The 138,415-nt window shown below is 59.3% G+C and overlaps 2 protein-coding genes and 1 long non-coding RNA gene across 5 annotated transcripts; 2 read left to right on the top strand and 1 right to left on the bottom strand.

Annotated features, from left to right (window-relative positions):
• The first annotated feature begins 8,394 nt into the window (after window positions 1-8,394).
• On the top strand, window positions 8,395-10,157 carry LOC306639464. The gene is made up of 3 exons (XR_013757660.1): window positions 8,395-8,524; window positions 8,754-9,050; window positions 9,613-10,157. It is a non-coding gene; the product is annotated as an uncharacterized lncRNA (long non-coding RNA).
• A 9,341-nt stretch (window positions 10,158-19,498) lies between these two features.
• On the top strand, window positions 19,499-136,449 carry TSPAN18 (tetraspanin 18). 2 transcript variants are annotated; one of them, XM_079103050.1, is made up of 10 exons: window positions 19,858-19,875; window positions 90,453-90,566; window positions 116,711-116,794; window positions 119,892-119,964; window positions 121,830-122,024; window positions 127,866-127,940; window positions 128,724-128,822; window positions 129,244-129,426; window positions 132,179-132,262; window positions 134,043-136,449. In XM_079103050.1, the coding sequence occupies exons 4-10, from the start codon at window positions 119,902-119,904 to the stop codon at window positions 134,088-134,090; spliced, it is 747 nt and encodes a 248-aa protein (XP_078959176.1). In that variant the 5' UTR covers window positions 19,858-19,875; window positions 90,453-90,566; window positions 116,711-116,794; window positions 119,892-119,901; the 3' UTR covers window positions 134,091-136,449. The 2 variants fall into 2 exon arrangements, with proteins under 2 accessions (XP_078959177.1, XP_078959176.1); XM_079103051.1 differs by lacking the exon at window positions 90,453-90,566 and having other exon boundaries at window positions 19,499-19,875.
• LOC306639519 (uncharacterized protein) lies at window positions 123,216-125,770 on the bottom strand. 2 transcript variants are annotated; one of them, XR_013757679.1, is made up of 2 exons: window positions 125,210-125,770; window positions 123,216-124,856 (listed from the first exon to the last, which is right to left on the bottom strand). XR_013757679.1 is itself a non-coding variant. In XM_079103167.1 (2 exons), the coding sequence occupies exons 1-2, from the start codon at window positions 125,478-125,480 to the stop codon at window positions 124,474-124,476; spliced, it is 339 nt and encodes a 112-aa protein (XP_078959293.1). In that variant the 5' UTR covers window positions 125,481-125,770; the 3' UTR covers window positions 123,216-124,473. The 2 variants fall into 2 exon arrangements, 1 of the variants encoding a protein (XP_078959293.1); XM_079103167.1 differs by having other exon boundaries at window positions 123,216-124,541.
• Window positions 136,450-138,415: the final 1,966 nt, after the last annotated feature.

Genomic DNA, 138,415 nt, shown 5'->3' with positions numbered 1-138,415 from the left:
GGTCGACAGCTGCCCACTCTCACGGCTGATTGACACTCTTCAGACTTTTCCTGCCCCCCGCCAGTCCCCGCAGGGTCCTTACAAACATCATGTGGGCCTCTTCGTCCCTCAGGGTCTGTGGGCTGGGGTGAAGTGGGTCTGGACAAACCGCTGGCCCCTCGGGAGGCCCTGGGAGGGGAGAGCAGCGGGTCCGAGGATCCGATTTCATCTTGCCGTTGGGACAGAGCCTTGTTGTTGTTTTCTCCTTTCCAGAGGCTTCTTGCTGGGAAAGCAGGCAGCAGAGCCAAGGTCCACAAGGCCTCTCCGGAGCCTGAGGCTTGGCCTGCATGTCCTGCCGAGGGCAGGGCCCAGCTGGGGGTCCCTGGCTGCTGCTGAGGGGCCAGAGCTGGGGACAAGTGCGGTGCTCTCCCCAGGGCCTTGACTCCTTCACTCTCGGTGTCTAGAGACCTGTGGGGGTGCTGGGGACCCCCGCAGGGCCAGGGGGCCTGGGCACATGGTGTGAGCCCAGAGTTGGAGTGGGGGACTGGGCTGCAGCCCAGCCTTAACCTGCAAAGCATGTTCCCCGCCATTCCTGAAATGCCGGGCTGGAGAGCATCCGGGAGTCCAGAGACTTCAGCCTTGGACCCGATCCTGCCAGGCTCTGACGAAGTCTCAGTGCCCTTGGGTTCCCCAGGTCAGGTCCATGTTGGGGTGGTGGGGGCTGATGGTTCTTGGGGTCTCCTTCCAGCTCCAGGGCCCCTGGGAATGTGACCCCAAAGCCTGGCGCTCTGAAAGCCCAGGCGTGGTTGCTGGTGGCAGAGGGGTGTTGTCGAAATAAATGAGGAGCAGACAGAGGACCCTCCATCCCCGAGTTTCAATGGAGGGAATGATATGCGTGACATTCCCTCCCTTTCATTTGATAATTTTTCCTCCTCAAAGTAGTTTGAAGAAAGAAAGTGTCTACTGATTCTCTGCACAATGGGCTCAAATGAAAATATTCTTTTTAAATGTGGTTGCTATGTAATTGAATTTAAATAACGGGCAATTTTTGTTTCTAGGTAGCCCGACCACTCACAAAGGTCTATTCAAACCTGCTTGAGAGGCGCGTGTGCGTGCGCGGGTGCGTGTGTTTGTATATAAAGAGAAAGGGCCTCACGGATGGAGTCTGTGGGGAAAAATAATAATAATGTTAATGATATCGTTAAATAAAGTTGCGTGCGTGAGTTCAGGCGCACCTCTGGGTCCCGGTCAGTACCCGCTAGGCGAGAGCCGTCTGGAGGCAGCCGTGGGGCTGGGCGTGCGGCTGGGTGTGAGAGCATTTGCCTGGCACATGCGTGGCCCTGGATTCCTGCCCCAGTACTGAAAAAAAAATCATATATATATATATATATATATATCTATGTATGTATCCATTTATACACATGAGAAGAATCAGGCGTGGCGTTTGGATGGGGCTGGGAACCAGTGGAGCGGATTTTAGCTTCAGCGTCCCCTGGACCTGGGTTCCAATCCTGCTCAGCCCCTCACGAGCTGCATGCCTGACCCCTGGCAATCATTTATCCCATGTAAGCCTCAGTTCCTACCTGAAGAAGAGAGTCAGGTGAGGGAGCCCCGCCTGTCCCCGTCCACTCAGGGGTGGCCATGAGAACACGGTTCCACACACGTCCTAGGTCACTGCAGCCCGGCAGTTCACACTGGGGTGGATTCTCGCTCCCATTTTACAGAACGAGCCCGAGGCCTGGAGGTCATGTGGAGTGGGGCTCACCCAGCGGGCCGAGGGGCCTGGGGCACTGGCAAGTTTCCTCTGAACCCCCACAGGGCCCGGCCCTGTCCGCGGAGAGGGGCCTTTGGCCCAGGTCTGTTGAAGGCCGACAGGTTGTGTCCCGCCGCGGGCTCCGCCTCTCCTCTTTCCATTGCGCACGCGGCTTACGGGAGACCTGAGCGGTGGCTCCGTCCTGGGCAGCCGACTGGTGCCCGTTGGCTCTTTGGCTCTGTCCCGCTCAGCCGTGTCCCGGTGGGAACCGACTTCCGGGGCGGCTCCCCCACCCCACCTCCCTGGCTTCTCCTGGTCTCCGGCCCTCCCTCCGGGGGACTCAGTGCTGTGGGCTCCAGGTGTCACCTGGAGGATCCCAGCCCCTCCGTGGTGACGGAGCACACAGCCGTCCCTCCGCCCTGCGCTCCCCCTCCCCACCTAGCCACTCCACGGTGCAGAGGCTCTTTCTACAGACCTGGCTGCTGTGCCTAGCGGGCCCCACCTCCCTGGGACACTCCCTGGGACAGCGTCCGTCCTCTTCCTCCTGCAGAGGGACAGTGCTCCCTGCCCTCGCTCTCCGGGGCTGCCTGCTTCCCTGAGCCTGAGTCACTCCAGGAGACCCAGAGTCGCCTCAGGGAGCAGCCTCCTGCGTCACTGGCAGCCTCTGCCTCTTGCACAGCCCTGTCTGGCCTCCCCTGTTGGTAGCAGACCCAGGCAGGATTCCGAGCTGCTGCCGTCTAGACACTGACCTGGGCCTCGGGAGTCACTGAGGGTCCTGCTGGGGGTGAGCGGGACCTTGAGGGCAGAGGATGACCACATCTTTGGGCTGAGAGTGGCAACATGAGACCAAGCCCTCCTGGTGGGTTTGGTAGGCACTGGAACAAGCCCTGTGGTGCAGTGGTCAGCGCTGGGCACGAGGGTCAGGCCACTGTGGCTGAATCCAGCCCTGCCGCGCTCTGGTTGGTGTGACCATTGCCTGCGAAGTCCTGGCGCCTCCCTCTTCCCGGTGAAGCAGGGCAAGCAGCTGTGTGCAGGTGCCCGGGGAGAGGCCAGCAGGGCCTCCCTGTGAACAGAGGTGTCCTCGGAAGCTGGAGGCCTCCTGGCCGGCGAAGCCTGAGCTAGGGACTCCCCACGTGTTGAGTGGCCCTGTGGACACTTTCCCATCACACCTGTTCTGCCACCTTCCGTGGCAGCAGGAGAGCACCGGACCTGCAGCCACCTGGGGAGTCCAGGCAGGCCAGACCTTCCTGTGCCCCACAGCCTCCGCACCGTGTGGGGCTCTGGGTCGGGGAGGAATCTGCTCTGGAGGGAGGACCCAGCTGGGGGCACATTTTGCTCAAAATGGCTTTGAAAAGGCAGAGCTGCAGATGTGAGGGACTTCCAGTTCTTGAAACTTAAAAAATGAAATGGTTCCAGCACGGAGTGAGGGGAGGAGCTCAGGACGGAGCCATCGGGCTGGCCGAGGGGCACAGAGATGGCTTGGTTCCCATTTGCCGCAGAGCGTGCCATGGGTTCTCGGACGTTAATAAAGCAGGAAGTGGGGACGGCAGGGCCTCTGGCCCCGGAACACTTCCACGCGGCCTCCCTGGCTGCGTGTGTGTCCTCACTTCGGGAAAAGGCGATCTTGAGATACGTCAGAGCCCCAGCCCAGCGGCGTAGGGGACACTCTCCCAGAGCCCGGGGCTGGACTCCGAGGCCGGCTGCTGCTCTGGGCGCAGGGCTGCTCTCGGCCGGGGCCGCCTCCACTGTTTATGCTTAGCCAGGAAGAGGGGAAACAGATGTGCAGATGAACGCGGCCACCGTCACATCCCTGACTTTCCCGGTGGTTCCTAATTGGTCTTGAGAAACTCCACGGAGCCGGGAAAGAGGCCTGGGTTAGAAATGGGGGTGTCCGTCCTACTGCCAGCATCGCCACAGCGAGCTGGGTGGCTTTGGGCAAGGCACTAGTCCTCTCTGGGCCTGCCTCTCATCTGCCAAAAGCAGGGCAGAGCACAAAACAAAACAAAAAACCACAGAAACAAAAATGCACCCAGGCAGAGACAACTGATCTCCACAGCTCGCGTCTCTGGTGGCCCAGGGAGTAGACTGCAGTAAGCGAGGCAGCAGCCGGGCTGGGGGGCCGCCAGGCTGGGGTTTGGTTCTTTTCTCTGTTCCTCTCATAACCATCCTGGGGGTGAGAAGACCGAGCCACAGAAGAGAACAAGAGTTCCCAGGTCCAGTGCTGACTCGCGGGAGCAGCATGAGGACCCGGATGGCATAGACTTTTCATCTCAGATCCCAGTTGATGGATTGGTAGAGTCTGTCCTGAGCGCAGTGATGGGAAGATGGGGCCATTTTCCCCAGCTCAGCGGGAAGGAGTGCCAACATCCATTATTGATGTCTGCTGTGGTCGGAGGCGGGTGGAGTGCCAGCAAATTGAACAGGTGGGAGGCGCCGGGAACCTGGATGCTCTGTCACTGAGTTTGGGGATGAATGACCTCAGGTGATGGCACTCAGTTAGGCCGGATTTCGTAATAATTGTGCAAGGATGTCTTCCTTCCTCAGAAGGTCTGGTGGGCACCCCAGGTTGGACCTGGGCGCTGCTGGGCATGCGTATGGTGAAGAGGCTGCTGAAGGACTTTTCACATACCTCATCCTCATAGGGAGACACCACTTGCGGCGATCGGCAGCTCGCCTAGGCCTGACTGGCTCACAGGTATGCGGTAGGGTATTAGAACTTGCCCCACTGGGCTAGGTGAACTTGTGGAGTCCAGGTACTCAGTGGGGCGATGATCTGGCCAGTGGCAAGATGAATGAAGCACTGTCCTGGTTAAGATAGGAGGTGTCCCCAAGAACTCACGTGTGAGACAACGCAAGTGTCCAGAGTGAGATGATCGGGTCAGGAAGCTGTGACCTGGTGGTGTGGTTATGGCTGGCAGTCTGTCACTGGGGGGCTCACCTGCGGGGAATGTTGTCCCTGGTGAGTGGAGTGCTTCTCTGAGCTCTCGCTTCCTGGTGCCATGTCCTGAGCTGCTCTCCTCCGCCAGGCCCCTCCGCCATGTTGTTCTTCCTCGCCCTGGGCCCAGAGCTCTGGAGTCGGCCATCCATGAACTGAACCTCTGAAACCATGAGCCAAAATGAGCGTTTCCTCCTCTGAGTTGTTCTTGCCAGGTCTTTTGGTCACAGTGAGGTGAAGTCGACTGAAATAAGCACATAGGCCAGCAATGTGTCGGCCAGATCAGAGCTGAGGAGTCACTCTGTTTAATGTGCACAATGTTTAAAGCATGAACTTGACCCCATAGTAACAGGGTGAGGAATGCAACTAAAGCTGAGCACATACACAGACCCTATGACCCGCACCTCTGCTCTCAGGAATCTACGCAATGGAAAAGCATATAAATGCTCTTCAAAAATCATGTGTAAGGATGTTCACAAAATTCATTGCTCAGAACAGGCAATAACTGGAACAATCCAGTTGTCAACAGATAGTAGAGTGGATTAGGGAACTGTAGAGCCCCACAGTGGAATACTATACAGCAAAGAAAATGGATGACAACAACTTGGGGAAATCTCAGCATCCCAACATGAACAGAAGGCCCCAGATGTAAAAGAGCACACAGCATGATTCTCTTTATGTGAAGTTCAAAGTTCAAAAAAGCCGCAATGGTAACTACCTCTGGGCAGGAGTTGGGGGTGCCCAGAAGGAGCCACATGGGGCTTCTGGGTGCTGCTGCTCCTTTATTCTCATTGGTGGTTGTATAGATCTGTTTCTTCTGTGCACAGTCACTGAGCGGCACACTTTCAGATCCATGAACCTTCCTCTCTATCTGTGACATTCCAGTTTTTAAAAATCTAATAACAAAGCAGAAAACGTCAAAGCTCGTTCTAACCAGGTGGAAAAGCAGGCGATGTGGCCCACACTCGGGATTTCTGCTTTCCTTGGCAAATGGAACATTCTGGAAGCCTGTAACCCCATGTGGCACAAGTGGGTTGCGGGGAGGGGTAGCCATCCCCTCTCTGGGTGAAGCCTGTTGCCGCTCCCCTGTTTTGCTTCTGGGTCCTCATTTGGATTTGAAATGGGGACACGTGACAGTGCTCCCCTCTGGGACTTCTGACCTCTGTCAGAGAGAAAGGCTTGCAGACGAGTGAGCTAGAAAGACGCAAGGAGGCCCGGACACCCAGAGCCAGCTTGCATCCAGGAGCAGCGCCTTCATGCTCAGGTGCCCGGGTGAGGTGGCCACAGCTCCGCAGCTGTTCCTCTGGTCTGGCGGGGATGCCAGGCCCTCCTCTGCGGGCAAACGTCTGCTGGGCCTCACAGGACAGCTGGCTCCCGGGGACCGGCCAGCTCCCCGTGCCTGCCTTCCCCCAGCCCACAGGAGCAGCCCTGCTGAGTGGAGGGCTCTCGGGGACACTGTGCTTCAGCAAGAAGCTCACTGGTCCTGCCTCTGCTGTCCATTTGGCTTTCCTGGCCCAGAAATCACTGAGGAGGGAGACGCGGGCACGTGACTTCCCTTCGTCAGCCTCGGTGGTCCTACCTGGAGAATGGGCCTAAATGCGATCATGGAGGAGGTGCCGGCGCTGGGCCTGGCTGGCCCTCTGTGCTCCGCCTCCTGACGGTGACCGTGAAGCTGTGCTGCTCGTGTGGCAGGTGGTGTGAGCGGGCCCTGGGCCGACTCTGGTGGAGAGGATGTGGTGTGACTCGGCCTCTTGGTCCCAGAACAGTCCGTGTTGATTTATTCAACCGTGGGAATCTGAAGATGGCCCAAGCGTTGCTCCTCCCTCCCTCCCTCTCCTGCCCCCACCTCCCAGCACATGGATTTCTTCCCCCGCGCGGCTCCCTCTCAGCACCCTTGCACACTCGTCTCACTCATTTGCTCTCCCAGCTGTTCACACTCATCTCCTTACACGCACTGAGATGCGGGCGCCACCTCAGGTGCCCCCCAGCTTTCCCTCCCGCCTCAGCAGTCTTTCAGCGGTACACACTCACGTGTTAGCACACTCGTTCTCACGCTTGGACGTCCCTCCTGACCTCCAGCAGAGCCGGGAGGACAGAAGACCTGCTGCTCATTCTCTCTTACCAACCGGCTCTATGGCTGTGTGACATGGACCAAGTCTCTCAACTTCTCTGGGCCTCGGTTTCCTTGCTCTCTACACGCGTGGAGAGACCATGGCTTTCCCGCAGGGTGTCTCAGATGAGCCGAGGCAAGGTCCCTCCTGCCCCTGAGATTCCCAGGCTCCGCCAGGGTGTGGATTTGACCTCATCAGGCAGCTGCGTGCCAGCCTGGAGCTATGCTTCAGCCTCTCCCTGGCACTGAAGACGGCATTTCATTTCGAGCTAGAAATGAACACAAGGTCAGGAGACAGCAGGAAGTTCAAGGTGGTGATTCACCGCTGACCCGAGGCCATGGCGCCACAGAGCTGCCCTGCTTCTGTCCCCGCCCTCTCTCCATGGGCTGCTCGGCTGGCTTCTCAAGGGGGTAAACCGAGGCCCGCTGAGTTGCCAGGGGAAACGGACACCGCCGTCAAGCTGCCCCTCGGCTGGTGGTGGGGGAGGGAGTGGGGTAGATGAGATCCTGGGTTTCCTGCCGGGTCCAGAGGAGCCGGTTCATTTGGGGGTGTCCTCCTCCCGCCACATTCCAGGGGCAAGAGCTGGAACTCGCTAAGAGCTGACCACGTGGCTTGGCAGGTACTGCCCTGTGGACCCTGGGCACAGCCCAGCAGGTGACAGGCGGATCATCCCACGTAGGAACGGCAGGCTGGAGCAACAGCCCAGCACCCCAGCGGACCGGAGCCGGGGCTCACCCTACACCTGGTGGTCCCCGTGTCCAGCTGAGCTTTTGACCACCGAACCACGCAGTCCCGAGGGGCCCACAGGGACGCGGGGTGGAAAGACCGGCTTTAAAGACAGAGTCTGAGTCAGTCCAGCGCTGCTGCGGCTCCATCGTCCCCTTCTCTTCTCTGGGCTTCCTTACAGCCTTGGCAGAGGGAGGAGGCCTCAGGGCTGGTCGCCCGGGTCCCTCTGGGGCCGGGGGTGGAGTCTGCTTGACGGCGTGTGGCGGGAGCTGGCACCCAGCCACACGCATCGTGGGGAGGAAACCCCAGCTGGCGGCGTGGTCTGCCTCCAGCACCCACGGAGGCCAGGCCAGCGAGGGCTTCTGCACGGCTCTGTCGGCCTGCACCGTGCTTTCTCGATCCGTCTCTGCCGACCCTTGTCCTAGGGACGTGGGCTTGCTCCTGGCACAGAGGCCACCGATCCAGAGTCAGGGAGTCGCATCCCTGAGGGATGCCTCCGCCCGGGAGCCCCGGCCACCAGAGCTCCGTGGGTCTCCTAACCAATCCATCTTTGCCATTCCAAACACCAAGCGAGAAGGACCCGGGAGGGTGTTGTCTAGCCACGGAGCTCAAAGAAAGTTCCAGATGGAATTTTCAAATATGAAACCACCCAAGATGAATCCCCGCGGTCGGAGCCAATATCCGGGATGGTGGGGATTGGTCCCTCTCCCAACTCCTCCTCCGCTTTGGTGCCTGGAGGAACCCTGGGGAACCCCATTTGACAATCACAGGCCATTAGGTGATGTAATAAGGCTGAGACCCAGAAAGGGCAGTCGCTCACCTAGGAATCCGAAGCAGGCCCGCGTGCTAGAAGGTTTCCATTAGCAGGAACTTTTTTTTTTTTTTTAATAGGAGGACTCGCCTGTGTTTCTTTTGGCCATTGATCTTAATTGGTCACCTAGAGATGCGTCCTTCAGTATCGACGCTCACTGAGCGGCTGACATTGCTGAATGCTCTTTTCTGTCTTCCCCGCAGTCCTAGGTAAAGGCTAGATGGGTCTTTACTGGCAAAGCAAGGAGAAACGGGGTGGAGGCTTGTGAAACACGGTATTTACCCAAAGAATCCTGCCTGAGTTTGCAGGTGTTTATAGAGACCTGGGAAAATATATCATACCTAATAAATGAATCAGTATTGTGACCATAGCAAATTCTTACCCAAGGTGGTGTGGGGGCCGGGGGGCTGTTTTAATGAAGCATCTCCTCTTTTGCAGCCCCGCTGTGGTCTGGTTTTCCGGACCACATGACAGTCTTCCCTTAAAACCTAATTTCACATGGATTTAGCCAGCAGTGACCCACCACAGGAGGAGACTGCATGAGAATCCATAGGCGATGGGCCCCGGCGGGGGGCCGGCGGGGCTCCCTGTCCGCTGCATATAAAACACCCCAAAAAAACAAGAGGCAGTGAAGAAAGACGGGTATGCAGGCATCGGGGTCCAGGTCCCTGCATTTTAAAGACCAGGTGATGCAGCTCAGCGAGGCCCGGCGACTTCACCAAGGCCACACAGTGAGTGAGAGGCACAGCCGTGTCCCCTGGGGTTCCAGGCTGAGGCCCTTCCCAACACGCTGAACCAAAGAGAGAATAATAATAAAGCCATAATAAAGCCAAGGGCGGGTCCTAAACCGCTTCCTCAGCGCAGGCAGAGAGAGAGCAGCTGTGAATGACAGCCCGTGACTTCATCGGAGTACGGGGAGAGGTGCCCAGGACCTCAGCCGGTCACTGGCTGCCCATGTGCCCGCTGTCCCCGTGTGGGGATGGGGGGCTGGAGACTGGAGGAGCCCGTGGTGGCTGGCGACAGGGGGACATGTGGGTCAGTTCCAGGCGGGCGGCTGGGCTTGGCTTTGTGCGGCCCATTCTGGGGTGGGCCTGGCACAGCGTCCTGCCCAGCATGGCCTGGCAGCTGGGGAGGTGTGCTTATTCCTGTCCTCCTCAGAGGCAGGTGGGGGTCTGGCAGGGTGGGTGGGTGAGCAGACAGGCTCTGGGTGGGGCTGCCGGGTCCCCACGTGGGTTCTTAGGCCGTGGACCTGATCCCAGGCCACCGCTTGGGCTCCCCTCTCCGTCCCTGCAGACAGAGAGGACCTGACCTTCCGCAGGGCACAGCCGGCAGCCCGCCCCTCCATAGGAGCTTAGAGGAGCCCCGGATGGCGCGAGCGAGCCGTTTGCCTTGGCTATGGATTCGGGGTCATAGGACGCAGCTTGACTGCCATTGAAAAAATAATGTTCAGTCCTTTTCTTTTCCTGGTTATGAAAGTCACACATGTACCCATGCCAACAAGCTAAAGGTGACTTTACCTCTATTTCCAGTCTCCCCACGCTCTCCGTGTGTATATATGTTAGATAAGATTTACGGGAGGGGATTGTTTTGGACTGGGCTCCTGCCAGGCCTCAGCAGGCCAATCAGAATGGAGTCGCTCATGCTAAGGTTCCACATCACCAATCCCAAACCTGAGCTACTTATGGGTGAGATCCGGCCTTGAAAGAAATCAGGCGTGAGGGGACAGCAAAATCCCCAGACAGGCCACGGTTAGGCAGTAGGATAAGGAAGTGTCCTCTGCCTTAACCCATCAAGGAAAGGGACTGGAAATAGCTGAGGTGCTGGTTGCTCCTCCTTCTGCATCTCCGCCTGTTCTGCCTCCAAAGCCCCCTCCCACCCCTGCCAGCTCAGCTCAGTGGGCGCCTTTCTATTTTGTAGAGGGATGCTGCCCGGTTCATGAATCGCTGATGAAGCCAATTAAAAATTCCCTTTGCTGAAATTGTATTCTTTGACAGTTGTGTGTGTGTGTGTGTGTGTGTGTAGATATCATTGAGAGAGTTGGACGTGTATTGTTAGTAGATTGAGAAAAAATTAAAGCCAGGACTCGCCTATAAACTAGAATGAATGTAGGTCGCAGACTCACGTTCGTTATTCATGAAGGGGTCAGTTGGATTTCCAGACCCGTCCTGAGAAGACTCAGAGGAATGGGCTTCTTGGGAGGAGGAGGGATGCTGGAAGATGTCTGGGATGGAGATGACGTGGGTTCCGCTAGTCCCCTGAATATGGCAGTGAAACCAAAGCCTGGAGGGTTAGCTTTTTTTTTTTTTTTTTTTTTTTTAACCAGCCAAAAAACGTGAACAAGCACATGCCATTTCACAGTGCATGGTGTTCTAGAAGAATCCCCTGACGCTTAGTGATGCTCGGGTGGGCTTGCTCAGAGGGCTCGGGAAGGTGGTGAGAAGGCCCCTCCTTGCCCGATCCCCACGCCTCCATCTTTTCCCTTAACAGTCGGCAGTTTTCTGATGGGTCTGGAGCGCGGTGCCACCTCGCGCCTCCCCTCAATACCACAGCGCGCGTTTCACCAGCAGGGTTTGAGGGAGGCCAGGGAACTCCCCCAGAGGACGCGAGCTGCTCACACACTCCTGGGCTGGGGAGTCCTCTCTGCGGGTCCCGACCTCCTGCCGGGGTCCCCAGGCATCCCTAGGACTTGTCCTGGTCACTTACCATGTTTTATTGTAATTATCAATTTCCCGGCTGGACGGAGTTTCTGGGAGTCAGGGGCGTGTAGAACTGAAGGGCCTTCCTGAGCCTTGTGTCCCAGGCGCCGAGTGCTTGGGCACGTGATTCGCTTCCCAGAGGCTGTGGAGCCAGCCAGCCTGGATGGGAAGGGGCCTGGCCTTTGTCACTTACCATCAGATGAGTCGGGCTGCTAGGGACAGGCAGGGGCTCCTCTCTCCAGAACCTCTTGTTCTTTGAGTCAAAGAAGCTCCAACCCCCGTGAGTTTTTTTTTGTTTGTTTGTTTGTTTGTTTTGTTTTGTTTTTAATCAACCCCTTCCCCAGGGGCTGTGTTTCCAGGACTGGACACACCTGATCTAGAAACCCAGCTTGGTCTCTTCTCTCTGGGTCTCTCTTGACCGAGCTCTCTGGGTTCCTAACCTTCTTTCGTAATTAAAGGGGTAAAAAGTTCTTGGCGGGCTCCAGCTGGGGAGGGCGGAGTGGGGCTTGAAGGATCAATCTCCACGCTATGAATTTTAAAGCTCCCTGGTCGCCCGCGTGGAGAAAGCCTATCAAAATGCTAATGGCCCTGCAGGCGACCTCCCCAGCAGCCCTCTCTGCATTAGAATATATTTACATGGACTGGTGCAGGGAAGGATTACGCAGAGTCGGGGAGCAGTTCTGAATCAACAGCCCAGCTGAGGCGGCCGCGGGCTGGGCCCTTCCCTCAGCTCCAGGGTGAAGTTCTTGGCTTTCACTGCCTTGCTAGCGGCAGGGTGGCCAGTTTAGAAACATCTCTATTACTGTCGTGTGGCTTTTTAATACCACTTCTCTCAGAGGCGGCGTATCCTTGGACATGTGTTCCCAGATGCCGGAGACCGCACACTGCGTCCACGTGGAGTTCAAGGTCTGGAACGCGGCGGGACGCGTCCAGCGCCAAGGCCAGCTCCGGCCCCGGCCAGCCTCTCTGTTCTTTAACCCGGTGCCAGGCTGTTCTTGAGGCCCTTCAGACCTGGGGGTCCTGGCCCCTGCAGCCTGGTGGCCTGGCCCCTCTCAGGTGTCCCCACTGGGAGCAGGGCATTGGTGCTGACCACATCTCCCATATCAGCTGGACGGCATGCTGGAGTCCTGGGAAGCTTTGGATGCAAAAAGATCCTGGGCTGTGACCCTCCCTGCGCTCTGGGACTGCACAGAGGGCCTCTGGCCCCAGCGCCTCAGTTCCTGCCCTTCTCAGCGAGAGGGTGACTGGGTGACCGGGTGACCGGGCTGTTAGGGTATGTTTTTCGGCAGCCTGTCCTCCAAGAGCGGCTCGCCAGCTCTCGTCACACAAACACGCTGTGACTCCCCCTCCTCACCTGCAAAATGGGCACATGGCTAAGACTGCCCTGCGGTGTTGGGGGAAGAGCCAAGTTCAGTGCCCAGCCAGGCTTGGGCTGCCCCTCGTCCCCCCTCCTTCAGGCTGTGGCAGGGGCTCTTGGAGGCGACCAAGGGAGCAGGTGCAGGGCGCCCTAGGGCTCCGTGTGCTCCTTCCTGCTCAGCGGGCGGCCTGGACTCATGGGTCTTGGGCCAGGTACTGGGCAGGGGGCACTGAGAGGCCCTGGCATGAGCATCATCTGCAGGAGAGCCCCAGGGAGGCCAGGGGAGAGGATTGCTGCCAGCCCTTGAGAATGACAAGTCCAGGGCCCCTTCATGGGGCTGGGTCGTTCCCAAGAGTGAACGGCTCAGGTCCTCTGGGCCCCTCAGGGGTCTTGCTGGCAGCATCCGGAGTCTGTGGAGAGACCCTGTGCGCCCCAGCAAAACTAGACCCTGCTCTTTCCCAGAGTGTCATGGCCCCACCTCAGCCCAGGGAGGCCCTGGGGCACAGTGAGGAGGCTGACTGGGAGTCTCATTACCGGAGCAGAGGGTGAGGGGCTGAGAGGCAGGGTGGCCGGGAAGCCCCCTCCCTCCCCAGCGAGACAGATGCAGGTGGAGGGTTCCTGTGCCCCGCCAGGAGGCTGAAGCGCCGAGCAGCTTCATTAAGGGCGGCCCCGGGGGCTTGTGAGCTGCAGGACGCAGCAGGAACCGGCCCTCCGCCCGCCGCCCTCCTCCTCCCAACCCTCCTGCGAGGCTCATTTAAAACAAAGCAAAACAAAGGCCTGGCTCTGCTTTGGAGCCATAAACTGCGGAGCTTTTATCTGTCAACAAACAATGCATCCGGCTGGCGGCGGCCCAGTCTGGATTCTGTGGCCTGGAGCTGTGTGAAGTGGCTCTGGGCCAGGCCACTCCAGACCTCTGCCACCTCCCCCAGGACCCTGCCTCCTCTTGTGGCCTAAGACCAAGAGTTCTCTCCGTCTCCGGACTCCCAAGGGTGGCCCTCGCGCCCAGGAGCCAGGAGGAGAGGCGGGGCAGCCGAGTGGAAGATGGAACCGGGTGGAGAGAGGTGGAGAGGGGAGAGGGAGAGAGATGGCCCGTGAGGAGGGAGACCAGTGGACAGAGAGGTGGCGGGGCTGGGAGGGAGGACGGCGTGGCCTCCTCCAGGCAGCCTCCCCAGCTTGCTTCCTCCTCTGAAATCTGACTCTCTTGGGATTCCAGGACCCGGAGAGACGAAACCCATCTTCAGTGTTATCTGAAAACTTAATGCGTGAAATAGTGAAAAGTCCAACAGTTGCCAATTAAATGTCGGTATGTGGACGGGGCGTGGACCCCCTGCTCCTCGTGTAGGACTCTCCTGGAGCGAGGAGGGGGCGCCAAGGAGGGGAGCTGGAAGCCCCCATCATGGCCACTAGGCTCTTTCCCTGGAGGGTTTTTTGGTTTTTGTTTTGTTTTTTAATTGTGGTTTAAAAAAAATCACATAAAAGTTACCATCTTGACCATGTTCAAGAGCACGGTTTGGCGGTATGAAATGATCCTAATGTCCGACCCTCCCCACAGCCTCCGTGACTCTTCTGGTCTTGTGACATGGGAAGTATGTCCAGCCGACACCACCTCCTCAGCCCTCTGCCCGGCCCTGGTGCGCACGCTTTCTGCTCACGGTTTTTCACCCGTTTGTTTGTTGATGGACATTTGGGTCGCTTCTACGTTGTAGCTTGGTGCAAATAAGGGTGCGACAGACATGGTGCAGACACTGCTCCGAGGCCCTGCTTCCAATCATTTTGGTCCTGTACCCAAAGGCCGATCAAGTTTCTTTTCTTCCTTCCTTTTTTTGGTATTGAGGATTGAACTCAGGGTACTCGACCACTGAGCCCCAGCCCCAGCCCTATTTTGTATTTTATTTAGAGACAGGGTCTCACTGAGTGGCTTAGCACCTCACCATTACTGAAGCTGGCTTTGAACTTGAGATTCTCCTGCCTCAGCCTCCCAAGCCACTGGAATTGCAGGCATGCACCACGGTGCCCGGCTGATGCTCAAGTTTTTGAGGATCTTCCATACTGTTTTCCATTCCATTTACATTCCCACCAACAGTGCACAAGGGTTCCACATTCTTGCCAACACTTGCTATTTTCTGTTTGTCTTCATCCTCTCTCCTTCTCTCCCTCCCTCCCTCCCTCCCTCCCTCCCTCCCTCCCTTCCTTCCTTTCTTTCTTTCTTTCTTTTTCGTTCTTTCCTTCCCCCTTTTCTTCCTTCCTTCCTTCCTTTTTTCTTTTCTTTTCCTCCCTCTCTCTCTTTCTTTCTTCCTTCCTTCTCAGTGACCATCCAAATGGGAGTGAAGTGTAGGTCACTGTATTTTTGATGTGCATTTCCTAATATCAGGGATGTCGAACATCTTTATTTGTACTTATTAGCCATTTGTATATCATTTTTTGAGAACTGTCTATTAATATCTTTTACCCACCTTTTAATTATGAGGCTCATTTTGTTGTGGTTGAGTTTCAGGAGTTCTGAATGTGAATACCTGGTTAGACATAAGTTGTGACTGAGACCCAAGATGACTTTGGTCTCCTTATCACACTTCTGATATCTGGCCCACCTGGATCAACCAGGGACAAGGCACAGGGTATCTCTGACCACTCCTTTCTGAGAGATCATCTTGGGGATCGACAGGTGGAGTGGGAGGAGCACGTGGGGTGATGGGGTGAGCTGGGATCTGACAGTTCTGTCTACGTGACCTCTGCTCAGATCCACACACTCTGGATGACTGAAGCAAGAACCCACATAACTGTGAGCATTTCCATCTCTCGGGCTCTAGTGAATTGTACAAGTAGTAGAGAACCACCCATTCCTTCCTGGTCTCCATCAACTTAGCCCTGCTTCTCCTATTCACTTATTTCTATGACGGGTCCATTCATTTGTACCTATCCATTCATTCATCCAACCATCCATCCATCCAAACCATCCATCCATCTGTCCACTCATCCATCCATCCATCCATCCATCCACCAATTCATCCATCCATCCATCCATCCATCCATCCATTCACCCACTCATCCATCCTTCCATCCATCCATCCATCCATCCACCCACTCATCCATCCATCCATCCACCCACTCATCCATCTATCCATCCTTCCATCCACCAATTCATCCATCCATCCATCCGCCCACTCATCCATCTATCTATCCATCCATCCATCCACCAATTCATCCATCCATCCATCCATTCATCCACCAATTCATCCATCCATCCATCCATCCACTCATCCATCCATCCATCCATCCACCCACTCATCCATCTATCTATCCATCCATCCATCCACCAATTCATCCATCCATCCATCCATTCATCCATCCATCCACCCACTCATCCATCCATCCATCCATCCATTCATCCACCAATTCATCCATCCATCCATCCATTCATCCATCCATCCACCCACTCATCCATCCATCCATCCATCCATTCATCCACCAATTCATCCATCCATCCATCCATCCATCCATCCATCCATTCATCCACCAATTCATCCATCCATCCATCCATCCATCCATCCATCCACCCACCCATCCATCCATCCATCCATCCATCCACCCATCTATCCATCCACCCATCCATCATCCATCCATCCATCTGTCCATCCATCTGTCCATCCACCCATCCATCATCCACCCTTCCATCATCCACCCTTCCATCATCCACCCACCCATCCATCATCCATCCATCCCTTCTTCCTTCTATTCCTGCAATCAATGATAACCTAGTTCCTCCTTTCCCCTGGTCAAGTTCTGCCATATATCTCTCCTCTACCCATCCATCTGTCTATCCCAGCCCCTATCCATCCAGCTCTCGTTTCAGAGTCAGGGTTTGAGGCCCACAGACGGAGTATGGCACCATCTCTGTTGGGGAACTTACGGCCTAGTAGGTAGGCAAAATCACATGAACCAAAAATGTGCTATTACTTGTACACACAAATTGTTAGGGGAACCCAGCAAATAAGAACATGTTCAGACTGTTGGGGGACTTCGCAGGTTTCTCAGAAGAAATAATGGAAAGGTTTAGAGGATGTATAGGAGTTTGTTAAGTGTGGGGAGGGGTGAAGTTCAGAGTTAGGAAAGGAAAGAGAATTCCAGACCCAGTGAAAATCAGCAAGGCTGGGCTGAGCCTGCCGGTAGAGAATATGAGTCCAGGTGGATTTAGTTTGTGGAGGCTGTGTGCGTTGTGAGGATCTGAAGATTGGCCTGGGAGGCAGCTGGTGATCAGATTATAAAAGGTCTTGTGTGTTGACAAAGGGAGGCCAGGGAACCCACTGGAGCAGAAGACAGACACAGCGCTCTACATTTATGGGCTCACTTTGACAGTGGAAAGGACAGGCGGGAGGGCACAGCGGCTGCAGACTGGCAGACCAGCTAGGAGCCTGTTTGTAGCCAATGATGAGGCTGAGTCAGGCAGGAATAGGCAGGAGTTCTGGCCATGGAGATGCACAGATGATTGGGAGAATGAGAAATAATAGCTGGGAAAATAAAGACAGGTTACTGGTGTGGGTATCTATGTCCCAGGGGTGCTCTGTGGTGAAAATTCAGCAGGTTGTGTGTGCACTATTGTGTGTGTGCGTGTGTGTGCTGGTTGCAAACAGCAGGTCTGATATTAAAGGTTCTCATCTGGGTCTCATCCAGGACACCAGTGGCTCTCAGAGCTTTCCTTATAAATTGCGAGCTCAGCCCTTAGTTATTAATTTAGAAGAGAAAAGGGGAAGGAGATGAGCCAGGCTTTTTTGTTGTTGTTGCTGCTGCTGAGGGTCAAGCCCAGGGCTCGCACACTCTGCCATGGAGCTGTGCCCCAGCCGAGAGTTATCTTCACAGCAAACCCGCCACACGGGCAGACGTGACCATTTTGTATTCACCCCCACTGCTGAAGCACTCGCTGAACTTTGTGGATTTAAGGCATCGTTTTTGTTTGTTTGTTTGTTTGTTACATTTTAATATCGATGAAGCAAGGCAGCATCATACAAAAAGTGACGTCATATATAATTAAATCAATTGCCAATGTTAGACGTGCTTAACAGTGTGGTGTGATCGCCCTCGACAGGGACTTACATCCAGGAGCCACCCTGCTGTGTGCCCTGTTCTGCCACTTCCCATATAGGACCCTCTGATCACGCTGGGTCGCCAGACTGGGATCTAATTTCCCAGGTGAAAACTTGGCCAGGCCCTCGGTCTCTCCACGCCGCCTCCTGTCACCCAAGGCCAGTCTCCCCTCTGGGTCCTAAACCCGGGGATTCTTTCCTTTCTCCTCAGGGCGGCATCGCGGCCACACCCTCCTCCGCTCTGGCAGCCCGAGAGGCTGGAGTGAGGTCTCAGGCAAGGGGGACGCAATGCCAAGGCCAGCTGACTTCACCCACACAATGCAGATGTGCTTAAATGGGAATCGGGATTAGCGCTGGCTTTGGCGCTCCTGGCAGACTGGTAATAAACTAATCCCCTCTTGGGCTGCGGGAGGGCAGAATTCCACCCGAACCCAGCGAGAGCAGAAGGCTCGTGAGCGCCAGACCTGAAAAGTAATTTTGTTAGTGACGGGCCTTGCCCGCACCTTCTGATTCGCAGCCCCAGCTCCTTCCCAGCGTGGCTGCAGCCTTTAATTTCGTTAATGTGTGACATTCACCCAGGCTGCGTGGCTGACGGGCATGCTTGACATTAATACGCCTTGCGAGCGGTCCCCGGAGCTCATAAAAGCTGATTATCAGTTCTGCGCCAGTAAATGCAGTTCCCAGCTCAGGTAGGCCTGAGTGCCCCTGAGATGCCCTGGGCAGCAGAGCAGTGGACATCTGCACAAGCCAAGTGACAAACTCCCTTGGTCAGCCCCCCACGCTGCAGGGAGGAGACTAGGAAAGCCCTTCTGTAGGCGAAGCCCTGGGTTCCATTTTGCCGCCCAGCTCAGCAGCCCCTTGCCCTGTGATTTGCTGTGAACCCATCCAGCATTTGAGGAAGCCGTGTGTTGACATCTACCCAAAAGCAGGTGTGCAGGCCCGGGCACCTGGGATCAGGACAGCCAGGCCCCAGTGACCGGAATGGACATATCCCACATAGAAGCGTCGCAAATGAACGGTCAATAGATGTGGTCCACGCACACACCGTGGGATCACTGCAGCTAGGGAAGGGACTCAGGGACACGGGTACGTTTCCATGCCCGGGTGCATAAGGCACCTCCGCCATGTGGCGAGTAGAACGTGCGGGTTCAGATCCAGAGTTTATAAAGCCACACGTCTACCCGCGTGCCCACATAGGCGCATGCGCACACGAATGTGATTCGGCCGCAGGTCTGCAAAGTCCCATTCCAAGGATGTTCTGTTCAAGACGCTGGGTGGGTCATGAACATTATGGGTGTGTGCATGTGCGTGTGTGCCCATCATCTCTAAAGCCTTTGACTGTAGGCCACCACCTAGGAGAGCCCTCGGGGCTGTCGCAGCCTGGATGGGCCACTGAGGCACATGTTTACCTGCCCTCTGGCCAAACCCTGCTTCCCTGCAGCCGAGGACCCTCCTCTGTTGGGGGCGTTGATGTCAGGGTCTGTGGGGTGGACCGTGAACTCAACGCCGGTCCTGCGAGGACCTCTCCCGCTGTGGAGGTGGCCTGCGGCAGGCTGGCTTGCGGCGGCGGCCCCGTTTGCGTTGCATGGCTGGGGCCGTGTTATCCGACTCCTCTGAGCTCCCAGTTCTCATCCCTGAGGCGGAGAGTCTTCCTCTCGGGGTTCTCGTCATTGTCAAGAAGGCATCGTGAACTTGATCAGGGTCTCGGTCCTTCCACTGCCCAGTGGTCATCCGGGCGGAAGGATCTGGGCGGGGCGGGCCGGCCGAGAGCGGCTCCTTGCTGTCTTGGCTTGCTGTGAACAAGCGGGTCCGGGGCTGGCCTGCCCCTCATCTTGCCAGGGTGAACTTGATCCTTCCCCTGCACCTGGGAACGCCCCCTCGAAGTGGCGAAGTGGCGGAGGACGCCGTCTGGGGCTCGGTTTTTCTTCACCTCGCCTCTGCGGCTCATCTCCTCCCACACGGATCTTGACAGGGAGCCTGCGTTCATTAGGAAGGATGGAGTCGCTCTGGTCTTCACAGTACTCGGAAAGCCCGGTTTCAGCCTGAGCCAACAGTCCCACCCCGAGTGATGATGTTCTACCTGGAGGCGAAGGAACCCAGGGCGACATTGATGAGCGGGCTCGGTGTCATCCTGGATGCGTCCAGGCTGTGCGCTCCCTTGGGAGGATTGAACATGTGGCCAGTCCACAGGCCCGGGACACCTCTGTGGGGCCGGCTGCTGAGGCCTCTTCCCAGCCGAGTGGCTGTCTGCCTTCTCACCTGCAGAGGGTGGGTGCCGTGTCTGGGCAGATGTGGCGCCGGAAGCCACACGCCTCACACATCCTTGCCTTTCTCTCTCTTCTAAAGTCTATCCTGAAGACACCGGCAGAAGGAGACCTGGAGGGGATCGTGGCACGTGGGGGCTGAAAGGGAAGGAGGCGCTGAGAGAGGTAGGGTTTAAGACAGTGGGTGGCACCTCAGTCTGTGTAAACACGGCGGTCTCATCTCAGTCCCGCTCAGTGGCGCAGGCCTGTGTTCCCAGCTGCCGGGAGGCTGAGGCAGGAGGATCACAAGTTGGAGGCCAGCAGGGCAACTTAGCAAGACCCTGTCTCAAAATAAAAAAATAAAAAAAGAGTTGGAGATGCAGCTCAGGGTAGAGCATCCTGGGGTTCAGTCCTCAGTACTATGGAGATTAATTCATTGATGAAAAGTCCAAACTTCTCTCTCTGCTCTGCAAACCCTTCATTTCAGAGCCCGGGTGGCCTAGACGGTAGTTCAGGGAAGGGGACAAAAGGGCCACGAGCTGATCCAGGCAGCGGGATGAGCCCTTCGAGGGGAACCAGGAGGGCTTCCAAGGGCCCAGGCACCTGTGTCGAGGGGGCCCTCCCTGCCTGGCCTGCGCCTCTCCCTCACCCACCCGGTCTCCGGACATGGGAAGGGAACACCTTCCCAGGGTGGTACTGCTGTCCCCACCCCCCGACCCCGGCCCAGCATCCTTTGCTGTTAAATCCACAGGCCTGGGATGCAGTTGGGAATGGGAAAGCTCGCTCCGCTTCCGAGACTCCGGGGGCTGCTTCTGGGGTGTCTGCACCCCCGGACTGGAGATGAGCTGCTCGGCCTCATGGAGGTTCCTGATGAGGGACCAGGACATCCAGCCTTGGGCTGGCCTCGGCCACCAGTGTGCCCTACGAGCCATTTGTCTTCTCTGTGAAATGAGGCACCTGGGATGTGACTGTTTCAGCTTGAGGTTCCAGACCAGAGCTGACCAGGAGGAGGGGACAGGTGTGTGGGAGGAAGGAGGCTGTGGGGGGAGGCTGCAGAGAGGAGAGGCCATTCGGCTGTCCAGGGAGAGCTGACTGCCTCCCTTGGAAGGAGCCTCTGGCGCCCGGGGCTGCTTCTTCATCCTCTTCCTCTGGAGTGTGCTGCCGGCTGCCTGGCATTATTTTTGGCTGCCATCCAAGGCAGGGTGGCTGGCAAAGCCAGGCCAGCCTGAGGCTCCAATGGACTGCAGCCTGTGTGGCTGTCTGTCACCCCAGCCTCCATGTCCTGCGGCAATGTGGAGCCAAGACCTTAATTGCAGACCTCCTGGCAGAGGCTGCCAGGAGGCAGAGGCTGTCAGGAAGCGGAGGCCTTTTCTCGGCGCCTGGGTCCTGCTGGTTGTCTTCATCAGAAGGTCGCTGGAGTGGTGGGCTGGGCCGCCTCCCGGGGTGCCTCTGCCGCGTGGTTTCTCCACAGGGAAGACTCTCTAAACACAGAGAAAGCAGCAGGGGCCTTGCTCTCAGCCCACCTCGAGAGGGGCCAGGAGCCTGCCGACTTAGCCCCACCCCTCTTGCTAGCCTGGAAACATACAGGTGACCGGAGAGCGGCAGCTGGGACTGTGGAGCCCGAAGGCGGAGTCAGGCCTCTGCTCAGTCCTTGAGTAGCCGTTAGACTCAGGGCGAGTGATCTTCCCCAGCCTCAGTTTTCTCGTCTATGAAATGGGCATGTGACATGCATCTCACCAGGCGGCTGTGTGGGCAAGGTCACCACAGTGGGAAGCCCCTTGGAGCAGGGCGGCTTCCCAGGGTGGCCTCCCTGAAGAGGCTCTGGGGACATAAGAGTGGGTATTTATCACAACAGTGAGGTTTCCCTGGAGATGCATACCTCTCTCCACTCAGGGTCTAAAAAGGGCCGCCGAGGAGCCTGGCCTGTGTCAGCGCTGTTCTGACGTCCTGGGCTCAGGGCCATCTTGGGCGTGAAGCCTTCCCTGGCCTCTGCCCACGGCGGACCCTTCGCTCCCTTTCAGTAGGTGGCCGCTGGTTCCACCCACCCACACCCCAGGCCCGTGTTAATGTGTTCTTCCCAAGTGGTCCCTCTGCTGTCCCCAGAAGTGATAAAGGACTCTGGGCAGGGGGTGACCTCAACACCGAGGCGCCTCCTGAGCACGCGGCCGCCCCATGCCGCCACCCTTCCCGAATCCTCCGCCAAGCACACCAAGTTCCAGCGCGGCAGAAAGGGGGGTCCCGGGCTTTTATCTGCCTGCAGCCGCTGAGTGAGAGAATGCAGTGGCTATGAAGCACCGAGAGGTGACAACAGGAGGCAGGTGGCAGGGCCAGCTGGTGACAGGGCTGCTGTGGTGGCAGAGCCCGCCCGGCTCCAGCCTGCGGGTTCTTCTTTTGTGACTCGTGCTTTTGGTCCTGTCCAGGGGTCCACTGCCAGATCCTAGGTCAAGGAGATTTGGAGGTTTGCCCTGGGCCTCCTGAGGGTTTTACAGCTTCAGCTCTTCTCTTTGGGTCTTTGGTTCCCCGCGAGTTGCTATTACCGTCACCATTATTTGCAGGGCTGGGGACCAGACCCCGAGCCCCAGGCCTGCTGTATAAATGCTCTGCCACTGAGCGCCACCCCACCCCCGAGTTAACGTCTGAGCGTGGTGTGAGGTCGGGTCAGCTTCGCTGGGTTGCACGTAGATATCCCGCAGGCCCAGCTGCCTGTGTTAAAGAATCCCTCTTCACTGAACCATCTCGGCACCCTTACTGAAAATTGATTGGCTGTAGAGGTACAAGTTTGCTTCTGGCCTCTCCGTTGTGTTCCACCCGTCCACATATCTATCCTTACACCAGGATCGCCACACTCTTGATTGACTGATTTTTGTGGGTACTGAGATTGAACCCAGGGGCACGAAATCACTGAGCCATATCCCCAGCCCTTTTGATTTTATTTTTTATTTTGAGACAGGTTCTCACTGAGTTGCTGGGCGCCTCCCTAAGTTTCTGAGGCTGGCTTTGACTTGAGATCCTACTGCCTCAGCCTCCTGAGCCGCTGGGACTACAGGTGTGCACCACGGTGCCTGGCTGCCCTCTTGATTTCTGAGGCTGTGTGTCTAACTTTCTGAGGAGCGTCAGTGTATTTATTTTAAAGGTCTGCTGGTGATTCCAAAGTGCAACCGAGATCGAGCACTGCTGGATTTTAGAGGATGATGGAGCATAGGTCGGGGCAGCATTTGGGAGGCTGCCGGAATGATCCAGGCCAGTGCAGGGCAGAGAGGATGCAGCCGAAGCAAAGCTGCAGTCACATGGTTGTTGAGGCTGGGGCGGAGAGAGAGGCTGTAAGGGAGATACCTGATCCTTCCTAATTCCAGAAGGCCTTGGAGAGGCCAGCAGAGAGAAAAGAAGGCATTCTAGAGAACACGAGTGTCTTCTTACCCACCCCCAAAATGATTTAGAGGAAGACCTAGACCAATTCACAGCTCTGCCCCACTGGGTGACCTTGACCAAGTGACTCAGCCTCTCTGAGCACTCTCATTGCCTCTATAAGGTGTATCAAAATTCTCTACCTGCTCATGCAGAGGGTTGAGTGAGGTCCTGTGGGTCAGCTCAGCCAATGCTGGGAGTGACTTCAGGCAGTGACGGGCACAGCGCAGTCTGCCCAGAGTGCTTCACCCCCTGCAGAGTGCCTTACTTCCCTGGGTGGACCGACGGGTGGAAGGTGTCCGCTCGTGCTGGCTGCAGGCTGTCCTCTCGTATCCTCCGTCTGCCTGGTTGGGCTGCAGAGAACAAGGGGTCCCCAGGTTCCTCCTGGAGCCCCCCAGTGCCTGTCTGCGATGGGCTGTGGCCACCTCTGCCTCCCTCCGAGGCTGCTGGGTCAAGGACTACCTGGACTTCTCGTTCACCATGCTCCGGGTGGACTCGGGCCTGTGTTCAAACCTCCATGGGGCGGGGGCAGAGGCCCGGCCGTGTGGATGCCCAGCCATGGTGGACCTGCTGCGCTCCTCCTGGCCTCTGTGTCAGGTCCAGCCATTCCCACGACCCGTGGGCCACCGGCTTCCCCTGCCCATTGGCCGGGGGCGGAGGAGTCCCTGCGGCTCTGCACGGCACGTCGTCCACCTTAGGTCTGCGTCAGACAGCGGACTGTCCCCGCGGGTGCTCACAGCCTTGGCAGTGGCCCCAGACCTCGTCCCCCTCCTGGCTTAGGGGACTCGTGTGCCAGACAGGATGACAGGTTCTCACGGTCCAGCTTCCGGCTTGCCCAGGATGGTCCTGGCGTGTCCACGTGTCACGCAGGACAGCCCCTGGCCTTCCTCGCCCGTCTGGGATATTCTCTACCCCAAACCCTGTCCTCCTTTTCTTTCCCCGGGTGCAGCTGGGATTCCTGCAGGCGGGTTCAGGCACTGGCCAATCCCACGGCGGCTGGGTGGGTGGTTTCCCCAGAGATTCAGGAGGCCCCGGCCTGTCAGCGCCAGGCCAGGCGGCTGTTCTCTCGCGGGGGACCGCCCCTGACATGGTGGAGAGGTGACAATCCGCCCTCCCGTCCTCCTCTACAGACGGAGCACATCCCCGTCCTCCTGTCGGGCAGCAGGAAGCAGCAGGACTGCCCTGCACACGCTCCCCTGCTGCTTGTGGAGAACCCCGTAAAGCCAGACCCGAGTCCCCAGAGACGGATCCCCAAATGGCCACCGTGGGGAGGAGGAAGGACCAGGACCGCGCTACCAAGTGCCATGTCCGCATCAGGGGCGGGCGCGGCCGCCCCAGGTCATAGGCCGCTGGACTCTGAGCAGGCCTCCCGGCCAGTCCTGGTCTGCTGCACCGGCTGTCCCTTTGGGTCGTTGGTGAATATGAAATGGAATATTCCAAGGAGCCACTTACAAGTAAAGCGAGAAGCCCCGTGGGCTGGGGCTCTGCTGGGTGGGCCGCCACCGTCGACCGCCCTCCCGGAGCTGCTGGAGGGAGGGGAAGAGCCCGCTGTCCCTGTGCTGGCGAAGCCAAGGGTGTCTCCCGGCAGGAAAGAGGGACTCGGGATCCGGGAAGGAGGGGGACTCCGAAGCCGCTGGTTTTTATTTATTTTGAAAATCCGCTTACTTTCTAGAGCCCTTCGAGGCTCACGGCCTCCGCACTGTGGACGCCCTGCACCACAGGCGCCCCTGTACCATCACTGATGCACCCAGCGGACACAGCGTGACCACAGCAGCATCGCTGGCCCCAGGCCCCTCTGGTGCCGGGCTTCTATGTGTAATGATGTGTCCACCGTCACTGTGCAGGTCGTGCAGGACAGTCCCCCATCCCAGACGTCCTCTGTGCTTCCTCTGGTCACCCTCCCTGCCCCTAAATCCCGGCACCCACTGACCCTTTCCTGTCCCTGCGGTTCCAGCCTTCTCCGCTCGTCACGTAGTTGGGCCAGTGCTGTCCGTGGCCTCTCCGGATGGCCTTGTGCCTACGGCCACCTAGTCCTCGTCTCTGCAGGCTTGGGAGACCCTTTCTCTCTCCTGCTTCTACCTTTTCCTATCTCAGTGGTAAAACGCACCAAGATAAAATCTCCCTCTGCAGCCGTTTGTACGTACGTCGTTCAGTGTGTGAAGTACGTTCATACTGAGGTGGGGCCACCCCACCATTCCTTTCCAGAACTCTCTCCGTCTCGCAAAACTGAAATTCTTCATCCATGAAAAAATAGCTCTCCTTTCCCCTCTGCCCCAGGTCCCTGAACCGCAATTCTATTTTCTGTCTCTGTGATTTTCATTTCCCTAAATACCTGGGATTAGAAGAACCACATATTCTTTATCTTTTTTTCACTCCTTCAGATTGGCTTATGTTACTTAGCATACTGTCCTCCAGGTCACCTGTGTTGTAGCATTTTCTGGAATTTGCTTCCTTTTTTAAGGTTGACTAATATTCCATTGTATGCACATACCACATTCTTCCCGTCCATCCAGCCAGCCAGCCAGCAGCGGACGCTGGGCTGCTCTCATATTTTAGCTGCTATGAATAATGCCATGAGCTCCCTGCTCCTTAGCCCTGAGAGCACTCTGTTGTCTGAATTTCCCCGTTGATCTCCCCGGTCACCTACCGAACGGCATCTTTTTGCTTGCAGATTTTAGCAGTTGTGAAGACAGCTGGTGTGAACACCTGTGTTCAGGTTTTTGTGTGGATCCCAATGTTCAACTCACAGTTGCAAGATTGTAGGGTCAGAGCAGCCTCGGGTTTGTAAGAAACGGTCACTCTGTCCTTGAGAGCCGCTAGGCCTGGCGGGACCCCAGGGGCAGTGTGGGACAGCGCCCGGCGCTCCCCATCCTTGCCCGCACTTGGAGTTCTCAGGGTGTGGATTTTGGCCATCCTGATAAACACGCGGCGACCTGACTTCCTTCGAGCCTCCTGGGTGTCGCCGTCTAGGCATCGTCTTGGTTAAGTGTGCCTTTGCCCCTCTTTAATTGGGTGGCGTGTTTTCCTCTTGCTGAGTTCTGCGAGTCCTTCGCGCGGTGCGGACGAGCCTTCGTCAGCAAGCCCAGTCCGAGGCTGGCTTGCCTTCGCGCGCTCAGTGACGTCTCCCGGCTCACGGCTGGGACTTTCAGGACGCCGCCTCCCTCCCGAGGCCACCTGGACTTTCTCCTGCGCCGTCTCCGAGGTCACCTTTCACAGGCGGGTCAGGGATCCACGGGGGTCGGTTTCTGTGCAGGTGGAGGACTGCGTCTAGGTGGCGGCGTGTGGGCTTCCATGGATCCAGCGCGAGTTGCTGGAGACGCTCCTGTCCTGAGGCCCTGACCCTGCTCTGAGGCCAGGCGCCCGTCGACTGCGTCTAAGGGCAGTTTCTGGGCTGTCCTCCTCGCCCGTCCTCTGCGGTGGCGGGGCTCTGACGACTGTGGCTTCGTGGAGCGTCTTGGTGGCAGCGCTGCGTCCCTGCTGCCTGCGCTGTCCTGCCCGCGGTCCTGGTCTCTCCCTGCTTGGTTCTGCCCGTCCGAGTGAACTCGAGCCTCAGTGGATCGCCACCCAGCGACATGGGCGTTTGGGTTGGATCACGGAACCTAGAGAGGAGCCAAGCCCCGCGTCCTGAGGGCACTGACCCGGGCAGCCCGGCCGCGCCCTTCCTGCTGCGTCTCCTGGGTGGCTTTCTTCCCGGCTCCCACGCGCCCTTTCTTTGGGTCAGTGGAAACGGTTTCCATGTTTGATTTCAAACCGCCCGCTCCCTGCTGGGGATGAAGCAGTGGGTAGAACAGAGCCAGACTAGTGTCCTTCAGAATTTTCCAGAGAAACAGAACCAAGAACCAATGGTATGTGGTGTGTGGTGTGTGTGTGTGTGTGTGTGTGTGTGTGTGTGGTGTGTGGGTGTGTGGGTGTGTGCGGTATGTATGTATGTGTGGTGTGTGTATGGTGTGCATGTGTGGTGTGTGGTGTGTGCATGTGTGTGTGTGTGTGTGTGGTGTGTGGTGTGTGTATGGTGTGCATATGTGTGTGTGGTGTGTGGTGTGTGGTGTGTGTATGGTGTGCATGTGTGTGTGTGGTGTGTGGTGTGTGTATGGTGTGCGTGTGTGTGGTGTGTGGTGTATGTGTGCATGTGTGTGTGTGTATGTGTGGTGTGTGGTGTGTGTATGGTGTGCGTGTGTGTGGTGTGTGGTGTATGTGTGCATGTGTGTGTGTATGTGTGGTGTGTGGTGTATGTATGGTGTGCATGTGTGTGTGTGGTGTGTGTATGTGTGCGTGTGTGTGTGAGTGTGTGTGTGTGAGATGGAACCCTGGCTCACAGGACTGTGGCCGATGACAAGTCCCCGCTCTGCCAGGGGCAGGCTGAGACCCGGGACAGTGGTTGGCGGCCAGTCCAGTCCCCAGGCAGAAGAAGGCCAGTGTCCAGCTCAAGAAGCCCCGGAGGCCGACTTCCCTCTTGCAGTCGCAGTCCATGCGTGCGCTTTGCGCTCCCGACACGCCTCCCGAGGCTGTCCTTGGGAAGAGCAGGCCTGAGCTCTCCCTCCCTCTGGAGTCCGAAGTCCAAGATGTGGGTGTGGATTTAGGCGCTGGGTCCCAGGTGGTGGGAGGGGAGGGGCGCCAGGACGGAGCGGCCTCTTCAGTGAGGCCCGTGGTCCCCGGCCTCCTCTCCAGGCTCCGCCCCTCGGCACCCCGCTCTGGCCGCTGGGTGTCGGCACCTGCGGAGGGGCTCGTTCAGGCCGGCTGGAGGCTCTGTTCTGCTCCTGTCTTTGTTGGACGCAGCCACCCACACTGGGGACGCCACCTGCTTTACCCAGGTCACCCATTCAGACTTAGACTCAGCCAGAACCACAGGCGCGGACTCAGGCTGACGTCTGACCAGAAGCTGGGCACCCGTGGCCCAGTCGCGTGGGCGCATTAGGCTGTCACTCTGGGCAGTCACACCCAGGGCAGGAGACTTGTCACACCTGTGTTCCTGCACACGCAGATGACGATGCTCGCTCTCCATCCTGGGATCAAACCCAGCATGCTCCTCCACTGGCTGCATCCCCAGCCTTTTTATTTTTTATTTTGCAACAGATTCTGGCTAGGTTGCCTGGTTGGCCTTGGACTTGTCATTGTCACCTCAGCCTCCTGAGTCACTGGGGTTACAGGCATGTGTCACTGTACCTGCTGGACAACAACATTTTTAATAATGATGAAATAGAATCCATGATCAGGCTGGTCAGTAAAGAAACCCGTGAGGCTTGCGGTGGACCGTTGCAGTGACTATGCCAATAAACAGAGGCCACCTCGTCAGCGAAGGAGGAACAAGCAAGAGGCTCACACCGCCCAGTCACTTAATGGATATCTTGAAACAGAGGAAACAAATACGTGTTTTTGAATATTTATGTTTATTTACATCATTTCTGAAAGTCACACCGTGAAGTTGGGAGGACGTTTTGCCCAGGGGATGGCCGCGCTGGCAGCAGTCCTGTCCCCGTGTCCTTGTCCTTACCGCCCTGTGCTACCCTTCATTTTAAGTTTATCACTAAGTTCGTCATCTGAGCACAGGGACAGGAGGCCACAGCTGCACGGAGGAGCTGTAAGGGTTTGGATGCTCTTGAAGTACAAGTGCGTCCCCGTGCGCGGGTCGGGCCTCGTGGAATATGCCGAGTTCTCTGGATGAGCATTGTGCCCAGGAATACACGCGCATCCATCCGAAGTCTGCATATCCTTCGTCAAACTCCCAGCGATAGCTGCGTGGCTCAGAACTCAGATGGCCAGAGCCCTTTCTTGGAGCCATTGCTCAGAATTGTCAGCTTGTAGTTGCTCTGAGCTCCGTTTCTGAATCCCCCAGGGGCCATTGACCCCCTACCCTCCCCGGATGGACGGTGGGGGCCCTGCCTTTGGCCAGCTGCTGGGGGGAGATTTCCCAGGGAGGTGCTGCAGGAGGAGAGGAGGGAGGCAGGACAGAGCCCAGGCCCTCCACTTGGTGCCTCGGTGGCTGTAGTTCCTAGGAGCTGGCAGGGTCCTCCCTGTCCTGGAGTTAAGGAGAGTCGGGCCCTGCAGGCCCAGTCCTCGGGCTGGCAGTTTGCCTGGTGCCCGTGCGGTACCCCCAGCTGGCCCCGGCCCTCGGCTGGCTCCCTGCCCTTGGTCTCCCCGCCCCCCGCACCCCCCCCCCCGCCCTCTTTCACAGCGCAGTCTGTGAAGCAGCTGTTCTAATTAAAAATCTCATAAATACCGGGAGATAAGAATCCAGGGGTTTTGTTTTTTATCTCTAGCTCGACTCCCCAGAGAGTCTTTTTGGTAGGAAAGGTCCCTTTGGAGCTGAGATTTCTCTCCCAGACTTCAAAGACGAGTCTTCATAGGATCCCAACATCTGTTTAAACTGCACTTGCGCTAGGAAGCCGGCGGGTCCCCAGGAGGAGGAGTGAGGCCCGAGGAGTGAGGCCCGGGAGCAGCGTTTGCTCTGTCCCTGGGAGAATCCTTCCTGTGCCCCACAGTGTCCAGGGCTAGGCAGTAAACAGAAGGGACATATCTGCACGTCTGCCGTGCGAGCCCAGGAGACGGCAAGGAGACCTGGGCGGCAGAGCTGGCTGCTCCCCTGGGGCTCACAGTAGCCCTTAGAAATAGCTTTCCAGCTGGGGGTCTGCCAGGCCCGGGTGGGTCCCCAGAGCTCCTTCAGCCTCCCGCCTCCCCGCTCCCCCCACATTCCTTGTCACAGATATTAAACTCCAAACTGCCCTCAGAGTGCTCACGGTGACAGAACAGCCAGGTCCCTCTCGCAAGAGAAGAGCTGAACACGCAGGTCGCGTGTGTGCGGCTGTTATTGTTAAGGCAATAAAACAACAGTTCGCAGAGCTTGGAAAATGAAGGCCAGGGCTGTTAGCTCCCTCTGAGAGGCCCCTGGCTTCCTGCCTTTGTTCCCGTCCCTGTGAGCTCGGAGGAGATGCCTCAGGACGTCCGCTCCCTTCGCTTCCTGCTTTTCTTTGCCCGCCATCTCTCACCACATTACAGTGTGTGAGGTTCCTTCCTGGCCATCACAGGGTCAGAGGGACCCTGCTGGTGGACACACAGCTGGGAGCTCCTGGGGGTAGTTTCCAGATCTACCCAATAAAATCTCAGGACGCGCAGTTAAACTTGACCTCTGTGCAGATGATGAATAGATTTTCAGTGCCAGTCCATCCCATACAATATTTGTTCCCTGTACTGTTTGGGACCTACATGGAAAGGGGATTTTTACCTGAAATTGAAACTTAACTGGATGTTCTGTGTTTGGTCTGGCAGCCTGTGCTAGATTCGTGGCATCTCTTACCATGCATATGTGGGCAGCTTTCTGTTACTGTAACACGTAGCGGAAACAATCAACTTATAAAGAACAAAGGTTTGTTTGTGTTCATGATTTCAGGAAGTTGGCCCTGTTATTGGGGCCTGGGGTGGCACATCCTGGAGGGAGCAGTTGCAGACAAAAACTGCTCGCCTCACAGTTGGGGAGCAAAAGAGCAGGATAGGAGGGGTGGAAGGTTTCACCCCCAAGGACCTGAAGACCTTCCACCAGGCTCCACCTCTTAAAGGCTCCATCACCTTCCCACAGCACTGAGCTGGGACCAGTCTTCAATACGTCACGCTCTGGGAACCAGGTAGAGCAAGGAGTGGAGTTAATGCTCTTTATTTAACGATGGAGAAAACTCCCTGGCTGATGGATTTTCTTTCTCATTTTGTGGGGAACACTCTCCCTAACTTGAATCTCCCCTGTCTCTCAACTGTATGTCCCCTGACACCTCTGATCTGTGCTTTGCAGCGTGGAGGTCATGAAGGCCCATTCCACCCCCAGCCTCCCTCTGGGAGCCTCCAATGACTGCAGAGGCTGGTTTGCTGGCCCGGTGGGAGTGTGACTCAGCAATCTCTCTTGGGGACATGGAGCTGCTTCCTCCAGCCCCCACCTGCGTCTTTGGCACAGCTGGAAACAAGACCAGGGTCGTGTTCTTGCTGTGTTGTCAGGAGGCACGGTTTGAGGACGTCGGCCCAGGGCTGCAAGCCCCATAGGTTAGCAAGTCCCTTCTCTTCATCAATGAATGTATTTTTAATTCTAAGGCAACTCTAGGGTGATAAAAATATAAGCTAAGTGGCAGACGGTTTAAAAAAAAAACAAAGCCCACAGTGGCGGCAGCCTGGGAGGCAGGCTGTTGCCTGTGGTTAAGTGGGTTTTCTGTTTAACTGGGGTTCAACAGGAAACTCCTTTCAATGCAGTCTCTGCTGTTGCCAATCTTTCTCAAATGTGTCGGCCTGCTCCCTGGTTTTCCCAAGTGCACGGTAATGACCATAATTGAATCTCTCTGCTGGCAGAGGATGCTGCTGGGAGCGGAGGCTTCGGCTGCGGGCTGCGGCCGGGGCTCTGGGGCCCCGGGCGGGGCGCGCGCTCTGTGTGGACCTGAGCCTTCCCTCCAGGGCCCGGGCTCAGGAAGGCAGTAGACGGCCATTGCGTGGATGTGGGAACTGAGGCCCAGCTGGGGAGCCGCTTGCACATCACCTCTGGCTGGTGAGAAGCAGTCCCGCGGCCAGCAGAGGGGCCATGGTGTTGGCCAGATTGGCATCCTGGTTCTCGCTGGCTGGACGGAGACCCTCCGGCTCCACAAGCCTCGATTTCCTCATCCGTTACTTGGGCACTGTGGCCCTTTTTTGCCGCGAGCCACGGGGGCTGCACCCCAGGGCCCTCATCTGTTGAAAGGAGCCCAGCCCCGCTCCCTGAAGCCCGCACGCCCAGCCCTGGGACCCCGCCTCCCGCTTCTTGCCGCCTCTCCATCCTCCTGCTGGTTTTGTGCACAGATCCTGCAGCCAGCAAGTGTGGCTTTGGATCCTGACTCTGTGCCCGGCTCCCTGTGTGGGTCTGGGCCTCAGTGTCTCATCTGTAAAATGGGGATCAGAATAGTGACCAGGCTCTGAGGCCATCATGAGGGCTCCAAGGTCGGGAACCTGTCCCAAGGCAAGTGGTGGGACGGGGTTTGGCACTGTCATTCCAGGACTTGGGTGACGGGGGTCTGGCTCAGCCGTGCTGCTCTGAAGTGGCCTCATGTCCTGGCCCTTGGACAGGGTGGGCTCTGGTCTCCTTCTTCGGAGTTTGCAGGGGAGGAGGAGCCAGTTCCTGCCATTGACCTGCTGATGTTTGCCCCTCCCCCAGCTCCGCCTGTCCTGGTCCAGGGAAGGGCGCTGAGAGGGGCTCCGAGCCTCAGGGAAGACGTCTTCCCAGCCCAGCCTGGTAAGGCCTCTGGCTGGGACTCCGTGCCCCTCCCCCATAGGCCAGGCGCCTTGAGCTTTCCAAGGGCAGCTGCTTTAGTTCTTATCAAGGGATCCAGAGGACACCGAGGTCTGTCTGGGTATGGCCCTTGAACCCTCCTGGGGGGCAGCATGGGGGCGGGGAGGACACGTTGCCAAGCCATGCCAAGCCAAACCCTGACAAATGAGGCCGCCGGGTGTGGCCCCTGGGGGCACTGGGTTGATCACACTCTGGGTCTGGTGAGCAGATCTGCATCAGCTCCCAGGGGCCAGCACCTCCGCCTATCCAGCCCCTGCCTCACCCTGCAGGTCACCCCTTGTGGACACACCCCTGGGACTAGCCCGGAGATGCCTCAGGGCAGGGGCATTGCGGCCAGCTGGCCAGTCGCTCTGGTTGTCAGAGAGGGAGGGCCGCCTGCGCATAGAGCCCTGGGCTTTATCCGAGCCTTTATCTTTAACCGGGAGGCTGAGGACAGCCATGGTTTGTGAATATTTACAGGCACATTACCGCAGAGAGGAAACCAGTGCATTCTCTCTCCTCGCCCAGCGTCCATAGATCACGCTGCGGTTCCTGTCACCGGCTCCCACCTCCTTCCCTTTTCTTTTTGCAGCTCCAGGAGGGGCGGCTGGGTGGGCATGCCTGTTTAAGGCACCACGCATTTATTGAGCAGCTACTGTATGCGGAGCCCTGGCCGGGTTGGGGCTATCAAGGTGAACACCTCGTACCTGGCGGGTTTTCTCTGCAGGACTTGGGGAAGGCTTAGTCAGCAGAAGTGGGTGCCACACAGTGGCCTTGAAGGACTCTTTTTCTAGCAGGAAGGACAAGCCAGGCAGGGGGACAGCAGAAATGACCCGTTGGAGTTATAAAGGGATGGGAGTTTCTGGGGGGCAGTGTATCTTCCAATGTGGGAAGAAGTGGGAGAAGGGAGAGCTAGAAACCGGGGTTCCTCCTGGGTAAGGAACTGCTTGGGCAAATCGACCCTGCGGGGGGAGGGGTCTCTGGCACAGCTTCCTCCCTTCAGCCCAGGAAGAGCAAATAAGAGAGAACCAACCTGTCCCGCCTGCCCTTTTTCCCAGCAGACATCACTAGTCAGTTGCAGCACCATCGTGGGCCCCTGCGACCCTCAGGCATGTGAGCCCAGCAGGCATTGCTCATCGATACCAGGAACTCTCGAGAAGAGAGTCTCAGGGCCTTGCCGTGGATGGCTGGCTCTTGGGCAGCCTTGGCCGTGATGCCTGATGAGGAAATTGCTTCTTTTCTCTGCTTCAGTTTCCTCACCTGCAAACTGCGCAGAGGGATGGCTTGCTTGATTTCTGGGGACCATTCCGGGGCTCGCCAGAGTTTGTTAATCCACTCATTTCCTTCTTTATTCTTTCCACAAAGTCACAGTGTGCACACCTGCTGCTTGGTGCTTGGCGGGGTCCCGGGAAGACCCTGGTGGTCCAGGAAGCTGAACTCTGGCCCCTGGAAGCAGATAGTCCTGGGGGTCTGAGTTCTCAGAACTCCAGGCTTGGAGTCCACTGAGCCCATAAGCGGGGCAAACCTCGTCTTTTCCAGACAGACGGTGAGCAGGGCGGCCACCTGTCCAGGGGCTACAGCACTTGGGATCACTCCGAGCTCCCTAGGGACGCCGGTCTTGGTCTTCCACCCCTGTGCCAGCCTGGGGCAGGTTACTTGTCACTGACCCATCCATGCAGTGTGACAGCCCACACTCCAGGTCCTGCAAAGCCGGAGGGGAATTGAGGTGGCCCCCGTGGTCCCTGAGAGGGCCGCTGGCCAGGCACTCTGGGAGCTGCGCAGCACTGACCTCACGGTCCTTGGCAGGGGAGAGGCCTCCCTGTGCTTGGCTTTCCCGGTTCAGTGGCCCTGCTCCCCTCCCTCCCCAGCTCATGGGCTCTGAGCTGTACCCATGGGTATTGGAGTGGCTCCTTCTCAGCTCTTCTCAGTTCACCCCGTCACTTGACACGGGAGCCACCTTTACCCTGGGGATTCTGGGGCCAGGGAAAGACCAGCTATTTTCAAACTGTCCAGGGCCTCTGAGAGCCCAGCGCTCACAGAGGCTGAGGGAAACTCCGTGCCCATCTTGTGTCCGACCCTCCTGAAAACAGGGGTGTGGTCTGCCCGCTCCCTGGGGCCCGGATGAAGAGCCGGCGCCCATAAGCTCGTGTGTAGCATCCCCACCTTGCAGCAGGCTCGGTCCATTTCTTCTTTCTGTTCCTTTAAGAGAAAGCACTGGAGAAGGGGCTTGCTGAGCAGCAGTCACAGGGAGAGGTGTCCTCAAAGGACAAGGAGCAGCTTGTCCTCTTGTGGCTGTGGCCTGGGACAGGGAGGCCCGTTGGTGACGGCTTGGAAGACTTCTCTGGCACCTACCTAGTCCTCCTCACCTAGTTCCTGGGTGGGGCAGATCCAGGTGCTGGGGCTGCCAAGGGCTGGGCGGGACCAAGAGGTGGCTGGACAGCTTTTTTTTTTTTTTTTATCTTTTTTATATTTTAATTTTTTGATGCTTCACTGGCCACTGGGAAATCTGACGGCCCACTTCTGGAGCAGGGAGACAGCCCACACGGGCACCGACAAGCACTCAGGATGTCTGTTAGCTTCTTGACGGAGGGCGAGACACCGTCGTACCCATCTGTTGCTCCAGAGGCTGTAAGAGCACAGTAGGCCAACAGATCTCTGTGGGATGGCGAATAAACGGGTTCTTGTGGCAGCAGGTGCGTCTGCCTCCTGTCCCCACGACGTGGTTGGTAGATTCGAGGACCACAGAGTTCTTTAAGCTCACCTAGTACTTCCACGTACATTCATCCAACAACTGTTTTTCTTTTCCCCAAATAACTTTATGGAGATTTCATTTATAAAAGATCTAAACTGTGCACTTCAATCCGTCTTGACCTGGTCTACAGTCAGTCATAATATGAGCCCTCCGTCAGACCAGAAACTTCTCTCATGCTGCTGCCCTATCACTACCTGTTCTTTTCCCAGGGGGCGGCAGTGCTTTCTATCCCCATGGGTTAGCTTTGCCTGTTCTAGAACCTTCCATGAATGGAATGTTCCTTCCTCCACTCTGCATCATGTTCCTAAGATTAATCCTGTTACTTTTTATTGCTGAGTAACATCCCTTCTTGTGTCTATGTGAGTTTATCCACTCACCCTTCCAGCGCCTTTATGCTCCGAAGTATAGGCTACCGTGTAGCCAAGCTGCTAGGAATGTTCCAGTGAAGTTTTGTGTGGATACTTACCTTCTTTTCTCTTGGGTACCTTTCCTGGAATGCAATAATTGCATCGTAGAGTAGGTACGTGTTTAACTAAGTAAAACCAAATACTGTCCCGCTTTACCTTCCAGCTACGTAGGAGAGTTCCAGTCCTCCCGCAACCTGGTCAGTGATCCGTCTTTTCATTTTAGATATTCTACCAGAGGCAGGATCCTATGGGGTGGTGTTAATTGGCACCTCCCTCTTTAGCTCACGAGGTTGCGTGTCTTTCAATGCCTCTTGCCATCTGAACATTTTCTTTGGCGAAATATCTGTTCAAGACATCTGCCCATTTTGTACGGGATTGTTTGTCTGTTTAATATTGAGTGTACCAGAGGAAACACGGGACACTCTCCACGACCTTGCGGGAGGCAGGCATGGAGTCCTTAGGATGTTAAAGTAGTAACTGTAAAAGGAAATTTGATACATTGGACTTAGTTAAAATTAAAAACTTCTGCTCATCCAGAGACAGTGGTAAAGCAGGACAGCACTGTAGCTCCAGCGGTGGGGGAGGCTGAGGCAGGAGGATCGCATGAGAACAGAGTTCCAATCCAGCCTGAGCAACTTGGAAAAACCCTGTCTCAAAAAATTAATTAATTATTTAAAAGTTAAAAAGTTAGAAAAAGACACTTAAAGAAATGAATAGAAAAGCTGCAGGCTGGAAGAAAATACCCCCCCCAACCCCGTGTGTCTGGAAGCACCACGGCCGTCTTCGAGGCCTGCCTCCTGGGGCGCCTCCCTGGTCCTGCGTGTCCTGTACGCCCTGCTGCCTGTGGCGGCCAAGAGCACCGGGTGGAGCACCCACATGATCACGGCGGCCCCTCCAGCCCCAGAGTCCTGGCTCTGGCCACAGGCCTCCGCCAGCCTCCCTGTCTCTCCTCGCCGTCTGGACCAGCACATGGGCCGCGGCCTCTCCGTTCCTCAGGCCTCGAAACCCTTTCCCCTGGATGCTGCCCTGGCTTTGGGTCGCTCTCCGCAACACGCCATTCCCTGCCGTCCCTGAGCTACCTCAGTCCACCTGGGGACTCAGCCGCTTTGCATCTCCATCAGGGACACTTCCCTAGACCCCAGAAGCTGACCCGGGAGGAGCCAGAGCACAGTGCTGTGGGAGAGGGCAGAGGTGAGGTGCCGCTTTGAGGCCCATCTTGTGACAGTCACGAGGCAGCGACGATTTAGGGACAAGTGAGGTGTGGGTGATGGCCAGCTGAGTGCGCAGTGGCCGTGATGCTCAGTCTTCAGGGCCCCTTGCTGGGGGACATGACCCCCCTTTGCCTACCTGGGGAGGTCCTGGGGCCTGTGGGACGATGCTGGGGGCTCCCAGCCGGGGCCTGGACAGTGCGGGCAGCCGAGCTTCCAGCCCGCTCCTGGGCTCTGTTCAGATTCACCTTCTCACCCTGTCTCTCTCCGAAGCCAATTTATTCTTGCTTTGCCAAAGCCGTGTCAACCCGTTACCTTCCCAAAAAGTCACGGACCTGGAGGTGGTGGTCAGACCTGTCCCACGCTGGGCTGGACTCCTGGGAGGCTGGCACCTCACTTCCCACGTTCAACGAGAGACCTCCGTGAGTCTCTGCCCGCCCCATCTCCCTCCCTGGACAGCAGCCTCCAGGCAGCCACCACCTCTACCTTGTCCTCTGTTGTCCCCGCTCTCAGGAATCTGCCACTGCAGAGCAAAGTCCCAAGAATGCCTGGCAGCTGTCTGGCAAGCTAGATGCACGAGGGCCTTCTCTCCGTGTTCCCGATGGGGAAACCGAGGCCGTGGACACTGCAGCGGCCTCTGGAGTCTCACTGCTGGGTGGAGACGGGTCACGAGGGAACAGCAGGTTTGAGGTTGGATATTTCTATGCGACACTGGCCACGCTCCTCATCCTAACTTATTCTCCAATAACGCCAGTGGCAAATGCTATAAAATGCGGAGTGCTATATAAATAAAATGTATCATTAAAAAATAACTGGTGATGTTTATCATCCCGGTCCACAGTAGCGAGGCGGAGCGTTACTTCAAACCCGGGTGGGGCTGGCCACCAATCCAGATGTTGCAGGGACCTGATCCATTTTGCGTGGCGGATGCTTTCGGTCCACATCAATGAGATACAAAAGGCAGCTTGGAAAATAAGTATGGGGTAAATCATAACATACATTGAACCCGAGTACCCCGCCCACCACCAGAAGCGCTGGCCAGCCCACCTGCCCGTCCCCACCTCGGAGGCTGCCTTTTTGGAAATGGCTTCGTGCTGTGCAGGTGCCTTCATGCTTCCTGTCCGTGAGTGTCCATCCAGCTGTCCTCCAGGTAGAGTGGCAGGGTGTCCAGCCCCAGCCCTACAGTTGGTGAAAGGAAGCTGATTTTGTCCCCTCTGACGGAGCGTGTCTCTGGTGGCACGTGCCCTCCCTCCCTCCGCAGCTGTGTCCCTGGTTGGCGCTCCAGCGCCTTGCTGATATCTCGACCCCACTGTGGCCCCTGGTGGTGTTGACCACAGTGTCCGTGGCTTTGTGATGCTCAGAAGTCCCTTCATCCACCTTCTTCCCCTTTCCTTTGCATGTTGGGGGCCCTGGACCAACGCCTGGTGTCCTGGACTTGGGCCCTTTGTCCCAAGGGCACCCACTCTGTTCTCCTGCTCACGGGCAGTGCAGGGAGCTGTGGGGCTGGGGCGCTGTGGTCAGAGGGCAGGGGCCACAGGTTCCTGTGGCAGCTGAGGACTTGCTGGCAGAGGGCTGTGGACACTTGCTGCTTTGTGTCCACATGACCCTGGGCGAGTCACCTCCCTGCTCACGTCCCCACCCATAGGTGGAACTGGCCGTGCCCCCAGCAGACACTACGCAGGTGTCTGCAGGTGTCTCATCTCTACCGGGGTCAAAGTCAGGCATCGGGCGGCCCTGTCCTCCAGCTGGCTCAGACACTGAGGTGACAGGAATGACCAGTCCTCTGCCACTCAGAAGGCCCTGGTCACAGCTCCCTGCTGGCCCTCGCCCGTGTGCCTGCCCAAAGCCCCTGGGGGAGCCCAGGACAGAGCCAGGCTGGCTTCATTTCTGAGGACCCCACGGAGGCTGGCCTGGCCCCCGTGCTCCATGACCGTCTCCGCAGGGCGGATGTGATTTTTTCTGCTCTGCAGTTGGGAGGTTGAGGATGCAAAGCCTGGAAACGGGAGCTGCCTGGGTGAACTTTCTCCCTGTGTCGCCGGGGCCGAGACCAGCGTGGACCGTTGGCAGTTGGAGTTTGAGAGGCCCAGGGCCCCGGGAGAGCCCTGGTGAGGACCGGCACACCCAGCGGCCTGTCCTGTGACCTCCGCAGCTCTTGCAGCAGACGGATCCACGGAGTTTTCAGTGACAGAGTCAGTAGGGCCACCGCAGCAGACAGCGTGTTGGAGGGGCTTCCTGGGAAGGGACATGCTTCCCAGCACAGGGGCACCTGGCTGGCGGTCGTTTCTCTCACACGTGGAGAAGCTGGGCAGGATTAAGGAGGTCACGCATCAGAGCCGATGTGACAGCAGTGCCCTCCCAGGAAGAAGGGAGGGCGGAGCAGGAGGACCCCGCATGGCTGCCCTGCCTTCCACAGACTCCTCTGGGGATCTGGCGATCCCGCGTGCTGGGGGGTCATCTTTTACCGTGCTTTCTGCTTCAGCCCGGGGGCCTCCCGAGGGCATGGGAACAGCAAAGGGAAAGGACCCAGAGCCCCGCACACTGCAGCGTCTGTCGCGGGATTCCACGCGCACGGACTTGACCTCGGACTCTCCTCGCTGCTCCCAAGCATTTGCACGAGGAGAGCGCTGGGCATAGGAGCAGCTGAGGTTCCCACATCCCTAGGGAGATAAGCCACAGCGGGGAGAATACACCAACCGCCCAGTGTCAAATCCTTAAGTTCCTTCTCATCCTCAGCCAACGCCAAGATTAAATCGTTCCATTTGGAGTTTCCGGAAAGAAATATCTCCACTGGCTTTGTGTCTGCTAAGGACACAATGTGTCTGTTTCTTCATGGACTCGCTCTGCCTCTCAGGACAAATTACTTAACCTCTCTGAGCCTCGGTCACCTCACCTGCCAAAGACAGGTGTGGATTCCGCCCCCGGGGCTTGCTGGAATTCCATGAGACACACAGCAGGGCAGCTCTGACTGCCCCCAGCGGGCTGTGTCCTTGGGTGGAGGAGGCACGTGCTCCAGAAATGTTCAGATCAGTGATGCTGATCCGGGAGCAAGCCAGGGGCGGGTTGCACACCAGACACCTCAAATTATCATATTTGGGGAACCAGAATTAAAAAGCACCCAGATCAGTAGGAGAGGAGTCTTTATTCTCGTCTGTCAGCAGGACACAGCAAGTATTAGAAACAGGAAAAAGCGTCAGTGATCCGCGCACAAGACGTGCCTCCGGGGCTCAGGGGAACCGCAACCTGCCCTCCCGCTCCATTTCTTACCTGCGTGGGGGCGCAAAGGTGCAGAAGAGCTGGAAGACCCCTTTGGGAGGGTCCTCTGAGGGGGCTGGAGGGGCCCACCTGGAACCCCAGCGTGCGGGGCTGCAGACCGGCGGGGGAGTCTGCCACGATCGCTGCCCCGCGGCCCCCGCCCACTGCCTTCTCGGGGCACCTCTTCTGGTGCCAGTGCCCCTTTTGTGTGCGCACACGCATGTGCGCCGGTGCACAGGACTTGTTCTGAGCGGTAGGTCAGGAAAGGAGATGGTGTGACAGATGTGTTGGCGAGTTTGGAACCTCGTCAAGCAGAGCACGCCACCCCAGGGCGCACCGTGAGGGTCAGAGTCCCGCACCCCTACCTGAGCCCCAGCCCCCTCCCCGTCTGTTCAGTGGGACGGCGATGGCTCGGTCACAGGGTTAGCAGGTCAGCGCATGCCTGGGAACACCAGAAGAGTAGCCATGGGGACAGGACGATGTGGCACTGTTGTCATGCCCAAGTCAGTGTCCTCCTGTGGATCCTTTCAGGAAATGGCTTTTGGGGCTTTGAGGTTGGAGTCTCCTCCTCCCTCCATCCCCTGGGAGCATCTGTTGAGGGTCTCTCCCCAGACCTTTTCTTCAGGCCTGCAGAAAACGAAGGTTGCCCAGTCCCCGGGTCCCCAGAGAGTGTCCTGCCCTAGGCTGTCCAAAGCCCGGCTTGAGTGGCAGCCTCCTGGGCTTCTGGGGACTGGCCTGGGGACTCCCTCCCCCCTCCCACGCCACTGAACTGCCCAGGTTGGAGTCCAGGCCAGGCCCGGGAGGAGCCCACACGTGGCATGCTCCACTGTGGCCAGCTGGGCCTGGGGTGTGAGCCCCGAAGCTGATCTGTCCCCCATAACATCTGCGGCCCAGGAGGACATCCGCCTGAAACGCGTCCGTGATCTCCACGTGAAGCCCGAATGAATTGGCTTGGACATGTCATCAGTCATGGGCAGGATGAGTCCTCTAAGGGGGCTGGAGGGGCCCGCCTGGACCCCCAGGACTGCAGACCGGTCGGGGACTCTGTCATGATTGCTCCCGTGCGGCCCCGGCCCATGGCCTTCTCCGGGCACCCCTTCCGTGGATGCTCCTCCGCTCCTGGTCTCCACCGCTGCATCCCCGCCACCAGGGAGCCAGTCACCCAGGCCTGGGCGCCCACTCTGGAAAGAGGAGACAGGCCCTGGAGCAACACTGCGTGCAGAGCATGCCAGGAGGCGTGGTCAAGGCCAGCAGCAGAGCCAGCACCGCTCAGGACACTGCATCCTTGGCTGCGTGGCTTTGGGCGGCCGTTTAGCCCACTGGGTGTGGTTTGTAACAGCACCTACAGCACAGGGCTTCCCGCAGCAGTAAAGCTTTGGCTAGCACCTGATTCGTTCATTCATAAGTATTTATTGAGCATCTACCACGTGCTGCAGTCCGCCCGCTGGAGGCGGGGGTCGCAGCGGTGGGTAGGATCCCCGCCCTTGTGGCACTGCCACTGTTGTGAGAGGGACAGAGGGTTCGGGGTGTATTCAATGTGAATGGGTTTATACATAAGAGTATTGTTTAGATGTGATGCAAACATGAATTTATCTACTTATGTGTATGATTACATTCTTGTTGGCTGGGGCGTTCATTTTATAGAATGGTCTGTATTCAGCTGTCTCTGTCTCTGTCAGTGAGAAACGTGACAAGCGGCGATGGAGGAAGGCGTTCCGAAGGGGCCAGGGCGCCCTCTCTGAGGGGAACATCGAGCAGAGACCTGAGGAAGGGAGGGACCGGCCCAGAGCAGCATCTGTGGGAAGATGGCTTTGGACAGAGGGGACTGCAGGCTGGTGGGGCCGGGGCCCAGCAGGGCGGGGAGTGGAGTGAACAGGCATGGAAGGGAAGCAGGTGAAGGGGAGGTGGCCGCGTGGCCACGTGGGCTCCTGCAGGTGCTGTGGAGACTGTGGTGTCTCTTACTGACTGCTTGGCACATAGTAGGTGCCACATAAGTGCGTTTTCATTTACTCTTTAAGTTCATCAGCTTTTTCTCAGAGGCAGACCCTGGGCGGGCGGGACGGGGGGACTTCGGAGGTGAAGACGGCCGCCCCCGGGCTCACGGGTGGCGAGTCCTCCCCTCCATGGGACTCCAGGCAAGGGGGACGTTGCGGAGCCCAGTGGGAGGTTCAGGGAGGGCCCGGGAAGGCCTCCCAGCTAAGGAGACGCCTCCACCAGCCTGGAAGGCGCAGCGGACCTCAGTGTGGGGAAGAAGCCTGGGCACATGTCCCCAGCAGAGTGGACAAGTAGCACGTGCCACAGCCCAGAGGCCAGAGAGCATGTGGCTTGTGGGCAAGGCCATGTCTCAGTGTGGCTCAAGTCCAGGTGTGCCCGGATGGGGCAGTGGTCAGGCAGGGCGCAGCCTCAGCAGGGCCTCCTGAGTGACGAGGGCAGGCTGGGCCCGGCACAGAGCCTGAGAGGAGGGTGATGTGTGAGGATGTGTCCTGGGGGTGGGGGAGAAGTCCAGGGAGAGGGGTCGGGACGATGTCCTGCAGGGCCCTGGGTGTAAGTCATGCCTCCTTCCTACCTCACCCGCCTGACCTTGGCCAGGGTTGCTCAGCCAGCAGGGCGGTGGCGGGTTCGAGCCCTTCCCACTTCCTGCCTGCAACTCCAGCCCCAAGCTGGCCTGCTGAAGAGGAGGGGCAGATGCATGGGAGGGTCTCCTGGGATGCGGGATCTTGAGAGCTGGTCAGGACTGTGGTCCCAGGAGGGCTACACAGCATCCGCCGCCAGGACCTGATTTCCTAGAGCCTCAGCTTGCTTCTCTGTAAAATGGGCATCATTTTCCCGCCAACTTCTTGGGGATGCTGGTGAGTCACCGCGAGGCACGTTGCCTGGGCCGGAGCCTCCTGAGGGACCGTCACCCTCTAGGCACCTGCCCCCTCTGCTGGGCACCTGGGGACTTGGAGCCCCCACGGGATGCCAGCCGCCTCGTCGGAACCCAGCGCTCCTCCTGCTCTTCACCTCCTGCCACCCTTCCCCAGCCGTTTGATGACTGGCCCTCGGGCTGAGGCCAGGAAGGAGGAGGCTGTGTCTTTAAGTGTTCCGAACAGCCCTGAGATGTTATGACAGCGCATCTCGCAGGGGATGCTGTTTCCACGGCAACCCCACACTAAGATAAGCAAGCGCCTGTGTTTTTTTCTGAAAGGTGGAGGGACAGGGGTGGGGGAATTAGGTGGGCTGTCAGCGGGTGGGACTTGAAAGCCAGAGCCACGTCCATTAATCCTGGAGCTCTGCTTCATCCGGGAACGATCACGCGCCTGCCGTGAGTGCTGGAGGAGCAGGGCCCCTTGGCTGCAGCAGGGCCACGACCCGCGCACGAGGAAAGAGCCGTGGGCAAGTTTTGTGGGAGAAAAGCAGCTGGCAGACTTGCCAGCTCCACCTCACCAAGGGCCTCCTGTTGCCCGGGAGCACCTGGCTGGGCCGGAGGCTGGGTGTGTGCGTGTGCTGTACGTGTGCTGTGCGTGTGCGTGTGCGTGTCTACTCCGGGTGGGAGTTGGCAGGAGGAACTCAGGCTCAGTATTCAGACGTGCAGGTTCAAGTCCTGGCTCTCCAGGGGCTGGTGTTGGACGAGCGATTGACTGATCGAATCCTTCATTTCCTCCTCTGTAAAGTGGGGATGATGGCCCAGCGCCTGTCTCTGGAGGTGGGCAAGAGGCACCCATGAGAACATGTGTGATGGTGCTCAGCCCTGGGCCTGACATACAGTCGGGGCTTAATAAACGCTAGTTTGTGACATTCATTATTATCAACTAACTGATTCCACGGGGAAAACGGTATCGCTTTGCTCGATGTCCTGACTGGCCTTGGTGGGAAGTGACTCGGCAGGCCCTCCCCGAGAGGTGCTGCTGACTCTGCCCCGGAGGCCCCGGGTCCTCCCCTTGCATTAGAGTCAGATCTCACCTCACCCTACCCCCTACCCCCAACCCCGGTCAGTCCGCCAAGGCCACTGACTTCCCTGGGCTCCTTCAACACGCTCAGCCAGTTCCCGTCCTTCTGCCAGGACCCCTCTTTTCTCACTGGCCTGGTGCAGTGACGTAGGATCTGGCACCACCTGAGAGTTGCTGCTACCTAATTCTGTGTCCTCATGGAGGCCTCGGGTGACATTTAAGATGCTCACCCTGGAGCCTGCCTGCTTGTGTTCAGACACAATGTCCCACTGCCTGTCCCGTAATCAGGGCCAGATGATGCATCTAAACTCAGCTCCCCATCTGTGAACTGGGCCTGACAATAGTCCTGTGTCCACTCACCCAAACGGGGCCAACAGGGATGGCAGGAGAACAGGCAGGAGGCTACTGCAGTAGTCCAAGCGGGCCACAGTGGAGGCCAGTCTGTTGGAGGCAGGTGCGAAGATCAGGCATGGGCTGAACGTCCAGTAATGAGGCTGCTCCTGTGCCCGCCCCCCCTCACTCCTGCCCTTTGGGGTTGCTCAGATGCCCGGGGCCTGAGATCCAGTCTTGGTCCAGCAGCAGGAAGACAGGTGGAACCCCATCTCCTAGCAGGGTCCACATTTACTTCTTGGACTCTGATTGGTTCCCAGGTGGTTTGGTACCTGCGAGTGTGCAGGTGGCCTGCTCTGTGCCCTGAGCCCTGTGGGTTTGCTCCAGGGACTTCCGAGGCTTCTGAGTGACCTGGGACTGGTCTGAGGTCCCCACTCAGAAACAGCCTGACAGGCCCTCCCGGCCCGGCTCGGGCTGCTGTGCACACCTGGTCCCTCCCTTATGCACCACGCAGACCTCGGGTGACCCCGGCCTCTGCATCCCAGCCGTCTCTCTCTCTTGTTCGCCGCCCCTGCCCCCACGTGCAGGAGACCTCTGCCTTCAATCCATTCTTACCGAAGAGCAGCCCGAGAACCGCCGGGGGCGGCAGGGGGAGGGGAGAGAGGCTCGGGGCTCTTTTGGTCTCTTATGACCTTTTTGCTGACTTGGGGGACAGGGGTGTCAATGTCCTCTGCACCCTCCCCCGTGGGCTCCTCCACCGTCACGGAAGAAAGATGATTTCCACATTGCGAAGACGTAAAACCCAGCCTGGTGCGCAGGGTCACGTGGGCTGGCTGAGTCAGGTCCCTGGCCCCAGCTGCGTTTGGTCCTCTTTGGATTTTATTGTTAGCTCCCCATGGGGCGTGGCCTGCTCACTCTATCCAGAAGGGACCCCAAGGATCAGGAGTGGCAAGACTGTGGTTGTCTATTGTTTTATATGCCAAAGAAAATAATGACCAGAGACAGACAGGATGTCTGCAACCACCCAGCAACGAGCCAATGCCAGCCCTGCCAGCCGCTGGCCTCCTGAGCCCACTGGCACCTCCTCTGTCCCTGCTCCGGACTCCCACCCTGGCCCGCAGACCGAGGCGTGCCCAGAGGGCTTTGCTAAGGTGCACATGACGGTCACCTCTGTCTCCCTCCCTACTGCGGCAGCTGGGAAGGTAGATCTGGGGGCTCCTGCTGAGGGGTGTGAGGGATGATGGACGGGGGTCAGGGACTGGACAGTGACTAGCAAACTCTGTGTCCAACATCTGGGGAAGAGTCGGCCATTAATGAAATGGGGACAGGTAGACATACCTGCCAGAAGCAATGAATGTTACCTGGTGCGATGGAGATTCTGTTTTTGACACGGTCTTGCCCAGTTGCCCTGGTGATCTTCCCAGGTGGCTGGGGTTACAGACTTGTGCTACCGTGCCCAGCAAGACCGAGAGAGGAAGACAGAGCACCAGCCCACCGCGTGGCAGAGCTCAGGAACTGACGCAGGCTCTGCCCCCTTTTTGGAGACCCACGTTGCATCCTGGAGGGATCAAGGCTCTGGGAAGTCCCGCACCCGGAGCCTGTTGTGCTGGCCAGCCAGTCATTGGCAGCCAGGAGGGTCGCCCGGCGGCGTGCCGGTGTTCCCTGGTGCACAGGCTTCCGAAGCCCTTAGAGCGGCTGCCTCCCTCTGCCTGGGGGCCGGCTGCCACTGGAGAGGACCCGAGAGGCCCGTGGCCTGGGACCTGGCGCTTGCGGTGGAGGAGGGTCCTGGGGATGTCCCACCCCTGGCTGGCGGTCATGGCGGTCACTCGTTAGTCTTCATACACAGGTCGTGTGTGGCTTCCTGTGTCCCACTGAAAGCTCACGCAGCAGGGACGCGCTCCTGCCACCCCCGTCTTCCCACAGAGGAGGAAAGCCAGGTGAAGGCCCAGGGCCCCAGCCCAGCTCACAGGCCACCCGGTGGCCAAGCCAGCAGGCAGCACTGAGGCCCCTGGGCGTCCCATAATCCCTGCCCCATCCTGACAGCGCTGGCCCCACCCGCCCAGCCTAGGTGACCCTGGAGGCGTGACTCAGGTTCCCGCATTCACGGGGCGCCAGGACAGAGGACAGGCCGCCTGCGCTTTCCTTGTCTTGTCTTCCCTTTTGTCGAGCTGAGGGGCTGGGGCGCCGGGGACCCCCTTACCAGTGGGCCTCGTTGCTGCCCCTCCCGCCCCCTCTGTCCCTGGGCCGCCCGCCCACGTTCCCCCGCAGCTCCGTCCCGCCGCCTCGCTCACCCTTGCCCTCTCGCCCTTGCCCTCTCGGGTTCTCTTCTGGGAGAGTGGCCTGTGGGGCTGCCGTCGCCCACGGGACACAATGGGCCCCTTATGAAGCTGCGGCCCCTCCCAGGAGCCCCCTCGCACATTCCTCAGCCCTGCCTGGGACCTTCTTGAACCCTTGTCCCCTCGAGAACCAGACTAAACCGGTCTGATGGGGACGATGTTCCCTGCCCATCCCCCACTTGGGAGGGTCTCAGTGCCCTGTGTGTCCTGGGCCCCGTCCAGCATCACGACCATGAATCGAGTGACCTCAGACCCGGGGGTTTGTCACACTGGCCCGTCCATTCTTCCCGTCGGCCCCACACGGAGCTGCGGGCAAGGAAGCAGGGGGAGCTGGGGGTCCTGGTGGGGAAGGGCGGCCCCTCCCAGGGCGCTGTGTGCAGTTGTGTTTAGTGAGTGTTTATTATGTGCCAGCTGGAACCTCGGTGAGTGCCCTCCTGCAGCTCAGGGTGAGAGGCAGGGCCAGGATCCCAACCCAGCCGCCCCAGCTGCCCAGAGGCGCCCACAGCGGTTTCTGGAATGTTGACTGGGTCTTCACCAAGACAGGCTATCTCCTCCCTGCTTGAACCGCCTCGCCCCAGGGGCGTTGGGTTCAGACCCAGCCGGCATCCAGCCGGCGTGACCGTAGTCATTTGGAGGGAGAACTGAGGTTCAAAGGAGCCAACAGTGTTGCCGAGGCCGGAGCTGGTGGCTCTGCGTCTGGGATGGGAAGCCTCTTCTGGTTTCCTTGAATCTCAACTGAACCCCCACTCGGATCCAGCGGCCAGTCCGTGCGCTGTGAGTGACAGTGATGGAACGCAGGCAGCCGGCCCGTCCCCGGCGCGCCCCTTGGTGGTGTGAGAGGTGCCCGGTGGGGCCTCCCCAGCGGTGAAAGTCCCTTCGCCTGGTCAGTGATGGACAGCGTTGCTCAGAGTGCATGTCGCTGTGCTCTTCCGGGGTTGCCCAGCAGGGTTCTGGGTGAACCTGTCTGCAGAAGTTTCTGGACCAGATTCCCCCAGACTCCAGAGAAGCTACCGGGCTTGGAGCAGGCAGGGCAGGGACTTCCCGGGCATTCTGTGGGGACATACGTCAAGGCCAGATTGCAGTTTTCTTCCACAGAGGCTCAGCATCCACCAAAGTCAGTCTCCTGGGGACAGGAGAAGAGGGGCCCAATGACCTCCCCATGCAGGGACCCGTGGGCTGACATGCTGCCCAAGGCTGTGTGACAAAGACAGTGGGCTGACCCCTAGGCCTCCAACCCCAGTCTGAAGCTTTGCACACTGATTCATTGATTTGTTTTTAAATAGCTTCAGCCGGGCTGGGACGGGCTTGGCGGCAGAGGATTTGCCTAGCACGATCAAGACCCTGGGTTCCATCCTGCACCAAGAAGAGTCAGCTTTCATCTAAAATACGGAAACAGCGCCTCAGCAAGCTCAGTCGAAGCTGCGCAGTCGGGACGAGGTGCTGTGGGTGCTCCTGTGTGCACAGGCGTGCGTCTGCAGGGACGACTGCGCTCCCAAGGCCTGCCTCCGGGCTCCGCCTCCCGCCTCTGTCCCTGGGGTCTGTGAGGGTCTGTGGCTGTCTCACTGCAGCCAGAGCTCCCTGGGTTTGCTGCGCGGAGGGGCGGCCGTGCCTGTGGGCGCAGAGCTGGCCACACAGGGGACACAGTACATACTTGTGGAGTGAAATAAAAACATCCAGCATCTGGAGAAACCTCAGGAGCTCCGTCTGCAGGGTTGCCGAGGTGCTGAGTCAAAAAGCCTCTGGGATCGGCCGCCTGGCGGGGGGTGGGGGGGGGGGGGGGGGGGGTGGGGGGGTGGGGGGTGAAGAGCGGCCGGAATGCCTGGGTTTGAATCCCCGCTGCCTCCCAGCCGCTGTGGAGTGGCACAGCCCTGGTTCCAGCAGCAGGGTTAGAGGATGTCACTTCTGTCCTTCCCCTGGGTCTTGGAGCTGCCCCACTGGGAACCCAGGAGAGTCCCTCCCAGGGAGGAAGCGGCCATGCAGGGTTTGGGGAGCACACAATGGGGAGGGGACACCCTGGGGATCTTTGATGGGCAGAACCCTGTAGGAGAGGGGACAGCAGCCCGCAGGGATCAGAGAAGCAGGACTTCCTGTGGCTAGGTGGGTGGGGTGGGCTGCGGGAGGTGGGTGCCGCAGGGCCAGGAAGAGTTTGGTTTTTATTCTAAATGCAGCCAGAAGCCTTCAGAGGTTCTAAGCAGAGGTGCTCCAGGGTCTCATTTGCATTTTAAATAAGTCCCTCAGCTGCTGTTGCTGCTGCTGCTGCTGCTGCTGCTGCTGCTGCTGCTGCTGCTGCTGCGAAGGAATTATGGGAGCAAAGAGGGAGGAGACCAGAGGAATGGGGGGCAGAAGTCAGGCTGCCCCTGGATGGACCAGCTGGGTGGGCGGGGGTGCTGCTTCAGCCAGGTGGGCCGCAAGACCTGGGGCGGAGGGCTGGGGCTGCAGGTGACGGAAGCTCTGGGTGGCACCCTCCGTTTGTCCAGACAGGCTCCCAAAATGCTGGGAGGTAAGAGGAAAATGGTCCGGAGTCTTTCCCAGGGAGCCCCGGGCACACAGGCCTGTCGTCTCACCAGCGCAGCTGTGCAGACTTCCGGTCAGGTTTTGACACAGGTGGAGCACGTGTCTGCAAGGGCCAGGCCAGGGTCGATGCCCAGCACCAAAACAAAAAAGGACTCTAACCCCGCGCCCACTGGGGACATGGGGACACCAGCCCCTTGACCCCAGAGACGGCGGTGGGCCAGGGCAAACAGGACGTTTCCTGTCTCGGGCAGTAATCGAGCATCTGCTGTGTTCAGAAGCTCCCCATTCATTAAGCACCTGATGTTTTCTAGATGTTAAAAAGAAAGTGTCAGACGCCCTCCTTGGTTCTCCTAGGAGTTCACCTGGGGAAAAATAACGGAATATAGACAACCGGAAACAGAAGCAGCATGTGACACACCAGCAGCACAGTCCCCAAGAATGCTCAGGGCTCTTTAGAGGACGAAAGTCTTTATTGAGGTGTCCACGGAGGGCTGGAGCTGGGAGGTTGGTGGTCCAGTGGGTGGCACAGCATTTTCCGGTGCTTGGACGTGGGACAGCACAGGGTGTGTATTTTCAACAAAGAAGGTTTCTGGGGACACGTAGAGAAGTAGGAAAGTACTAGATTGGAAAGGCAGTTTAGGGTCGGATTATAAAAGTCCTTGCAGGCTGAATTTGAGTGTTATCATTCTGCCGTGGAGTCTTCAGTGGTTTGGGGTCAGGCCAGGGGTCTGCAGATCTGGCTTTGATAGTGGGTAAAAGATGGCTGGAAGAAATGAGAGACTGGAGCCAGTTGTCTACTGCAGAGGTCCAAGCAATAGGAGATGCAGGCTTGAAATGGAGCAGGAGCAGAGGCAGGAGGCAACAAGAGGACTTTGGGACATGTTGGCTAGGCCAAGGACAGAAATGCTTGAGTCTCTGAGCCTTTGATCGCAGGTGTCTGGGAGTTTTAGGGTTGCTAAGAAAAGCGATGGAAATTCTAAGAGGGGAAAAGCTAGCTGAAGGGGCCCGAGTAATGAAATCAGCTTTGGGCAACAGAAGGAAGAATTCCTGCCTCTCCCCTGCCTCCATCAGAAGCCCGTGGGGCTGAACTCTCAGTGCTGGATGGATGTTAGACCAGTATTTATTAAGCCTTGAAAATAAGAACTGAAGGATACCAGCCCGAGAGCCGGCCTGCACCCCCTTCATCGGATCGCGTTGCTGTTCACCTCTGCTTTGCTTCAGTGTCTTGCTGGTGGGTTCCTGCAGGGCCATGTGGCAGGGCCAGTTCTTTTTGACCTCGACGGAGCCAGAGGACAGTATGATGAACAGCCGGCCATTGAAGAGTCCCACAGGTGTTTGTGGGGTGCCTTGTTCCTCCAGTCCAGCACAGAGCTGGCCCCACGGCTACTATTTGGGGACCAGCCAGCAGCGGGTAGCGGTCCATGGCGGGCTGGGGTCTTGGAGCTTCCTCCCGCAGCTACTGTGCCTGCCGCGGTATATTTACCCTGAAGGTCTGCAGCTGACTTTTTCTTTCAAGTCCAAGGCTTCTGCAAACCCCAGCCTGAAACAACAACTGGCTTGCATTTCTGCCTGAGGAGAAAGGGCGGGGAGAAGGCAGAGGGGAAACCAGGAACCTCTCCACCCCTGCCCCGCCTGCTGGTGACCTGGGAGGCAGGTTAGGGCCACGGAACAGATGGGGTGTTGAAGTGGGGCGCGCTGTGAGCCCGGCCCGGAGGGAGGGGCCGCCTGGCACTGTGCCCCGTGCTGCCTGGGCGTGGGAGCGGGTCCTTCTCCCTGCAGCCTGGAGCAGCCGGCTGGGGACACTGGCTGGGACAACAGAGCTGCTTAGGGCTTCCTAAAGCTTGGGGCTCATCAAGCTACCATGTGGAATGAAAAGGCAACTCGGGGAGGGAGCCCGGATGTCCCGTCCTGCCCAGAGAGCCACTGAGAACACAGGCAGGGACTTGGCCAAGGACAGGTGACATTTCTGGCCACTTCACAGCCCTTGTGATGTCGAAGTTAAATAAAAAGAAAAAGCCAGCCCTCACGGAGGCGGGCCTCATCGGGCCTCATCCCGGGGACCTTCCCAGGCCTTCAGAGGACTGGCTGCTGGATTCCGGGAGCTCCGGAATGACGAGACCAGGCTGTCCCAGGCCAGGGAGGGCGTTCCAGTCCCAGGCCTGAGCTTAGCTGGGTATGGGCCTCCGCTCAGCCACGCGGTCCCTCCGGGCCTCCGTACTCGCCTAATGCATTAGATTCCCAGGGCTGCTGTGACAAGTGACCTCACACCAGGCGGTTTAAAATAAAACGAGGGCGGCCTCCACAGTTGTGGGCTAGGAGTGTGAAGCCCAGGTGCGGGCAGGGCTGGCTCCCTCTCTGGCCCTGGCAGGGTCAGGGCCTCCTTCCCAGCCTCTCCCAGCTTTGGACGGTGGCCCACCATCCTGATTGGTCCTTGACATGGAGTTCCATCGCTGTGACCGCATGGCCATCTCCCACTGTGCATCCATCTCTCTGTGTCCTCCTCTCTTGTAAGGACACAGTCATTGGATTTACGGCCCGTCCTCCTTCAATATGACCTCATCCTCAGCAACATCTGCAAAGACTTTTTCCAAATAAGGTCACAGCCAGAGGTTTTGCATGGCTAAGGACTGGGGGTGGGGCATTCAATCTGGTTCACCTTCCTCCTGTCAAGCATTGCTATATATTATGAAGTTGAACATGTGCAATTTATCAACATTTATTAAGTGCCTGTTGGGTACAGAGGGCTGGAGGAGGGGCCCGCCGAGATGACGGAGGCCCCGTTTGGAGTCGCCAGTCTCCTTCCTAACCAACCTCTGTCCGCCGCCTGGGACTCCGTCTATTAGGAGGCTGAGATGGGAAGGCCAGGGTTCTTTCCAAGTGGTCACTGCCTAAGGACAGCACCTGGGCTGTCGGCACGACACCTTTGAACTGGCTCGGATGTCTCAAGAAAATATCAGACGCTCCACCATAAAAATGTAGCTTGTCTGGGGGCTGAAAGAAGGCTTCTCCTTCCAGAGACTGTCTCCAGCAATTGCTGGAACCTGCTTGAATAATCTAAGGCGTCCTTGGCAGATGGAAATCAAACCTAGCTCGGGGAGGCTGCTTCCTCCACACGCCAGAGCCGGAGGCAGCCTGTCGGTGAGGAGCGCCATGAGGCCTGTCATGCAGTTCTGCGGGGGACTCGCAAGAACTGGAGCACCTCGTTTTGATGGTGATGGAGTCATCTGAGCGAGTGTTTGAGGAAGTATATTCAGGACGTCAAACCCCTGGTTTCCAGGAGAGCGTCACTGAAGATAGGAGTTTACGGGAAACGAGTGGTTTCAAGTCATTTGAAAGAAAACCCTTCCCTGAAGAAGGGCGCAGGTGGGTCTCGATGGCGCGACTGAAGACGGCAGCCGGAGGCGTCGCTCACCTCGGGTGACCCTGTCACCTCCCTCTGGGCACTGAGAGCTTCCCCTTCACGCCTGGGTCCCAGTCTCTGCTCCGCTGCTCACTGGCCCGGCAGCCTCAGCCACGTCTCCTGGTGTCAAACACCAGTTCCCCTCTGGAAGGGAGTGGGCAGAGCCCCCGAGGCCAGAGGGCTGGTCCCTGTGCAGTGGGGGGCAGAGCGGTGGGGGGCAGAACGGTGGTGGCCAGAACGGTGGTGGCCGGATGTGGCTCTTGGCTCAGAATTGCCTGCAGCAGGATGGGGGACAGATGCTGCTGGAGGGAGGGCCCTGCGGGGCCGGCTCGGTCCCAGGCTCTGAGCTGGGGGGTCCCCTAGAAAGCTGGCCCCTGGTCTGTGGTCCTAGGAGGCAGCTGCCCGCAGGTTCAAGATGGGGCCGGGAGGAGGTACTGTTGACATAATTCTGAAAGCTGACTTTGCTTTTCTCTACTTAAAAATCCTACTATGTGTTGGGTGCTTCATAGGGATGTCTATTGTCCCTGCAGTGTCCCCTGAGGAAAGTGACATCGTTGCCATCTTACAGAGCCAGGCACTGAGGCTCGGAGAGGTGAAGTGACTTACTCAGGTGGCGGAGGGCGCAGAGGCCGAGGGAGGCTGGTATCCTCCCTCGTCTTCCTCCAGCGCCCGGCCTGGCGGGGGTTTCCAAGCCTGGATTCACAGGACAGCCGTGCCGAGGGACAGACCTAGCACAGGGGAAAAGACAGGAAGTACCCAGAACATCCTAGGCCCGTGGAAAGAGCAGCCAAGTGAGAAAAGGGCCCCAGGCACGGACACCGGCACCCAGCTTGCTCTTATTTCCCCTCGCAGGGGGAGACCCGGATCTCCGCCAGGGGCCCTGGGGGAGGGCGGGGAGGGGCGAGCTCCTGGGATTACAAAGCAATTGGAACAAGAAATGCCACCCTCCCCCCCCCCCCCCCCCCCGGGGGTCTGGCAGCCACAGGGGGAAGAGGATCTAATTTGACATTTCCTGGAAATTGATATTCTCGCTTCCCTCAGGTCTGGATTTGTGGATGGTCTCCCGGGTCCCTCTCCCTCACCAGGGCTGGTGACAAGTGCTAACAGCCCTTACTTGTGCAGAACCACAGGCTTTTAAAAGCAGGCCTGCAATGTTCTGGTACCTGGGTCTACAGGGCTCACCAACCGTCTGGTTTTGGGGGGTGCTGGGGATGGAACCCAGGGCCTTGGCATGCAAGGCAAGCGCTCTACCCCTGAGCTCCGCCCCCAGACCCGCCAGGTGTCCTTGAACTTCATGTCTTGACTCCTTCCCTGGCTACACTTCCTCAGAGACCACGGTCAGAGCCAGCCCTGATTGTGTGGCAGTGGCCTTGGTCAGGTCTTACTCCAAGGTCTCCTCATGCCCTGAGTTATTCAACCCTGGGCACACCCTTCGAGGCAGAGACCATTCACCTCGTATTCTAAGAGAGGCACAGAGAGGTTAGGGGACTTCCCAAGGCCACACAGCTGACTGTGGTAGAAGCAGGAATTGAACCTAAGTCTGCCTTCTTAACTCCATGTCATCCCAATTTCCCAGGATTCCCATCAAGCACCTTGCAGATGTCTGTCACTGACTTGGTCACACTGGGGAGTCCTCCTTTATCCCCCGCTTTGTGTCTATTGTGAGATCCCTGAAGCTGGGGTACAAGCTCACTCAGCTCCCGTCCCTAGGTGCTGGCGTGGCCCTTGGCCCTTGGAGACAGCCAGTGATGCTCTGTGACCGACGGCTTTGAGGCTGCAGTTCACTTTCAGGGGTGTGCCTGTCTGGGGTGCCGAGGAGTCGGAAGGGGCAGTTCAGAAGCGGAGGGCCACAGCCCAGAGACGTGGCAGGGGACAGAGAGACCAGCGTCTCACTTGGTGCCGAACGTTTGTTAGCTTGGCGTGGAGGCGGGCCCTGTGGTCTTGAGGGGCTTGGCGTGTTTACGTGGCACTGCGCGCCCGCATTCCAGGGTGGAGAGCAAGCTGTGGACCAGGCCACGTGGCCTTGGGCTTAGGCAGCCGCGCAGGGACTCTGGCCCTGCCACCCCCAGGTTCCAGCTGACGTCTTCAACATCACTGTCCCAGCGAGTGCCCTGCGTCATCACCTGACTGGGAGACCCTACTTGACAGAGGGGGGAACTGAGGCAGAGAGCGTATAAAAATGACCTCCCTGGGCCACAGCGTGAGAGAGGGATAGGGTGAGAGTGAGCCATGTTCCCTATACACCCCGGCACCCGGACCCCGCATTGGTCGTCACCCTCATGTCTCTGGAAGAATACAGACTTTCCTCGAGTTCTCGGTTTTCAAAGATTACCCATTGAGCCAGTGCGGTGTGCTCACTGGGAGTCCCAGTGACTTGGAGGCCGAGGCAGGAGGATCACAAGTTTGAGGCCAGCCTCAGCAGCTTTGCAAGGTCCTAAGTAATTAAGCAAGACCCAGTCTCAAAATAAAAAAAATTAAAAGGGCTGGGGATGTGGCTCAGTGGTAAAGCACCCCTGGATTCAATCCCCAGTACTAAATATTATTACTATTATTCTTCATTGATGTGAATGAATAAGTTCAGGCCACATAAAACTAAGCACTTTCATGTGCACAACTGAGCCGCATTTAGTTCAGTCCGCCTGTTGTGTGACCAGCACCTCTAGTTCCGAACCGTCTCCATCGCTCCAGAGTGAAGGCCCATGCCCACCACGTCATCTCTCCTGGCTTTTCCTCCCTGGCTCCTAGAGACCGCCAATCTGCCTTCTTCCTCTTCCAGTTTACCTGTTCTGGACATAAATGGAGTCCCACAGCACTGGCCTCTTGCGCCTGGCTTCTGTCACCAAGCATACTGTGTTTGGGGACTATCACGCTGCAGCAGGTGGCAGGACTCCATGCCCTTTCAGGGCTGGGCGGTCTTTCCCTGTGCGGACAGTGTCCTTGTTGACTGTGAACAGTGCCCTGCGTTTCGGTACCTGCTCCTGTCGTCCGGGTGCACACTGCTTGATTTGGAAAGGATCGGCAGATGCGTGACTCGCTACCCAGCAGGCTTTCATAATTAAAGAATCGGGTTAATATCTGTCTCATCCCAAATGATGAGTTTTCCTGTTAAGTGAATGCCGCTGCCGTTCTTCCCCTCCTCGGCCTGTGATTGTTCTGACGGCGCGTGTGCACACATGCACACACGCACACACACCCAGCAGCCAGGGCCTTTCCGCTAGCTGCTCTGCAGCTGGGAGATGAGTCTCTGCTGGTGTTGATTGACGTACTCTGACATTTTGGTTTTACTATCTCCATCAGGCACAGGGTACCCCTCAGGATGGGAGCAGAAGACGGGGGTTGGCGGGGGAGACGCGCTCCACGGAGAGCCTTGGAAATGGAAGCTGAAACACTCACACAATTAGTCTTGAGGGATGAACCTCAACGACGTGTGCTACGTGGACACTCTTATATTCTGGATTGAACCCAGGCCTCGTGCATGCTGGGCAGGTGCTCCACCACCGAGCTACAGCCCTGCGTTCATGCTGTCTGAAGACATCCCCTTTAGCTCTGTGGGCTCAGGGGCTCTGCGGGCAGTGGGGGCTCTGCCCGTCCTTGCTCAGGAGTCAGAGCAGGTGAAGGACTGGAAGCTCCTAGGGAGGAGGGCAGCTGCTGGGTAAAAGGAGGAGCCCCCAGAGGAGAACAGAAAGACCAGCTTGCTCCCAGGACCACAGCTGTCCAGGTCAAGCCTCCAAGCAGGTAGGGCCAGCAATACCCTGCGCCCCCACCATCGCTCCTTCATGCTGTGCCTGACAGGCATGGGCTACGCCTTCCCTCTTCACTTTGCTCTCAGTGATTCATCCGAACGAGCCCCCCAGCTCTCACCAGGTGAGACCCCAGACGGGGGCCACACATTCTTCTCCGTGCCAGGCACACCCAACCAGGGCAGAGAACATGCCTTCACAGATCTGCAGGCCTGTTTCAAATGCCAACCTGGCCACTTCTTGGCTGTGTGGCCTTGGACAAATGCCTTAACTTCTCTGGACCTGGGTTTTCTGTTGCAGTCACACTAACGATGACATGAACTTGAGTTTGTGATGTGCTTAGTGAGGTGCTGGCTCAGTTCTAGTCATTGTCCCTGTGCCCTCTCCTTCCCTCCTGCATGGAACGGACATTCTCTGTGTGGTTGATCAAACTGAAGGGCTCCTCCACTGTCCGTGGGGATGACAGGTGAACAGAGTCACATCGGGGCTCCGTGAGCAACAGGGGCGGGAGTGGTAATGTCCCGTGTGTGTGTGAGTGTGTGTGTGTTCACAGAGCACCGCTCATAACTGGTTTGAGGATGATTAAAAGTTGGCCTGGTAGAGAAGATGGGCTGGGCATTGCCAGGGCCCGGCGTGGGCAGAGGCCGGGCAGCAGGACCTGAGGCTAGGCAGGCCCCCAGGTGTCCGGAAGGCAGAGTGTGTGTGTGTGCCTGTGTGTGCACACGTGTTCATGTTCACAGGCACGCACATGCGCTCAAGGTAAAATCTAATGCATTAGGTGACCCAGGCCCAGGGCGAGAGCCAAGCCCGGGGGAAAGTGAGTGTCTGTTCTCGGTGGAGGAGCCGAGTGCCTTTGGCTCTTGTACCTGCAGAACTCGCCACTCCCACATCAAAGGGGTGGTGGGCGAGGAAGCCGCAGGGAGCTGGGGGCTCAGCAGGTACAAGGGGCTGCCCCACCTGCTTCGGAAGGGCGTCTCTACCACACGGGCAGCTTCCTGGAGCGGCCCACAGGCCAGGGCTGCTGGGTTCTCAGCCTCGGTATCTCGAGGGGTGGGGAGCCCAGCCTGTGCCACTACTGCCCCACACCATGGGGCGCTTAGGTTCCTGGGAAGGCCCAGGTGTGTGTACATGTGCGCACTCACAGACACACACACTCACACATGCTCACACACAGACACACACTCACTCACACACACACACTCACACACTCACATACATACGCACGCACGCTCACACACACTCACACATGCTCACACACAGGCTCATACTCACACACACTCACACGCACACTCATACACACACACTCACACATGCTCACACACAGACGCACTCACACTCACACACATACACACACACGCTCACACACACGCTCACACACATACGCACACACGCTCACACACACTCACACACTCACACATGCTCACACACAGGCTCATACTCACACTCACACGCACACTCATACACACACACTCACACAACTCTCATGTTCACATACTCACACTCAAACTCTTTCACACACTCACACACTCGTACACATATACACTCACACACATTCCACACTTACACACTCATACACATACACTCACACACACTCACACATACACACTCACACACTTATTCATACACTCACACTCTCACACTCACATGCACTCACACACATACACACACACATCGCTCACATACACTCACACTCTCACTCTCACACTTTCTCTCACACACACTCACATACACACATGCTCACACACACAGGCTCATACTCACACACACTCACACGCACACTCATACACACACTCACACAACTCTCTCACATTCACATACTCTCAAACTCTTTCACACACTCGTACACATATACACTCACATACACACATTCCACACTTACACACTCATACACATACACTCACATACATCACACACACTCACACATACACATACACACTCACACACTTATTCATACACTCACTCTCACACTCACATGCACTCACACACACATACACACATGCGCTCACATACACTCACACTCTCTCACTCTCACACTTTCTCACACACACACTCACATACACACACACTCACATACCCCCCCACACACTCACACATACTGTCTGTCTCTTATTGGAAACCAACCCCAGCGTGTGGGTCCACGTGCTGCCCTGGGAGCCCGGCTCTTCTCCTGCGCCCTCAGCACCTGCTGCTCCTCTGGGCTCCGCACGCCCCTCGCCTCACCGCGGCCTGCGGCATGTGCCCCAACAGCTGGCATGACTTTCTGCAGCCTGATTGTTCACTATGGTCTCAGTGGCCTGTCACCCCTTCCCCTGCAAGCAGGTGCCCAGCCACGCTGACCCAGAGTGGAGAAAGGCCAGCTGGACAACCTGTGGGCAGAGGCCCACAGGCCGTGACATGGGGACAGACGCAAAGGATGTGATTGCCCATCTAGGCCCATTGCTTGCTGTGTGGTCTCGGGTAGGCACAGAACCTCTCTGAACCTTGGGGAAAGCGGGGGTCATAAACACGTTTGCCTTTGTGAGGCTGAGACGAAACGTGCAAGAGCCTGTCGCAGCACCTGCTCAGCATACGGAGCTTCTAGCAAGGCTGAGGGAACCGGTCTGCACGTTTTCTCAAGTGGGGGCACGGCTGCCAAAGGGCCTTTGAAATTTCCGCTCTGCAGGCGCCGCCGAGGGAAGGACCTCTGAGAGCGGGCTTTGTGCCTCTCCTTGTGGAATGAGGCTGAAATGGGGACCACGTGAACACGGCCAGGACCAGGATCCAGCTACACACAACGCGAAAATGCTCTGCAAGGGACCGGCGTGTCGGAGAGGACACTCTTCAGGGGCGGTTTTTTTGCAAGATGCACAAAGCCCAGCAAAGTGGCCAGGAAGGAGTGCATGAGTCAGAGGTCCGTGGCCACTGTCACTCCGGCACGGAGGGCTGAGCTGAGCTGGGCAGAGGCCTCCTGGACCCTCTGCAAGCTTGGGATCCAAACATGCCCAGGGTTGGAGAGGAGTCGGAGAGCAGGAGAGCCTGGGAACGGGACCCCGGAGGCAGCCTTCAGAGATCACTGAATTCTACAAAGCAGCAAAACCACCGTCCCAGAGGAAACCCAAACTAGGAAAACAGACCAAAGCCAAAAAGGTGTCCCCAGCCGTTGAATTCTTCATTGTTCAGTGGAAAACACTGCATTGTCTGGTGTTTCTCAGAGTGCGGGGCAGAGGTTCCCAGACTGCGTTTCCTTTACCAACGGGCTGATTTAAAAAGTCAGGACTGACATCTGAGTCTGCTGCCAACTCCTTCCTGTCGCAGAAGGAGTGTATTTTTTTTAAAAGACAACAATCAACGCCCATCACCATGATTTTACAGAAAAAAGATCTGTCCCCCTCCTACCTCCTGAAGAGAAGGAGGAAGCTCTCCAGAGGGGACACTCGGCTCATGTGACACTCTCTCCCGTCTGGAGCTTGCTCCTTTGCTTCTCTGGGAGCAGCAGCAGCGGGGCAGAGGTGGGGACCCTCCGGTGGTGTCCTGGACGCACGCTTTGGAGGGCACTGACTGGTCCCAGTGTCCCACCTTACAGACGTGGAGACTGAGGCTCTGAGGAGGAGGCAGCTCGCCACTCAGCCCTGGATCCTGGCTCATGCCGTGCGCCGTGGCTGGGTCAGTCCTGGGCCACCTGGGATGGCTGGTCCCACAGGGAGTGGCAGCAGAATCCCTCGCCCATTCATTCATTCCTCCCTCCATCCATCCTCGGATAAGTTCTGGTGCCGCCATGGTAGATCTGCCAACTCGGAATACGAACTGGGAAGAGGCCCTGGGCAGCACTGGCTGGTGGGGTCCAAGCCTGGCAGGGCAGGTGGATCGCGCCCTGAGGGTCACTGGGCGGTGAGCCAATGAGCAGCCACAGTTGCCCGGATGCTTCTCCTGTCCCCTCCTGCTCTCCCCTGGCCTCCCTGACAACAGTGGAGTCTGCTGCCACATCCAAGTGAGTGCAGACTTACTGGGGGTGTAGCCTTAGCTTCAAACGTCACTGGATTGGGGTGTTGGAGAGGCCACCGGCCCTGACTTTGCTGTCCGCCAGCCTCGTGGGCCTGGGCAGGCCCCTCTTCCTCTCTCTCATGAAGCACAGTTTATATTAGTTATCACCAACATCAGCCACGGGACTGTGGCTTCCAGCAGCGTTTATTCTCACGTGCGTGAGTTCAGCTGCAGCTTGGCTGTCCCCGCCTGGACCCCTGGCCTTGGACGCCAGGCTCCGCCTGTAGCGTGGGTTTGAGTCTGATCCCTGTGTCTCTCCTTCCCCTCCGGCCAGCGGCTGCCTGGGCCCCTGGTCTGTTCTACAAATGTTTATTATGGGACACAGGAGCCGAGGGGACATAGCAAGTGACCAAAGGACAAGAGGGCCCTCCCCGCCGGCACCCACGCCCTTGCCTCCGCTCTGATGTCCCATCGGCCAGAGTGAGTTGTGCGGTCAGGTCCGGTGGTGGGCGGCCACTCTGCCCAGGTGAGGCCACAGCAGGGGTGTGTGCTCACTGTGTGCCACATGCAATGCCGACTGTCCCCTCTGGTCTCCTGCCCCGCTGGGATCGAGGTCCCTGGAACTGAAGCCTCAAGCAGGCCACCTGGCTCTAGGTCTAAACCCTTTCCCAGCGTGGTTTCCTTTAACCCCAGCTGGACAGTGGTCTGCAGAGGCCACCCTGGTTGTTTCTGCTTGTCCCTGGAAGTCTAAGGCTGGAGAGGGGAGGCCCAGAGCTGAGAGCCCTGTCCAGGGACAGGGGAGTCTGTCCCCAGCTTTGGTTCTTTCCGGGTAGAACACTAATGTCTGCGCCTTTACCCTGAGCAGGTTGAGGTGAGCGGGCGGGTGCACGGCCTGTGAGTCGGGGTTTCCACACTTTGCAGGTTTAGTGTGTGAGGAGGGCCAAGTGGTTGTTGAACTTGGCTGGGCGGAGCCGACAGTGAATGGCAGGAAGGCCCGCTTCCCTCCGGCAGCCTCCCTGGGCAGGGGACACTATTTCTATACATCCTCCAGGACACAGCCTCCCAAGGCTTTGACCCTCACCTTCCTCTGAAGCCAGGGAGAGCCTGGGGCCCTGGGGCCGGAGGATTTCCTGGCTTAGCCCCAATGGCTGGCCAGAGAGCATGGGCCAGGCCTCATCTCTGGTGCCTGCTTGTGTTCTCTGAGGACAGGCAGGCCTGGTGGCCTGGTGTCCCACATTTATCTGAGACCTGGCTCTCTGCTTTTCTCCTCTGGGAAGCAAGAGGTGAGGCCGGTGTCTGCTTCACCCCAGGAAAAACTGGAGCCCCCTAGCATTCTCCCCCAGCCCCTGCCAGGTCCCAGGGCTGGGAAACAGGCAACCACCACCTGCCTCTCATCCTCAGAGGAGGAGGGAGGGGGAAGAAGTGATCTGTTATTTATTGACCTTCTTTTATGTGCCAGACACTGTATAGCAACGGTCATTACAGTGAAATAATAATATATGATATAATGTATCCTATATTAGCCTATTAGCCTATAATTTTTTCAGTACAGGGGCAACCCAGAGCCTCACATGTGCTAGGCGAGCACTCCACCACCAAGCCCCAGCCCCAGACCGTATCTTTAGAGAAGCCCCAGGCCCTAGTCCTGCTATTAAAATCGCATGGCCTGGGCCAGGCACACCTATGATCCCAGTGGTTCCGGAGGCCGAGGCCGGAGAATTGCAAGTTCAAAGCCAGCCTCAGCAACTTAGTGTGGCCCTTAGCAACTCAGCAAGACCCTGTCTCTAAATAAAAACTAAAAAGGGCTGGGGATGTGGCTCAGTGGGTAAGCGCCCCTGGGTTCAATCCCTGGTACCAAATAAATAAATAAAAGCCATGGCCTGATTCCCCCATCTGCCGTTTCCCCAGTTGCCAGGTGGCCAAGGTGATGTCTCACATCCCTCCTGACCTGGTACCCGAGTTGGGTAACAGCCCCCCTGAGCAAGTGTCAGGGGCCTGTCCCGCCATCCTCTCAGACCCGCTCAGGAGCTGTCTGGCTCCTCTGAGGCGTGGTGGCACCTGGCGTCCAGGTAGGGTCCAGACCCGAGGATGGAGTCCTCTTGTCCCGAGGCGAGTTCGGTGACACTCAGCCAGGCTGTGCTCCTGAGTGGTTTGGGCCAGTCTTGCCCGAGGCAGACGCTTGGACAAGATCACCCTTTGTGCATCCCGTCAGGCTCCTGTCTGTGCATCTGTGCAGGAATTTGCACCCAGAGAAGCTTCTGATTCACGAGCGAGGAGAACTGGCAATTATAGGACTTGGGAACAGGGCATCCCATCTTCCGGGAATGGGAATTGGGGACAGCAGAAATGACTGCATTTCATGCTAATCACAGGGGTCTGGGGAACCTGGCTCCGCGTGTGTGTGTGTGTGTGTGTGTGTGTGTGTGTGTGTGTGCACGCGTGTGGGTGTTGGGTTCTTTAAAACTGCTAATTGCCAGGGTGAAAATATTTTTGCACAGTCGCTCTCCGGGAGAATGTCATTACCGAGCACACTGGCAGGCTCGTGAAGTCAAACGGCCACCGTCAACACGGAACTCCTAATTAATCGACGATCGCGCTGCTCTCGGGCTCGGCAGCGGAAGTAATTATCGTGATTTAATTGACTCTTCTCCCCTCTGCTCTGCACTCGGCTGTTTCCATTTTCTCGAGCTGGGAGGATTTTTCTTCCCCCTTCTTTTTTAATCCTCTTTCTCTTTTTTCTTTTGTACAGACTGTCTCTCACACCAGTGCTCAAATCTTATTACAATAAATATTGTGACAGTGAAAATCTCTATATGACAGGAAGTCCAGTGCCCGGGCTGGTGGCTGCTCATACCAACACTGGCTTTAATAAATGTCCAGTCGGATGTCAGGCAAGGGAAGGGAGTTGGTCCGCTCACAGGCCACCTGCGCCGCCAAGGGAGCTGGCTGTCACAGTATAGTAAGGACTCTGGAAATCCCAGGGGTAAAAGTGGAGCACCCTCCAGCTCCTGGTGCCAAGAACACTTCTGCCTCTCTGGCCAGGCTCCCTAGGGTGGTTTGTTGGCCTCTCAGATTTGACCAGTGAGGTCTGCTGACTCATCCTGATCTTGACCTTGACCCACCTGGACCCCACGAGTTCAGATCAGCTTCTCACAGCCAACTGGCAGATGTCCCTGGAGCCTCGTTGGCAAGGCTGGTTGCGTCCGCAGCGAGGCCTCCCGCACCAGGCCATTCCCGATGCTGAGGGCCTTCTGGTCCCACCAGCCTTGGTGCATGGGTGAGTCAGAAGCTAGGGACAGACCCTTTTGCAGATCGCTGGATCTGTGGGAGGCACCAGGCTAGCACAGGAGCTAGGCTGCTCCAGTTTGAACCCTGGTTTGGCTCCCTGTTTGCTGGTCATCCTTGGGCAAGTTACTGAGGCTTTCTGACCTGGTGTTCCTGTGCACTCTCATAGCACCTACTTTCTAGTTTTGTTATAAAAGACAAATGTCCAACCTTGAATGCAGCAGTTAAGCACTGAACAAAAAATATCACCTTTTCAGGGTACAGGAGGACAGGTGAGTCCGCCCCTGGCGTCTAATAAAGCAAGAGAGAATATTCTAGAATCACAGACACTGACGTCTGCAGTGAGCCCATGGGATCATCTGGCTCAGTCCTCTCGCTGCACACTTGGGAACGGAAGCACAAAGATAGCACGTGACCTTTTTGAAGGTCAAATAATTTTGGTTAATATGATATTGGACTATTTTGCATGGAGCTAAAATTAGGACCGAGACATTTTCTTGGATCTCATCGGGGATTATTGAGAGTGCTTGACTTTTAATTAGAACATTATAGATAATAAAATTGGGTGGAAGGGAAGCCGATCCTGGGATTGCTCTGTTCTCTTCTTTGTCCCTGTCTGGGAGATGAGTTAGGCACATATTAAAGTTTTTGTCTCTCTCAAAGTGCATTATTTTTACTGATCATCATTTTCAGATGATTCATGTTGGGTCAGTAGGAGACATGACACTAATTGGCCATGTTATGTTAGACACGTAACTTCTCTGAGCCTCAGTTTCCTCATCTGAAATGGAGATATAATTTATCTGCTTGGACTAAAAATCTCTCAAGGGCAGGAATAGCTTCATTTTTTTTTTTTTACCTCTTTTTCCTTTTCCTTAACTACACCATTGTCTAGTGCACAGTAGGTTCCTGCAAATATTCCTGGAAAGCTGCTTGATGATCCCTCAAAGGATCAGTAGGGAGAGTCACAGGACACTGGCTTACTGGCGGCTGTGCTTCTGAAAATGAGTCCACTTGGTATGTGTATGACTTGACGTCCCCTCCAAAATCATGTTGACACGAATTGCATCCTGATTAAAAAGTGAGAGCTTTAAAAGGCAATTACATCACAAGGGCTCTGTCCTCACGAAAGGGTCATTGAAGGAGTGGGACAGTTATCACGGGAATATGGAGTCCCTCCGAAAGGGTAATTTGAGCCCCCATTCTCTCTCAGTCTCCTGGGCTCATTTTACCCGTGTGTCTTCTACCATGGGATCATGAAGCCCTCATCAGATGCCAGCACCTTGGTATTCGACTTCCTAGTTCCCAGAACTGTGAAAAACGAATTTCTTTTCTTTATAAAATGCTCAGTCTGCAATATTCTATCATAGCAGCAGGAAATGGACTAAGACGCTACAGCAGTCACCTTAAGCACACTTTCATCCTCTGGGGTTTCAGTCATCGATGAGCTCAGTTACCTGTGGTCAACCAAGATTCAAAAATATTAAGTGGAAAACCCCAGAAAGGACTAATTTGTAAGTTTTAAGTTGTACATCATTCTGAGTAGTGTGATGAAATCTTGACTCATCCTGCTCTTCCTATCTGGGACATAAATCAGCCCTTTGCCCTGCGTATCCAAGATGTATATGCTACCCACCCATCAATTCCTGAGTAGCCATTTTGGTTATCAGGTCAACATTACAGTATCACAGTGCTGATACTCAAGTCATCCTTATTTTTCTTGATAATGGCCCCAAAGCTCAAAAGTAAAGATGCTGGCAATTTGTATATATCAAAGAGAAGCCATAAAGTGCTTCCTTTAAATATCCACTCACATCATCACAAGAAGAGTGAACACAGTAAAATAGGGTATTTTGAAAAAGACCACATTTACCTAACTTTTATTGTAGTATATTAAAACAATCATTCTATTTTTATTATTAGTTATCATTGTTAATCTCTTCCTATGCCAAATTTAAAAGTTGAATTTTACTGTAGTTATTGGGCACATAGGAAAAATAGGTTTCAGTCCCCTCTGTAGCTTTAGGCATCCAGTGGTCTTGGGATGTGCCCCTGTTGACAAGGGGTGCAGCTGTTCAGGGACTGTGGATCTGGGACCTCCAGATACTCCCAACCGTGACCATAGTGGGGGAGCGTGATCATTGGCCTTTGCTGGGTCTGCTTCCGAGGATAGAGGGCCAAGGTGGAGGGGTGGGGAGAGGATGTAGGAAGGCCGACAGGCAGTGTAGACGACTCCCTTGAGAAATTAGGTGTGGCAGGGGAGAGAGGAGGTTCACAGGTGCGTGGGGGGACAGAGGGGACGGAGATGCCAGGAAATGCGTCTGCATGGAGTCAGGGCCGGGGAGCAGGTGCGTAGGAAGCAGTCCTGACTCAGACGAACCCCTGTGTGAATTCTCAGGGGTGCCGGGCTGTCCCCAGCCTCCTCCAGGTTGGTAATAATCGGGAACCCAAGACCAGTGTACTGGTGAAGATGGTGTTTGGTGCCGTAAGAGGGAAATCTGAGTCTTAGTTCTGTGAAAGTGGGTGGCTGTCCTCGTGGTATTTAGCCTCCAGTTCCTTCTGTCTTCATGTGGCTTCCAAGGTCACCATGGAGGGAAGAAGAAAGGGAAGACTGTGCTGCTAATGGCTTTGACCTGGACCACACACTTCACTCCCATTGGTGAGGGTGGGTCACATGGCCACACAGGGGCACAGGAAGCTGGGAAATGTAGTTCCCTGCTGGACGGTCCCTTCTCTCTGGAAGGGGAGCTCTGGCGTTTGGGAACATCCCTCCTCCTGGAATGACAACCCCTTTCCACTGTACTTCCCAACAGCTCGAGGAGAACCAGTCTAGCTCTGGGAAGAGGGCAGACCCCAAATGAAGACTGGTTGTATAATTTTAAGTCCTAATGGCCCAATCTGAGGGGATTAAAGGAACCAGGGTGTCACAAACAGGGAGCTGAGTTGGAGTACCTGTGCTCTCACCTGCTAGCTGTGTGACATGGGGCAGGTGTCCTAAACTTCCTGAGCCTTTATGAAATCCTCCCTGAGTTGCTAGAAAGATCAGCAAGACACTCTGGGCGTCTCATCAGCCCTCGGCCAATGCCAGCTGCTGCTTCTGGTATCCATGTGGCCTCCGCCCCCTCGGCATGTCACCAGTTGAGGGTCTTGACTGAACTTTAAGGCCAAAGTGGATAGAATTGATACTGGCATGAGATACTGTCTTCAGCTTTTTGCATCACGGGGAGAAGCCTATTGGAGGGAAGTAGCTGGGGCGGGGGAGAAGGAGTCAGCTACTCCAGTCGAGTCCCACTTGAACTAGAAGATGACGGTCCCTGGGGCCTATTTCCTGCACTGGACTTCTGCTCTGCAGCCAGCTGCTCTTCCACAGGGCTCAGTCCTGGCCACCCGACCCTGCTTCTGCTTCCCTGGGTCCCTCCAGCTTGGAGTTGGGCCTCTGAGTGACCATGTTTTGTCAGTTGGGCTCTCAGAAGATCTGGGTTTCGGCTGCTGTGACCTTCTCTGGTGCCCTGTGCCAGGGAAGGATGGCCGAGCGCCTCCTAGCTGTCGTCCTAATCCATTGGTCCTGGTGTTGTAGGTGGCATGGCAATTTGTCGCCCGCTCCACGTTGGCTAACCAGTTGGCCCTGTGGGGGTCTCTGACCCCCCAGCCACCGGGGGTGGACGGGGCAGGGGCAGAACATGTGGGGCCAAGGAGACCGTGCAGCGACGGGGAGGGTCTCCAGCCACAGATCAGAAGGGAATGTTCCCCTGGGAGAGGGACCGGTCTCTCTGCTCCTCCTTCTACCTCTGGGCAGTGGGGGCTGCTCTCTCCTCTGGGCTGGGGCTGTGGGAAGTCTGCGGGGACAATGGGAGGAAGGAGAGGCGGGGAGATAAAGCCCAGGCCTGGGACAGACGAACGCAGAGGCCTCCTCACACCCCAGCGGCAAGAGGCCTGCGGTGGGCCGTGGGCGGGCTTCCTGCGGGCCAGCGTGGACTGGGGCTGCTGCCGTCCAGATAATGATTCGCGTCGGGAGGGTCTGAGCCAGGCCGGCCCCGCGTGGCAGAGATGCCGCTTGGTGGCTGCTTTCTCTTGCTTTCTTCGTCCCTGGCTTTCTTTTCTGTCCTGGGACGTTGCTCGGCCCCAGCCGCGTGCTGTGGGCTCCGCGTGGAGCTGGAACCTGGAGGTTCATGTCACCCCTCGTGGTCTCGGCGCTCTGGTCCTGGAGCAGACACCAGACAGACCGCAGTTCAGCGTTCAGGTCAGATGCTGTAGAGGGTGTGCCGAGGACGGAGCGCTGACCACCTTCCTGGGCGAGGACACTGGCCAGGGCCCCAGGCTGGGAGGGGTGCCCTTGCTGACCCCTGAGTTTTCAGGTGGGTGGGGAGCTCCGGCTGGTCTCCACCGTGACCCCAAACCATAGAACTCCGAGCAGGCAGAGCAAGGCACCTACCCAGCAGCTCCCTGGCGTCCCGTCCAAGAACTGCATCCCCACTTCACAGATGAGGAGACTGAGGCCCTGTTCACCCAGTGGGCGCTGGACAGACGCCTGGGAGCCGGGTCTGCAGGACCTGTACCCTAGGCCTTCCGCCTGGCCGTCACCACATTGTGCGGTTGGGTTCCAAGGCACCAGCAGAGGCTGGGCCCCTCCTACAAAGCTGGCTGGCCTTGCCTGATGTGAGGTGCCTCTGGCTCAAACCTTGGCTTGACAGAAGAGCTTCCGGCAGGTTACCCCGGTCCCTCCCGCCTGGGGCCTGTTCTTACCGAGGTCGCTCTGTGCCCCGTTGGGTTAGGGTTGGTGCTCATGCTACCCAAGCCAGGCGGGGCCCTGAACACAGGGCGTGCGCCAGCCTCTCCCAGCCTTTCCATCATTGGAACACGTCAGCGTTAGAACCACGGCACAGGTGGTGGCAACTTACACGGCTCACTTGAGATTTCTCGACTCACCATGATGCAGAAGCAACGTCCGTCGGGTAGGAACTGGACCCTGAAGTTCCATTTCTGATCTCTGCCCAGGAAAGGGACACAAGGCACAACACCCTCTCCTTGCTGGGTGGTGGCAGGAAGCCGCATCCCCCAGGCAGGAGGGGAGACGATGGAGACTAAGCTACGCTCTGCTGTGCAGCCCCAGCATGTGGAAGGGTAGTTGTGTTCAACTAAGACGGGTGGGTCACAAGGAGCAGCTCTCTCCACCTTAGAGGCTGGAGGAAATATGCCACAAGACAGGGACCTATCATCCCCCAAGTCAGGGGCTCCTGGCAGAAAGGGCTTTCCTGGAACAGAGAAGGCTAAAAGGAAAGGTTTGCGCCCACCATAGATGAACAGTGGGCTTCCCGGGAGCCTCTGTGTGTCTGTCCCCTTTACCACCAACAGTGACATCTAAGCTTGCTTTGTGCCAGGAGATGTGTGCAGGGATTTACATGCTTGTCTCCTCATGCCTGGTTTAGGGGTGAGGAATTGGATGCAGAGTGGTTGAGTCACTTGCCTAAAGTCACACAGCAAAAGGTGATAGAGACAGGGTTTGGAAGCAGACATTGGACTATAAAGCCTGAGCTCTTCTTGGGTTTTGTTTCTTAATGTCCACAGATAGACCCAGGCAGGTGCTTGAGCTTGGAACATGGTGAGTCAGCCGTAGTGTGTGTGGGGTTCACTGGGGCGGTCCGGGGCGCGCCATGACTTGACCCCCTTTCTGTATGATGTCATTTCTCCTGTTTATCTTTTCCTCTCCCTGTCCCTGCGGCTCCTGTGCCCAGCCTGCCAGCGCCTCACCTGGCTGGGGCCTGGAGTACAGGTCTCTTTCACAAGTTAGGGCCTGTGGTCTTGCCTTGTAGTTCAGAAGGGTGGCTGAACTGGCTGACTGGGTGGCCAGGCCCTCAGGCGAGGCTGGGGCTATAGGTGGAACAGCCAGCTCTTCCCCTGGACCCCTCCAGCAGACAGACCAAGACCAGCAAGGCTGAAGGAAGCCCCTGGCTGGGTTCCTGATGAGCCCTGTTGGGTGGGGGAGGTCGTGCGGGGAGAGGAGAGGAGACCAGGCTCTGAGATGAAAGCTCCGCCCTCTGGAAGCCACGCCCCCAGCCTCAGCCTGCCCGGCTGTGAAATGGGGTGATAAGGTGAGCAGCAGAATCAGATGATGAGTGCCTCCTGCGCCTTCATCCCTGGACAGCAGGCACTGGGGCTCCCGGAGGAGAAATGGCGAGGGAAGGAAGAGAGGCCAGGGCGGGCCGCACACGCTGGGAAGGTGGGGTGGCACCGTCAGTGGCAGACAGGCAAGGAGGGAGCGTTTGTGATGCTTCACTCTGTCCTGCTGTCTGTCCGGCCCTGCCGCGGTCCCCTGGCCAACTTGCCAACACCCAGAAAGAACGGGGTCCTGGTCCCTTGGCTCTGGTTCTCAGCCCTTAGACCCTAGACCCAGCCTGTCACCCTCTCCCTTTCCAGCCAGGCCCAATTGCTGCTTCTCCTCCTCCAGTTGGCTTCACGTTCTCCCTTGGTCCCTCCTGAGTCCTGGGCCCTGAGTGCCTGTGCAGGCCGGGGTGCCCCAGCCAGGACAACCCTGGAGGGCGTGAGCCAATGCCGCAAGGAGATTCGGGAAGTGGGGACGCCAGGGCGGCGCTCCGCGGGAGGGGCGGGCTGTGGCGCCAGTGGCTGCTTTCCTGTGCTGAGCGGTGTGCCAGGACCTCTGCCCGGAAGGAGAGGGCTGTTTCTGTCATCTCCACCTGAGCCCAGGATAGACTGTAGGCCACGGCGTGAACCATGGCGTGCCAAGCCACTCGGGGTGTCAGTGCCTCTGGAGAGAGGTCCCACATTTTGCAACAGGCAGTGGACATCTTTTGGTCCAGGATGTGCACACGTGCTTGGGAGGAGCAGCCGGGTGCAGGGCCAGATGCCCAGGAGAAGGCCAGTGAGGGACGGTGCCCACCAAGGGAACAAGGGACAGCCTGGAGAGCACTCTGCCCTCGCCAGGCCGAAGGATGGTTGGCAATGTCCCCGACTGCTCTGAGACTCAGTTTCTTCATCTGTAGGGGCTTGTGCAGAGCGGTGTCACTGTGCTAATTACAAAGCTGTCAGCGCTGAGGCAGGGGCCCTAGGCCAGCTCCGTGGCTTCCACCGCTGCTGATGTGATGAAGTTCCTGAATTTCAAGCTAGATCTCTTGCCTACGCTCCAGACCCGCAGCCCCAGTATCTGGCTGTCCTACAGGCACCTGATGGACTTAGTGGCTTCCCTCACCCGCACTCCGTTCGCGTCTCTAGCCTGGCTACAGTGTGCGGGGACCCTCAGTTTACCCACTGCCCAAGGCCACTGGCAGGGAATCCGTGACTCTCCCCTTCCTGCACTGCCTGGGACAACCAGCCCATCCCGGATCCTGTCCATGTTTCCTACAGAGAAGGACTGAACCCCCTTCTCCTCCCCAGTCCCAAACTCACCAAAGCCACCACTAGGCTACCTGGACAACTAGTAATGGTTCCTCCCCCGCACTCTAGTCCCACCCACTTCCACTCTGGCCCCTCCCCATCTCCACTCTGGCCCCTCCCCACCTCCACTCTGGCCCTCCCCACCTTCACTCTGGCCCCTCCCCACCTTCACTCTGGCCCCTCCCCATCTCCACTCTGGCCCCTCCCCATCTCCACTCTGACCCCTCCCCATTTCCACACTGGTCCTGCCCCATCCAGTCTCTGCACTGTAAACCACTTTTTTTTTTTTTTTTTGGTGGTGCGGGGAATCGAACCCAGGGCCTTGTTGTAAACCACTTTTAAAAATTACAATATGTTTGTTTTTAAAGTCTAGTGACTAATTTGTAGAGTAGTTTTAGGTTTAAAAAAACCAGTGTTCTCAAACGCCGCCATGGCGACCTCCCCAGTCCCTCCTCCTTCGCTTCCTTGCTATTGTGGCACCCTGGGTACAGCAGAACTAAGGTAAATACACCGTTGTTAACGTCTTACATTATCGTGGTACATTTGTCACAACTGAACTTTTTTTCTTTCTCTGCACTGGGGAGGGGAAGCCAGGGCCACTGCTATGGAGCCACATCCCGGCCCTTTTCGTTTTTTATTTTGAGACGGGGTCTTGAGGAGGTGCTGGGCTGGCCTTGGACCTGCAATCCTCCTGCCTCGGGCCCCTGAGTAGCTGGGATTGCAGGCGCGTGCTGCTCAGGCACCTGGTGTGAGCTACGACTGAGGCGTTGTTGTGAACTGAAGCCCAGTCTACGTTAGGCTTCCTTCCTCCTGTCGTCTATTCCAAACGTGCAACGACACGCGTTCCCTGTCACCGGGTGGCGCAGAACACTCCTCGGCTCTGAACACCCTCCGGCTCACTTCCTGGCTCCTCCCTCTCTTCCCCAGGCCCTCGGCTGCCCGGGTCTTTTCCCGCCTCCCATAGTTCTGCTTTCTCCAAGATGTGCTGCGATTGGGATTGCACACAGGTCTCCCTCCCTATGCAATACGCCTTGAAGGGTCCTCCGTGTCTTTTCCTGTGGCTAGCTCATCTCTTTTCATCGCTGAATAATATTTCATTGTACAAATGTTTGTACAACCATTAGTGCATTGAAGGCCATCTCGATGGCTTTGAGTTTTTGGCAATTGTGTATAAAATACTGTAAACACTAGCCCGGGGGTTTCTATGGAGATACAAGCTCTGGCTCACTTGAGCAACTATCAGGGAGGACGGTTGTATGTGGCCAACTCCAACAAGGGCTCCATGTAAAGTGAGGAGTTATTTTTCAGCCTCAGTATTTTCGGATCTTGTGATATGCTCGAAAAGAAGTTAGAAACTCAAAAGTTTAAGGAGTTGTTTCCTAGTTGCTAAACACTGCAGACCTAATTCACAGTTTTTAGAAACACCACCTGGCCGTTGCTGGGTTAGGCCAGGGGAGCTGCCGTAGGCTGGGCCCGGGCCTCCAACTCAGGCTTAGGATGGGAAGCAGGGAAGCAGGAGCGGTCCTCAGGGAATCCCTACGTCCCACCCCGGCAGACCTGTCGGAAGGCTGTCTCGTGCCTCGGGAACCAATAGAAACGTAACATGTGCGCAGAGCTCCAGACTCAGACAAAAGACGTGCCCCCCACCACCCCAGTGTCGGGACTTCGCAGTACACTGGAGCTGACAAGTGTCCTTGCAGCTGCTCTCTAGTGTTTTCTAGCCCCCACCACCCGCCCAAGCCCCAGGGGAACCCAGGACCTGACTTTGAATAAGCTCGTCCAAGGAGCCAGACATCAGGGCACTGGTTACAGCCCTGGCTCCGTCCCGGTCCTGCTGGAGAAGCCCGGGTAGGCCGGGTGTCGGGGCCACTCCCCCACCCCCTCACTCCTTCATCTGTCCCCAGATGCTGTGTCCAATTTGCACTGAGCAGTTCTCCATGTGCTGGGGAAACGGGACAGGATCTCTGCCCTCCTGGAACTGGCCTTCCAGTGTCTGTAGCCAGCAAACAGACCAACGCCTGCTTGAGGCTGCTAACCAGCATCAGGGCGCCTCGGCAGAGCGAGAGCCAGCCTTGGACTTGGCGGGCACGGCTCAGCTTTCGAGGGCCCCCAACCGCAGAGGATGGGGTGGGGAGAGAGGAGGAGCCCACCACGCTCCCCGCTGAGTGTCTGGCAGGTGCTGGCCGAGCACTCAAACCACGTCACTGTCATCTTCGGTGACACCTGGTGACAGGCACCCTCATACTTCTGCATCAGGTGAGGGAGGAGGGGAGAGCCCGAGGACTCCACCAGGCTGGCGTCCGGTCCTGCGGGCAGCGCCTCTTCCCGTCCTCTCCACCCCACACCCTGACCTCCTCACCCATGTCCACGGATCCAGCCTCCTGCACGACACCCGCACCGCCCAGGTGGACGCCTGGTCCCTGTCGGTTTTCCTCCTGAGGGAAGGCCGGCTGGTCTTTGTCCTCAGTGCCCCTATTTTTGACCCTCCCCTGCCCAGCTTTACCTAGGACCCTCAGAGCCCACCCCCAGCCCCCAGGGGCCTTCCCAACCCCGAGCTCCTCTCCCCATGTCGATAAGCCTGGGACAGGCCGGTCCTTTCCCCAAACCGCCCTGTCCCCAGGGGGAAGAATCTCTCTCTGGCTTCTTCACTCCCTCTCGGGGACGCTGCCTGGGTGGCTGTCACTGCCAGTCTTCACTGAGGTCTCCAGAGGACGGGTCTGCATGTCCTGAAATCCTGGGCACTGCGCTCCCCACCGACGCCCCTCGGACGCCCCTCAGGCGAGGCTGTTCCCTGCGCCACACGCGCTCCCTCCCTCAGCCTTGGCGTCCTGCTGCCCTCTACCCAAAACGCCCTCTCTCCCTTTCTGCCTGCCTCCACATTTGGAAGACACCTCCTCCGGGACGCCTGCCCTCCTGCCGCAGCCTGCCGCTTGTGTCCCCCTGGGCCAGCTGTCCTGGAGTCAGGGAACAGAGCAGGGCCTGGGTGGACTCATGCGCCTGGCTTCAAAAATGCTGACTTTCGGGGCTGCTCAGTTGGTAGAGCGCCTGCCTCGCAAGCACAAGGCCCTGGGTTCAATCCCCAGCACCACAAAAACAACAACAAAAAATGCTGACTTTCCAGCATCTGTAAAGCACGAGGACAGGCCACCTTCTTGGGTTGGGGTGATGATCAGAAACCGAGCCCCAGGCCCTGAGCAGCATGTGGCAAGGGGCGGCTCTCCTCTCTGCTGGGACCCTGGCTGCCTTGGGGCCAAGGCTTTCCCAGCCGCCCCTCAGCCCTCGGCCAGCCACTCTTTACTTTCTGTGCTAGGTGAGGATGGAAGACAGACAATCCCACCTCCAAGAGCTCCCCTGTTGGGAGTCACCATAAACCAGAAGGTGGCCTGGCCAGGAAGCCCGGGAGCCAGGGGCCAAGCCAGAGGGGAAGCTGCCAGCACCTCCTGCCTACACACCTCACCTGGGCCTCGTCCTTCCCTCCTGAAAGTTCCCTGGGGGCCTGGGGCCTGGGGACGTGCAGGGAACAGACCCCTCCGCCCCTGCAATTAACCCTGCTGCCTGGCCACCAAAGGGAGCCTGCTGGGTAGGCGAAGGACACTGGGCCAAGTTTATGGAGGCCGTTGTGGGGGTCATTTCATTGTTGCTGGCCCCTCTGCTCAGCCACCAGGAGGCCCTGGGATCAGCTTTTGTTTCCAAGGCTTAAACTCGAGCAGGAATCCTGAGATGGTCTCTCCCTTACCAGTGGCCTGGGTGTGCTGGGCGGGGCGGACGGTGTGGGGCCACCAGCTTCCCCCCTCCTGGCACCCAGACGGCCTGGCTAAGGTCCCATTGCTCCTTCCAGCCCCAGAGCCGCTGCTCTCAGCTTAGGAAGCAAGTCCCCGCCTGTGCCGGGGGCTCTGTGCCGGTTCCCAGGGAGAGAGCCTGGTGGGTCTTCCAGGGAGAAGCAGCAGCCCCCCGGGGAAGATGGCCAGGGCTCCAGATCTCACTGCCTGTCCCGGCTCCTGGTTGGCAGGTGACGTGCCTTTTCTTGCTGTGCTTGGAGGAAACCTGAGGCCCAGCAGGAGTTCCTGCTGCCCTCCCGCGCCCTTGCCCGAGGCCTCCTGCCTGCGGCTGGTGGGTGCTCAGAGGAGGAGGTGAGGCACGGAGCTCGGGGTGGGCCCATGGGGTCACACCCCACCCGACTGCTTGCTCTCCCGACAACTCGGATGGATTGCTGAATATTTCCGACTCAGTTTCCTCATCTGAGAAATGGGAATGATCACAGCTCTCGCTTCAAAGGATTGCCATTCAGTGGAATAATAATCCAGAGGCACCCAAAGCAAGCCTTTGTGGACAAAGCCCTCACCAAGGATGCGCTCCCTGAGGGCGGGCAAGGCAGGGCGGGGCAGGGCAGGAAGCAAGCCAGGCGGCCATGCCAAGAACAGTCCTGCAGACAGCCGCTCGGGGGTTTTCGCGGCATCTCTGTGTTTGCCTCAACTTGAGTGCTGAGCTTCCACCCTCCACACCACAGACGTTGGCTAAGGGCCACCCCGAGGGCAGGGGAGGGGAGCTGAGGGGCTCAGCAGGACCCCATGGTGTGGCTGCAGCCTGCGAAGCTCCCAGCCCCTTGCGAGAGTGCACAGGCATGGCACCGGGACCAGGGTCACCAGGCAGTTCATCAGGAGAAGGGAGGCGGGGGGCAGGATGCAACCTGTAGGAGCCCAGCACGCCGGCCGGGCTGCCAGCGTGGTCCTCTGGAGCTGAGCTGGACTCTTACTTCCCGAGCTGCTCTCGCTCCTGGGGGTCTGGAGGCTTGGCTGCGTAGGCCGGCCTGGCCAGCGCTGAGTCCACAGGGACAGCACTCCGCAGTCCCGCCCTGACCACGCGCCCCCGGCTCAGCCCTTCCCGTGGCCACTCTGTGATTTCCCGATGGGCAGTGGCCCCCGAGTGTGTCCACTGTACGACTGATGAGCACCTGGTGGTGGGTCTGCAGAACGATGGCCCCAGAGATGCCACACGCTAGTCCCACCTGAGAGTGCAGACCGTCCGGCAGCTTGCCCAGCGGGGTCTTCTGACCGTCCGGCGGCGTACAAGTGCTGAACTCTCGGCACAGACCCCACTTTGAACGTCGAGCTTCTCCTGGGCTGCGACGTCGCCCTGTGCTCTGGATGCTGGGCAGAGCCAGCCAGCATGCTTGGTGGGCCCTGCCTGCACCGCGCCGAGCGGGTTAAACGCGTTTCAGCCTGCGGGGGAGAGGGCGTGGGGTGTGCAGGGCTGGAGCCCCATCGTGAGTCGGGCCGTCTACAGGTTCTGAGGCGGCTAACGGGACTGTTGGTGGAGTCGGCCAGGGACCTGGGGCGGGGATTGTCCCGGAACGCACAGGTGCCATCCTAGTCACCTGGGCCCCTCGGAGAGGCCATGGGAAGCTAGACTGCAGGAGCTTCCGGGATGCTTCGGAAGACTGGACTGGCCCTTGCTGGCCTTGAGCAGGACAGGGCCATGCCAAGAACACGGTCGGCCACTAGCATCTAGAAAAGGCGGGAAGACATGCCCCAGCTCCTGGGTCTTAGCGCCGCGAGGCCCCTTTCCGGGGCGCCTGACTTACACAGCTGTGAGGTGGTGGACGGGTTGCTCCTCCACAGCAGCCTCGGGGAGCCGCGCCAGGGGGCGTGACGTTATATCTGGTCACGCTGGCGAGGCCAGAGGACCCAGCTCTTTAATCAAATGCTGACACAGGAGCTGCTGGAAAGGGCTTGGAGACGTGTCCAGCATCTGCAATTGGGTGACATCAGGGGTGGGGCCGCATCCACACTCGACGGCCCTGATGGCAAAGGCAGGTGTCCTGAAGGGAAGGGGTCCCGGCTCCGGACAGGTGCTCCTGCTCCAGCCAAGCCACCCACCCGCCCCTGCCCGTGGGGTCCGCACCGTCCGTCTGTGAACCGGCCCATGGAAGGTACTAGGCCATTTCTGCTCTCGTTTTACCAGACGAGATGCAAGGGTGAGTGGCTTGGACGCCACCTGCCAGCCGCCCCTGGCCTGTCTGCCAAGGCCGCCTCCCTTGCCCCCCCCAGGCACGCTCTGGGATGAGGCAAGCCAATGAGCCGTCTGCCTCCCTCCATGACGTCGCCTCAGCCTCCCCCTGGGTCTCTGCATCCAGCTCTGTCCCTCCCAGAGGCCCCTGGGCGCTGCGTCCTTCTGTCTCCCTCCAGACGCCTCCCTCCTCCACCCAAAGCCTCTGCCACAGGGGTCTCTCCACCAGCCACCCGTGCCCACGCGGGGCCCACCCTCCGCCTTCTCTGTCCCATAATCTGGGCTACTTGCTTCCCAGAGCCAGGACTGGGCTGCCATGGGGCTGAGGGGGCAGGTGGTGAGGGACTGAGGGGCTCAGGCGGGGTGTGAGCAGCCAGAGGGCAGGGCTGGATGTGGCTGTGGTCCGGGCCGGGCCATCCTCCCAAGCACGCTGCCTTCTGTGCACGGGCTCCTGGCGGCCACACCCAGGTAGCTGCCCTGCCCCTGGCAGAGCCGAGACTGGAGCCTGTGGCCGAGGACCTCCCCGGAGCCCTGTCCCCACGTCACCTGGGCTCTGCTCTACAGGAGCACCTGCAGACAGCGCATCCTGCACGGGGAGGCCCCGAAGGCTCCCAGGGGCGTCCCCGTGGGGCCGGCAGCCCTGGGCTCCCCACCCACCTCGCCTGGCACTCCCTCTTCGGGGAGTGGGTAGAATTAGGACTAGATTTCATGAGACATCAAAGGACGACATTTGCATAGTACTTTGGAAAGAATGAAGTCCTCTTTGTAGATGATCCCCTAACACACCTCACAGCCCCGGGTGAGGGATTATTCTTCTCATTTTGCAAATTAGAAAACCCAAGTTCAAAGGAGGGCAGTGGCCTGGGTGCCTGGGCCTCCCCAGGCTGGTCCTCCCACCCTCGCTGCCGCCTCCCGGGCCACGGCAGACCCCAGGCTGTTTCCGTTTCAACCAGCCCAGCCCCGGCTGCTTGGCGCACCCGTTCATCATCCTGCCCGGTCGTGACTCAACCTGCAGTTCAGACGCCAGCTCGTCGGCCGGCTTTGCGGGTAGGAAAGCAGAGCTGGAGAGGTCGGATGGCACCTGCGATCCTCAGCCAGCTGGTGGCACGAGCCACCACCTCTAGCCCAGGGCTCCTGGTCACCGCAGGTGATCACGCACCCTCCTCTCCACCTCGGCCTCGGTTTCCCCGTGAGACTGTCCCGGGGTGGCAGTGAGTGAATCACGGAAGGACGCAGAAGCTGCGCCTGCCTCGGTACCCCTGGTGGACCGTGGTTCTTCCTTTGGGGAACTGTTCTTCTTTGTGCTGGGGATTGAACCCAGGGCTGCTCTGCCACTGAGCTGCGTCCCCAGCCCTTTTTATTTCTCACTTTGGGACAGGGTCTTGCTAAGTCGCCCAGGCTGGCCTTGAACTTGCGATCCTCCTGCCTCAGCCTCCCAGGTCACTGGGATTACAGGCGAGCGCCACCCTGCCGACCCCTGTGGGAAACTTACCTCAGCCCCTGGGGCAGCGGGGCCTGAGGGTGCCTGGGTGGACCACAAAAGGCCCAACTGTCGCCAAGGGCCTATGCGTGCGTGTCAGCGGTGTCATGGTGATGCGACAGCAGAGCCTGCATGGAGCTTATGCTCCAATAGGACAGGAAGCAAAGTCGCTCTGCGTTCATCAAGTGAGTACTTGTCGCCATTAGTGGTGTGAAGTGGGGGAGGGGAACGAGCGGGTCGCAGTGGCACATCAGTGATCCCAGGATGCTCCACAGGAGGCTGAGGCAGGAGGCCCAGTTCAAGGCCAGCCCGGGCACCTTAGTGAGAACCTGTCTCAAAAATGAAAAAAAGAGCTGGAGCTCTAACCCCATGGTGGCAATCCCCTGGTCTCGATCCCCAGTACTGAAGAAACAAAAACCAAAAGGCAAAACAGAACAGCTGAACAACAGCAAGCAGGAGAGGGCTTGCCAGGGAACCCCTCCCGGTCAGTGTCCTCAGCTGGTGAAGCCAGCCATACAGAACTGATGAGAGAGTTGCGATTGAAAGGATGGCGTGTGCAAAGGTCCTGGGGCAGGAATGAGTTTGCGGTGTTTCAGAACGGAGAGAAGAACACTGTGGCTGGGGTGTAGCGGGAGATGGGGCGCTGGTTCCAGCAGAAGTCAGCAAGGACCGAATGATAGTTTTGAACTTTATCCTAGTTTGTTATGAAGTTGTAGATAAGGCTTTAAACTGGAAGGGATGTGCTGGCATTTAAATAAAACTTTGTGAGCCAATCAATGGCTAGAAGTAGAATCTCCTACATGGGATCTGCTCTGCCTTTTAGTTGTGCAGTGAGGAAACTGAGGCATGGGGGGGGAACCTGGGCAGAAGCAGGCCTTGGATGGAGCTCCGGACTCCAGATCCAGTGCCTGCCTTTGAGAAGCTGCCCAGCAGGCACTGCCTTGGTGTCCTTCAGGGACGAGCGACCAGGCCAGCAATCTCTGGGCCTTCCTGGGTCAGGCCAGGGCTGCCCTTTCCCAGGATGACTGCCCTACAATTGCTCTCGGGTTCCTCCTGTGAAATGCACCACGTGGGCCGACTTTGAATCGTAGACGACGCCCCTGTCCCAGCCTCGTGTACTTGTCCTGCAAAGGTGTGGCCGCTCGGGCTCTCGGGATGCACTTCCCATTTCGGCTCTGGCTCAGGGAGCCTTCTCCTAACCACGTCTCCTCGGGCTGCACAGCCCCGTTTACAGAGGGGCGGGGGTCCCTGATGGCCGGCTGTCTTGCATCAGGCGGGGAGAGAGAGCCAGGGAAGGGCCTCTCGGGATCCGCCAGGCGGCAGGAGCCCAGAATCCCCTGAACTCCAGCAGGAGAACTGGGTGTCATGCCTGAGCCCTGAGAATCACGAAGCAATAGAGCTGGCAGCCCTAGGGAGGTGCCCTCCGCTCTGCCCTGCGGCCTAGTGGTTTTTAACTCTGGATTAGGTGCAGCATCTATTCAGTCGAGTGCATGAGTCACCCGAGGCACTCAATGGTGTTTATACTGCTGGTGACCACCACTCAGATCAAAATATGGAACACCCCCACCCCACAAGCCCAGAAAGCTCTCCTGGGCCCCGTCTCGGTCAATACCCGCTTCTCCCCTTTCCCCCAGGAGACTTCTGTCCTGGCTGCCATCGCCACCAAGCAATCGTGCCAGTTCTTGAATTTCCTGTAGGTGGAATCATATGGCTTGTCCTCCTCTGATTTTCTTTGTTTGCTCAACATAACATTTTTGTGATCCATTCATATTGTTGCACATGGCTGGTCCTTTTTATTACTGTGTAGTATTCCATCGCATCAATATATGATGATCGATTTCCATTCTCCATGGATGAACATCATATTGTTTCCTATTTGGGGTGCTTGTGATTAAAGCTGCAGCGGACATTCTGGTCCACGTCCTTTTGTGGGTGCGTACGGGCTTTTATCTTGGGTACGTACCTGGAGTAGAAATGGGTCGAGCTTCCACAGGCACTGTCATATAGCTGAGCAGGTTCGAGGGCCCTGCCAGTGGCATTCAGAGTGGTAGCTGCTCCCCAGCCGTTGGGTTTCAGCGACTGTCGGGTCTGTAGTGGTGTCTCATTGTGGTTTGAGCTTCTCTGATGCTAGTATTTGGGGACCAGTCCCAGGTCTCAGAGGTCAAGGACCTGGGTAGTGTTTCCCTGGTCCCAAAGCTTCCTGTCTCTGCTTCGGGTGTCACTCAGAGAGGACAGGCTCCCGCCCTTAGCTTGTCCCATCACCAGCAGTCAAGCTGGGAAGAGATTAGGGACATTGGTGATTCTCTCTGTTCCCTGGAGTGAAGAGAAGTTCTTATCATCTTCGCATAAACGCACTGACAGGTCGACGCTGCCTGGTGTCTGCGTTATCCGTAACACCTGTGCGTTAAGTGTACAGGATTCCCTTATAAAGCGCCCCACGATGGGATGTGTATGTTCTATTGCATATCCGTTAGTTTAAGCCCGTGAAGTATGCACGGCGACACTTATTACAGAGGTTGTGACCCGCAGACTTCTACCGAGGACTGACCAGGACAGGGGGACATGGAAAGGAGTCCTGTCTGGGCCTTCAAAGTCAGGTGAGTTGTACGTGTGGCCAACATGGGAGATGTCATAGAGACTCATTCTTGATTCACTGAGTTTTGACTGCCTGGTATGTACATACCACTGTGGTCACTGTGGAGGACCCTGCAGAGCCCCCGGGCCCAGTCCTGCCCTCACAGAGCTGGCCGAGATGAAGAACACGTAGCGGGAGATCGCACAACAGGGCCGCCTGACTCCGGGGAGACTCGCATGGAGGTAACGTGACTTGAAGGATGGATGGGAGTCTGTCAGGTGGGTGGGGACGGGGTGTGGACAGGAGCCTGGAGCTGGCCAGGAAACGGAGGCGCTCCTTGCTCACCGCGGCCTTCCGTTCCCAGATCTCTGTTCTTGGAGCCGCTGTGAATCTGGCGAGATGCTGCCCGTGGACAGCTGGCGGAGAGGTGGGCAGGTGGGACAGCCATTTCCGCCCAGCCGGCCGAGCCACCGCCAGCGCCAGAGCCAGGGCCCGTCTCCCAGGCAGCAGAGGCTGTTCCTGGTGTCGAGCGTCAGTTTGGGGACGCCGTGACCCGCGTAGGTGCTGCTGCGCCTTCCTGGGCCTCCGTCACCGCGTCGCGGCACCGTCAATGGAGAGAATGACGTCTGTGCTGTTGGTGGGTCTGACTGTGGGGCAGGCACTTCACGGGGCGCCCCTCTACCCCACCATGGACAGGGGGACCCTGAGGCCCAGGGAGGTGAAAGACCTGCCTGTGGCTCCCGCATCCAGCTGGAGCCCCACCAGGGTCCTGCTCGGCACCCGCGTGGGGCTTCTCCAGAGGCGCGTGACAGGCACAGGCCGCCCCCAGGAGGGACAGACTCGCTGTCACCATCCCACTGAGCAGAGGAGATGGCTGCCTGCCCATTGGGAAGGGCCTGTCCCGGCAGCTGGCCCTCGGGCCTCTGTCCCACCCCCTGAGGAGCCCCTCCTCTGTAGGAGTGAACCAGCCCTTGACAACCACTATTGAGCGCTTACTGTGTGCCAAGCACAGAGCTGAGACTCCAGGGCACTGAAGTCATTTAACTCAGGCCGGCGGGGGCTCCATGAGGGGCTATCTCCAGCGGGAGCCCTGGGCATTGCCGTGGGGGACAGCACGCAGGACCCAGGGGCTCCACGCCAGGACAATGCCCAGGAGATCCAGAGGCAGCTTTCCCCCAAGGCCCCGGAAGGTCAGGCGGGATTTTGGCAGCAGAGAGGAGGAGAGAGGGCTTCCCTGGCAAAGGCCGGGAGGTGGAGCAGCAGGCCAAGAGGAGGGGCCGAGGGCCCAGGCCCCGCATCAGAAAGACCCGGGAGCATCGGGCTCCCCGCGCCCAGCTCCTGACCTTCAGAGAGCTACCGCGCCTTTTTCTTCACGATTGAAGTAAAATTTATAGAACATGAAATCAGTCGTCTTAAAGTAAGAAGCGCAGTAGCATCTAGGACGCGGCATGTCACGCAGCCACCGTGTCCACCGGTACAAGGCACCGAGGTTGGCGCCCTTCCCCAGGCCCCCCACGAACTCTCCTCCCGTCCCTCTGGCCTTCCTCCTGCTGTGGCTCCCATCTGCTCTCCTTCCTTCTGACGGCTGGTTGATGCTCCCCTGCATCAGTGGGCCGCACGCGCCTGTTTCTCCACGTGATGTTGGTGGCATCGCAGGTGTTTCCCCGCTGCGAGCCAGGCCGACAGGAACGTAGCATGCCTCAGCTGTCTCCAGCTCCTCGGGGCAGGACCCCTGAGTGAAACGGGGGCCACGGCCATTCTGCGTCAGGCTTCTTGAAGGTTCGCTGCCTCCTTGAACCTTGGTCCTTTTTCTCTGTAAAATGGGGATAATGCCAGGTGCATACCTGTTATCCAACGGCTCGGGAGGCTGAGGCAGGAGGATCACAGTACACAGCCAGCCTCAGCAACATAGCGAGGCCCTGAGCAATTTAGTGAGACCCTGTCTCTAAATTAAAAAATTGAAAAGTGCTGGGGATGTGGCTCGGTGGTAGAGCACCCCTGGGTTCAATCCCCAGACCAAAAAAAGGGGGGATAATAATAATAACAACAACAGTGATCTCACGAGGGATAAAAGGGAGGTGAGGAGAAGGCCGGGCAGCGAGGCTGCAGGCACCTCGGGAGAGGCCCCCGGGGTGGACGGCAGGGGCAGAGGGGGTTCTGTGCCCATCTGGCTCCTCTCTGCCCAAGTCGGGGGCCCTCAGGACTTCTGCCTTCTCCCTGACAAGGATGGGCAGATCCAGCAGGTCTCCCTCTGCCTCCAAGGCCAGGGAGGCTGGCGCCCCAGTGAGGCCACCCTCCCCGCCCTGCTGCTGCAGAGCCCTGGGGCTTGGCCAGCAGCAGAGGCTCAAAAACACAGCGAGCAGGTAGCATCCGCTCCTGCGTCACTGCCTGGCCGTGCCCATAGTCTGCAGTGACAGGAACTGGGGAGGGGAGGGTGGCGGGAGCAGCCACAATGAGGCCATTGAGACGAGGGAGCCCCAGACTCTCCAGGGGGAAGAGGCCACCCTGGTGCCCAGGAAGAGGCCCCGGGAGTCCCCGCCCACCTGCCCTCCAGTGCTGCCTCCCAGCCCTGTGGCCTCCCGGTGCCACGTGGCCGGTGGGGACACCCTGTCCCTGCAGCTGCATCAAGTCCCCTTTGTTAGTAGGAGGCAGGTGCTGGGGCCCAGCAGTCAGGTGGAACGGAGTTCAAGGTCAAGTGCAGCCTCTCAGGAGTTGCATAAGGCCCTGGGCAGATGTTCAGCCTGAGCCCGGCTCTCCGCCTGGACCTTGGCTGGGCTTCGGGAGGTGGTGGGAGGAGGTGGGAGGAGCGCCCCACGGGGCACCTGCAGGGGGCGCTCTTAGGAGAGGTGTGGGGACAGCTGGGGGCGGCCCTGTGACCGCAGCGCAGTGTCCAAGGCCTGGCCGCCGGGGAGAGAGGCAGCAGGTGGACTGCAGTCAGGCGTGGAAGGAGGCGGAGCACGTGAGCCGGCTGAGGTCCGACCGCCCCCTGGTGTCCTGGTCCCCACAGGGCACAGGGCGGCCTGCGCACCCTGCATCCCATCGGCCCCAGGCAGCGGCTCCTGCGCTTCGCCGGGTGGGCGCGGGCCGTCGCATCCCAGGCACCTGCGTCCAGGCAGCTCTGCGGTGGACGCTGCCAGGGGTGCCCCACTCAGGATGGGGTCCAGGGCGCAGCGTGGCGGCACCCGCGCCTGGCAGCTCCTCCTCTGGAATTCTGGAGAAGGTCCCAGCTGCGGTTCTGACGGGCCTTGGCGGGAAGCCCTCTGCCCCTCACGGGCTCACCGACCTCCTGGCTCCTCCCACAGAGGGCCCACCGATGTCCTGTGGCCAGCGGCTCCTGGGGCCAAGTGCACAGAGGGCCAAGGCATCTGTTGGACGGATGGCATCAGACCGTGAGCGCTGTCCCTAAGTGCGGAGACAGCTGCGTGACCCCTGATGACCCCGTCCCGGGGCCAACAGAGGAGAAGGCCATTGTTCTCCCTCCTTCCTCTGCTGTCCCCGGTCAGCCGAGGCTGGGTTTCCCCAGAGGTGTTTGTCCCTCATGGTCAAAGCGTCCCCATTGTCATTTATCAAGTGATGTGGATACATTCTGCGTGCAGAGGTGGCTCATTTCAGGTGGGCTGGAGTCCCAGGTGGCAGTCCCCTTGTCCCGGGGTCCCCAGAGTGGCCACGTTTACCCAGAGGAGTGCTGTCAACTCTGTCTGGTGTGACTGGGCTGCGGTCAGGAACGGTCCCCCCCACGGATGGACTGCCAGGGGTCTGGGAGGACCAGGACGAGGACGAGCCACTTCCCAGGTCTCTGGTGGCCTGAGGATGGCTGGGGTCTCCCCAGGGAAGCCCCCATTCCACGCAGAGGCACTGTGGTCATGACACCGGCACTTACTCCCCTTACCGAAGATGGTCCTGCCCCAGACACTGCTGGGCAATCTCCGTCTTGAGGAGAGGTACTACCCTCCCCATTTTACAGATGAGAAAACTGAGGCTCAGGTTCACAAAAGGTGTTCAAGGTCACATAGTGAGTGGTGGGACCAGCGTTCAAATTCAGCCTCTCACCAATGTGGTATAAGGCAGAAACCCTGATTCTTGTCCCAGCGAGAACCACCTGGCTTTATGCTGGGAACACGTCATTCCAGTCCCAGGACTTCGGCTCCAGATTCCTCCTCAATTAACCTTTACCCATCCACGGGGAGGATCACTGGATACTGCTTTCATTTTAAGGAGGAAAAAGTGGAAGCCCAGAGAGGGTACTTAACCTTCCCCAGGACACACAGCCAAGCTTCCCCAGAGCTATGGCTAGAGCCAAGTTTTCCTACCGCTGGGTTAGCATCCTTAACCTTTTAACCTTTAGGCTTCAATGCAAACCCAGCCTTGGCTGTGTGTGCATGTGCGTGTGCGTGTGTGTGTGTGCATGCACGCGTGTGGGGACATGATCATGTGCAGGGGGAGGAGGGAAGCTTCTCTCCTCGGTGGGGTGGGCTCGTCGCAGACAGCTGGAGTGAGCTGCAGGCCAGCAGGAGTGACTGGGCCGTGGCCGTGGAAGCCTTGTCCTGGGGCTTGCTCCCCGCCCCGCCGCCAGCCTCCCTAGAGCCGGCTTCCCGTTCGCCAGCAGGGCCAGCCCCCGCTTCTGCTGCCCACCCAGGGTTTGGCGGAGCCTGGGTTTCCTCCTGTCTGCAGGATGAGCCTTGGTCTTTGCAACACCAAAGTGAGAAAGAAGTCCTGCCTGGTCTCCTTGAGCCCAGACACCTGCCCTCCCCGCCTGGCTCCGCCCACCTCCTGGTCTCTCCCCAGAACACAGTGTGATTGGCTCCGGCGGCTGTCACGCAAGGGGGCCCTGCACCCTGGCCTTGGCCTGTCTCTGCTGGGAATGCCTCTCCTTCTGCCATGCCCACCCATCTGGTGCCTCCTCCCCACCTCCACCCCCACTGGTGTCCATTCGTCGGGCGCACAGGCACAGCAGGCCCTGGGGTGCTTGTCAAGTGCTCTGGGACATCCCAGTGTGGAGAGGGGACTTGGCGTTAGTGACCTTTCAGGGCCTAACGACCAGAGAGGGAGGATTGAGGCATGGACAGTGGTGAGCTATGGAAGGTTGTTGGGCAGGAGAGTAGCAGGGCCCCAGCTCCACTGTCTCTGCCCGGAGACCATGTGTGGACGCGGGGAGGGAGGGTCAATGGAGGTGGCAGGTAGAGGGAGGGATGATGTCGGGAGATGTTTCCAGGGGGATGGGACTGAGCTGCTGGGGGAGGGGAAGGAAGCGGGATCCGGCAGTTGGGGAAAGTGTCCGATGGGAGGAATTTCTGCAGGGTCCGTCTCCGGGAAAGTACGAGCAATAATCCTGGATGGGGACCCCGGAGGCCTCCATCTGGGCCGGCCCCGCGTGCATTCTACAGCGTTCAATTCTAGAACCCCGACTTCGTTGCGATCACCCGTCTGTGAAGCGGAGGCCCCATTGGCTGGACGGATCACCAGCTGGCCATTGGCAAGGCCGGCATGGACTCCAGGTGGGCGGAGCTCGCCCCCATTCCCCGGCCCGCTCTGTTTCTGGGAGGACGTGCATCTCCAAGTGGGGCGCCCAGAGGAGAGGGCAAGGGCGACTTGGGGTTCGTTTTTAAACTGACCTGGTGCAGAAGCGGCTCCTCGGGGAGCAGACTGCAGCCTGCCGGGGTTCCCCACCCTGTGTGGTGGGGACATCAGCCTTGAAGGTCAAGAAGAGGGCGGGGCAGGGGGGAGGAGAGGAGGAAAACCGGCTGTCACACCTGTCCTCTGGTGAGGCTGGGCAATTAGCAAACCCTTGGCAATAAAATATTTCTGTTCGGTGTAATTGCAAAGTAATGTTGTGGTCGGGGCTGTGTATTAATCGCCTTGATTAATTACACTCAGGTAGTAATTAAACATCTGCTTCATAATCATGTGCGGCCTGAAGCCGAACACCAACACCCGGTGTGCGCATGCGCCCTGGGAAGCCCTTGGTCTGCATGGGGGGGACTAGCTGAGTTAAAGGGCCCCGCCCTATCCAGCCTCACCTGGGAGGAACTGTCCTGGCCTGGAGCAGGTGCACCCCTGTCAGAGGAGAACAGGAGGCCCGGGGTGTCCCCTTTCTGCCGGAGCTGCTGGCCAGGCTGGGCTGGCCCAGGGGCTCACCGCTTCCTAATGCAGTGTCCCCTCCTGTCTTGAAACCTTGCGTCTTCCCCTCCTGCGGCCTGGGCTGTGCTCTGCTTCCAAGGGCCTTTCCTGCGGAGGCTACTTTTCCCCAGCAGCTGGGAGCAGGAGCCACCTGGGCACCTCCAGGCACCTCGCTGGGGCTGGATTCAATGACTGGACCCAGAGGCTACAGTGACCAGGTCAGGACACCGTCCTCCTGGGTGCAGGAGTCCTGGTCCTGACCTGGATCCTCCCGGGGCTGTGTGACCTTAAGCAAGTCACTCTGCCTGAGTCGGTTCCGGATCTGGAAAACCAAGAAGATTGAGCTCCAGACTCCCGGGGCCTTAACAGCTTTGCTAGCCTTGATTCTAATTTTGTCGGTACTAATTAGGAATGGGTGGCGATTTAAATTCAATGCACATGATCCTCTGTGAGTAAACAACTGAGATAATTCCTTCCTTTATGACTTCCTGAAGACCCACTCGTGAGCAATGAGAACCCTGCTAAAATCAATGGATTTTATTTTTCAGGCAGAGAAATTGTGGGTTCCCTGAGCTGCTGGCATTGCGATTCATTCTTGTATTTTAAAATTTTATGTTCATGTTTATGGACTGCCATTAGGTAATATGGATCTATCCTGAAGGTTGATTTTTTTTCATTAACTTAACTCATCTTACTTATTAGTTCGCATTTATAGCTTGGGTTTAATAAGCGCACCGTGCAAAAGTCATAAAACAGTCTTTTCCTTTAACAATATTTTAAAATCGAGACTCTTCTGAGTCATCCCGGGTTTATTTGCTCATAACTTGCTTCTCCTGTGATTTGAGGCCTGCGTGGCCAATCCTAGCCACTTATTTGACCTTGAGCTTCAGTCCTCGAGAGGGAAGGACAGCCTTAGTTAGTAGAAGTCATGGTCAAGCACAAGAAAGCAAGGTCCCTGGTTTCGTGGTGCTTCCAGGGGATGATCTGGACACATCCTAATCCCTGTGAGGCGGCTTGATTTTTTCCACTTCATCCGGAGGACATTGAAGCTCAGGGAAGTGAAAGGATTGACCGAGCCTCGCAGTTAGTGGCAGTGGCAGATCTGGGAGGCAAAACCCTGTCACCACCTCCCTCCCAGTCTGTCTGCTCTGCCCACTGGAGTCAGCGCCCTCCCTGTCTTCCATCAGCCCACTTCAGGCCCTGCCACCCCTCCCTCCTCCACCTGCCTTGGCTCCCTGCTGCTCTCAATCCCCTGAAGCACACCTCTGCTCTATGACCTTCAGTGGCTCCTTGTTGCCTGTGGATAAAGTTCACCATTCTTCTCCTGGCATCGAAGGACCTTAACCATCAGCTCTGGCTTCTCTTCTGGTCTCATTTCCCCTCTGCCTCAGCGGGCAGCTGGGCTCATGGTCTTGACTGCCCGTCCCATGCCTGAGTGCCTCCAGGACCCTGCTCACGTGGTCACTGCCTCTTGCGCCATCTCTCATCTCCAGTATTCAGATCTGCTCCTTCTTCTGAGATGCCCCAGGCACACAGCAGGTGCTCAATTAATGCTTTCCCAATGAGGGAATATTCACGTTCAAGGACTCCGTGACTCTGGAGCAGCCCCATGTGAACTTGGGGAAAGATGTGTGCGTGTTCTCTTTCAGCAGCTCTCCCTCCCCACTCGCCTCCTGTCTTTCTGGACGGTCACGGTCACGTCCCTTCCTGGTCAGTGACTCCAGCCAAGCCCTTTCCTCCTCCTTCGGTGGAAACTCACCTGCCTTCCGGCAGCGCAGAGCCAGCTCTGACGTGAACTGCCAACGACGACAGGGAGGCCGGGCGCCTCGGGCCCTGCCTGCTCTGAACTGCAGCTGGAAGCTCGCTGGTGTTAGAGAGGGAACGCGAGGCCGGGAGGGACGAGGGACCGGGGCTCAGCCAGGGCTTCCTGGACACCCCCGGCCGGCCCCCTGGATCACAGCAGCCCCACGGGCGGGCGCAGCCTGGCACCCTCCCCGGGCCTCTCGGCAGCTCTGGGGCTTCCCGAGGCTCTGAGAGGTGGGCGGCGGCCCCAGGGTGGGGACACAGGCCGTCCAGCCCTCAGCTGGGCCCTCACTGCTGCCTGGTTGTCGCTGGACTTCCCTGCCTGCTGGCAGCAGCCCTGGGCGTCTCGAGACACGACCCTCAGGATCATCCCCAGCTGGGCAGGCAGCGAGGGACAGCGGAGAGGACGGGCCTGGGACACGCAGGCTCAGACACTCTCCCGGCAGCGGTGGGGCCCAGGGACACGCCATGCGTAGCAGGACCCGTGAGGACAAGCCTAGCCCACAGCCTCAGCACCAAACATCCTGGGCTGCAGGGTGACCAGGGCCTTGTCAGGCCACCCCCACAGTCCACGGTGACCAAGAAGAGCTGAGAAGGCAGGGGGGACTTGGAGCCCAGTGAGTCTGAGACCAGGGACAGGCGCCCCTCGAGCCAGGCTCCGCCCCGCCCCTCCCCCATCCTGTCGCCTCCTGACACTCTCCGAGCACCTCCTGTGTGCCGAGTGCCCACCTGCGGTCCCCAGGCTCACTAGAGCCAGGTTAACTCCAGCGAGCTGCTTAGTATGGAGAGACCGCGCTCTGGGACTTGACTGCCTGAGGTCCTAGTCTGCAAAGAGGCGGGCCCCGCACGTGACTGAGGGCCACCCGCCTCTGCAGACACACTCCTGACCGCTGTGGACACCGCCTCCCACACCTGGCCTGCGCTTGAACACAGCCGTGGCCGCAGGATAGGGGCGATGGGCATTCACCCGCTAGCACTTGGCAGGCTCCTGAGTCTGGGGCTCCTCCAGGGGTTACCAGTCTGACAACTGCAAAGAAGGGCACTACCCTGGCCAGAGCACCCGCCATGCATGAGAGACCCAGATCAGGCTTTGTTCTGCAACCAAGTTGCTGTGTGACTTTGGGCAAGTCACTACCCCTCTCTGGGTATCAGTCTCATTGGTAGAAAAAGGCATTGGTTTGGCCAGCTGGAGCATTCCAGGTTGACAGGAGGAAGGGACTTTTCTCCCATGGGCTCAGACCTGCGACCTTTCCTCCCACACCCTCGGACGTGAAGAGTCGTGTTTCACATCAAAGCTGATCGTGAAGCGTTTTCTGAGCCTCTACCTCTGGAGGGCACTTTGCTCCGTGCGGTGGGTGTGACACTTGCGTTTCCACTCGGGACATGCACACTCGGGCTCGTGCCTGCCTTTATGTCTTAGGATTGTTTCCGGCTGCGTCAGCAGGGACCCACGTGGTGGGATCCACCTCCCACGGCAGACCCCAGCCGCCTGCGGTCTTTGCCTCCTCCCTCAGCCTCCTCTGGCCCCGGAGCATGGCACACAGGCAGAGCCGGGCGGTGAGGGGACCCATCCAGGCAGTCATGGCTGCATCTGCTTCTCCCAACAGGTGCACCTCGAGCCTGCTGGAACCGAGCTCTGAGCCCACCCGCAGAGCTGCTCCGGAAGGTTTCTGGAAACGCGGGCACAACCCTTTCGAAGACTTCCCAGAGCCATTACCCGGGTAAGGACCTCAGGTTTGTCGGCCAGGGGGTATATGCTACTTTTGTTGCCAGTAAGCGTGACCACCAGCAGGGCACAGTGCCATCCTCTGTCACGGCCCCGTTTTATTCCCTGTTCTCAGGAGGACCCAGAGATTAAGGCTCTGAGGTCTGTTAGACCTAGGCTCAAATCTGGGAACCACCAATTACTGCTGTGTGTCCTGGGACAGGTTCCCCAACCTCTCGGTGTCTCATCTTCCTCATTAGTCAAATTAGGAGGGAAGGACCTCCACCTGTGTCTGTGTTAAAGCTAGGAGGACGGATAAGAGCTTAGATCTGGGCTGACAGCAGGCGGAGACCCAGGAAGCAGTGGCTGCTCCCAGTCATATTCCCACACAGCTGGCGATCCGTAATGAATGCCTGCTCACATCATGGCCCTGCTCCTGGTTAGGCTGTGGACTCCTGAGGGCAGGAAGCTGCCTCATTCTTAGTTGAATCCCCAGCCCCGGGAGCTGGCTGCTAACTGCTGAGTGAGTGAGGGAGGGAGGGGTCTCCCTGTGCTCTACAGAATCCTTAGACCAGTCCTTGAAGGTGCCTGGCCCTAAGAGATCCTTTGTCTGAAACAAAACCCAAAATAACAGTTTCTTAAGCAACTGAGAGGGAAATTTTTCTCTAAGTAAAAGCCCGAGTAAGCGATTCTTTTAAGCAAACACTGGGACCCAGGTTCCTTCCGTCTACAGCTCCACCCTCATGTCCAGGTGACCCGCCGTGGGTCCCCAGCCTGGTCATCGGGGGAGGGGTGTTGGCAGAGGAGAGGTGCTGCCTCCTTCTAAGCTGGTGCGTCTGTCACCTCCCAGTGGTGGGATGTGGTCCTGTGTGTCCCCGCCGCCAGAGAGGCTGAGCACGGGAGCCATCCATCTGCTAGTGACCGGCTGCCCGAGGACACTCCCCTTCCATGGAGAAGGGAGGTGAATCCTGGGCCCCTCGCCTGGCTGGGCGGGAAGGTCCTGGTTCTTCATCGGTCTTCCACGGTCCCCGGCACTGGTTTTTACTGCCACTCGTTTTGCCTGGTCTACATGGTTGGAGCTGCGTGGTGTACAGCCTTTGGGACAGGCTTCCTGCACGCCAGGTCCCTCTGCCTTTCTGTGCGTGATAGTTCGTTTTTGTGTTTTTGTTTGGTTTGGTTTTTGGTACAGGGGTCTGAACCCAGGGGCTCTTAACCACTGAGCTACGGTTCGTCTTGCTAAGCTACTTAGGGCCTCACTAAGCAGCTGAGGCTGGCCTCAAACTTGCAATCCTCCTGCCTCAGCCTCCCGATCTGCTGGGATTACAGACGTGCGCCTCTGTGCCCTGCTGGACAGCCCCCCATTGCATGCGCAGCGGTTGTTGGGCTGCTGGCTCACTGCAGGACCTGGTAGTGCCTTCCTGTTTGGCAATTCTGAACAGAGCGGCTATAAGCATTTGTTGGCAACCTTTTTGGTGTGGACCTAAGTTTTCAGCTTACCTGAGCCAGTGCCCAGGAGGCTCACAGCTGCTGGGTGGCACGGCAGGACTAACTACCTTCCTCAGAGCCTGCCGCTCTGTCCTCCAGAGTGGCTGTCCCACTCTGTGTTCCCACCAGCGTGGACGAGGCTTCCCGTGGTCACACACCCTGCCGGCCGTCCTCGCTGTCAGCGTTGTAGATTTCAGCTCTGCTCCCAGGGGCACCGTGGTGCCATCCCTGTTTTAAAGTCGGCGTCACAGGTCAGAGGCCCAGGAACTTTCCATGGCCCGCTCGGCATCAGCACCCACGATTGTCCCACACCCACTGCAGCCCTGCCCGTGGCTGGTCTCCCTGAGACAGAGCCAAAGCCCTGGGGGACCCCTCCTGCCCCGAGTTCAGGAGCAGCTGGATTCCAGGACCCCAGGAACGCTCATGGTAATGCCTGTCTCCTCCCAAGGTCCACGTTCAGGGCAGTAGGAATAGGGACAGATGAGAGAGTCTCAGCAGGGCTGCAGGGGCTCACTCGTCACCCAGAAGCACTCCCAAGGGGGCCCAGCAGCTGGGAGCCGGGTGGACTTCCAGTCTGGCTGGCCCCGGCACAGTCCCAGGGGCCAAGAGTCCCCAGGCCCAAGTGGGGAAGGAGAAAGCTGTGCCCAGGTCAGCAAGAACCAGGGTGTCTCAGGGGACTGAGGCAGGAGGACAGCAAGTCCTGGGCAACTAAGGGAGGTCCTGCCTCAAAATAAATACTTTTTTTTTAAAGGAAAAGGAAAAAGAAAATATGCCTAATGAAAAGGTGAGAGTTTCACAACCTCTGGAGTTGCCTGCAGAATGTCAAAGTACTTTGTACAAAATAGTGAATTACTGCCCGAGTCCTTTTGTCAAATATGTGTGACTCTGGGTGTCGACAATTGATTGCATATGTCACAATAGCTGGTAGGCCCGATTTTGACTCTTTCTAACATAGAGAAATGGTGATGTCTGGGGTGATGTGTTCAAGATGCCACCTGCCCAGATCTGATTGCTACATGTTGAATACCTGTCCCCCGTGAATATGTACAACTATTTATTATACCACTTAAAAATAAATAATATAAATAAAATAATAATAAATAATATATATCTTTTAAAAAACAGAGCCAACGATGTTCCCAAGTAAGAGTGGGCTGCAGCGATGGGGAGGGGCAGGCCCAGGCTGCTGTCACTGGGAAGCGACTCCCTCGGGTTCAGTGAGGCCGACCACGTGTGGGGTTTTCATTGGCGTCCAATACACGGGCGATCTAGGGCCTGTTTACTGGTGTCCAGTCGGTGCTGAATTGGGGGCGGATGCCCGTCGCGGGTGTCACACCACATCGGTGTTCCTGCTTCCCTCCGGTGGGCGTCAGTCCCCAGGTGGGCATCCCGTGAGGCAGCAGCAGAGGCCCCAGCTCCGGACGGCCGGCTGCGCTGCCCTCAAGTCCAGCGGAGGGGAGCTGCCTGTCCCCAGGAGTTCAGCCACAGTCTCAGAGTCGAAGCTCATTGGCTGCGTGGTCACATGACCATCCCTGACCAATCAGCGAAGCCTGCAGGCTGCTGCGCTGATTGGCAGGCTTGTGGTGGGGGAGTGGCTGGTAGTGATGGGGCGCTGGTCGCAGGGAATCCGCTGGCCCAAGTGCGCGGGGGAGGTTCCTCGAAGGGAAACCCAGGCCTCTTTCACCAGGAGGAAGGCGCAGCGCTGGGCAGGAGAAGTCACAGGGGTTCCCTGCGGCACCGTGGCGGGGCGGGCGTGAAGCAGCGGGGGCCCTGACTTGTCCCCCTTCCTGTGGTTCATGGGACCCGGTTGGCCTTCCCAGGACAGGTGCTTCATTTTGGTGAATCTAAAAGCTTGACCTAGCTGCGGGGACTCAGCGGCAGAGCACTGGCCCGGCCTGCACTGCAGACCCCCAGCCCTGCAGAACAAAGAGAAAAAGCCCGCGTTCACTGCCCGCACTAGGTATCAGCCTGTCCACGGGTGGTGCCTGACTTTCTAAAGGACTGCCCAGAAAGCCCTTTTCCCCGACGGTCCTGCGCGCCCTAGCGGCCACCCTGGCGCCCCTTTCCCTCCCTGTCTCCCTGCCGCTCCTTCACCCGGGAGATTCCTGCAGACTCCTTAGGGCTTACTTGGCCTCCATGGCCTCTCAGCTAAGACCCCTTTCCCGGGGACCAGCCCCAGCCTTGCTTCTGCGCAGTCCAGGGGAGGAGAAGGGCGCCGTCCCCGCTGGAGCTGGCCAACCTTGCGGGCAGGCTGATGTCCCGGCGGCAGGTCTGTTATGCATTTACCGTGCAGCTTATTTCATTAGGACAAAAGATTGCTTTGCAGAAAGCGATGAAGCAAACCCACAGCTTAGAACGTTGCTCCCAGGCAAAGTGGCCACGTGCTTTTTAAAATCTGCCCCTTGCTTGGTTTTGGCTGACTGCAAACCTCTTGGCCCTCCCCCGGGGCTCCTGTGCTCTGTCTCGCCTGTGGACTCCTCAGGTCTGAGTCACCACGCAGACCGGCTCCGCGGTCAGCGCCACCCTACCTTATATGGTGCGCTCAGCCTCCTGGGTCAGGGAGGGCTCTCGTGCAGTCAGCCACCGGGGACGCCCACTGCCTGCGTGTCTGGTGGTTCTACATGCTGGAAATTACAGTGAGCAAATTGCAAAGGTCCCTGCCCCTGGGAGATCCCAGCGGGCAGGACCCTCCCTTGTCTTGTCCCCAGCTCCCCATCCAGGGGAGCCCTCAGTGTGAAGCCCTCCATGGGGGACATTTGTGAGTTAACTATTTTGCACAATTTCAAAAGCCTGCACCTGCGCCTGCAGAAATAATAGAATGACTTGGTCCTCACCCTCTAGGACTCAGTCTAAGATGCAGCTGGCGCTGCTCCTGGGGAGCGGCAGGGGCTGCTCCTGGCCAGCCGCACACAGACCTGGCTAGGGGCGCGCCCTGCACACACAGAAGGGCAGGCGTGGCTTCCCATCCTTTCTCATTCTTTCTGCCGCACTCCCGAGGCAACTTGGGGACCAGGGCTGAGAGCCCCCAGCCTGTGACCAAGGGGAACCCTCACCCAAAATAAAGAACCAGGGGCGCAGGGCAGAGATGGGAAGGAGGCTCAGGAATCAGAGGCTAGAAGGTGTCATTCCCAGGGGCGGGGTGATAAATCAGGATGGAGCCCGAGGGGCAGACGTGCCAGGCGGGAACGGGTACCCTGGCAGCCCCTGTCCTTCCTGCAGCCTCGGGTTGGCAGCCTTAGACTGGAGCAGGGCTGGCGTTGAGCGACTCCTCTTCCTCCTCCTCCAGGGAAGGAGGGGGGCCAGGCCCTTGAGAAGAGCGGGAGGCAGTGGAGGGACTCAGAATTCCCGTGGCTTTTCCATCTTTCCATTTCACGTTGCGCATCGTGAGCAGCAGGCATTGCAGAGGACCCTGGGACACATGGCTCCTTGTCCCACCCATGCTCCACCGCGTCCTCCCTGTCCTATAATTTGTCACTTGTCCCATGAAGGGCGAGGCCCCTGCCAGCTTCAACCATCCTGCTCCGGGTCAGACCTGGCTTCACATCCCAGCTCTGCTTAGCCTTAGCCCTGAGCCTCGGTTTTCTCATCTATAAATCGGGGACAGTAACAGGCAATACCTCAGAGCATCAGGTGAAGAGTAAATGGGAAAATTAAATGAGAACAGGGATGGACAGCGCCCGTCCAGCATCCGCCCTGAGCCGGTGCTACTGGTGCTGTAATGTGGACCGCAACTCCGTAACAGTCAGAGGCAGCCCAGGTGGTCAGGGTGTGCAGGTGCCTGGCGGCCCTGTCCCAGCTAACCTGGTGATGGTCAGGGAGCCACACGGCCTGGCCCCTGCCGTCCCCAAATGGGCGTGGAACTCCCAAATGGGGTCTTATTGCGTAGGGCGCCAGGTGCCCCGCTATCACCCGCTCAGGTCTGCAGGCTGGATCCTCGGCCAGAAATCCCACCCATGCTTCCAGCAGCTTCTAGAGCTTTCCCGAGCCCCTCCTGCCTTCCTGGGCGGAAGGCCTAGCTGCAATGCTGGAGGACCCACCACAATTGCTGGGACATACGGAGCATTGGTCCCTCCTCGGCATTCGGGACGCAGAGGTGCTCTGGGGAGGGAGAAGGGTCCTGCTCCGTGTGTAGTCCTGGCAGGGGACCCTGATTCGCAGGGGTTTGGGCGTGCTGAAGAATACCGAGTCTGCAGTTGGCAGTGCCGGGGTCCCGTCCAGCCTGCTGACCCTGCCTTTGCTGGGGCTGTGGGCATTTCGCCCTCTCTGATCCCCGGCTTGGAGCGGAGCCCCGCGTGTGGGGCTGTCAATCAGTGGCTGGTGAATGGATGGACAGGCGGACGGGCTGGGGCACTCCACGCTTCCTGACCCTCAGCCAGTGTGGCTACAGACACCAATCTCTTGGTCTGTGTCCCCGTGACAATTTGATTTAGGCTCCTGGGGATATCAGTAGTTTTCAAGTAGCGGAATGGACTTAGGACCATGGCCTTGGAGCTTGTCATTCTGTGTCAGTTCAGAGGCCTGGTGTGTGCCCTGATCAACAGGCGGAGCTGGCTGCCTGGCAGGCGGGAGTCCAAGCCCCAGCTCAAGGCAGGATGACCTTGGGCTTGTTATTTAGTCTCCCGCAAATTTCATTTTCTCATCTAGGAGATGGTGGCACTAATAGCATCCAACTCATAGAGCTGCCATGAGCCCTAAATTAAATAATGGGTGTTAAGCCATGCCGTGGGCCACTGCAGCTCAGGGAAGGACGAGATGGTGCGGTTAATGATCCCCTGAAGCTATTTGTTGCATCAACTTCTCTCTTGCAAATGGAGTTTGGCTGATTGCTTTGCCGTTTAAAGACAAAAATTATTTTAAAAAGTTATTACCGGAGGAATACATGGTCTTTAACAATTCAAATGATCTGGAAGGATTTAAATTACACAGCAAATGCCCCTCCCCGCATTCCACCCCAACTCCATCTCTCCAGCTCCCTGAGACGCTTTGAATATGCAGCGTCCCCAGATGAACTGGAACTCGGAGCCTTTGTTTTTCTCCTTAAGGGCAGCAGACGGGGGCTCAGTCAGGAGGGGACAGGAGCCTGGACAGATTGCTGGCCACATCAGAAGTCCCAAGGCTGGTACCCACGTGGTACCACTGGACAGAGGCAGCCTGGCTTCCGGCCACTGTTGGCTCTGAGTCCTGAGGGTCTCCAGTGCTCTCTGGGGTCCCAGAGGACCGGGGAGGGAGTGGCCAGAGCTGAGCCGTATTCAGGCCAGGCCGGGAGTGCCACGCTCCCAGCACTACGTCTGGCCACACACCAGCCCTCCTCTGTCACAGGGCCCCACGGCTCTGTGCAGCCCCAGCCTCCTTGGTCCTGGTAGGTTACGTGGGACGGGGGACATCTTGTCCTCACAGATGTCACAGGAGCCTGGTGGCCTTGTGACCCAAAACCTTTGGGAAGGGACCCCACAGACAGGCTCCTCTGCCATCCTGGGGTCAGGTCAAGGTGGAGAGTCAGCAGCTGTTTCTGTGCCAACCAGGGCACGGCGTGGCCTGTGGTCACAAGGCCCTGGGTTTGGGCACCTGGACTCCCAGCTCTCGCGTACCTCAAGGTCCCCCCGTCCAAGTCCTCTGGGAGGCTGTTCTGGGAGCAGGGCACCTGAGCTCCTGACTTTGGGTCCCCCGAATCCCATCCTCCTCACCGATCTCCAGAGACACTCTCTGTCCCCGCAGGCCTTGGCCTCCTCCCCGCCCCCGGGGGCTGCTCCCCTGCACCTTCAGGGCGCCAGCTCGTGCCCCTGGAGATTCCAAGGCCAGACGGTGGCCGACTGTCCTCTGTCCCCAAGGCGAGGGACCTGAGCCTCGCCACCACCTCGGGAGAGGCCAGACGGACAGCCCACCCCACGTGGACCTCAGCGCAGTGGCCGCGGCTCCTGGGAGCCTGTGGGAAAGGCTGATTCTCAGAAGCCCCGGCCCAGACCTGGGAGAGCAGAGCCTGGGGCTGGGTTTTGACAAGGCCTGCGGGAGACGCTGCTCCCCACTCCCATTGGAGACCACCGAGGACAAAGGCAGGCGACACCGTGTCTAACACGCTGGGCAGCCCAGGAGGGGGATGGAGCCACGCAGGGAAGGGAGAGGGCTGTGCTCCCAGTGACGCAAAGGTGGACAAAGAGGGCTGTGTGTGCGCTGGGGGAGGGGAGGGGATTCCTGGCAGAGGGCTCAGCCGTGCAAAGTCCCGGGGGCATGATGGAGCCGAGGAATTCCAGGACGGGGTGCCGGGTGGGCTGGGGGAGGGTAATCAATAGGCCTTTGTGCCGCCAGGAGAGGTGTCTGCAGAGGGGCGGGCAGCCTCTCCCAGCAGGCATGGGGGTTCTTTGGGGGCGAGCTGAGTCTGGACTCAGGCCTCCAGCAGGGGATAGGCCTAGGCTGTAGGTGAGCAGGGGAAAGAAGGCAGGTGCCCTGGGACACTCTGGGTCACGAGGAGCCCTGACCTGTTGCTGGAATGTCCCCTCAAGGGAGCTGATTGAAGGATGGAGCCCAGGCATCATCTCCTGTCCGTCTCTGTGGGAAGGCTTCAGTGACCCCAGTTACCAGTCTCTGCACACTCGACTTCCCACCCCCAGACTCCCCTTGACTTTCTTTGGGGTGCGGGAGACTAAAATACCAGCTGCTGTTCGAGTCCTGGGCCAGCATACACCCCAAGAATGCACCCCGCTCCAGGAGCAGGTGGAGGCTGTGTGGGGCCAGAGGCCAAGGCCAGGTGGAGGCTGTGTCACACGTCCAGAAGGCCCGGCCTGCCCACCTCTGCACTAGTTTGGGGAGCCCCATGGAGCAGAGGTGGCCGAGGAAGCCCCAGCCCAGCCTGACCCAGCCCTTCCTCGAGACCCAGCCTCCCTCCCGGCCTTTGGGGGCCGCCGGGCACATCCAGGGAGTGGGGCAGTGGTGCGGGCTCTTCCAGAACCAGGGCCCCTGTTTAGCCAGGGCCTCTAGAGAGCCCGCCGGTGTGGAGCCCAGCCACCAGCAGGACAAGGAAACTGCAGCCAGAGCCGGGGGTCTCGCACACTCCGGAGCCCGGGGACCTTCAGGGGGCTGAAGTCCTGCGACCTGCCCTGTTCTGATGGCTGCAAAGAGAGGCGCGTTCAGACTCAGCAGACGCGACCCTCCTCAGGGAAAGGACAGCGGCTGAGGGGACAGTGCCCCAGGGGCATTCCAAGCTCCAGCAGGAGGGGGACTGGGATGTGGCTGCACCACCTGCCCCAGGCCAGGGGACCCAGGAGTCTGGACCCGTGAAGTTGATTTCTTTTCTGGAAGCTGAGACTCAGCCACCGCGGGCTGTCTGCAGGGTGCTGTCCTGACCTGCTGGTGTGTGACCAGGAGGACAGGACGGGCCTGTTGCCTGGGTACGGGGCACAGCACCTGGCAGCCCCGGCAGCAGAGGTGGCCCGAGCCCAGCTGGCACACCTGCCTACGGCTGTGGCAGCACCACCCCCCAGGGCCCCTCTGAGCTGGACCCTCCCGGACTGGCCCAGCTGGATTCCCAGCCACTATGCCAGGCCAGCTGGGTCACTTTGCCTGCCCCAGCCTGGGCCTCGCACCTGCAGAACAGAGGTGACGCTATCACCTGCTGTGCTGTCCCCACAGTGGCCAAGGAGGTGGGGAGCCCTAGGCCAAGCGGGAGAACGGGGGCCTGCCCCTCCCCGCAGGGAAGTCACGGCAGAGGGCGCGACCCGGCAGATGTGGAGCAGCCATCCTTCCCTCAGCTTCCTGCCACCCCGTGGCCGCGAGGAGTCCTGGCTGCAAGGAGGGTGGTTCTCGAGAGGACCGCCCTCTGCACTGCTGCCTCTGAGCGACCCTCCCTCCTCCGCCCTGGGGAGCCACCTGTGCCACCACTGCCGCCACCACACTGCTCGGGGTTGCCCTCCTCCCACACCAGGAGACAGCGCCGCCTCAGCCCAGGTTACAGACAAGCAGGAGCACAGAGCAGGCAACTCAGTTGTCTCAGGTCACAGAGCAAGGATCCCGCCCAGGCTTGTCCCCATCAGCCCTGTCACCAGGTTTCCTTCTGGAAGTCCCCACAGCAGAAAAAGGACACCGAGGAAAGGAGCCAGCCAGAGAACGGACGGCCTGCTGGCACCTGGTGGGGCAGGGCGGGGACATCTTTGTCCTTCAGGCAGGGCTGGCTGCACGGGACCCACTCCTAGTTCCGTCTGAGGACGATCCAGGGACCTGCTGGAGGGAGGTCTCTCCCTTTTAGTGGCTTTTTTTCAAAGCTGCTCGGGATGAGGGTCGGGGTGCAAACAAGACACGGTGCTGCACACGGTTCAAAGGAAGTGGTGGAGGAGAACAGAGACGGTGCCGGAGAGATGGGGGAGCCCAGCAACCCGCCCACCTGGCGATGAGCTCAGCCCTCGGCCCCGTACTCCGTCTCTGCTGCAACGGGGGAGGCAGCTCCGTGCCGAGAGGCCCCCGCAGCCGACCCCGCACAGCCCGCGTGTGCCCAGTGAGGACGTGGCCGGCTGGGGAGCCCGGAGTTGCAGCTCGACGCCCTGCCCGATGCCAGGCCCCACTGGGCTTTGCCCCAGTGTTGTCCATGCAGGACTCTGAGTTCAGTCAGCCACCAGCGGTGGCGTCCAGTTTCTCTGGGCCACTGGCCTTTCGGTGGACAGAGAAGCCGGGTCTGCATTCGGCTGGAGGGTGAAACCGGGCAGCTCGAGGTGCTTTCCGCGCCTCCCTCCAGGGGTCTCCACCCAGCTCAGGAGCCTGGCTCTCACCCTGGGCTGATCACTCCTGGGAGGACGAGGGGTCAGGCGGCCTCTGACTGCAGGGGACAGCGCAGAGCCTCAGCAGCGAAGCACCGACCTCCCCAGGGTCTCAGTGCAGTTTTTGCCACGATGGCGTTGCTGTGTGGCCTGGGGAGACCACTGGCCCCTCTCTGAGCCTCATCTTATCTCTAAAATGATGCATTGGACTGAACCTCAGGGACCACTGCCGGACTGGGGCCCCTCAGGTGGCCTCGCAGCAGAGGAGACGTCAAGCTGGGTCTGTGGCATGAGGAGTTCTCCAGAGGGACGAAGGGGGACAGGCGTTCCAGGCCGCAGCCTCAGAGTGGGGTTTAAGTGGCCCTTTCACCAGGGCTTGCTTTAATTGCATGAATATACGTGTGCCTGTTTAAAAGGAGAGCGATCACCAGAAGAACCAAGGTCACCGGCAGGCAGCTACGCTGGGGTGCCGTTTCAGCTCTTTTTATTGGTGGTGTTCTATGTGGGGGCCTGGGGGATTGAGCCCAGGGGTGCTTAACCACTGAGCCACGTCCCAGCCCTTTTTATTTCTATTTTTGAGACAGGGTCTCCCTAAGTTGCTTAGGGCCTCGCTCAGTTGCTGAGGCTGGTCTTGAACTTGCGATCCTCCTGCCTCAGCCTCCTGAGTCGCTAGGATTTCAGGCCTTTTTAATGTGAGTAAGAAAATGTTTTTAGGAACACTGACATATGAAATATCCCCACTCCAGGCAGACGGGAAAGAACAAAGACCTGTCTTCTGGAAGCAGGGCTGGGATCAGGCCCTAGAGAGATGGACAGGGACCCTGGGGCGGGGCTGGCACGGTCACAAGGCAGGGTCCACTGGGCAGGCACAGGGACCCTGGGCACCTCCTCCCGGGCCTCCCGGAGCCTGCAGGGGCTGCTGGGCAGAGGGGCTGCTGAGCCTCCGTGGCCGGGAGGCCCTGGGGGAGGGTCTCCGTGTGCGTGGATGAGCACGTGGGAAGCAGAGCGCTGGCGAAGGTGGCCGTCCTGCCGCCATGCAGCTCAGGGGCCTCATAATGGCTTGACTGGTTTCCTCTGCTGTCTGGCTGCAGATATGGCATCTGGGGGAGAGGCTGGTGACACTAAGTCACAGCGAGCTAGTGCCGGTTCTGTGGCGCTGCCTGTAACCATTCACCTACCGGCTGTTGACGAGGAGCGGGACCAGGTGGCTGGGAAGGTGGCCGGAGTCATGGCATGGAGGGACTGTCCCCAGGTTCCTGGGGCCTCCATCCGTTCCTTGGCTCCTGAGGCCAGCAAATCCCCCAGCAAATCGCCCGCAGCCCTCTAGACTGTCGTCCTGGGCAGTGGGTAGGAGCATGAGCCGGTCTCTGTGACACCATCACCTTGGACAGGGACACAGGCCTGGCGCCCCTCCCTGCACCCTGAGAGTCTGCTCCCCACCACTGGGGCGTGTGGAGATTCCCAGCCTCCTAGTTAACCCGATGGGGCGGGGGACCAGCCGTGGAAAGCTGATGTGTTGGCCTGCCCAAGGCTGGACGCTGGGCGGGGCGGAGCTCGGTGGCCTGCCCCGGCCCGACCCGACCCGGCACTGCTGATGGAAGCTACACCCTGCTCCACCTCTGGGAGTCCCGCAGCTGGCTCCCTCTGTTCCATCCCCTGCTCCTGGGTCCTGTACCTTGCGGTGGGACACAGGCTGATGTCCCGCTTGTCCCATGTCCCCTGGGCACTCCCACACACGCAGCAGCACAGCAGACTTCCAGCCTGTCCGCCCGGATGAAGACATCCCTCCGCAAAGCACCTGAAACCAGGCAGCACGTGGGCCACGCCCCCGACAGCCCCCGCCCCCCTAAGAGGTACCCTGCAGCCCCGCCCCAAAGCCCCGGTGCCTGGCCCGAGTTAAACCAGGTCCAGTATTCCTTGCTCCGATCCAGGGCAGGCCAGGCTGGCTGGCGGGCTGAGAGAGGACAATGCCATTCTCTTTCCCAGCAGGCAGAGGCCCCTGTCCCCAGTGTGCCCAGTCAGACTGCAGGGCCTTGAGATCCAGCCGCTCCCTGCTCCTGGGTCCACGCTGTCCTGGGTGGGGGAGGGGCTGCCTCAGGACCTTGCAGGCGGGAGGGAGGGGGTGAGGCGCTGGAGTGGACATTCGTGACAGTCGAGAGTGGCTCTGGCTGCTGAGGCCATGCTAGGGGACTGGACACAGGGCGGTGCTCTTTAGACTGAGGTTAGGTGCCTCACCGCCTGGGGTCCTTCTCCCCAAATCCCGGGGCTCAGGGTCTCCGGATTGGCCCTGTGCATCCTACTGGAATACTGATGCTCTTAGAGATGTGGAAGACGGCACCTTATTTTAATATTAAGACAACCGCGGATATATTTTGAAGCAAAAAATACAAAACAATTTTTTTTGCAGGAATGTGTGAGACAAAGCACATTTAGAGGCAATTTGCTCTCCTGCTCTCTTCTCAGATTTCCAGAAATTTGGAGGGAAGGTGTTTTCCCCCGCATAGCCGTTCCAGACACCAAGGAAGGAAAATGTGTGAGGTTCTCTGTCACCAGATAATGGCCCCGCCACTTCCATGCTGTGTGACATTGGGCCAGCCACTGAACCTCTCTGGTGCCCAAGGGAAATGGTAATGACACCTGCCAGGGCCAGTGTCACAGGGTCCCACACTTGGTACAATCCTCTGCTACTGACATCTGGAAATTCTAAATCATTTCCAGCAGGGGACTCACCTTTTAGGCCCCTGCTCCCGTGAAGCTTGTCCTGCATCTTCCAGGAGGGTCTTAGCAAGGGCAAATCAGAAGAGGGCGAAGGGAGCCAGGCAGAGATACCGTCCTCCCCGCTCGCTCCCTCCTCTTTCTTTCCGTCCTCCCTTCCCCAAACATCCCCTGAGCTGTCACTATGTAACACACACTGTACTGGACACTGGGATTCCGCTTTGATCCAGATAGAAAAGCCCCACCCTCTGACATTCGGGAGAAGGGAGAGAAGATAAATGACAGAAAGAAAGCATTGTTGGGGAGAGTGTGGACTCCAAGGGGACACGGTGCCTGCGAGAGGGACCAGGGAAGGAGTCAGGGAAGGTCTCAGTGAGGAAGTTGATCAGGGGGAGGGATTAGAGCATCCCAGGCTGAAGGAGCAGCAGGTGCAAAGGCCCTGAGCTCCGTCCGAAGGTGCTCACAGGGTGCAGGCAGCTGGGGCCCGAGGAAGAGGAAGGGGAGGACAGTGGTCAGAGAGGAGCTCACGAGCCAGGCAGGAAGGGGTCACAGCTCCGATGGGAAGCCAGAGGACACAAAGGTTCAGACCCAGGCATCATCACAACTAGCTCTCAGGGGACCACCTTGACCCTCAGTGCCCCCGGGCCCTCCCACAGGGCTTGCCTCCTAGAGGGCCCAGCACCTCCCCAGTCCTTGCCTCCTTTGTCCGGGTGACAAAGCACATCAGACCAGGGCAGCCCGAGCCTCAGCGCTCGTGACGAAGACAGGGAGGGTGACGCAGGGCCGCACAGGCCGCCAAGCTGGGAGAGCCGTATCTGCACACGGCTCGCCGTGGGTTGTTTCTCTGGAACAGTGTCCCCGGCCAGGGCCTGTCCTGGTGAGCTGTCCCACAGCTGAAGGGCCCCTCCCAGGCCGGCTGCTCAGACCCAGCCACCCCGACTCTCCACAGCTGCCTCAGACGGTCCCTCCAGAAGCAGCCGACAGGGGTGGCCCCAGGGTGGGGACAGAGCCCTGAGGAGGAGGGGATTCTCCGAGCTTCAGCGATGGAGGCAGGGAAGTGCCACCCTGGGGGGAGAAGGTGACCTCGGTGCTGCCAGGGAACCGGCCAACGGGGGCCCAGCAGGCTCCACGGCCTCCCGCCCCCAGGGCCTCCACGCATGGCCTCATCCGTGAGCCCAGCAGTCACCCTCCAGGGCTCCGCCGCCTGAGCGCGCCAGCTGTCCAGCTCGGTCCACCTGTGCCCTTCAGCCCCGCTGAGGCACCCAGGAGGGAGGTGGCCGAGGATTCACACCAGGCCCTGGCCCGTCGCCTCTGCTTGGACTCAGTTTGGCCTCGAGTCCACTTCATTGGCACGTTGGCCTTGGAAAGCCAGTAGGGCTTTTCCTGCAGAACCTCTTCTGGAAGGGCATCTGCCACTGGCATGGCTGGCCCAGGAGAGGCGACTGGAGAAATGACCTCAGCCACGTCTGGAGTCCAGACTGTCCCGTTAGCCAGAGTGGACCAGCCTCCTGTGCACAGGGCCCAGCTCTGCATGAGCAGCCAGAGCCGCCCTTGGCCCTGGAGTCACCTTATGGGGCCTCAGTCACAAAGTGGCCCAGGGTGGCACACGGCGTGGAGGGTGGGGGGGCCAGCCCAGGACAGCTCTGCGCTGAGCCTGCTGCCGCCCGCCCCCGCCCCCATGGCGGCCCCTGGACCCTCAGGGTCCTCCTCCTCTTTAATTAGCGGGCGACAGGGGAAATGAAACACCTCCCAGGTTCTTCCTTCTCCCAGCAGGAGGCAAGTGGCTTTGCCCAGTGGCGCACACACGCAGGGCCTCTAAATGAAAGGCGGTCACCTCCCCCTGGGGTCACAGTCCCAGGAAAGGACCGAGGGATTTATAGGTACTGGCCTCCGCTTCAGGCCAGCTGGAAGAGACTGTGTTCCAGCTGAGGTCCCCTCACCAGGAAATGGCCAGAGTGTGTGTGTGTGTGTGAGAGAGTGTGAGTGTGTGAGTGTGAGTGTGTGTGTGAGTGTGTGGAGGGGGGCGGGCGGGCAGAGCCTGCACAGAGCGGAGGCTGAGGTGGAGAGAGGCATGGGGAGACCTGGGCCGAGAGGGTGGGTCCTGGCCAAGCCCCGGAGCTGGCTCGCGGGCCCTGAGGCCTGAACTTGAACCCAGATCCCTGGACCCAGGGGCGCTCGCTACCTTTTGTCCTTACATCCTCAGGAGCTGCAGAAAAGTACCCATTTCAGATCGGGGCCTGGCTGAAGCCCCTGCGAGGCCCTCAGCCAGCACCCCGCCTGGGCCTTAAGGGGACGCTGGAGGTGACGGCCCCATTGCTCCCTGCGCTTAGTGCTGTGTGACTTCCCTGCCCGGCTCAAACGCACCGCACGAGATCCCGTGTCCACAAGCGGCCCCCTTCTCTGAGAGTCCTGGTTTCATCCGGGTCTCCTCAAGCCCCCGCTGCTTCCACCAAGCCACGCAGGCCACGGGCAGGCGGCCTCCATGTCTGTACACAGTGAGGTCGCTCGCCCAGTGTCCAGACCGCCATCTCCATTTCTAAGAAGACAAGACCCGACTCCTTTCTTCCCAGAGAAGGAGCCAGCGGCTCCCAGACAGTCCTGCAGCGCTGGCCTTGGGGCCCGGAGACCCCCGTGCCGCAGGCCCCGGGGTGGCCACGTCCAAGGTGCTCCCTGGAGAATAAGGACAGCGGCTCCTGCCTCTCCAGGGCTTCCACATTCTGGCCCCGTGGTCTCATTGCACATCCGCAGTGACCTGTGAGGCCACAGGGTGCACTGAAGGCCAAGGCCACAATGTGGCAGCAAGGCTGGAGAAGGCTCCCCTGCTGGCCGCTCTGCACACTGCCTCCCCAGAGAAGCCCTGCCCGTGGCTCCGCCCCGATTCCCACTGCCATGCTTTCTAGTGGGTTTTCTAATTCTGGAGAGATCTAGGCTTTGCCACACAAGCTCTGGGGTATCTCGGACACCATCTGAGCCTAGACGCTGGAATCAGTCTACCTGGGTTTAAATGCTGACTTAGTAGCTATGTGACCCTGGGAAAGTTACTTTACCTCTCTGTGCCTTGGTTTCCTGGTTAGTAAAACAGATAAAGTAGTTGTACCAATTGCACAGATTGCCACAAAAATTAAATGAGGTACTAGCTGCAAAGCATCTCTAACTGCCCAGCACCTAGGAAGTGCTCTGTGTTAACCACACTGCCGGCGTCACCTCTGCTGCTTCGACCTCCCACCCTAGGCGTGCAGAGCCAAGGGCTGCTCGCTTCTCCCAGGGAGCCGGCCTCCTCTGGGCCCTCGGTCTGCCACACTGTCCCTGTCCTTTCTAATTGCTCTGGGCCTCAGCAGAGCAGGGACGAGCTTCCCACAGCCAGCCAGCTAGTGGAGGGAGAGTCTTGGCAAGTCCTGGTCTCAGAGGGAGGCCAAGACCTGCAGAGCTGGGCTGACCAAGACTGCCCAGAAAGATCTCGACTGCTCCATCAGCGGACTCGGCCTCCCTGCCTGGGCCTCCCTGCCTGGGCCTCCCGCCATCAAAGCTGGCTCCCAGAGCTCTCAGCAAGGGACATGGCCTGGGACTGTCTCTTGTTGGGATCCCCAGAACACCGGGGTCAGGCCTGGGTCTCGGTGGGTGAGCAGCCCTGATCCCCGTCGCCGTTCCTTCAGCCCCTCTGTTGGGAAAGTCTTCCTGTGAAGTCCAGACCCTTGAGCTCCCCTCTTGGGGTCCTGGCAAGGCCTCTGCGGGTCCCTGGAGGTGTGACCAGGGCTGTGGACCCTCCCGATGACTCTGGGAGGGGCGCCATCTTCACCCGTGTTGAAGGGGAGGCTGCTGGAGCTCAGAGAGGTGCTGAGACTTGGCAGACGCTGCACAGCCTGAACCCAGGGCTGAACCCAGCTGTCTGGATCTTGGGTTCTGTTCCTTCCCATCCACACAAAGGGGGAAAGGGATTCCTTCCATCCTCCAGCCCAGGTGGGTGGCCAACAGGGAGCCACACGCTGCAGCCCACAGGCAAATCCTGCCCGCCTGTATTGGCCCAGAGTCCCCAGTGGTTCCTGGTGCCCCGGGCTGCAGGCTCAGCTGAGGAGCTGGGACAGAACCATATCTGGTCCTTGATGGGGAAGTCACCCGCGGTCAACGCTGTTCTGATGAGGGTCTGGCGGCCTCCCGTCCCCTTCACGCCAGCCTCCCTCCTCCTCGGTCCTTTCTCCCTGCCCAGCGCCAGACGTGAGGTGAGCAAGTGGGGATTTCTGTCCCCAGCTTTGTCGGGGACAGTGACGACGATGGCTGGGGTCACGGGCTCAGCATTGCTCATCAGAACATCTGAACCCCGAAGCTCCGTGAGCGCCTATTCGAGGCTCAGAAAGTTTCAGAGGCTGAAATCCGGGGTCCAGGGGGCTCAGCTGGTGAGCTCTGCAAATGTTCCCAGGTCCCAGGGGCTCGGAGGCTGAACCGCTTCCTGTCCTGAGCACCGTGGCTCCGAGATGCCCAGCTGCCTGACTGTGCGGCCGGAAGGAAGGCGGAGGCCTGTGGGAGCTGTGTGCCGCGGGCGTCCTGGGGGCCACGTCCCCGGGGTGAGGCTTGGCGACACGCCCCTTTGTCTGAGGCCCAGCCCTGTCCCTGACCCGTCCTGAGCTCCTGCTGCACCTCTTCCCTCTGGACTCCCAGGAGCAGCGTGGCTGGCCTCCCGTCCCCACCCCAGGCCCGAGGCCCCGCCCGCCACTCCTTTCCGCGAAGGCTTCTCTCAAGCCTCAGGCGCTTCTGTCATGTCTCTGCTTTTCAGTTGCGTGACCTCCGTAACCGGAGCACCAAGTCCCTGTGGCCAGTCCCCTCACAGGAAAGGGCCGTGGCCTCGCGAGTCAGGCCAGGTGACTAGAATCGGTGCCGCTGCCCCAAGGGGTCTCTGTGTCCAGTATTCATTGCGGAGCATGTGGACGCAGTCGGGGGACCCTGCAGGCTGAGGCCTGGGCCTGAGCCTTGTGTCTGCTGGGGCTTGGTGACAGCCCCTGGGCCCCAGGGCCTGGGGCGCCTGCCATGGAGCTGAAGCAGGTGGAGAAGAAAGGGGCCTCTCCGGTGGCACGGGCGGGACTGGGGCAGCCACACACCGGAGCCTCTGGGTGGGCGCTGCAGGGGGCCTGTCCCTGAGCCGGGGCCTCGGCACACAGGCTGCACACAGCCAGCCCGTGAAGTCCCCCAGTGATCAAAGCCTGGCCCAGAGCACCTGGCAGAGAAGAGCCGAGGGCATGGCCTTGATGAGACGTTGACGGCAACTGGGGGATTGAGGGGACGTGAAGTCGGCAGTGGAACGGAAGCCACAGCGCCTGGCAACGCGAGCCCCCACCGCGGCTGTGCCGCTCAGGCAGGCGGCTCAGCATCTCTGGGCCCCTGCTCCCCATAAGATGCAGTCACATCTGTTTTCCCGTGTGGCTGTGCAAATGGAGCAAGACCATAAAGATGAAGGGCCTGTGGAGCTACGAAGCAGATCCTGGTGCAGAGCTGAGCTAGATTCAAGTGGAGCAGGAGAGAACGGGGTGAGATGCCAGGAAGAACTTCCCCACTGCAGGAGGAGACCTGGGAGTGAGGTTAGGGGTTTCCCTCCTGAAGACTCTTGAGAACACAATCAGGCACTGGGCATGGTGGTGCACGCCTGCAACCCCAGTGGCGTGCAGGACAGAGGCGGGAGGCTGGCCACCTCCAGCGCAGCCTCGGCAATGGAGCAGGACCCTGTGTCAAGGTGCAGAACTCTAAAGGCGAAGCCGGGCATGCGGCTGGGGTGGAACACGCCCAGGCTCAGCACCCAGTTCTGAAGAGAACGCATGGGCTGCTTAGAAAGCCTTGGTGTGGGTGGAGGCTTGGCCGCAGGACGCTGGCCTCTTGTTATACTTGGGTCACTCAGGCGGGAAGGTGGCCAGCGGCCGTATCTGCACACGTGTGCGTCCGTGTGCCTGTGTTGCCTGCCTGTCCGCGCCAGGTCTGCACGGTCGCTGGTGGGCGTGGCGTGTGCGGTGCCCATGCCTGGGAGCCTGTCCACAGGCATGTCTGTCTGCTGAGGCTGAAGCAGCCACCCCACCACCGCCACCTCACCCCCGAGACTTGGCTCTCACCCCCTCAGCCTCAGTTTCCATATCTGTATAATGGAGGCGCTGGTGCCCCCGACACTTAAGGGTCACCTGTGAAGTCCTGGGCACCGGGCCTGGTCTGCAGGCAGTGCTGGCCGGGAGTGGCTGGGACGATGGTCAGCCCCGCTCCCCATGTCCGGCTGCTGTCCTGATGGGCGGAGTGGAGGGCACTGGCTCTGGAGCCCAGCCTTGGGTCCCAGCCTGCCCCTGAGCGCTCTGATGCCCCCTGACTCTGCAGTGAGCTGGGACTAACAATGTGCCCTCCCGGGGATGATGTGAGAACCGGCGGGGTCCGGAGCGGCCCATGTGGAGACCACAAAGCTAGTCGCCTTGTCTGCCTGGGAAAGTGAGAGCCCAGAACCGCCCTCCACGGGCGCAGCCCTGGGTCCCCAGGCCGCCCGCCTGAGCCTGTGGGACACCAGGCGGAGCCCGGCGGCCAGGCGCCCCTCTGCGGTGGGGGCTGCTCGCCCGCGCCCTTCCCGCCGTTCCCAGGCCCCCTTAACACCCGTGAATCCATTAAATATTTAAATCGGCCTGTGCGGTGGCCCGGTTGCCCCGGCAACGCCCTGTGTATTTTGGGATGCATTACCAAGCTTTCAAAGGGTCTCTGTAGAGCTTCAGGCTCTGGGGGGATAAAGCGGGAAGGGAGGGGCGGGGGAGAAAGAGCCAGAAGACCGGAGGTCGGCGAGAGGGCAGGACTCCAGCCGTCCGGCGCCCCGGCCTCGCCTCCCGGCCTCCCTCCCGCAGCCTCTCCCCACTCTGCCCTGTGTCAGGCGGCTGCCGCAGCACCTGGCGGGAGCGGGCGCGGGGGCAGAACCTGGCTTTCACGCACCTCCCTGGGCCGCCTCCTCCCTTCCCTGAGCCTCGGTTTGCCTCTGGGTCACTCGGGGTGATGGGCCGGGGTCACATGACGCCGGGCAAGTTCTTAGCACAGCCCTGCGCAGGCGGGGCAGGCACGGTTATTACATTGGTGACTTACTGTACCTGCCCGAGGGGCCTCGTCTAGAAGCCCCTTCGTGTCGGGACGGGACTAGAGGCGGGGCTCATTTTGAGCCACCCAGGGTGTGGCAGGACAGGGCTGGGCCAGGAGCCTGGGCCATGCCGTCCAGCCCTGATGGACCCCTCTGGACACCAGCCCTGGCCGCGGGGCGTGGTGGCCTCTAGTTACTCTGGCACAGCCCCCTTGGGGACTCAGGCTGAGGGCAGCCTGCTTCTCCCATACGTGGTCCAGGGTGCTTCCCTGGGATGGGGGCGCCAGGGGATGAAGCCACCTCTGGTCGCGGCGGGGACCCTGCCCCTGCAGGTGATTTCAGGGCTGGGGTGGGCAGTGTAGAGGTCCAGAGCCCCCAGTGCTGGCCGGGACACATCGCGGTCCTCTTCCTGCGCAGCCGTCCACGCACGCCTGCGGGGGATGCGGGGGCTTTCAGCCTCCACCCCAGCCCAGGCCTCAGGGGCTCTCCGGAGGCTGGGAACTGCGGAGAATTAAAACCCTACTTCAGACACCCGTCACCGCTGGCTGGCCCCAGCGGGTCCCCGAGGCCAGTGGCGCGCAATCATCAGCCGTCGGGGCTGCCTTGGGGGGAAGGGGACGGTTAGCACGGGAAGGGCCGCTGTGACAAAAAACGTCCACCCCACCGGCGAGGCCGCAGGGCCCGGCTAGGCTCCGGCTCTGGGAGTGAGTGGCAGAGCAGGGGGCCAATGGCTGCTTACGGGGAAGCCCCGGATGGGGGGAGGCGTGGTTTGGTCTGCCTGGAGCCCCGCCTTCCAGGTAAACTTCAGGGGCTTCTCTCGAGGCCTCTGGACCTGCCGTGTAGCCCCCTGGGATGTGCACAAGGGAAACACGTGGTCCCCGCCGAACCCCAGAACTCAGATCTCAGGGCTGGTCTAAAGGAATGAGGGTTAACCAGCTCCGCAGGGGGTTGTCGACCCCCACATGGCTCTCTGTCCCCTCCACCCACCTGGCTGGGCTGCCACTCCAGGGAGCAGGCCGCAGGGAGTTCCCTCTGACCCCTGATTCTTTAACTGATATTTGGGGTTCTGTGCGTGTCCCTTTCCCTCTCCTGCGCCTCCTGGGTCAAGCATCCTGCTGCACTGCCCCTCTGCTGGCAGCTGGGACTGGACAAGGGGTGACTGGTGTCTGGGAAGGGATGGAAAGTGCTGGCAGGTTGGACTGTGAGCCACAGAGAGGTGGGGACATTACTGGGGGTTGGGTGGTGGTCCCATCTCACATGGATCACTTATAGCTGAAGGGATCTCTGAACCTGAGGGCAACATTGTATCCTCCCTGTCACTAACACTGAGCTGAAAGCCCATCAGGAACACAAGGGACAGACCACGTGCTGTCAGCAGGAGCTGATCTCAGCAGATGCTTTAAGGTACCCCAAATCGCTGCAGATTTCTCGATATGATGATCGGAATCCCATCGGCCCCCAGAGCTTGAATTCCGTGTTGATAAAGAAGCATTATCGCCATGGTACGCTGTGACGAATTTGTTTTTTAAAAATGTTTTCATAACTGAACTTCCATGGAGCGGGTTTCTCTTTGAGCTCTGTGAATTTGACTGTATGCAATGAGAAGGAGTCCAGAGGCCTCCCCACACTGAGACCACTGCCAATGGGCTCCGGTCAGGCCAGTTGCTCCTGCGGCCTGGCTGAGGTCCCCGAGGCAGGGCGCACCGTCTCTGAGCCTGGTTAGGTTTCGGTGGGAACAGACCCACCTCCCAGTGTTCTTGTGCCTTAGCCCAAGGCCTCGTGTGCCGTAAGAGCTGACTAAAGACGGGCTCTGGTGGACAGAAGCTTTACAGAACCTTCCGGAAGGCAGCCCAGAGCAAGGGAAGCAGGACTCCATCCAGGTGAAGCAGCAGGTGTGGCTGTGAGGACCTGGCCACCCCTGGGAGCAGCCAGGAGAGGGCCATCAGGAGAGCAGCCCCAGATCGGCTGGGGGTGGTCCCCAGACCCAGGCTCCATGCACCGCCTTCCCGGCTGCCCAGGGTGCTCACTCGGCGGGGACTGAGGGAGGAAGGAACCTGGCGACAGGCAGCATTTCTGAAAGAACCACAGCTTCAGGGGGAGCTGGTTCTCTGGCCATCCAGGGAGGCCATGAGGGCCTCTGAAGCCCACAGGCAGCCAGGCAGCCAGGCAGCCAGGCCGCCCGCCCGCGCCTGCCCTGGTCTGCTCCCCCGCAGGCTGAGTGGCCTTCTTCCCCACTTGCACCTGCCTGCCAGATCACTGGGCCGGACGCCTTTCCTGCAGGACAGCATGCGGTCGCAGGACTGGCTGCTGGCACTCAGGCCCTGAGCTCACTCCCTGGCCGCTCCAGCTGTAGTAGCCAGCTGTGGGGCAACAAGTCCTGTCTTTACAGAGTGACCTCCACTGCTCTAGGCTCCCCACAAGTGCAAGCCACCTTCAATATCCTTGTCACCAGGTCCCCCTGAAGGGAGGTGGGCCTCAATTCAGGTAGTGAGGGTTCTTTTTTCTTTTTTTTTTTTTTTTTTTGTACTAGGGTTGAACCCAGGGACACTTAACCACTGAGCCACATCCCAGCCCTTTTTATATTTTATTTAGAGACAGCGTCTTGCTGGTTGCTTAAGGCCTTGCTAAATTGCAGAGGCTGTCTTTGGACTTATGATCCTCCTGCCTCAGCCTCCCGAGCTGCTGACATTACAGGTGTGCCCACTGCACCCGGCTGGGAGGGTCCTTGACATCACCTCATATCGGAATCCAAGGAAAGGCCAAGTGAGGCACAGGCTGGATGAACTGAGACAGGAGGCGGGGCTCTGGGAGGCGGGCGGCCCTGGAGAGGCTGCGCCACCACGCTCAGCCAGCGCTCGCCAGTGCAGTAGCGCAATAGTGCAGGGCCAGAAGCTAAGGGGGTTCAGTCCTGGTGTTGTAGCTGGGCAAGCTGACCGTTAGGGGACGGGGAGGGCGTCACCGACTGACCACTACCAGGGTGGGGGTCATTTTCCTCCGTTTTGGATGCGCTCTGTCTTGTAAGCACAGGACGGTCGCTGTGCCGGTGGAGGAGGTCTGACACTGACCTGATAGAGCTGCTTGTGATCAAGGGGTGTAACCGTGACTTCCACTCCTGGGCTGTGACTGTGGCCACTGTCATCTGACCTTTCCTGTCTACAGTCCTCATGCCACCTGCGCATGACCAGGTGGAGGGATAAACATCTCTGCAAGCAGGTCCAGAGCCTTGGTCCTCAGAGACAGTGCAGGCCTGGTGTCCAAGGCAGGGGATGGGCCCCTGAGTCACGTGTGGGACCAGCAGCTTCTGCAGCTAAAGTCCAGACCCGGTCCACGGGCGATGGAGGAACAGACTGGGGTGGTCACCTAGGGGCTAGCAGGCTCAAAGCCCGTGGACCATGCCTCTGAAGGACAGCAGGGTCCCAGAGGAGCAAGAAACCCTGATTTGTCCCAATTGTCCCTCCAACCTATTGTGACTTTGAGCCCATGAGCCTCAGTTTCCTCATCTGTAAAACAGAAGTGTCCATGTCACAGGGTGGGTAGATTCAGGGAGGTACTGTGTTGAGAGCTTTCAGAAGTCAACATGGGCCAAGGTGTCGGGCTTAGGGAGGCCCCTGGATTGGTGCAAAAGCAGTAGGCTGGGTATCAGGAGGTGGTGGTTCCAGTCATGCTGTGTGGCTTTGGATGAGACCCTATCCCTCCCTGGGCCTCTGCACTCCACGTGTGTGATGAGCAGATAGCACTCACAGAAGGCAGGTCCTGTTTGAAGATTCTCTGATGGGAATCTCTGAGCGTCCAGCCTGGCTGGAGAAGGGGCCCCAGATGCCAAAGACGCCCATGCCCCGTATTGCTCACAGTTGAGTGAGTGCGGGGGCCCAGGGAGACTGTCATTTAGGGTCTAATTGCATCCACAGCAGGCTTTGCTCCTGGTACCATGAACCCTCAGGGCACCCGCCCCTCAGGAGCCTAATTAGGTTTAGTCCCATTCATCTGTGTCCATGTCCCTGTCCTGCCGTTGCCAGGACTGGGGACCAACTGCTTGTTTAGGAGACCATCTGTCTTGGGATGAGACCCAGCAGGCACAACCAGTGGGCAATTAAGTCCCCCAGCCTCGAAGCCTGACGTCAGGCGTCGGCGTCCTTCCTACCAGCCGCAGGCCCGGTGCTGAGGAGGAGGCGGTGTGGGTCTCCGGGTCCAGCCAAGCTGGCGGTATGTCAGCCGCTCCGCTTTCCAGCTCTGGGACCTTCCTAGCCCCCTGGAGCCTTAGTCTCTCCACCCGGGAAAGGGAATGATAATGTGAACTGCAGAGCTTTCCGGAGGATCAAGTGAGATCATGGCATGTCGACACCGTCACCACCATCCGGGCTCCATAATCGCGCTCCCGGCTGGTGGGAGCAGAGCCGCCGGGCGGGGCTCGCAGGAGACGCGGGCCGCCCCGCCCAGCGCCGCAGCGCCCTCTCCTGGCCGGGGCGCACTCCAGCGTGTCTGGCTCTGGGTTTTCGCCCCGCAGTCCGGGCTTCCCCCTCGCTCTTGCCCACCTGCCATTTCCCTTTCTCTCCAGAGAGCTGCCCAGGGGTGCGGGCAGTGAGAGCAAGAGGATGATTTATGAACGGAGCTGCTCTTCTTCATCAGAGAGCCCCTCCCACCCGCTCGTGCAGATGGGCTGAGCGGCCATCTGGGGCACTGAGAGCGGCGAGATTAATAAAGCTGTCTGTCCCAGGCGGGAGCCTGCCGAGGGGAGCCCCAAGGCGCTGCGTGACCTGGGCCCCAACACTGCCCCTCTCTGGGCTTCAGGGCTCCCATCTGTCAAGGGATGGCAGGACCGGGTCACCCCCCAGGGCCCTCCAGCTGTCTCTGGGGAGGATGCTAGCCGCTTCCTGTGCTCTGTGCTTGGCTGCCGGGTTCAGGACTGAGCCACGATGGGCTGGGACTGGGGACTGAGGCGTGGCGCTGTCTTTCTGCTGATGAGCCCCACAGGACTCCATCTTGTCAGCTGCTCTGGTTTGGGGCTCAGCAGACATACAACTGAATCATGGCCACCTCTTGCTGAGCAGGTGAATCATCTCAGGCTGGTGGTTGCCTTCTCTGGGCCTCAATTTCCTCATCTGTAAAATGGGCTGGTGATGGTACCCATCCCCTCCTAAGTAGGGAGTCAATAAAAAGATGCAGAAGAAAGGCAGGACAGAGTCTGGCACCTGGTGAGCACTTGATTCTATGAGTTATTATTCGTAACTTGGTCATCACGAAACTGTAACAATCTGAATTTGGAGCCATTTGGGGAGATGTTCACACCCTTCCTGACCAAGGCAGAAGTCTGTGGTTCTCCTGGTGCCCACGGGTGATGTAGTTGGGGCATGCACTTTTCCCAGTCCACAGCGCTGGTGGTGAGAGGTCCCCGTGGGAATGGTGCTTGGCCGTCTTCCGAGTCTCCCCATATCCGGGACACTGCCAACCCTTTCCACCACCTTTGCCTTTGAAGTCGATCACTGGCGTTCAGAGGAGCCCTAGCATCTCAGGGAGGTGGAGGCTTGCCCAGGGTCTCAAGGGAGCTGGCAGGGCAGGGCTGCCCGGGTTCCACAGAAGCCACGGGGCTGAGTGTAGCAGGTGTCCCCGTGCTGTCCTCTTCCAGGACAGATAGGAGCCAGGAACCAAGAGATGTTCAGGGCAGTGGGGACTCCAAAGGGGCTGATGAAGGAGGCAGCGTGGGTCTCAGGGTCCAGCCAGGCTGGCGCGGGTCTCAGCACCCCCGCTGTCCAGCTCTGGGACTCTCCCAGCCCCTGGAGCCTTAGGCTCCCCATCCGTGAAAGGGACACATGGACTTTTCAGTGCTTTCTGAGGTGCAGCCTCTGAGGGGACAGCTCTCATGCCAGGGGACAGCATCGACGAGCCAGGAGCTGCCCCCAGAAGAGAAGGCTGGCAAGTGCTGGCCATGCCCACGGGGTCCAGCACCTCCTCCATGTCACTGGGTAGTCCTTCTGTGTCGCCCAAGCCACATGGTCCAGAGGAAGATGCGCCATGTCGCGCTCAGAATGGCAGCCTGGGATGCTGGCAGGGCATGGTGATATGCATCTGGAGCCCGGGGTTCACCACGCCGCTTCTCCAGCTCCGCCTCGCCGACTTCCTGCGGTAATCGATTATTTCCTCTTCCAGGACCAGTTGGGTGGATAAGAGGAACACACGCCAGGCCCTCTGACCAGGAGCATCTGTCCTACTGACACCCGAAGAACGGCCCAGGTGACAAATCAGCGGTCGCCTCTCCTTTCTTGTGCATCTGTGCCCTGTCGCCTGCCCCGTCCTTCTCCCCGCCCCCGTTCCGTTGGTCTGTCTCCTCCTGTGCCCCCTCCCTCCGTCTTTCTCTCTCTGAGTCCTGGTCGGTCGTTTTCTGCCCCGCCTTCTCTTTCCCACGGCACGCACTCGCCGTTTATCCGCTCGTTCCCTCGCTCAGTCCACCAGCTGCATTAGCTGAGGCTCTACTACGTGCCCGAGCACCGGGAGTAAGACAGGGACCAAAGCGCGTCCATGTTGTAGGAAGCGTGTGTTCCCAGGAGGCAGCCCATGTCCCTCAGGTAAACAGCACCTAGAGGAGGCGCATCTGCACCGGGCACCAGCTGCGTCCCGGACTCAGCTCCGCCGCCAACTGGCTTTGTGCCTTGGTCAAGCGCTTGCCGCTCAGCCTGTCTTCTCTTTCCAGAATGAGGCTGTTGGGCCAGATCCTTGCTTCCCGATCTTCCACCGACCTCGAGCTTCTTTCATTGGTGTGCTGGTGGCATGAGTTGTCTGGGGCAGGATTCTCAGCAGGCGCTGACCCTTAGTGAGGCGAGAGGTCCCCTAAGTCCAGAGCACCTGGTTCGGTACGCACGAAACAGCGGGTGCGTCTGGAGGTCCTGCCGTGTTAGGGAGCAGGCGTCTTTAAGCGTAGCTGGCCTGCACCGGCCTTGGGCCTCCGCCTGGCCATATGTGACCATGGCCCAGAAGACTGTTTCCTCTAGGCTGTGGGACATAATGTGGCACAGGAGCTGTAGGGAGGTCTGTGCTTTGGAAGGCGACGGCTGACAGGGACAAGGGAATTGGCTTCCATTGTAAACAGCGACGAAGAGTCACAGCTTCAGATTCAGGCAGACCTGGACTTGAATTCTGGCTATAGGCCCGCGCTGTGTGACCTGAGACAGGTGGATCCACCTCCCTGGCCTTGATGCCCTCAGCTGAAGAATGGAGGGCACCGACTTTGCTGGAGAGTGGCATGACCCTGGGCACACAGTAGGAGCCGGCGGCATGCCTGTGGTGGTGCAGTTAATGTTATCAGCCGCCATGCGCTAATTGCTGTGCTCAGTACTTTCCATGAATTATGAGGAAGGTTTGATTTTAATCCTAATTTACAGAGAAGGAAGCTCATTCCTTACAGTTAGGGGCTTGCCCAGGGGCTCAGGCTGGCAGAGCCGGGACAAAGTGCTCTGCTGGGCACCGAGGCCCTCTTCCCCATGCCCGGCCTGCCCGAGGCTGGCACTGGGCCTCCCCATCCTCCTCGGCCTCCCCATCCTCCTCGGCCTCTTCCTCCTCTCCTTTGTTTCTCCACTGACTCCCCCTGGAGGGAGCAGAGGCTCTTCCCGGGAGACAGTCGCCTGTCATTGCCTTTGGGGACTCAGCCCTCGGCACACTTGGCCCCTGGTGGTAACCCTCAGCGACATGGTCGCAGTCAACATTAGGTGGCCTGTTAGGAGCTGCTGTGTTGATTACAGCCCTCACCTGCTAAGCAGTCAGAGTTGCCGAAGTTGGGTCCCTCCCTGGTGTCGAGGTTCGCCTCACGAGGCAGAGAAGGACCCCGGGGCCTGGCCTCAGAACATGCTTCTCAGCCTCGCCCTTCCACACAGCCTTCTGGCCTCCTGAGGCCCTTTTGTCCAAATCAGAGTGTGATAGAAGAAACAGATTCGTTACAAATTCCTGGTCTGTCATTTTAAGTACAAACACTCTGAGACCAGAGAGGGAAAGTGCTTTGCCCAAGGTCACACAGCCGTGATTTACAGAGCATGAGCCCGGGACTCCAGACTCCCAGTCCAGTGTGCCTGTGTCCTGCTCTCTGAGGCTGTCCAGGCGGAGCACAGGGTCTGAGGCGGCTGCAGGACACCTCTGTGATGCTGGGCAGGTTCCTTGGCCTCCCTGAGCCTTGGTGTCCCCCCTGTGACCAGTCACAGAGCCTCCTGCCTGTGTGGTTGCTGAAAGGCTAGAGACGGTCACCTCTGTGGGGCTGGCCTCCAAGCAGGGTCCAGCCCATCCCAGCCCCCGACCACCACCCCAGGGGACAGGCTCTGGGACCGGGGAGGGGACAGATCCTCCTGGAGGCTCCAGTCCGGTGCAGCTCTGGGCCCTGCAGCCTCGAGATCTGGAGAGGGGTGGGCAGGTGGGGCATCAGGAGTGACCGTGGGGTCCTCCTGGCCCGGGAGGGGGCGCAGCAGAGAGCGGGCCGAGGAGGCCCTTCAGAGCCCGGCTGCCGTCTGGCTCCCAAGCCCAGCGGGCCGGCTGCTGGGCGGCCGTTCACGCGCCTGTCCCCAGCGAGACAGCGCCACCCGGCCCCTGCCCGCTGCGTCCCAGGAGGGCACAGCCCGACCCTTCCGGGATGCGTGGGCGGCGCAGGCTGAGGACCTGGTGGCACACGCTGTGGGGCAGCAGGCCTGGAGGGTCCCTGGCTTGGCCAGGGTGGGCGCCAGGGACGGTCCCTGGGAGGCAGCCGGGTGGGTGGATGCGGGAGGCAGCTGACGGCCGAGGCCAAGAGGTCCGGGTGGGCAGCATCCGGGCCATGTGCGGGGCTGGGGCCCCAGCGACGCCTGCACCGCCTGTCCCTGCAGCGGGGTCTCAGGAATGGCCTCCGTCAGGCTGTGCCTGGAGGGCGTGGACTGGGCCCGGCCCGCAACCTTAGGAGCACCCAGGGCTCCATCCTGTGTTTTCCACCTAACCTGAGCCTACAGCTGTGCTGAGCAAATGACACCAGGCAGCTGCGTGGAGCCCCCGCCATGTCACACTGACATTCCGCTCCGCACGCGGCTGCGGGTTGCAGTCAATCTTCGCAAGAAGGTGCTGCTCATAGTCACCACTTTAAAGTTGGAGAGAGCAAGGCTCAGAGAGGTGGAGTCATCTGTCCAAGGTCACACAGCACATGAATGCTAGCAGAGAGCTTACACCCAGGCGGCTGGCTCCTACATCTCACCCCTAACTCCAGGCCCCAGGGAAGCATTGCCCTGGGAGAATTATCCCTGCCTCCATCTTCCTCCAAGGCCCCTGGTGGGGGGGAGCCAGGACCCTCCCTGGCGGACCGGGACTGAGGCGGCCTTGCTTGTAGGTGGAGCGTCATGGAGGGCGACTGTCTGAGCTGCATGAAGTACCTCATGTTCGTTTTCAACTTCTTCATATTCGTAAGTCCTCCTGGGTCTCCCAGCCGCTGCTGGGTGGCACTGCTGCTGCTTTGAAGTTGTCATGGGGCAGGACAGACCCTGGGACGGGGCGGGAGTGGGGAGCTGAGGCCAGGCCTCTGCCTCTGGTCTGGCCCTGTCCGGAGGAGGAGGGGTGGGCGTGGTCACAGGGAACTAGCGGGAGCCCCCCTGAGGCTGAACCCATAGCCCCTGATGTACTTAGAAATGTCTCTGGGACCTGGGACCTGGGACCTGGGACCAGAGCCCGCCTTCGAAGCCCAGTGCGGCCCCTTGCCAGCTGTGCGATTTGAAACACATGCTGCCTCTCTGAACCTCGGTATCTTCATCTCTCTCTTTTTTCGTGGTCTTAGGGATTGAACCTAGGGGCTCCCACAGGCTGGGCCAGCGCTCTACCCCTGAGGTACACCCCCAGTCCTTTATGTTTCATTTGGGACAGGCGCTCCCTCAGGCTGGCCTGGAAATCCTCCTGCCCCGGCCTCCCAAGCAGCTGCGACTGCAGCTGCCTGGCTGGCTTCCGCACCTCCTAATGACCCACTTCAACACGGTTTTTGAAAAGTAAAGCCAAGTCTAGCTCCTTCTGCTCCCCACCCAAGGCCTCTGCGTAGGAAGGGTCAGCCTCCGAGAACAGGCGGCGGCCCCCGGCCACTCTGCTCGACCCTCCCAGGAGCAGAGACACTGAGCTCCCAGCTCCGGGCACCCCAGAGGAATCAGCCACCCAAGCCTGGGAGGGTCAGCCCCCACGGTCCTCTAGGGCAGGTCACCGTGAACCAGAGTCCCCTTTCTGGCCACAACAGACCCGTCTGTCTGATGGGCTCTCTGTCCATGCCTTCGTTTCTCTCCTGTGGTGCTCAGGATGGTACCCGGGCCTGGCACCTGCCAAGCCAGCCTCTGCCACTGGGCTCCGCCCCAGCCCTGCCCCAGCATCGCCCGCCTGGGCCTGGGTCTGGGCCACCAGCGGGCAGAACGTGGCCTCCCCAGCAGCCGGGGAAGAGGTTCCTCTGGAGGTTGTGTGGGGAGACCAGGGAGCAAGCTGTGGCCACTCTAGCTGCCACTCCTCTTCTCCCCCCCACCGGGACCCTCGGTCCTCCCGGCTCCTCGGCATTGCAGGCCCCCCTCAGCTGAGTGGGGCTCGGCCGCTTCCCACAGCCCGTTGGTCATCATCACACGTGCCTCCGGGGCCTCGGGTCTCAGACACCCGAGCCTCAAATCCAAGCTTGGTGTCCTCCACGACACAGCTGCGCCCAAGGCTGGCCTGTGCTTGAGGCCGGGCACTTGCCTAGCAGGTGCAGGCCCCTGGGTTCCATTCTCAGCCCTCCATCTAACTAAGTTCATTTATTAAGTAAAGGTCCACCCATAACTAAAAGCATATATGTATTAAAAACTCATCTGTGCTCAAGAGCAGCACAGCTGATACTTACTAAAATCCAAACGCGCTCACACCCGTCTATCCTTCCTTCCTGGGGGCTGCCGCAGGAGGGGGAGTTCTAGTCTCCTGCTAACCAGGAGGATGCTAAGGCTCAGAGAGGTTAAGCCATTTACCCAAGGTCACACAGCTAGTAAGTGGCACGGTCCTTTCTCTGGTCTAAGGGGCTTCTCTCCCAAGATACGTAGGCAAGGAGAGAGGCCGTTGCAGATGCAGACACCAGTGAGAAGGTTCTAGCTGGAGAGTCCAGCGTGGGAGCACATATGGCCTCCGCCCAACCTCCCCTAGCAGCCTGCAGCGGGCACGGGTCAGGATCGGGCTGGAAGGTCGCGGGCTGTGTTTGAGGTCCGGGCCGTCGGAAGCAGACTGCCCCTCGGAAGGCCTGCCTAACGCGCCTGTCTGCCCTCCCCTCCACGCCCCACAGCTGGGGGGCGCCTGCCTGCTGGGCCTCGGCGCCTGGGTCATGGTGGACCCCGCCGGCTTCCGGGAGATCGTGGTCGCCAGCCCCCTGCTCGTCACGGGGGCCTACGTCCTGCTGGCCATGGGCAGCCTGCTCTTCCTCCTCGGCTTCCTGGGCTGCTGTGGGGCCGTCCGGGAGAACAAGTGTCTGCTGCTGTTTGTGAGTAGCCCCGTCGCGTCACCGGTGGGGGCTCTGGGGCGGGAGGTGAGGTCCAGCCCCAGGCCCTCCCGGCCCTGGGCTGTGACACCCGAAGGGACACAGAAGCAGCCCCGCGGGCTTTGCATCCGTGGTCCAGAAGCCCCGAGGTGTCCCGTGACTCGCCCAGAGTCCCACAGGAGTGATGGCAGAGGGGACAGAAGCGAGATCCGCGGCCAGGTGCCTCCTCCGTGCCCCTGGGGGCTTCCTGGGGCAGCTGCCCCCAGCGGGCGCTGCTGCACCTCCCAGGGCAGCCCGGCCAGGGCCCGACCAGCACTCAGCCGCCTGCGTCCCTGCTCCCGGGGCCCAGGGCGCTGTGCCAGGAGCAGGGCATCTCGGCGTGCCCTCCCCTTGCGGTCCTGGACCCCAGCCTGCTCTCGGTGCCGGGCCTGTGCCTGCCGCTGGGACACTGCCCAGGCGGAGAGGCCTTGGCCTCCGGGGCGCGAGCAGCCGGACAGCATCGACAGTGACCATGACGGTTGTTTCTCTTTCCCTTTTCTTTATTTATTTTTTTGGTACCAGGAATTAATCCCAGGGCGGTACCCACCGAGCCACACCCCAGCCCTTTTCCATGATGTATCTTATTTAGAGACAGGTCTCGCTGATTTGCTCAGAGGCTCGCTGTGTTGCTGAGGCTGGCTTTGAACTTGAGACCCTCCCGCCTCAGCCTCCCCTGCCGCTGGAATGACAGGCGCGTCACTGCACCTGGCTCATGATGTGTCTCTATTTTCTTTCGAAGATTCTAATGTAGGACTCCTCAGTAGCTGTGAGGAACCCTTGGCCTTTCAGATGCCCAAACCCAGAACACATGACAGGGTCTCTGGAGGCTTCTTATTTGTTAAGAGTCCTCGTCCTCCTCCATGGGCCGAGCCGTCTGCTTGGTGCCCGAGATGCATGGGGTCGGGTGGCCGTCCCCTCCTTCCTGGCTGGGGTAGACGGCATCCAGCCTCGAGCATGTGCCGGGCCGTCAGCAGGCCTGGGTGTGACAGTGTGCCCTGCCTGCACGCGGGTGGAGCCACTCCAGCTGGACAGACCAGCGAGTGCCCAGCGAGGAGACTGAGGCCCAGGGATGCGGCAGGACCTGCCCGTCATCCTCCAAGAGTTAAGGCCCAGCTGCCTGCCGGGCAGGGCCCTTGCCACCCACTCCATCCCAGCCCCTTGTCCCTCCTGGATCAGTTCGTCTGGGCCCAGCCTCCTCTCCTCTCTCGCCCTGTCCCTCCATCTCTGTTTCTGCTCCCACTGCCTCACCTGCCCCTCTCTGGAACCTTCCTGGCCTCTGCCCGTCTCTCCTGCCTCATCCTCCCTCTCCTGCCAGCCCCCACCAGGCCCAGCACACATGACCTGGCCAGTGTGGGTCAGAGGCAGGAACCCAGGTCCCCCGTCCCCCGGGTCAGGGCATGTGGAATCCAGAACAGACCCAGATGGTCAAAGTCCACCTGAAACCACGTGTGGTGTTGCCAGAGTCTGTGTGGGTGTGTGTGTATCCTGTGTGCACAGTACACGGGTGTCACATGGCGCCTCGCGTGTGCAGGGTGTGCGTGTTCACAGGCGCCTGTGTGGGCTCTTGCTGCGCACATGCATGTTTGCGTGTGTGCTGCGTGTACCTGTGCACGTGTGTTGGTGCATGCTCCTGGAGCAGCCTCTGCGGCTTCTGGAAGGTTTTCAAGGAGGTTCATGACCTAAAACCGCAGAACCGCTTCTCTCTCCTAACCTGAGGAGGGGCACGTGTTTCTGCCCCGGTAGCCTCTGGGTCCTTCTAGAAGCCTTTGATCTCCTCCTTAACCTGCTGGGGCAGGACCCTGGCTCAAAGGTCTGCAGCCAGGCAGCCTGGAGGTGGGTTAGCTGAGCACCCTCTGCTCCAAGCTGAGCCCCACAGGGCCTGGGGCAGTCAGCCTAATGACCGACCAGCTAACATCCAGTGTGTGCACAGGTGTGCTTTCCAGCACACTGGTGGTGAGCCCCACAGCCATGGCCTGCCACAGGACCGTTGCACCTGCCTTGGAAGCCACATGCTATCCCTTTTTCTGAGTTGCTCACCTTTGACTAGCTCAAAGCTTCTTTTTAGCCCACTTATTTAAAGATCCTGGTGTTAAACAATGTATCTTATTAGAAACATGCTAAATTGGAAAAGAGAACAGTCGAAAGAAGAGATGAGTGTGTTTAAAAGATAAATGAGCAGGATTGTGCGTGAAGTATGTAAATCTGGTAAATATTTATTAGAAATGAGAACTGAAAGCAGACGTCGCGGTAGGCAGAAGGGGAGAAGCCTAGAGATGCTTGCAAGTGAGGCAAGAGTGGCTTCTGCTGGCAGATTCCTTGCTGCCCTCCGTGGATAGTTCCATCCCGAGCGAGGTGTTGTGGATCGGATGGTCAGGGACAGGTGGCGCCTGGTGCTTGGGCAAAGGCAATCCGGTTAGAGGAGCTCCAGGAATCCCCGGTTTACTGGTGGGAAGCCGGGGAAGCAGAGGAAGTTCTTCCATGCTGGACAGGAGTAGGCGGAAGTGACGTGTCTACTGATGTGAACCACGCAGCCCTGCCCTTCCCCAGAGTGACCCACACCCACACCCAGTCACCTCTCCACCCCTGTGTTCAGCAGAACCTGCTCCACCCAGGAGCAAAGGGAGGGCGGTCTGCTCCCACTTCCCTGGTCCGAGAGTGGCCAGTTCATTCTTTCATTTCCTCTCCTGATGCTGCAACTCAGTGCAAATCCCGCAAGGCTGGGGACTGTCTGCCTTGAAGGTATGTGTTTGCCAAACCCAGGATAGTGCCTGACCCAGGAGGTGCCCAGTAATAGCCCTGGAAGGAAAATATGGAGATGAGACCCTATCAGAGGTGTGAGAAAGAACCTGGGCTTTGTGGTCTTGGCTGTGTGTCCTGGGGCTGTTTACTTAACTTCTCTGAACCTGATTCCTCATGTGCAAAATGGGGATTACTACACCTCCTTGTGCTCACGGTCCCATGAGAACACGTGTACCTTAGCTCTGCCACTTATGTGCATATGCACTTGGTAAGTCGGAAATGAAAAGAGTTGATGTTTGCCTGTAAGAGACCCTGCAGACTATTTGCAAGTTTTAAGACCCGGATGTTCATATAACTTCCACGACCACGTGATGTGAAGAGGCAGCTTGAGTCCCTGTTGTACCACTTACCAGCTGTGCCAGCTTGGGCAAAGTGCTGCTTCTCGCCGTGCCACACCACCACCAGTAAAATGGGGGTGCTGCTGCTAAGGCCCGGCCTCCGGGGCTGCCAGCGGGTGATGGCACGGTCCGCAGGTGGCGCCCGGTGCCAGGGTCGCGCATGCTCCATCCGTGGCAGCAACTGCTGTTTTTCTGGAGGCGCCCGTGGTGCCAGCCGGAGCGCCGAGTTTCCACTGAGCACCGCGTCCCGCTGGTCCTGCACAGAGGCGGCAGGGGTGCTCATCACGGAGATGGCACTGCCCCCAGGGACCCGCGCCCGCCACCTGCCCGCTCATGATTGAGAGCTGTGTCAGCCCGGCCGGGAGCCCCGCCAGCCCAGGCGCATCGCCGAGGCCGGAAACCATTTCCCGGCCGCCCCTGCCCACCCCAGGACCTGCCAGCAGCCAGAGCGGACACAGGGCGGGAGGGGCCGCAGGCTACGCAGCCCGGGCCGTCCTTCCTCAGCCTAATGGAAGTGCCAGAACCCTGGCCAGGCCTCCTCCACCGTCACGAGGAGGAGGCTGCGAGGCAGAGGACCCCCACTCAGTGGCCACTCGGCCCTGAGCTGTGCAGACTCAGAAAGGAGGATTGTGGCGGTGACAGGATGGCCGTCACCTGCCCAGGCCAGGAGGTCCTCTGTCACACTCAGCTCTGCTTACGGAGTTGACACTTGAAATCAGCCCTGGGTCACCCCAACCTTCAGGAAACGCAGGAGCATCAGTGGGGTCAACCCGTCACCCAGAGGTGCCAGGCAGCCCCCATGGCTGATGCTGCCAGGTCCCCCACCGGCCTATGGGGGCCTCCCTGAGCCACCGTCCCTGTGGAGCGAGGAGCAGGGCTGGCTGAGCAGAGAGCCAGCCCAGGAGGAACCCGCTCAGACGGCCAGCAGCCCAAGCAGCTGCTCCCGCCAGCCCCGCTTTCCTTGTCGGCAGACGAGGGCGCTGCCACGGAGCACCCTTGGGACCCGGGCCTGTGTCCAAAGGGGGAACCCAGCGAGACCCCTGTGCAGGCCCCTGGGGGAGCAGGGCGGGCAGGAGCAGAACCAGGGTGGGCAGGAGGGCCCCTCCTGTGCCGCAGCAGGGCTGAGCGAGGGCCCTGGCCCGGCTCCACACGGACGCCATGCCCTGGACAGCAGGAGGGTTGCGCTTGCTTCTCTGCCGAGGTTCCCGACTCCATCAGTGCCCGGCCACCCCAGGGCTTGGGGCTCTGGGGCAGCGGCTGTGCAGCTGAAAGGCCAGGATAAGAATAAAGTGACAGCCTGCTGACCAGGAGGGACACGTGCCATGGCCTCGGCATGGTCCAAAGGGCACCTTGGAGGCCTCCTCCCTGCCAGCCAGCTCCGCCTGCGCCCACGCATGCCAGCTGACCCACATTGGTCACCTGCCTTTTAGACGCAACACCGTTAAGGTCTGTGTGTCTTCACCCAGCCCGAACCACAGGGAGGGGGTGATCAGCCCCATTTAACTGATGAGAAAACTGAGACTCCGAGGTTTGAATGACTGTCCCCAGGCACACAGGCTGGGACGGCCCCTGTGGCCTGACCCTGAGCCCAGCACCCCTTGCCTCTGTCCATCCGGCGTGTCCAGTGCAGGCGATGCTGAGGGCTTGGGTGCCACGGAGGTGTCTGACAGTGTGCAGGAGCCAGTCTTGTGCACACCAGAGACTAAGTCCTGCCGGGTGGGGGGCTTCCTGTGGAGCCAGGGCACCAGCCAGGCTGAGGAAGGAAGGCACAGCCACCCCTTTCTTCTGCCAGCAGCCCTCAGCCCAAACGGTGCCCACCAGGGCCAGGACCTGAGATGCATCAATGGGCAAGGTCCTCGCGGAGGGTCCGCTCACTCGTGGACTCACTCTTTCCCCTGGCCGCCAGGGACCGGCCGGGACGCCTCCTGTGGGCGCTGTGGCTCCGGGCAGCCCAGGAGAGGAAGAGCGCCCCCTGCCGGCGAAGCGGAAAAAAGCTTCTCCTGGGGAGGGCGGGGCTTATGCTGGAGTGGCAGGCAAGGAGGGAGGGGCCTTCCTGGCAGAGGCAGCCCCGCCTCCAGGGCCCTGACAGCAGAGTCAACGTGGTTAACCTGGGAAACATACAGAAACTTGGTGAGTGGAGCAGAGGAGCCTCTGTTAGTTATACATATCCAACTCCTGGCCCGGGTTTTCAGATTTTGATATTCACAATACCTGGCCTCCCATCTTGCTCTTTTTATTCCCACCAAAAATCCATGGAACTGCCTTACTTCCCATGGGAACCAGGGGTAGTGGGGCAGGGAGAAGTGGTCTGGGGCTGGCAGCTGGGGAAAACCCGCCTGGGATCCCCCAGTGTCTATTCCCACAGCTCGAACACTGCACCTGGAGGGAGCCCGACTAGGCCTCAGCCACAGCCTCTTCCCGGGTCTGGTTGTTCAGCTTGTGCACTGCACAATCATGGCCTTCCTACTCCATTTGCAGTATTTATTTATTACAGCTCTGTTGATGGGTCATTGGTATCTTTATTGTGACAACTGTCTAATTTATGGCAGTGACATCTCTGAGTCTTACATGATTAGTGTACCACGTCCATTCCGCAGCAGACAGACAGGCACCACCCGAGAGGCCTTCTGGCCCAGGCTGAGGACTCACAGGCCCCCTGTCTTTGCAGTTCTTCCTCTTCATCCTGGTCATCTTTCTGGCGGAGCTCTCGGCAGCCGTCCTGGCCTTCATCTTCAGGGAAAACGTAGGTACACACCCTCCCCTGCCACCCATCAGAGGCTGGGGGCCGTTGGGGCTGCCCGGCCCTCCCCAGAGGGCCTCACAGAGCCCAAACACGACCTGGACCTGCAGCCCAGGGTCACAGTGTCCTCCACTCCCAGAGCCCCTGGTGCCAGTCCAGGCTGCCTCCGAAACCTCCCCTGCAGCCCACCCAGCGACGGCCTGCAGTGGCTGGAGGCTGGAGAGGCTGTGCCCAGCCGGGCTGGGTCCTCTCTGGGCGGCGTGCCCCCCAGGGCCTGTTTTTTTTTTTTTTTTTCCCTAGAGGCTCCACTGCCAGGGCACCGACTCCTTCCCCTGAGTCTCTGGGCACCTGGCAGAGGGACCCAGGGCAGGAGGCAGCAGCCGTGGGGCCTGGCGCTCCGCTGGCAGCCCTCCCCGTGGCGGAGGAGGGGGTCAGGCGCCTCTGGAGAGCATTCGGAGACCTGGAGACGCTTTCAAGGGGCAGCTGGGCGGGGGAGCCCGGCCGCGAGCGTGGAGGACCCTTGAGCCTGCCAGGGCCTCGGCGAGGGTCGCGGGGGGTCGCGGGGTGCCCGGCTCTGGGTGTGCCAGAGGCATCTCAGAGTCCTTGTCACACCAGTGAGCTGGTGACGACAGCAGGGCAGGCCCGGGAGGGGCTGAGGGCTGGCCCAGGCTGGAAGCTCAGGAGAACCCTGGCTGTCACCCCACCCAGCACGTAGGCGGGGAGCGAGGGCCGCGGGGAGCGAGGGCCCGGGGACCGGCCACCGCCCTCAGCGCCCTCTCCCCCCAGCTCACCCGGGAGTTCTTCACCAAGGAGCTGAGCAAGCACTACCAGGGAAGCAACGACACGGACGTCTTCTCCGCCACCTGGAACTCGGTCATGATCACTGTGAGTGCCCCGGCCAGGGACGCTGCGGACATTCCCTCTGGGGTTGGGGGCCTGCCCTCCAGAGCCCTTCCGTTACCGTGCCCGGCCAAACCACCCCTCGATCGCAGCACCCCCACCCGCCCCGAGCCCAGACCTGGCCCCGGAACCAGCGGCCGGCAACTCAGCACGATCGCGTCCTCTTGCCGGGTTGCGTGGCCGTAGCGGTGGTCACGGCAGCTGTGCGCTGAGCACTTACTAATGCCCGGGAGTGGTCACTGCCACCCGCGTTTTGCAGACAGGACACAAAGGCTCAGGGAAGCTGAGTGACTTCCCCACAGTCACACAGGCGGAGGCAGCCAGGCGCGCCCCGGCCTTCGGGCCTGCTCTGGGGGCCTCTGGGCTGCCCCCACCCGCCCACTCCGCCTGCTCTCTGCTCTCGCAGTTCGGTTGCTGTGGTGTCAACGGGCCTGAAGACTTCAGGTTTGCCTCAGTTTTCCGAATGCTGACCCAAGACAGCCAGGAGGTGCCAGAGGCCTGCTGCCGGAGGGAACCCCAGACGCGGGACGGGGTCCTGCTGAACAGGGAGGAGTGCCTCTTGGGGAGGAGCCTGTTCATCCACACGCAGGTACGGGCCCTGGGCCCGAGGGAGCTGGAGAGTCTTCCAAGCCCCGAGATTCCGACAAAGTGGAGAAAGATCAAGGTGGCGATGAGCTTGGTCAAAGGCTGGAGTGGGCATTTGGGTTGGGGTTCAGGGGTGAGTAGGAGTTTTCCAGTGTTCTTGAGCTCGTTTCTGAGAATGCAGGTCAGGGGGAAGAGGGACAGACCAGAATTTCCCAGCGGAGTCCCACCTCGCCATACACTGCTCCTGAGGAAGCTCATGTTTGCAAATGGGAGCACCCCACAGCTCCCAGGGAGCTCATTCTCCCCAGCCTGACTGTCCCAGGCCAGGGAAGCTTCCAGACTTCTCTTGCAACCTGAACCCCTTTTCTTTTCCTCATGAGTCTGTGGGAACACAGCCCCAGCTTTGCCCCTTCCATGAGACGCAGAATTCCCCGTGCCCTTCCATGTGAGTCAGCTTTCCGTTGCCGTAACAAAATACCTGAGAAGAATCAGCTTGAGGAAGAAAGGTTTCCATTCACAGTCGGCTGGCTCCATTGCCCATGGTGAGGCAGCCCCTCATGGCAGGAGCATGTTGGGGAGCAGAGCTGCCCACGTCATGGCAGCCGAGGAGCAAAGAAAGAGAGCTGCTGTTATAACAAAGCGCCCTCCCCCAAACCCGGGCTGCTGTGAATCCATAAGTGGATTAATCCACCCATGAGGTCAGAGCCCTCGAGATCAGACCACTTCCCCAAACCCCACCTTGAAACGTGGCTGCATGGGCATCTCCAACAGACGAGCTTTTGGGGGTCTCTCCCCTCTGGGAGTGAGACACCCTCTGCTCTGCCCTCGTGCAGCGTGCGTGAGATCGGGCTGGGCAGCGGGAGGCTGAGGGGAGCTGGGTGCACCCAGACCCCTCTTCACACGGAGGCTCTTGGGGGAGAGTTCCAGACGACGCAAAGCCCGCAGGGCCAGGGGAGAGGAAGCACAGGTGAGCCAGCTCAAACCCACAGAGTGGCAGCGTCACATGGTGAGGAGCGCCATGACTAGGTAGAGCCAGGCGGCGGCTGAGCGGGCCTGGGTGGCGTCTCCGGCGGGCTCTGTGCAGTGGCCAGGAGGAGACTGTGGAGCTGGGGTCAGCCCCCTGCAGCCTCAGCGTGGCCCCGGGAGCTGGCACCTCTGTCCCCTGCATAGGCCCAGGTGTGAAGGACCTGGGAGGCTGCAAGGGCCCCGCTCCCTCTGTCCCGCACAGCCCTGCCTTCCTACTGTGAGGAAAAGAGACATCGAGAAAGAAAGAGGACCTGGGACCGGGCCACCGGGAGCCTGGGCAGCTTGGCCACCCTGGGATTGAGGTCTGCACAGACCTGCCGAGGACCTGCCATGGGATGTGGAGGTCTTGCTTCCACCCCGGGCAGGCGTGGACCATGACATCTTGCCAGGTCTTCTGTCACCTTCACTGAAGACCTCAGACTCCTGCACAGTGGCACACTGCCTGCTGTCCCTCCCACTCCATTGTGGCCACACCCCAGGACCTCCAGGTAGAGGCCGTGCCTCCCAGCCTCCCCTGCAGCAAGGCCGCGGAGTCAAGTCCTAGCCAAAGGGAGGCGAGCAGAGGCGGTGTGGGTCACCTGAGTCACGTCCTTAGAAAGCGCCAGGCCGCCCCGTGAAGGTAGAGCACCCATCCGGAGGAGCTAGGCCACTGGCGTGTCACAGACGGAGCGCGGCCGCCCCTCAGGAGCTGACGTGCCAGAAAGCTGGGTTTCTGAGTTCCGGAGGAGCTTGGGCTGCGCGTGGCTCATGGCCAGACTCACGTCCTTCTAAGGCCACTGGCTCCTTTTCAGAGGGCCCTTGCGCCCCTCCTCCAGGCCTCCCAGGCGCTCTCCGGGCCATCCCCTGAGGACTGCCTGCCTTCTCCCAGCCTGGCTTCGAAAGCCGAGCTCAGCAGCCGTCCCTCTGCGGCCACCTCAGTTCCGCACCGTGGCTTTGCTCCTCGGGAAGCTCAGCTCAGAGTGGCCTCTGGGATTTCTCTTCTGGCACGCGCATCCCCTGAGGCCTCCTTCCCTGTTAGAGTCCCCGCCCTGGGGCCATTTCTAGCTGGCTTGTCTCCAAAGCTTCCTCCTTGAAGGCCTGGCTGCTTCCCTGGCTGCTGCGGGTCCAGTTCCACGTGGGGGTGAAGGTGACGTGCCACGTGGGCACTCAGGGCCGGGGTTGGGGGTGAGCCTGGGTGGACACCGGTCCCAGGGAGAAGGGACGGCAGGCTAGATCAGGGACACTGCTGGAGAGTGAGATGTTCGGCTCTGGGGAACGTTCTGCAGGTGGGTCCAGCGGCCTTGGTGACAGGTCCATGTGAGAGGGACGGAGGACATCTCTCGTTTCTGATTGGGGGAGATCCCGCATCAGGCCTGGGGTATGGAGTGGGGGCGCCCTTGGGACACCAAGCAGGTTCCCGGTGGGTGGCTGGGCACACGGAGCCGGGCTCAGGGGAGCACATGCTGGAGATGGAAGTGTCGCTGGGGTGGCCACCCTGGCCTCGCTGCCCTGGGTCACACTGGCGGGGTGACTGTGGAGGGGAGCAGGGGGCGGGGTGTTCCCTCTGCAGAGAGGAAAGACAGGCGCTGCCAACAGCTCTGCGGCCCGGTGACCCGTCTGGGGACAGCCTGTGAGGGTGACCCTCAGGGTGCTCACACAGCATGGGGCTGGGGGCACCATCATGGGGCGGAGGGTGGGAGAGGCCCCGGACTGTCCCTGGCATTGGTCCACCTCTGGTCCTTCCCTCCCAGGGCTGCTACACGGTGATCCTCAACACCTTCGAAACCTACGTCTACCTGGCTGGGGCCCTGGCCATCGGGGTGCTGGCCATCGAGGTAAGTGAAGGCCCCCCGTCACTGCTCCCCCAGGAAGCCTCCAGGGGCCGGGGCAGACCCCGCGCCCGCACCCTGGGCCTCCCTCCCATCCATTTCCTCAGGGGATCCGTAATGCGGGGCAGTGAGCCCAGCCGAGGGTCATGCCTGGGCTCAGGAGATGGCACTTCGGAGCCAGTGTCTGGGCAGCGGGAATGGGTGGCACGGTCACCCGACTCCTGCAGCTCCCAGGTGCAGGGTGTGTGGTTTTGTTTGGTTTTTAGTTATTTTGCGGCATCGGATTGAACCCAAGGTCTCCCCCGGGTACGAAGGAAGGAATCCGCTAGCTGCTCTGGAGGGTGGGCTGCAGCCTGTGACTACAGACAGGCCCTTTCTCTGTGTGTGTGTGTGTGGGGGGGGGTGTTCAGAGCCTTCTGGGCCTTGTTAACCTCACAGTGATGCCCCTTTACCCCCAAACCGCAGCCTCTCAAAAGGGGAGCGCTGCAGACCTTCGAGTCACCACTAGGTGGCGCTGCAGCCAACAGGAGGAGCTCTTCCCGCCTTGCTCCCAGGGGTCTCCAACGGGCGGCTCCCGGAGGTGGGGCCACTGTGTTGCTCACCAGTATCCCCGCCCATCTCCAGGAAGGGACACTCCTGGGCCTCAGCCTGCAGGGCCTGCGGGGAAATGAAGGCAGGCAGCCCAATCTGCGACTTCACTGCCTCCTCACAGGGCCCCTCCGGAGGCGCTCCGAGCAGCTGGCACCATAAACGCCACCTTGCTCAGTTTCTTACTGTGCCCAGCCGCTCCCCTGAGAGCAGTTTTGTGGAGTCTGTTGGGGAGGCAAGGAGAAGGGCCTGTTTTCCATTCTTTCGTTTGCTCGCCGGATGCCCGAGTGCGGTAAATGAGTGGTGACGGAGAAACAGGCCACTCCGCACCAGGAGCCGGGGCGCTCAGGGTGTCCGGTGCAGGCGGAGCGCAACTTCTGAGCCCAGCTCCCGGCTCTCTTCTCAGACCAGATCATCTGAGCCGTTTCCTCATCTGCAAAACGGTGCTAACTGCCCTGCGCTCTGGGCCGTGTGAGGGTTGCAGGCGACAGGGACAGCATGTCTGGCGTGTTGCAGGGACTCAGGGGTGGGATCCAGCCCAGAGCCCCGTGTGGAGCAGACTTTTACCATGACCCTGGCAATCTGGCCATGAGCCGTGGTCTAGGGACCGTTCCTTGCGCTGCTGGCAAGAAGAGCTGTGACCGCCGCCGGGGCGGCAGCAGCGGTTCTACCCGTCCCCGTGCTCATGGCCAGAGCTGCCTTGCTCTTAGCGCCGAGGAGTTTTTACTGAGCATCTGCTAGGTGCCGGGCCTCGGGACATGGTTAAGTGATTGCCTTCCGCTTCAGTCTCTCTGCCCTCTTGGAGCTAGAGGCAGACAGCAGGATTATGCATGGCCTCTGGGCCGGCATGCCTGCAGCAAACCCTGGCTTCCCCGTTTGTGCTGTGAGGCCTTAGGCAGGTCTGCGACCTCTCTGTGCTTTCTGGAAAAGCACGGAGAACTGTGCCTGCGGGCTAAGCTGTGTCACATTCAGGCCCAGGGAAGGGAAGCGATTTGCCCAAAGCCACCACTGATAAGGGAGGACCTGGGTTTGAACCCTTGACATGATTTCCAAAGTCGCCCTCCCCAGGTGACTGCCCCAGAGGAACGTGGGGAAACCCTGCAGAAGAGCACCCAGAGGCAGACGGTCCCTGCCCCTCGGGACGGGCTGGGCTCTGGGCCCAGCCAGGCACGTCAATCAACTCTGGCCTTCTTTGCAGCTTTTCGTCATGATCTTCGCCATGTGCCTCTTCCGGGGCATCCAGTAGAGGGCGTGGCCTGAGGACTGGTCCCGCCCACCACCACGCCCAGCACCGATGCCCCTCCTCTGCCCTCTCGGCCCCAGGGGCGGAGACGAGGCCCTCTGGACCTTGGACCGTCCGAAGGGCCAGGAGCGCACAGCTATTTTTCTTTAACAAAACAAGATGAAGACAGTAACGTGGACTGACGCGCCCTCGCCTGGACTCCAGGGCGGGCGCCATAGGCTCTCTGCAGGGACCCCGCGCCTGACCCAGGATGCAGGAACAGGCCCAGGCCTTCTCGGCCCAGCGGACACAGGCATCCCTGGGCCTGGGCCCTCTCTCCCCACAGCCTCAGGACCTAGTGCCAAGAAAGTGAGGATTTAGGCCACAAGAAGGCAAAAGCGAATTTCAGAGACACTGCCAAAGCCCAAGAGGCCAGAGGAGACTCAGTGGCCACGTCCGTGTGGGCTCAGAACCTAGAGGCAGTCCCTGGATCACCAGAGCATGTAGCCATCCCCACGTTGAGCAGGGGCCAAGGGTGGGCTTCTGGTAGAAGTGACCCCGCTGCCAGTCCCTCCTTTCCCCATCTGTTGGACCAAATCACCTGTCGGACCCAGAGAGGGTCAGTGGGCTGCCCATCACACAGCACTTGTGTGATGATTCTGAACAAGAACCTGGCCCGTCTGAGATGCTGCCACTCCATCCTGTTCACCATCAGATCTGCTGCTCACAGACCCTCTGCCTGCACGTCCTGGTTTTCCAGGAAAGATGGACAAACTGCCCAGGAAATGCCCCTCCCAGCCCTACAGCTAAGAAGTCTGTGTGCTGTCTCCATCTCTATCAAAGCCCCCTGCAACGTACACGTGTCACCTCCCGTGGGGCACACAGCCCGCCTCTCCCCACAGGTTCCCCCTCCATGTCTTCTCTAACTCCCTGGCCCCCAGGGTGAAACCCCCAAGATCATCTGTTTCCCTGTCCCCACCCAGTGTGGAGGCTTGGATGTTCTGTAAGACCCCTGCCAAGAATTCCCCACCCTCCTCTTGCATACCTCCAGGGACGGGGCACTCACTACCTCCCCAGGCAGCCTTCTGCCTTTGGTCCACTCTGACTGCTGTCTTGGCTTCCACTTTTCTGTGCTTCTGTCTGTGCATCCCTCTTGCTTCATGACCTTCGTGAGGGTCAAGGTCACACACTGACTCCCAGAAGCCCTCTTGTCTGCAGGCTAAAGAGCCCCAGGGCATCTCAACCATTTCTGCTGCAACAGTTTCCCGTCCACATGACACTTCTGTGTCCCCTCCAGGTGGAGGCAGAGATTTCCCCACAGACACAGATTCACAACCCCGCAACTGTACAGGCCTCACATTCCTGATCAAGATTGGCAAATGGTTTGCAGGCTGCCTCCACCCGATCAATCAGGAATGGCTGCTGGAGGCTGTGCTGGGGTCTGTAGTTTGGTCTGGGCTCAGCGGGACAGTGCCATGGAATCCTGCCAGACACCTCAAGTTTGATTAGTGATGTCTGTCAGGACACAGGGATGGAAGGCAGGTGCTGCCTGCTTCTTCTCTCCATCGCCCTCTTCAGTCCTGGGGCAAAGCTGGTTCTGTCTTGCAAGCCACTCACCTCTGTGTCCACTTCCTGCCTCCTGGGAGAGACAGAGCCACAGCCCAGAGCCCAGAGATCCCCTGCCCTGCCCCTGCCCCTTCTGAGAGGCTACCGGAAGTTCTGTGCCTGCTATTCCCCCTGGGCCAGACCCTCCTCCTCCTGCTGCTGTCCCCACCCATCCTGGCCTTCCTCCCAGGTCTCTGAGCTTCATCTTCCCAAATTGTCCATGTGACAGTCTGTCCACATGTTGCCACGAGCTCCCCAGAGGCTGAGTTCCTGGGGCCCAGGGCCCTGTGGCTGGCCTCCAGCCCAGCTAGCCTGAGAAAGCCAGGGCTGCCTGCTCCGGACCCGCCTGTGCCCTGAGCTCCAACTTCCTGGAAAGGCAGACGGCTGGCCCGGGTTGACCAGAGATCCCTCGCCTCGGCCGGGCTGCACCCAGTCCAGGGGCACAGCCTTGGGCTCCAGCCCAGGGGCATCCAGGCTTCTGGGGCGAGTGAGGGTCTGGATGAAGGCAGACCTGGGGGTCTTCTGGCCCAGGGTGGATCTGAGACCCCCCCGAGGGTTTCTGTAGAAGTGCCAAGGGGCCCTGTCAGCCCCGACCTGTCGTCCCTGCCCCCTGCACCTTGAGCTTGGAAGGGACACAGGGCTTCTGTCCCCGAGGCGCCTGTTCAGGCTGGCAGTGATCTACAAGGCCACCCGTGGTCACTGCAAGGCAGCAGGGGCCCTGTGGGCGTGGTCCGGCTGGCGCACTCCATCTGCTGGCGGGGCAGGATGCCTGGCTTCTCCAGGATGGCGGCACAGGCCGTCTCTGACCCAGCGACCCTGGAGAGGGCTGGCCCTCCCCACACCGCCATTAGCACCCAGCCTTGACGGGGACCCCCAGGTCTCCCTGTCTCCCTGCTGCCCATGCCAAGGGGCCCGATTGCATGAACCAGCCGCCATCCTGGCAGCCCCTCTCCCAGGAAACCCACCCTTCCCCGTGGGCCGGATGCTGAAAGTCTGTCCTGAGACCTGCGAAGTCCCCTGCGGTGGCTGGCAGGGCTGATCTACCACGTTTCTCCCTCACGAGCCCCTTTTATATTACACACCATGAGGACTTTTTGTAATAGAAAACAGGACACCCGCACAGATGGGTTTGCACTGGTTTTTGTGACTGTTTCTTACAAAAAGAAAAAGGAACAAAGAATAAATAGTGACCGTGAAGAATGGTGGTCGGACTCGGGAGGGGCCTGGGCTGGGGCGGAGCCAGAGCGGCAGGGTGCCCGAGGCAGAGGCGGCCCGGGGCCCCAGCTCCAAGGCGGAGGGTCCCACCTGGCTTTCCCCGTTAGATCCGCGGGCCTGCGTCCCTCTGCCCTGTCACTGCTTCCCAACCCCGATCATCCCTGTCTTGACGCCCCTCGTGCCCCCAAGCCACAGGACCTCATGTGTGCTCTGACCCCGCCACTCCCCAGGCCTGGCCACAGAGTTTAACTGAAGCACTGCTCCGCGCCCGCGCCTGGTGCCCTGCCCAGTGCCCGCCACCACCAGGAGAGGCCCTGCTGCCCTCCGCACCCCACAGCGCTGGACGGACCCCTGCCACACAGATGCCACCACGGCCTGACCACAGAGAGTGCGTCCACCTCCCCACAAGAACTGGACCCACGTGTCCAGCAGCTAGGGGGAGGACAGGCCAGTGGTCACCACTGAGGATCAGCCGGGCCTCCAAAGGCCCACAGACAGGGCTGAGCTCCGGCTGCAGCTGGGCAGCTTCTTGGAGAGGTGGCAGGAGACGCAGGCCCCCACCTGCCTGGGGCTCCAGGCTCTGCGGCAGGAGGTGAGGCTCTGGGGAGATGTCAGACTTCAAGGGCAGGAGGTGACCAGGAAAGGGGGCCCCCTCCTCAGAGGCCCCTCCCACGCCACTGGGCCACGGTGACCAGCAGCACAGCCCAGGGGCCCAAGGCCCCTCTGCTCAGCTCCACCATGGTGCAGCCCCCTCTGCTGGGCACAGGCCACTGGGCATGTGGCTGTGGGGACAGCTAGGGACAGCCAGGCACAGGGTGGGCAGGGGAAGGCCCCCAGGCAGAGGGGCAGCCAGCAGCCATCTCCGTAGTGGCAGCCAGGCTGACCACCCACAGACAGCCTCACCTACCGCCAACCCTGCTGTCCCCAGAAGGGAGGCCAAGTGGCCCGAGGCTGTGGCTCCCACACCTGTCCCCAGGGCACACCTGTGTGCTGGAGGAAGCTCACGGGAGCCAGGACTAACAGTGGGACTGGGGGGGCCACCCTCCTCGGGCTCAGGGGCCACTGTCCAGGGCAAAGCAGGGGGGATGGGGAGGGGACCGGGGGCTGAAAAGCCTCTACTTACTGTCCCTGCAGGTCTGAGGTACCAAGCCCCACCCAGCCAGGACAGCCAGGGGCCGCAGCACCCTGGGGAAGGGTGGAGGGGACGAGGGGCTGGGGCGGGGACACCAGGCCTGGAGGACGTGCCAAGGGTCAAGGAAATACCAAGCGCTTTTCTTCCTGCTTGCTAAGCCCATCGCGGGTGAGCCGTCTGTGTGCAGGGGTGTGGGTGTGGGCGTGGCCCCCGGCGACCCCTGAGCCCAGGCCAGTTGAGGAGGGGCCTCGGGGCCTCAGAGCCCTAGAGCAGGGCCCCAGGACTCAGGGTGGACCAGGCCTGGGGACGGGGACAGAGCCTCTGGCTGCAGGTGGCCATGGTCGCAGAGAAGTCCAAGGACACAGCTGTCCCTGGCTGTGGCCCTCGGCTGGGCTGT

The sequence above is a fragment of the Sciurus vulgaris genome (assembly GCF_902686455.1).
Source record: "Sciurus vulgaris genome assembly, chromosome: 11".
Classification (NCBI taxonomy): Eukaryota; Metazoa; Chordata; class Mammalia; order Rodentia; family Sciuridae; genus Sciurus; species Sciurus vulgaris.
The sequence above is the reverse complement of the archived record's forward strand: the minus strand, read 5'-3'. Positions and strand labels throughout refer to the sequence as shown.

Coding starts and splice junctions, on each gene's coding strand:
- TSPAN18 (XM_079103051.1), top strand. CDS start 119,902: ATGGAGGGCGACTGTCTGAGCTGCATGAAGTACCTCATGTTCGTTTTC. Junction 122,025..127,865: donor ACAAGTGTCTGCTGCTGTTT/GTGAGTAGCCCC, acceptor CTGTCTTTGCAG/TTCTTCCTCTTCATCCTGGT. Junction 127,941..128,723: donor CCTTCATCTTCAGGGAAAAC/GTAGGTACACAC, acceptor CTCTCCCCCCAG/CTCACCCGGGAGTTCTTCAC.
- LOC306639519 (XM_079103167.1), bottom strand. CDS start 125,480: ATGAGCACCCCTGCCGCCTCTGTGCAGGACCAGCGGGACGCGGTGCTC. Junction 124,542..125,209: donor TGCCCAAGCTGGCACAGCTG/GTAAGTGGTACA, acceptor ACTCCTGTCCAG/CATGGAAGAACTTCCTCTGC.